Consider the following 132,461-nt stretch of genomic DNA (forward strand, 5'->3'; position numbering starts at 1 on the left):
GCTGGAGGGGGGTCCAGGGCCCACAGGGACCTCCTGTCTGGGCTGGAGGGGGGTCCAGGGCCCACAGGGACCTCCTGTCTGGGCTGGAGGGGGATCCAGGGCCCACAGGGACCTCCTGTCTGTGCTGGCTTCTGCTGTAAACACATGACCACGGTAGAAAGCATTCCATTGAAAACACGGCAGACATTTGAACACGTGGGCACATTTCTGTGCATGGGGCTTGTGTCCACCGGCCTCCAGCTTCAGCCCCTGCCCGCCCCTCCCTGCTGCTGCCAGCTCTGCTCTGGCTGCCAGCCTGCGCTCAGCTCCCTGGGACACAGGAGGGTGTCTTGGGGAGTCCTCGCTCCCGCCAGGCTGCTGCCCTCGTGACGGGTTTCCTCACGCTCCTTCTGTGTCCACGTGGGGAGAGGCAGGGCCCTCTCCAGGGCTGTAGCTCTGCAGGACTCCTGGAACAGGACAGTGACCGGAGAGGCTGTAGTGGTCCAGGCTGGGGCTCTGAAGGGCAGGGACATGGGCTCCTCAGGAGCTCACAGCTTTGTTGCGGAAATGGAGGTTCAGCGGTGGGAAGTGAATTCCTGCAGGTGGCAAGGAAGGGTCCCTGAGGGCCGAGGTGTGTACTCCCTGCGGTACGCGGGCAGTGGGAGCCAGACCACAGCTCTGCTGAAAACAGAGGGGCAGACCCCCAGTGCCCCCAGCATCCCTGTTCTGCTGAGCACACAGCCCGTCCTGGTAACTCAGCAGTCCTGAGGGTGCTGGGATGGGTTCTGCAGACAGAGTGAGGGTCCCGGATCAGTGGACCTGCAGACATAGCCAGGTGGGCCTCCCTCATCACCTGAGGTCCTTTCCAGCTGGTAGTCGCGGGAGGAAGTCTGACATTTCCAGCATGGAAAGGGTCAGCCGTGAGCTGAGAAATGTGGGTAACCCACCTCAGGAGCTTGGAGCGGAAAGCGGGACATCGGCAAGGGGCCAGATTCTGCCAGCAACCTGGGTGTGACCCCAGGAGCCCCGGGAAGCAGTCCAGCTGCAGCCCCGCCTGATTCTAGCATCCGGGGCCGTGAGAAAACACATCTGTCTCGCTTCAAGGCACCCACTTTGTGCTGCTTTGTTCCGCAGCCCCAGGAAACTAGCACAGACCCCCTTCCCGTTGTGGGGCCCCACACCGTGCACATGGGGAGTGGCTGGAGAATTCTGGGACACACGGGAAAAAAAGCCCAGGCTGCCTGGAGCAGTCGGCTGTCCAAGAGTGCCAGCAGGTGCCAGCCGAGGTGGAGGGCGCTTGTCACGGTGGCAGAGGCCTCCCTCTCCCACCTGGGGAGATCCCTGTGCTGGGGGAGGAGGGGGCGGCCTGGCTTGGAGCCCCATGGAAACCAACGGAGGAGGACGCGCAGAGCCGCTCCTGATGGGGTGGGAAGGTCTCTGCCTGTCCATGCCGCAGACTTCCATAGTTGGGAGCGACCCTGCGGGGGCTCTCAGGCACCCAGGCTTCTCTGCAGAACCCAGAGCAGAGGCCGAGCGGCCCATGAGGGCATGGAGAACGCCGTGTTGGTGCAGGTACTACCCACTTAGATGGGGGAGACCAGGGGAGACAGGGTAGTGGGTGTCCAGACTTGGGGCACTGAACAGGCTGTGGACAGGCCCTTCCTGGCAGGAAGACCGAGCAGAGAGCAGGATCCTGAGTCCCAGGACTTGAACCCTACCAGAGCTCGCCCTGTGGATTTCAGGGTTTCCTTTCCTCCCCCGCTCATGGCCTTCTTCATAGACTCTACTCCTGAGAGCACTTTTAGGTTCGCAGCAGAACTGAGTGGAAGGACAGAGTTCCCACAGATGTTCTGATCCCATAAATCACAGCTTCTCTCGCTGTCAGAATCCCACGGCAGAGGCGTGTGTTTCCTCCGACAGAAGAGCCCCTGCTGACACATGGTGGTCCCCCTGGGTCCACGGTGTAAGCAGGTCGCGGTCTTGGTGCCCAGTGCTCCGTGGGGTCAGGCAAATCCATGCACGTTCCAGCGGCATCACCCCGAGCCCCGCTGGGCTCCCCCGCGTACCCCGGCACCCACCGACGGGTGTGTCTCCCATCTCCACAGTCTCGCCTTCTCCAGAATGCTGCCTGTACTTGGGATCATAGGGCAAGTGGCCTGGTCGGACGGATTTCTTTCCCCCAGGGGCATATGACTCCACTTCCACTGCGTCTTCTAGTGGTGGGGAGTTCGTTTCTTTGCAGCGCTGGTGGTGGGGTGGTCCGGGTGGACCACAGTTTGTTGATCCCTTCTGTCCTCTGGATAACTGTCCTTCCTCAGCTATGCCTTCTGCGAAAAGTCTCTCATGGCCTTGACGGTGTTTCCTGGAGCAGAAGACGTACGTGTGATGAAGGCCCGTCCTCCCTTACGTCCGCTGCAGCTGTGCCCTAGGGCCAGGTGTAAAAGGCCTCACTGCACCCGAGGCTGTCTGGGTTCCCCCGTAGTGTCTCCTAGTTTTAGCTCCACATGGCTTACATTTGGGCCCAGACCTATTTTTGAGTTAATTTCTATGAAGGACAGAAGATCTCTGTCTAGATGTTTTCTTTCTTTGGCCTGTGGATGGGCAGCACGAGTTGGTGTGGAGACTGCCTTGGCTTTTTGCTTTTTGCCCACGACCTGCTGGCTGTGTGTTGGGGGTGTACGCCTGGTCTGCCACTTGTCCCAGGGAAGCCCCTTGTGTCCTCCTTCACTGCTTCTAGACTGTCTTGATGGTGATGCCTTCACAGTGAGTCTCCAACAGTCTCTGGCAGCTCTTCTCACTCCGCAGGAGTTGCCTACTCTGAGCCTTTTGATCCTGAAAACACACCTTGTCCTCAGCTTGTTGACATCCTCAGAATAAGCTGCTGGGATTTTAACTGGGATTGCACTAAATCTGTACATCACGTTCAGAAAGGCTAACATCTTGACAGGATTGGATCTTCTCATCTGCAGTTTCCTCCCTTTTCCAAACCATGTATTTCCTCTATCTTGTTGTGTTAGCTAGGGCTTCCAGGATGACACTGAAAAGAAATGGCAAAAGAGAGCACTTTGCCTACTTCATGATCTGAGTGGGAGATTTTCCGGTTTCTCACCATTAAATATGATGGTAGCTGTAGATGCTTTATAGATGTTCTTTATGAAGTTGAGAAACTTTCCTTCTGTTCTTACTGTTCTGGAAGCTGGTTTTTCTTTTCTTTCTTTTTTTTTTTACATGAATGGGAGTTGGAACTTGTCATGTGCTTTCTCTACATCTATTAATACAGTCATATAGTTTCTCTTTGGTCTGTTGATGTGATGGATTCTATTAACTGATTTTTGGATGGTGACCCAGCCTTGCACACCGCTTGGTCATGGCATGTAATTATTTTATGCATTGTTGGATTTGAAGTGCTAATGTTTTGTTGAGGATTTTTGCATCTATGGTCACGAGACTTATTTTCTGTAGTTCCCTTGTAATGTCTTTGTCAGATTTGTATTAGGGTAATGCTGGCCGTGTAGAATGGGTTAGGAAGTACTCTCTCTGCTTCTATCCTCTGCAAGAGACTGCAGATAATTACTGTAACTTCTTTTTTATATGTTTGGTAGAATTCACCAGTAAACCCATCTGGGTCTGGTGCTTTTTATTTGGGTTGACTATGAAATCACTGATTCACTTTCTCCAATAGATACATGTCTATTCAAATTGTCTATCTTTTGTGATGTGAGTTTTGGCAGATTTTGTTCTTCAAGGACTTGGTCCATTTCACCTTGATTATCAAATCTGTGGGCAAAACTGTTCATAATATTCCTTTATTATCATTTTAATGTCCATGAGATCTGCTCAGTTGTAGGTAAGGTGATTTTCCCCTTTGGCTTGTTTCAAGAGTTTTTGTCTTTGGTTTTTTAAAGTTTGATTATGATATGCCTGGGTTTAGGGTTTTTCATTCTTGGTTTGCTTTTGCACTGATCTTGTTTGTTGTGCTCTAAGATTCCTGAATCCATAGTTTGGTGTCTGGAGTTAACGAGGGGGGACATTTTCAGTTGTCAGTGCTTCTGTTCTGCTCTTCTTTCTTGCTTCTCCTGGTCTTCCCTGCAAATGTATGCTTCACCTTTTGTAGCTATCCCACAGACCTTGGAGAATCTGGGTTCCTTGTTTTCTGGCCTTGTTTTTCTTTGCATTCATCTTGGAAATTTCTGTTGACACAGCCCCAAGCTCACAGAATCTTTCTTCAGCTGTGTCCACCATCCCAATGAGCCCGTCAAAAGCATTTCTCTTTTCTGTCATGGTGTTCCTGATCTCTAGCATTTCTATCCCTCTGCAAACTGTTCTTGGGTGCTGCCTACTGTATCCACTAGGGTCCTAAGCTGTTTTCAATTCCTGGTCTGATAATTTGAGTACAACCTGCTCACCTGGCTCTGGTGCTGCTCTGCCTCTTCAAGCCGTGTTGTGTCTTTTAGTGTGCCTTGTGATTTTCTCTTGATAGCAACACATGACGTACCAGGTGAAAGGAATCTCTGTGAATAGGCCTTTACTGATATGGTGAGGGATGAGGAGGTGTCAGTCTTCAGTGAGCTGGACCCGTCACTGGGATCTTCACCTGTGCTCAGTTTCATGCACACCCCCGCTGGTGGGGCAGATGGCTCAGCAAGCTACAGGTTATTTCCCTTCCAGATTCCTTCCAGATCCCTTCCCTGTTGGGAAGACAGGTGGGTGCTCTGGAGTATTTCACAATGGCTATGTCCCCCTCCCTGGTAGGAAAATAAGGGGGCACTTTCTCTAATCTTTCCTGGGAGAACCTGGTGCCTCCCCACCCCCGGAGTCTTAACTCTGTCTTGTCCACACAGAGCCTCCAGCAACCTGTTAGAGGGTTACGCACAAGGGGAGTGTCTGCTCCAGTAGTTGTAATTCTCTGGGTTCAGCTGTCTCCAGATTTGGGGGCAACCATTTGCCCCATGACCTCACTTCTCTGAGGGACCAAAAGAGAGCTGCTTTCTCACTTCATTCAGCTTTTGTCTGGCTGGATGTTGGGATGGGGTGGAGACTTCCCAGCTCCTAGTGTGGGCGACCAGAGCAGGAACTATGCTGATGTTTCTATCTTCCATGTTTTTCTCTTGGAGTAGGGACAGTCTGCTGCTCTTGTCCTATGCCTGTCCCACCAAGTAGTCTGGAAGCAGGTGATTTGCTTTCTGGCTTCAGAAGCCAGAGATGGAGAGGAATGCTGTCCCAGGGTGGCCACACTGAGTCTCCCCCTCCAGCACCAGACTGAGGGGACTCAGATAATGAAGGAGGAGCCAGTGAAATTTAGATGAAACTAGACAAAGATGTGTAAAGAGTTGAGACTTTTGAAGACGTTGGGATGGAGTGAATATATTTTGTATGTGGCATGTGAGTTCAGAGCAATAGAGGGCAGAGTGTAATGGGCTGACTTGTTGCCCTCAAAAAGATATGTCTAAGTCCTGGTTCCAGGACCCCGTAAATGTGACCTCATGCGGAAGGAAGGTCTCTGCAGGTGCACTTATGTCAAGGAGCGGGAGGTCGTACTGGGTTATTTTGTGGGCACGGGATCCATGACAAGCGTCCTCCAGACAGACACAGAGAGAAGGCAGTAATGCCAATGTGGGGGAGATGGAGAGAGGGTCTCAGGGCGCCAGCAGGTACAGAGGGGGGGGGGGGGGTCTCCTCTGGGGCCCCTGAGCGTAGTGACGCCCTGACCACACCTTGGTTGCAGAGCATAAATTTTTGTCCCAAGCACCCAAGTGTAGTAGTTCCTTATGGAAGCCCCAGTAACATCACACACCCACAATTTGTTTCCAGGCTAGGTGATAGGGAGACCCCACCCAGGCTGGCAGTTCTGTGCATGGTGAGGGTTGGGTTCCTACGCGGGCTGTGCAACAAGGGAGCATGTTCATGGTAGCAGGTCTTGGACTGTGGGCACCCTAGGGTCAGGGTGTGAATTACTTTGCCAAATGTAGAGGTCAGAGAGAGCTTGAACGAGATGCAGCGATCTCCTTTCTCATGACCTGAACACTTCTGAGGGCACACAAAGCACGTGAGGCTGCAGGTTTGGGCACCTCCTAATTTCCTGATTTGGGCTGGTCTGGAAGGATCACAGCATGGTTGCTATGCATGGTGTCTTGCTCTGTTCCCCCAGCAATTTCTCCAACCCCTCAGTGACACCCTTTGTCTGGGCCATGTCTTGTGTGCATAGGCCAGTTGGAAAGAAAGCTGGTTTAGTAGGCAGCCACTGATTCCAGAAGGAAATCAATTTCCTGTGGGATGGGGCACACAAGGGTGGGTTTGGATCTACACACTGAGCAGCCCTGGTGCCTCTGGGCCCCATCCTGCGACCTGAGCCCCTCCTCTTCTTTCCCCTCCACACTGTCCTCCCTTCAGGCTCGCTCCTGCTGGCCAGTTGGGATTTCATGTGCAGAGTGGACGGTATCTGCCAGAGGCTTCAGGGCTACTCTGGGGCCCCTCCATGAGCCCTCAGAGCAAGACCACACACAGGGGCAGACATGTCTGATTTGCGGATTAAGCATTCACTCAGCACTTGGGGTGGTGCCAGGGCCTACCCCTCTTGACGAACCCCAGCAGTGCCTCTCAGAGCCATTGCCACATTTGGAACCAGAGTTGCATCCACTGGGAAACACAGCTTGTGGTTCCAATGGCGACACCCGAGATTACATCATGTGGCTGTATGTTCCCTGCTTTTCCTTGTTAACCTGAAAAGTTTTTTTTTGTTGTTTATGTTGGTCACCATACAGTACTTCCTTAGTTTTTGATGCAGTGTTCTGTGAGTCATTGTTTGCGTATTACACCCAGTGCTGCATGCAATATGTGTCCACCTTAGTACCCACCACCAGGCTCACCCATCCCCCACCACCCTCCCCTCCAAAACCCTCAGCTTGTTTCTCAGAGTCACAGTCTCTTATGGTTTGTCTCCCCCTCCAATTTTCCCCAATTCACTTTTCCTCTTCAACTCCCAAGGTCCTCCATGTTATTCCTTATGCTCCTCAAATAAGCAAAACCATATGATAATTGACTCTGCTTGACTTATTTCACTCAGCATAATCTCTTCCAGTCCCGTCCACATTGATACAAGAGTATTCATCCTTTCTGAAGGAGGCATAATACTTCATTGTATATATGGACCGTATCTTTTTTATCCATTCGTCCGTTGAAGGGCATCTTGGTTCTTTCTGCAGTTTGGCGATTGTGGCCATTGCTGCTATGAACCCTTCTTTTCACTACATCTGTATCTTTGGGGGTAAACACCCAATAGTGCAATTGCAGGGTCATAGGGTAGCTCTATTTTTAATTTCTTAAGGGATCTCCACACTGTTTACCAAAGTGGCTGCACCAACTTGCATTCCCACCGACAGTGTAAGAGGGTTCCCTTTTCTCCACATCCTCTCCAATACTTGTTGTTTCCTGTCTTGTTGATGTTGGCCATTCTAACTGGTGTAAGCTTGTATCTTAATGTGGTTTTGATTTATCTATAAAGAACTCCTCAAACTCAACACCCAAGGGGCAGATAATCATATCAAAAAATGGGCAGAAGATATGAACAGACACTTCTCCAAAGAAGACATACAAATGGCTAACAGACACATGAAAAAATGTTCATCATTAGCCATCAAGGAAATTCAACTGAACTAGTTATTTTATCAGCAAGAATGGGTTTATTCTGGGATAAGACAGAATTGCAACTCCTGACACTAACAGTTTCTCATTGGCTGGACTGAAGGGTGGTCGATTTCTGGGAGAACATGCAGTGCACACCTTTTCCTTCCGGGCCTGTAACTGATGACTTTCTGGTGGAGCGTGCTTCTCTTGGGGTCTGTGATTCTGAAATGACAGCTCTTCGTGCCCCCCTTCTGGCCTCCCTGGCTAGCATTCGAGTCAACTTTAGGGACTCTTCCCTTCATTTTCACCTCCTTGCCTTACAGTGGCTGCCCCCACCCTCCCCAGGGCATCTGGGCACCTCTACGCAAGGATCAGCCTCACCAACTTCTGTGCCAGTGCATGGCCAGGCCACTGTGTGTGGGTGGGGCAGCCCCAAGGGCAGTGGTGTTGGCTGTGTCAGCACTTCCTGGGAGGCCTGTGAGGCCCTGACCCTCCTCCACCTACACCTGGGTTTCTGCACCCTGCAACCAGAGGGACACAAGCCCTTTGCTCCTTCTTGGGAAGATGCACTTTTCCTAACCTCCCTGTCTGCTCCAAGAAGATCATTGGGGAAAGCAAGCCATCTGTCCTCGGCTCAACTTCTCTTCTTAGGGTGAGAGAAAAAGGGCAGGGGTGGGGACAGGAGATGGTGAGCAACATCTAAAGGACCCTGCGGAATCTGGTGGGAGAATGAAGCAGAGGGTCGGTGTGGAGCACTGCCCTGGGATGGCAGGTGTGCCTGACAAGGCACCACCTGTGCTTGGAGGACATGCTTGCCCACACCTGCTGGAGCCCTGGGCATGCAGGCCAGGCTGACAGAGCCCAGTCTGCACGCTGGTCCTGCCCACCACTCCCTGCCCCGCAGCCTAGGGCTGCTTACCGGGCAGCACGCACCCCCCCCCCCCACACACCAAGTGCAGCCCGTGTGGCTTTCCTGGGGTGGGAGGAGCTCCTGGGATCTGCAAAGCGATACCCTCCCTCTGCTGCTGCCTGCCTGCTTGTGCTGAGGAAACCAGGGGCCAGGACTGAGCGGCCCTTCTGGGAAGCAGGACCACCCTTGCCTCCAGCCCTGTGGCTTTTCACTTTCAAAATGAATCAGGGAAAATTACCTCCTGGACAGGCTCACTGCTGTTCCAAGTTTCCAGATGGGTGCCAGAAGTTTGAAATATTATGTGAATGTGGAAATCAGTTGCAAATGTGAAAACTGACTACAATTTGCATCTTTCAAGCTTTACTCAAACCTATAGCTAATAATTAAACTGGCAGCAGGTGAGAATGGAGGGGCTCCTTACAGGTGAGGCTGGTAGTCTCACGCCAGGATTGACCCCCAACCAACAGAGCTGCCTCCGAGAGGGAGTTTTATCAGACCCCAAACCCAAGCAAGAGCCCCCACCCTGACTGCCTGCACATAGTCAAGTTTTGGTGTGTGTGGTGTCTGAAAATGTCTCAAGGACGTTTGTTTTTTCCTCTCCTAAAATTTCTGCGTGTGCGGGTTTGGGGGTCTGTAGAGAAAACCACTGTAGAAACCAGCACCAGTCATTCCTCCCCTCACCCTCCACCCCTCTCCCAGCTCTGCCTTTTAAGGGGACAGGACTATTGCCATCGCTACAGCCTCTGAAGCTCGGAGCAGCTGAGCACGGACCAGGAATGTGTGGGGATCTCTCGGCCCAGGCCACACTCGAGTTTGGGGCTGAAGAGGGCCATGTGTCACCCTCCAGGACAAGGCCAAGTACAGCCTCATAAGGAACACACACCCCTGTGCGGGTGGTGGGCCTGCCATGTGTCCTACAGCTTGCGTGCTGGGACGAGTTTAAAATTCAAGTAGTTCAAAGGTAACATCCAGAAAAGAAACATTTCACGACACATGGAATTAATGCCACTCAGATGTCATGGGCAGCTTTATCTGAACACAGCAAACCCATCTGCTTACAAGTCCAGGCTGCTGTCTTGTAAATAGCCACCTCAGGTGCTGCAATAGGCATCCCACGGCTCAAAAGGTGAAGGAGTTACTTCTGGGCCTTTTATAGAAGATATGTGCCCATCCCTGCCCAAAAACACTTGAGTAACTCAGGACTGTTTGGTCTTGAGAACCAGCAGTCTCATGTCAGCACAAGGCTGGAATCGCAGCTGCAAAGAGTCTTGCTTCTGGCCCAGTTATGCCGAGCAAAATCCAAAAGCAAGTTGTGTTTCAGGGTGTGCACACACCTCACAGGGTGACAACGGACCAACACAATCCCACTCATCAGTTGAAAGGCAAACAAATTTTGATGCAGGAACAAAGCACCTGGGGACCTCAACCCCACACCAGGACTGAGTGCCAATGTCAGAGTTCAAGTCCACATCAGGAAAGTAAAACAGGAAGGAGGAGATGCCAGAGGCCCCATTCCGAAGAGCTGGCTGTTGCTGACTACAGTCAGACCAGGATGATCCTCCTCACGCTCCCCAGAGAATCTACTCACCTGACCCAGAGAACTCGGCTCCAGCCAACACAGCAATTCCCAGGCTACCCGAGGATCACCGGAGAGACCCTAAGCCAGACTACTCACCTGCTCCCCTAGTCCAGCTTCCAGGGGCTATGTTGTGGCCGCTCCTGGTTATGTCCTCTACAAGACTCCAAAACATGGAGGCAGAGGCAGGCAACCCAAACCAGGGTGTAGTAAGAGGAGATGGAGTGAGCGCACATAAAGAGAAGAGTAATAGGGATAAAGTTAGAGCACCTGGAGACGGGAGCACTGAAGAGTGCAGTTAGAGCACTTGGGGTGGGAGCCGTGGGGGTGGAGTTTGAGTATTTGGGGTAGAAGCAGTGGGGCGTGGGGTTATAGTACTTGGGGTGAGCAGTGGGGGTGGAGTTACAGCACTTGGGGCAGGAGCACTGGGGGTGGTTAGAGCACTTGGGGTGGGAGCAGTGGGGCGTGGGGTTACAGTACTTGGGGTGAAGAGAAGTGGGGATAGAGTTAGAGTACTTAGGGTGAGGGGCAGTTGTGGGAACAGTGGGAGGTGGTGGGGTACACCTGCGCTGGAGTTGGGCTTGAAGTTACTGCCTGGTTTCAAAGGGTTTTGCACTTCTTTGTCTGCCATGGAGACGAGCAGTCAGTGCCACAGGTAGGGTTCGGTGCTGAGGCTCCAGGCAAATTGGGTTTGGCTATGGACTTTTTGCCACTGGAAGGGTCTAAGGTGAACAAGTCTGGGGTCAAGTCAAGATTAGTAAATACTATGAGAAGATCCTGATGGACCTTTCTTTTCAACACTGTAATTCCGCAGAGAAACAGAGTGTAGTTTCTATCACTGAGGTGTTTATGGGAGAGAACGGCCCGGACAACAGCCCTCTAATAATGGTACAATGCCTTCAGTCCCACAGACCTTCTCACCCGGTGTCCAGGGTTGTAAGCATCCCAACAACAGCAGACTTGCTCTGGGCAGACTCCTGTCACTGGCCGAAGTGTGTGCGGTCCCTGGGCCCCACAGGTGCTGAGCAGTGCCTGTCTTTAGGACAAGTGGACGCTGGTTGACCTCCCTAGCAGCACCCTCTAGCGATTCAGGACAGTGTCACAGATGGGCAGGTTTGTTTCCCCTCTGCTCAGGGCTCTCTCCACAGATATGGAGAGAGAGAGTCCTCATCCTCACTGTGCTGGGAAAGCTTGGGAGCAACCCCTCACGCCAGTGCTAGCGAGGACAGGAGCACTTCTCATTGGGAAGGTTGTGGAGTACAGAGCAAATACGGCAGCTGGAGATGAGGAACAGAATTCAGCACACTGAAAGAAGGGGCAGAAGGCCTAAACATGGTCCTGGAGAAGTTCTGTGGACACAGAAGGCAGGGTCCAGGTGGGCGGACTCAGAACTGGAAGGACCCTGCGAAGGCTATTCTCTGCGACTGCTCCTTCCTGTGTCTTCATGAACAGGTCAGCCTCCAGAAGGCAAAGTGCTCCTAGATGACTCCACCAAACCTTGGAATGAGACCTTAGTGGAAACTGCCACACAACACAAAGGTGGGCCTGACGAGAGAAGGGATGGGGGATTTCAGAGCGGACAGTGGCAGAGGACAGGATAGGAGGAGATGCAGCCACGGGCCCAGAATCCCTGGCCCTGTCCGCCCTGAGCTGGGAGAGGCAGGAGGGAGCCCCTGGAGCCTTCAGAGGGAACAGGGCCCTGTGACACCCTGCTGGCAGACTCCTGGTCTCCAGACCCAGGAGAGGACACAACCTGCTGTCCTAAGGCCCCTCATTTGGGGTCACTCATTAGCAGCCCCAGAAAACCAGCTGGGACTCAGAATGCCAGCACAGGGCTTGTGGAGAACCAGAGAAAAGGCGCCTCAAAGGGGCAGCTCGGCAAGGCCCAAGGGCAGCTGTGGGTGCACTGCCCTCGGGGACCCTACTCCATGGCAGTCTGGAGGGGGCCTGTTCTGCCAGGACAGGGGAAGGGGTCACCTACTTCTCCACTCTGCCCTGTCTGTCCTTCCCCGAGGGGCCCTCCCACTAAGACACTCAAAGCCAAGCAAAAAGCAGCAGAAATTCATGTCTTCAAAATATATTCTAAAACTATGATTGCTCTTTTGTTTCTGGATAGAAATGGGGCATTTTAAGAAAAAAAAATCAACAGTTTTTTAAAATAGGTACAATATGTATTATCTTCACACTTGGCTACAGGTGAGCAGTGAAAAGAATATTCCCGGTGTTCGCAGGACAACCTCGAGACATACTGGACTTCAGGTAAAAGTCACAGTCTGACCAACAAGAAACCAGCCTGTCAGAAAAAACCAGAACCTGCGACTAGGGAGGGGCACATGCAGAGTAGCCTCAGAGGGGAGGCAGGCTTGGGCCTAAACATGGTCCTGGAGAAGTTCTGTGGACACAGAGGGCAGGGTCCAGGTGGGCGGACTCAGAAATCAGCACATTTCTTTCACAGAGATTTACACTGCCCTTTTACAGCTAGCAAGAACAGAAAGAGAAGACAATTCAGCCAGTGGGGATGCTGGCCATGCAAAGCAGCTACTGAGCACTGGGTGCAGCCGGCCTTGCAGGGAAGGGCCGTCCTGCTGCTGTGACCCTCTGAAGCGCTCAAGTATGAGTGGGGAGCCTGGGCCTGCCTAGAGCAGGGCAGAAGGAGCTGCGGCCTGCAGGGAGGTGGGCAGAAGGAGCTGTGGCCTGCAGGGAGCAGGGGAGAAGGGAGCTAGAGCCTGCAGGAGGCAGAGGAGAAGGCAGCTGAAGCCTGTGGGGAGGGGGGCAGACGGGAGCTGGGGCCTGCAGGTTGTTGGGGGGTGGCGTGTGGGAGAAGGATCTGGGGCCCAGGGAAGCAGGGGAGTAGGGAGCTGGGGCCTGCAGAAGGCAGGGGAGAAGGGAGCTGGGGCCTACAGGTTGTATGGGAAGAAGGAACTGGGGCCACCATAGTGGGTGTGGGGCTGGGGGGTGGCTTGCTGGATCTGCAGGCAGAACTCCCCTCTCCGGGGCCTCCTCCTTCCTGTGTGTGCTGTGCTCTGGGTCACATCACATAAGCCCTCCACCCTGAGGCAAGCCTGCACCTTCTGCCGCATCGCCTCCGACTACTAACACGCCCCTGGGGTGACTCCTGCGTGCACGTGCTGAGAACAAAGTACTCAGAGCAGTGACTGTCATGAATACCAGTCACTTCTTCGCTCTCCTGTGCTAGGTCAGTTTTTTGGCACGTCGGGTGTGCTTGTCGATGGTTAAGGTGGTCCGGTCAACGGCCGCAGTGATGCCGTCCAGGGCCTCATCCTGCCTCTCCAGCTCTGTCTCCGTGTCCAGGGCAAGACTCTTCAGCTTCCTCAGGATCTGTAAGAGTAGCGCACAGGGCAGGAGGGGCTGCCATTTCTTAAACTCTCAAAAACAGACGTTATCTCTTTCCATCACTTTTACAGTACTTTGGAAATTGTGAGTTGGGGGGATGACAAATACTCTGTCCTCCCATTCTGGGTTTGGGTCTCAGCTCTGCAGCTCACCAGCACTGACCCCCCAGGGTGGCACCAACCCCCAGGGCGGCACTGACCCCCCCAGGGAGCTCTGACCCAGGATGGCACTGACCATCAGGGGGCACCGACCACCAGGGAGCTCTGGCCCCCAGGGCACACTGAACCCCAGAGAGCTCTGACCCAGGATGGCACTGCCCCAGGGAGCTCTGACCCAGGATGGCATTGACCCCCAGGGAGCTCTGACCCCTCGGGAGCTCTGGCCCCCAGGATGCAGTGAGCCCCAGGGAGCTCTGACCCCTTAGGAGCTCTGGCCCCCAGGACGCACTGAACCCCAGGGAGCTCTGACCCAGGATGGCACCAACCCCCAGGACACAGTGAGCTCCAGGGAGTTCTGATCCAAGATGGCACCAACGCCCAGGGAGCTCTGACCCCTAGGGAGCTCTGACCCCCAGGACACAGTGAGTCCCAGGGAGCTCTTACCCAGGATGGCACCGACCCCCAGGGAGCTCTGGCCCCCAGGATGCACCGAGCCCCAGGGCAGCAGAGCTGAAAGAAAGGTGAGGGGTCAGCCCTCTGGCCCTGCTCCAGGCCACAGCCCCCATGCCTCCTGACAAAGTCCCTGGGGCATTGCTCTTCCAGTCACACAGCAGCAGGGAGGGCTGGCCCAGGGTACAAGCACGACCCAGTCCTGGTCTTCATTACCTGTCTACATCCATGTCCTAACTGCCGAATGGGATTTAAAAGGAAAAGCCAGCCCTGTTTCTTGCTGATCTGTAGAAAACACCTCACTATACCTCCATACGGCTTGAGGGGAGGAAGCAGCTACCAAACACAGCCCTGGGGGCACTGTAAGAAGAGGGGCTAACCCTGGAACAGCAGGCCCCTCAGCCTTCTGGGGACTCACGTCATGCTGCAGGCGTCTCAGGCACTGCTGAGAACGGCCGCTTTCCTGCAAGCCCGTCGAGACTACTTGCACTGTGAAATGTGGTGAGCCTGCACTGAAAAATTTAATACCCTCAAGCTGACAACAAAAAGGAATGATTTTAAGAAGAATCGTAATGACCACCTACTTGCAGTTAAGTGTTACTACCTCTTGGAAGGAGAGTTTCAGGCCCCCGGCTGCGTTAGGATGAAGGACCTACAGACTGTGGGTCCTCTGAGGAGTCCTGGGTGCCATTTACCAACTTCCAAGGGATCCAGCGGGTACAGCTGCGTTCCAAGTCCGCTGCCCCATGGGGATGGGAGTTGGCAGTGAGGGCCCCAGACCTAATGCAGCTAGCAGCGCGCCACACACGGATGTCATGGTCATGGCTCGGCCGGTGGCACTGCAGCCTGGGGGCAGCCCAGGCCGAGGAGAGCATGTGGCACCCTGAGGGCAGGGGGATGGCGTGGCCACAGTGCCCATGCACTTCCATGAGGCAGCCTCGTGCCGCCCACCACCACGTGGACCAGATCAGAGGCAGGGAGGTGGTCAGAGGCTAGTAAGATCAAGCCCTTCCTCAGGAGCGGGGAGGCTGGAATGAGCTCACAAATGCGAACAAGCTGTGAAAACTATGAAGTGGGGCGTGAGGAGCCCCCGCCAAGTCCTGGAAGGCTCCGCGGCAGGGGCCCCGCTGCACCCGTGCTGTGGAGGGCCTGAGGCTGTGTGCAGTCAGGTGCTCGGACGTGGACAGGCTATACCGCACCTGTGTGTGCACACATGGCCTCATCCCTGAGAGCCCCGTCCGGGCTCAGGGGCATATCCCTGACCCAGGCAACAGGCTCAGACGCCAGGCTCTGTGCCCTCTGGGAGCCACTGAGTCACTGGAAAACCTGGACGTGGCTCTGGAAAGTACATTGTGGGGTCAGCCGGCTCCGAGGGATGGGCTGCATGACCTCATGTAGGAGGTCTTTTCCACCACGTTCCTATGACCTCATGTGGCTGAGGCCCAAACGGCACAGTAAACAGCTCAGCACCGTGGGAGGCAGGTCCCCAGTGCCGCTCTGCTCAACGACCCCTCCCCATCGGCCTGCAGGTCCCTGTGCACCAGGTACACGCACACCACAGCCCTGGGGAGGCTGGCTGTGGACACACGCTCACACCTGGCTTCACACCCACGAGCGGCCCTTGCCCTGTGTGGGTCCTTCAGGCCGCACGTGCTGTTGACAACCTTTGTGTCGTCAACCACAATGATGGTCCTTCGGGCCCAGAAGGCTCTGTGACTGGTCAGCACTGTCCTGCTCCAGGACTCACGCTGCAAGGAGAAGGTCAGGACCCCGGACTAGAGAAGAAAGGAAACGTCTTGAACCCAGTCAGACGAGCAGTGCGAGTGGCACAGGGGCGTGACCCTGTCCACGCAGCTCTGTCTCCTGCTTCCTTGTCCCCACCTGTCCTGAATGAGGGCCGCAGGGCTCTATGAACCCTCAAACGGACTGTTTCACACGCTGGGCTGAGAGGGTGTACCCAAGACCCCACGCTCTGTCTGCAGCTGGCCCACAGCACAGCCCAGATGCAAAGAGCCGGCACTCACATGTCCCCACATGATGACGCAGACGTCACGGCACCGGCACTGACAGGAATAGCACAGGTCCCTTAACAAGGCAAAGTGACCTTCCCAGGGATCAGCAGCCATTCAGACAGCCCTGGGAAGGGGGCTTGAGAGCCTGGTTTGCTCCTGGAGCTGAGAGCAGCTATGGCAAAGGTCCCATGTAAGGAGAGCCACACCTGTGACTTTAGATTCTCCAACGCTCACATTGTCAACGGTAAAAAAGAAGCATTTCTTAAAATTTTATTTCTTTAAGTAATCTCCACATCCTCACACGGGGCTCGAACTTATGACCCCAAGATTAGTCGGCTCTGATGGAGCCAATTGGTGCCCTTCAAAAATGAGAAACATCGCTGGTGTGACCCAATCAGATAAAAAGTCATCGTCTCCACACGAAAGCAACACACGGAATAAAACACAAGATTGGTCCTTTGCTACTCGATGAATGGTGTGCTCTCTGCACATGTCTGCAGGGTTCCCCGGCTGAGGGCCCCACTCTGGGACGGCCCCGCTATCCCCCGCCCAGAGGAGAACCACCATGGCCCGCAGGTAACCCACTCACGCACAGACACGCAGCAGTAACAGGCACTGCACTCCCTTTGTGAGCAAGACCAACCAACTCTAACCTTTCATGGAGTCTGGGGCGTCCACACAGGGCTCCTCCCCGCCGATTGGGCCAACTGCAGTGCCGTCTCACCAGGACCCCCCTCCCCGTTCAATGGTCCAACCGCGATGCCATCTCATTGGGACCCCCAACCCTGTCGATTGGTCTGACCGCAACGCCGTCTCATCGGGACCCCCTCCCCGTCCAACGGTCTGACCGCGACGACATCTCATCGGGACCCCCGACACCGTTGATCAGTCCAACCGCAACGCTGTCTCGCTGGGATCCCCTCCCTATTCAATGGTCCGACCATGACGCTGTCTCGTTGGAAACCCCCCAGCAGCTGTGAATGCCTCACACTGCACCTGAAGTGACCTCACAGTGCAAAACCCCGAGGGACCTGCACGGCTCGTGAGTCTGCAGAGAGGCTGAGGAAGCTTCCAGCTAGGGTCCCTCTGGAGCACTGACTGGTCCGGCGCTTTTCCCTTTAAGGAAGAACATGGGTGGAAAGAATGGGGAACGCCAAGTCTGGCCAGACCGTCACGCAGCTGTGACTTCCGCGGCCCAGGATGACAAGCTGTCCAGTCATCAGTGTGTCAGGCCGCCAGACTCTGAGGTATCAGCTGGCAGGAGGCTGTGTGCTTTCTTCCTGGAGCCCCTGCCTCGCTAGAAGTGGGCCTGCGACTGGCCCTGACTGCGGACGCGTCTACCCCCACACAGCACATGCACAGAGCAGAGGGGAAGCAGCCCTCCGTGCACACGTGCACAGGCAGACTCTGTCCTGGAGCAGCATCAGGAGAGAAACCGCAGAAATGCTCAGTGATCTGGAGCCCGAGGGCTGCAGACGCTCCACCAGGTCTGCGCATGGGTGGGGTGCGTCCGAAACCAGAAGGCGGTGGGGACACGCGCATCTAGAGAGCCTGGGCTGGAAGCGGGACATGGTCCCTGGGACAGAGCACACACTCCTGTGGTCTCTGCTGCCCTGGCCACACACGGCATGACGGCCTCTACCTGCCAACAACAGACACAAGCAGACGCAGAGACGTCTCCGTTGTGTGCATACAGACGGGGGAACGGCTCCTCCAACCAAGGAGATACGCTCACTGAGGCAAATGTGCTTAACCACATGTGTGCCCCTCAGGGAGGCCGTCCCGGTGTGGGCTTCGGGGAGCCCGAGGCCCTGGAGGGCCCCGCCTCGGGTGTCCACCACGTACCTGCAGCAGGGGAGGGCACACAGAGTGTTCCCACGACCCTGTAGTGTGCTTGTGGCCTCACCCATGGTCTGAAGGAAGACATTCTGTTCTACTTTGCAATGAGACTCCAGGACTCAGAGCACTCCTATGTTCACAAGAAGCACCTACAGTGAGTTTAGCATGAGCTAGACTGTCTGCCCTCATTTTGTTATGCAGCTGACTCACTGGAAAACTGTGAATTTTCTTACAGTGAGAAATTAGCAACCATTTAAGAACAGAGCTGGGATAAATCAAGCTGTCTGCACGTCCAAACAGTTCTACCAGTTGGGGCCATTAACGTGCTACAGAGAAGGCAGAGAGGGAAAAAGTGGCTTCCAGCACAGTCAGAGCTCTGGAGACTGTACAGAACATTCTAGGCTACGATCTGTCACATTCAGCACTCACAGACCACCCCCGCGTCCCACCCGTCCCTTCGGCTGCATTCCTGCAGGCCACAAGGGCCATCTGTGGACAACAGCACAGGCTTCCTTCCAGGGAGGCCCCTGCCGCGGCCCCTCCTCCACACCCCTCCGAGCAGCTGTAGGGGGAAGCTGACGCTCCAGGTCCCCACAGCACTGCATTCCCACAGCCAGACTCTGAGCACGGAGTCCTCAGGAATCCGTCAGCACTCACTGCAGCTCCCAGTGGCCTCCCAAGGTCCAGACACGGCCAGCACATGGTGAACACCTCCCAGGGCTAGAGGGGGACCCTGGGGATTGGCCTGCTTGTTACCAGGTCACGATGGGTCCAAATAAGATTCATCCCAGAATGTAAGAAAATAGACAAAAGTCCTAAAAACCACACATCACACTGAAAGAAACTAAAGAAGACCGAAACAGTGAGGGAGGTCCTGTGTTCCTGGATGAGCAAGACGCCCAGATGCCTCCAAGTGACTTACACAGTCGACGCAATCCACATTAGGTTTCCAGCAGCCTCTTTACCCCCCCAGAAATGGAAAAAAGGATCCGCAAATCCATTCAAAACTGCGAGGAGCCAGAGCAATCCTCTTCTTTATTCGTGTGAGAGTTGAAGCAGGGAGAGCTGCAGAGGGCGAGGGAGAAGCAGCTTCCCTGCAGAGCGAAGAACCCAATACGGACTCGATCCCAGGACCCCAGGATTGTGACCCGAGCCAAGGCAGGCGTCTGCTTCACTGACTGAGCCCCCCCAGGTGCCCCAGAGGAATCCTGAAAGAGAAGAAGGAAGCTGGAGGACTCACTTCCCTCATCCGTCGCAGGCGGGAATGTGAAACGCTGTGGCCGTTACGGAGAGCAGCCTTGCCGCTCCACGTGGAATTATTCCGGAACAGAGCAATTCCACACTGTGCATGCTATGTGCCCCTGAGGAGCAGAGACACGACCCGCAGATGCCATGTGTGGCGTTTGCACGACCACTGCGGACAGCGAGCCATCCTGCAGTATGCACCACTCCACTGTGAAAGGAAAGACCGATCAGCCTGAAAACACAGCGGGAAGTGAGGACAGCCGGCTTGGAAGTTCATGTGTGTGACAGAGAGAAGACCATCTGGGGCAGGGCACAGCACGGCGCTCGCGTGCCTTCGCTGGGTGGAAAGGCAGTAGTCACCACCCTAAAATCAGCATTCTAGAAGACAGCCGGGCGCTCGACAGTAAGACTCCCGCACAGCAGAGGTGAGCACTTCAGGAAGATGGGAAGGCGTCCGCTCCCTGGCCCTCACAGGCCCTTGCCCTCCTCCCCTGCACAGCCCTGCAGCCGCTCTGAAGATGCTCGCTGAGTCATGGCAATCTCTGGAACCCTAAGGCCCCTTATCTGGCACTCCCACCCCGTTCGTGTTTCTGGGACAGTAGAGGGGACAGGATGTGGTCCGTGCCTTCACGTGGCCCAACTTTGTCCCAGCTCGGTCAGTGAGGGCGAGGGCCCACCAGCCCCAGACAGCACACAGGCCTGCCCTGGAGTGGGGGCCACAGCTGACAGAACATGAGCCCTGCAGCAGTCCAGCCCAGGGGAGGGGTGCACAGGAAACCAAAGGGGGCCGGGGCGGGGTGGGGGGCGTGACAGCAGGCTCGACGCTACCAGTGACCACGGTAATGGCACAGCAGATGGGAAACCCATGATGTTGTCCCGTGAGTCAGCTTGCGTCACTGTGGACGTTTCTGCAGCAGGCAGAGACTGGGCCAGGGAGGCACGCGGCCCCCCCAAGGATGTTGGGGTTGACAGGGCAGGGCTCATCCTGTGACACATGTCCTCTCGCTGAAATGTCAACTGTCACGGATGTCAGAAGCCACAAGGCCCCTCATCCCCATGACCCAGGCTCTTCTCATGGTTTCACAGATGACACAGGACAGGACGAACACTTGTGAGTAACACCTGGACTGGTATTAAAGCCACAAATACAAACGCTGACAACCTCCTCCCCTTTTTACTGTGCCCCGAGAGTAATGAAAGGAACGAACCACATGGAAAACAGCTCACAGGACCTGTCTCCCCTGCCTGGCACAAAGGTGCGGGTCGGTGGGTTTGTGGACATGAGTGGCTCTTCGCAGAGCCCACTCCAACAAGGCACTTGCATGCCCTCCCAGGGCTGGAAGGCATCAGCCCTAGCCTGCACTCTCACCCACCTACCTGCACAGCCGATCCCTCTTCCAGGGACGTGTCAATTCTGGAATGCCTGTCCTGCCATCGCTACAGATAGGAAGCACGGTGGCGGGCTCCATGGCTGGCGTGACACCCCGGGACTCTGCGCGGGCAGCCATCCAAAAATCTGAGCTCTGTCGTCCCTCCAGATGTTAACACGCCCAAACCACGGAAAGTGCGACATGGACAAGACATTAATTTTGAAGCGAAAAACAATGTGTTAAGCCCGATGCTCTTGAGTCAAGGCGGTATGGGAGAAAGGCCGGGAAGGGATACACGGGCACTAGGACAGGCTTGAACACTGGGTATAGACAAGGGAGAGAAGAGCTGACGTGAAAGGAATTCTACTCCTCCTACACGGGAACGAGACACTAGTTCTGCAGAATCCCAGCACTCGGCCTGCACCAGCAGGAGAAGGCACAGGCAGAGGGGATGCTGGACCTCGAGCTGCTCCTGTGCTCCCTCCCGCAACGAGCCCTACCCTGCGTCATCTGTGAACCAACCCTCGGTCTCCCTGCTGGATCCTGGGCTCTGTGGTCCCTGCTTATGGAGAATCACATGTGGATGGCAGAATGCCTGCACTGCCTAGCCACAGGTAAGTCCAAAACCACGACCTGAACCCTGGGGCCCCGCGCTGCACCCCCGCCATGGGGGCCGCGTCCCAACGCCCGGGGTCCCTGCGCCACCCCACCACAGAGGCTGCAACCCAAAGCCCCGGGTCCCCGTGCCACACCCCCGCCATAGGGACAGCGACCTGATGCCCCGAGTCCCCGTGAAGGACAGGAGCACCTACTGTCCCCTGTCCTATGCCGTGCTCACTGTTTCTTCAGGTCTGGGGTGCGGAAAGGCAGAGGCGGGACCGGACAGAGCAGTGAGGGGAGGAAGTCTGGAAGAGAAGCTGGGGACACTGGGATGCCCTGAGGCAATAGGAGCAACATAACCAGGGGAGGGGACAGACACAGATTTCGTAACAAAGCAGCAGCAGCAGCTCTGAGGCAGGACAGGCCAGCACATCAGACCAGAGAGGGTTCAGGGCGCTCTGCCAAACCCATCCCAGCACATCCACTTCCTTTCCGGCCACCGACACCACACGCCCTCCCCGTGGCTGGTAGACGCTGCAGTGACGGCTGTCCGAGGCTCTGTGTGGTGGGAGCTGGCACAGGCAGGGAGCACACTGGCCCCGGGGAAACCACAGCCAGTCGTGTCTCTCAGCATCCCGCTGCAGGGCAAGTCACCAGGACCCATTTCCACGTAAGGACGGTAATGGCATCCACCACAGAAACCACAGCTGAACGGGGGGGGCGGTTCTTGCATTTCTGTTTTCCCCAGAAATTTACCTCATTCCTACTTATGCTAGAGCTTCAAGTGCACAGCTAAGAATTCTTTTCTAAATAGGAAACATGTGTTTTACCTTCAGAAGACAGTCTCTGGGCGAACTGGACTGTCCCTGCAGGGAGGAGGACGGGCAGCCAGCCGATGTGAATCCCTGCTCTCCCGCGGCGGCCCTCCCCAACCCCACGACTCAGGGTTCACCACTTCCCCGGCCTGCGTTCAATGTCCTGACTCGCGGCCTCTACTGCTCCCAGCTTGGACCCAGAGGGCTCAGGGCCGACCCCACGGTCACTCTCTCGTGGACACAGCAGCTCGTATCTTCATCATGACTGCTGCCATCTCAGCTTCTAGGGCAGAGACTGCTGGTTTGACACAAGGGCCCTCTCAAACTGCACAGCCACCACCAGAATTTACAGAGAGAATCCTGACATCTCCCACACAAAGCCATGGGATGCCTTTGCACAAGGGTGGGCGAAGGGTCCCCAATCCCACCAACCTGAGGCATGATGGCTCACATCCACCCTCAGGAAAGGGGGAGCGTTTCCTGCAGAGGACGAGGGTTTCTCAAGCCCCGAAGCCATGTTCTGGGGTTAGTAAGCTGCAGAAGCTGCTGGCTGCAGTGAGAAAGCAGCGTTTTTGTGGGTCGTCACTCAGAGTGACTAAGTTAGACCGGGGAAAGAGTGACAAATCGTGCATATTTAACATATCCCATAGCAAAGATGAGTGCTTTTTTCCAGAAAGGAAAGGGCCAAGCTTAAAGGAGGCAATGCTGATGCAGACACGTCAGGAAGATTTCTTTAAAAACATGTGGGAAGACACACGGTCCCCCTGTGCCCTGGTGGAAGTCTGTGGCACCATGATGACAGGGCCTCCTCACGCAGAGCCTGGATCCGCAGAACCGCTGAGCAAGGAACCAGGGGCAAACCAAAATCTCAACGGAGAAACAATGGAGTTTTCCCTACAAATACACTGAGAAGCAAACGGCAAGGACAGAGGGAAGCCATACCCTAAGACGGTCTTTGCTGAGCGGCCAGCACAGGCCTCAAGCGGGCTGTGAGCCAACAAACACGCAGCACATGTCCTTGAACCAGACAGCTGGTGTCTGATGACCTGAGGCAAGCACACCATGGCGTGGGGCTTTTTAACATTTTCTACGTTCTAAAGATGTGCATGGAGGTCTGCGTGAGTGACGGGACACAATGTCTAGGCATCTACTTCAGAATTACTTGAAAAGGAAAAAGAAAAAGCACTGAACCACCCGGCCACAGGTTGAAGAGAACCTAAAAGTAGTTCTATCAAACATTGTTTAAATTTCTACTTGCTGGACACAAAGTGGCAAGCATCCTCAAGAATCCACTGTCAGGCCCTTGAGAGAGATCTGGGAGAGTGAGCATGTTCCGTTGTACGTGTACCTGTGGAGCCATGCCCACACAACGACAGGCCCGCAACACACATAGCACGCACATGGACACACGCACAGTGCACACGCGGACAGACACACACAGCATGCACGCGGACAGACACATGCACAGTACACACACAGACACACACATAGCACCCACATGGATAGACACATGCACAGCATGCACACACACGGACAGACCCGCAACATGCATAGTACGCACACAGACTGACATACACACGTGCACAGCATGCACGCAGACACACACACACATACACAGATACAGTACACACATGGACAGACATACACAGCATGCACACGGAGAGACATACACAGATGCATGTATGGTACACACATGGATGCACGCACAGCATGCACACGGACAGACATACACACATACTACACACACAGTACACACACAGATAGACACATGCATAGCATGTACACACATGGACAGACATGCAACAGGCACAGCACGCACACGGACACATGCACAGCACACACGTGGACAATTACACAGTATACACATGGAGAGACATACGCACAGCATGCACAAACACGGACACACATGCACAACATGCACACAGACATACAAGCACAATACACATACGGATGCACGCACACTATGCACACAAACACATGCACGGACAGACACAGCAAATGCACAGAGCACACACACGTGCACACATGTACCTCTACCACACACGGGGACGGCACACACATGCACATGCACAGAAAGCCACCATGTGCCTGCATATCCCGCACTCACACAGCCCACATGTACATGGGCATATACACACATTCTAAAGGGGGATGCAGCCATAGGCTGACCGCATGTGCATGCCAGGAAACACAGGAGCTTGGACTGGGCACCGCTCTTATTCTATGTTCTCCAGCTCCAGAGAGGAGAACAAAGCGGGTGGGCACACGACAGGCCCTGTTGACGAGGGGCCAGCATCAAGCAGTGGGGAGCTGTGTGCAGGCAGGAAGGAGCCACATGCAGGGGTATAGTGGCCCCGTGAGTGCACAGTACCTGTCTTAGCTCCTGGGCATCCCCCTCGGAAACCAATGGCTCACTCATCTGCAGTGGAAGCAGCTGGGCCTCCTGGCTCGCCAAGCAGGGCTCGCGGTGCACAGCATGGTCCATCAGCCCAGACGCTGAAATGGAAAACCAAACGGCAGTGACATCGTCTGGAGGTGTGAACCACGTGAGAACTTTCAGACCTTCCATGGGAGGCCATCAGGGCTCTCTGGACAGATGCAGTGTTTCCAGCTCACCCACGGTCTGGCAGGACTCGGCTCTGCTATGCTGAGCTGGGGTAGGGGCTGCCTATGTGCCCTCAGACCCTTGCCCAAGCTGCCTCCACACCCTGCTCTGATCAGAGCGGGCACGGACTGTGCTCTGGGTTTGGCTCCATAACTGCTCTCGCAGGAAAGGGCCTTCATTCGCGTGCAGACATTTCTCTTCTCTGGGGGAAAGGGCTATAGGTGGGAGCCTGGAGAAACGCACACAGAACACCCTACTGGAAACCACGGCATCATCTTGTCCCCCACACAGTGCTGAGGCTCTCTGAGTGCAGGAAAGGGCCAGTTGGCTGGCTGGCTGTGTGGCTGCACGGATGCGGGGGTGCGTCAGAGCCCTGTACATGGCCAGACCCCGCTCAGGGGTGTTCCCAGGCACAGGGCACCTGCACCTAGCCAGGCTCCCCAAAGGGCGGAAGGGCAGCCTGGAGATGCGGTGATAACCAAGGGGATCTTGGAAGCGGCCGTGGCGTGCGACCCGTCCTTTGTTTCAAGCGCTGACTCGAACCCCAACCCTGGCACCACAGGGCCCAGAGAAGGGCCTGCACCTCCCCCCAGGACACAGCACAGCCACGTTCATGGACAGCGATGCCGGGAGGCAGATGGCTGTCCGGAGGCCAGACCGGCTCCTCTGAGCACTTCTCTGCTCCTGAGCAACGGGAGGCCCAGAGGGCCCATAGGACCCTGGCGGCAGGGAGCAGAGCTGCGTGATGAACACATCATCAGGAGAGGAAGGACCAGGCCTGAAGAGTAGGAGCCCAACTGGCCATTCCCAGCACACAGAAATACCCCTGCTATGCTCATTTCTCAATGTAATCCCTGAAGACGGCCTGGCTGAGCAAAGAAAGCATGGCCTCGTCCAGGAGAGATGCAGGCTGGAGCGAGGAAGACACGGGGTTCTCAGGGTCCTGGAGCGGAAGAGGGACCAGGCCCGATGCAGAGAGCTTGGGGACTGGTGCATGAGCAAGAGCTGTGCAGAGGCAGGACCCCGGGTCCCGGCCTGCCTCTGCTGGAGGAGGGTGTGTGCAGAAGCCCCTCTGCTCTGTGTGCGCCCTGGGAAGCCTACAGAGACCCGCCACACCGCAGGTGTATTCAGGCAGCCAGAAAAAACCCTAACTGTACACAATGCACACGGATGTCTGCTCATCTACGTCCTTCTGTAAGAAAAATAAAAGTTGATCGCAACCCAGCAAACTGATGTCACAACCTGTGTTCTAAAACCTCAAAGCTCTGTCCCAGTCTGGCTCCCTAAAGGCTTTTAATTAGCAAGGAACTTTCTGCAGCACGCAAATCAGCGCTGTTCAGCCTCACGGGATCTAAATGTCACTACCTAAAACGTTACATAACGACAAGCACTTTTCTGAAACCGTCAGAGCGAGCTGGAAGACATGATGGCAGAAATAGCAAACGAAGACGTGAACTACCAGCTATTATTAGCCTCAAGAAAAGGCCAACCCATGCCCACGACGTTAACCAGCCCTCGGTGCTAATGCGATGACAAACACTGGTTCCACCTCCCCACTTGGCCTTGGCCCTCCCCTTCCCTGCTTTCTACTCCCCAGGCTCATGGACTCCTGCTCCAGCCAGCCTGGCAGCCCATCCTTGGAGGCTCACACACCATCCCCGGTCCCCATCCCTAGCTCCCCATCCATGGCCTGCTAGTACCCCGTCCCCGGCACCCTGTCCCCAGCCCCTGGTCCTCGTCCCTGGCACCCTGTTCGTGGTCCACTGGTCCTCTGTCCCCGCCACACTGGTCCTCTGTCTCTGGCACCCTGTCCCCAGCCCACTGGTCCTTCGTCCCTGGCCCACCGCCACTCTGTCCCTGGCCCCCGGGGCCCTGCCCGTCCTGCTCCTCATCTGCACACATCACACACACAGACGGCCCCCAGCACAAGTGTGATGGCATGTCCTCCACTCTGCAGCTCCATGAGTGACAACCTTCCCTCATCTGTCCTGCCATCATTCCGCTTGCACACCTTTGATATTAACATGCTTGGTACCGCACTGGTTCTCTGAGACCAAGGCCTGCGTCTGACTCACACGTGGGCCTGGCCCTGGGCCCCTTTAGCACTGCTGTGCTTTCCATTCCAAGACCCAGAGCTATCTTCTGGAGGGACACGCTGATATTTCTTTGAATATTTAACGGAACAGGTTTTACTTAAGCAGAAAGCCCAAACAGAGAATTTTTCTTCCTGGAATACACTGAGTCACGGTATCTTTCACGGCCAGCAGGATGACACCGGGCACGGAGCTCGGCACCCCTGGTGCTCTGTATTGAGACCTGAGTCACTGACTCAGTTCAACGCTGTGAGCTATCTTCTGAAAACATCGATTAAAATGGTTTCGTCTCTAGAGCCACTAATAATCACAGTCAAACACAATCAGCACAAAGTGTTCAAGCTGCAAGGGGACTTACGCATGATCTCACTTCCTGGGAACAACAGCTGGGCTGGCAGGGGCATCTGCAGATGCCAGTGTCCTTTATGGACAGGTCTGCATCTGAGCAAGAACTCCCCAGCCCACTCTCACCCAAAGCCTGTCTGCTCACGGGACCATTTTCCTCCTTGTCCCTGGGACCTGAAAGCCTCATCCATGACACAGGGAAGGAAATGCCTACCTTACCCAGGGACAGACCCAGAAGTTTAGAGAACTGGGGTGGGAAGCCCTTTCCACAAAATCCCAAGTGCCCAAGCCCTCAACACTGCAGGAAGGTAACAGAGAGAGCAAGCCTACTCAGTAGAGAGAAAGTAAAGCCCTCGGCAAATGTACCTTGGACCCAAGCAAGAGTCCTCGGAAGATCAAGTGGGTGAGAACCGACAGCCCCCAAAGGTCCACAGGGGCCAGGGGTGGTCTGTGAGAGGTCAGCGTGGCGCCCGTGTCCTAGTGACCGCATGGCTGGGGGGGGGGGTCTGTCAGTGGTCAGCGTGGGGTCGGTGTGGCGGGGACGCGGGGGGGGGGGGGGGGGTCTGTGGTCAGCGTGGCGTCTGTGTCCTAGTGACCACATAGGTGGGGGTGTCTGTTTGTGGTCAGTGTGGTGTCCATGTCCTAGTGACCACAAAGGTGGGGGGGGTCTGTCTGTGGTTAGTGTGGTGTCCATGTCCTTGTGACCACATGGGTGGGGGGTCTGTGAGTGGTCAGCATGGTGTCCATGTCCTAGTGACCACATGGGTGGGGGGGTCTGTCTGTGGTCAGCATGGTGTCCGTGTCCTAGTGACCACACAGGTGGGGGATCTGCGAGTGGTCAGCGTGGCATCTGTGTCCTAGTGACCACACTGGTAGGGAGGGGTGCCTGTCTGTGGTCAGCGTGGTGTCTATGTCCTGGGATTGGAACTCCACCACTTGAAGCCCAAGTCTTAAATGACAGTGTCCCCAACGTGTATTACTGTGAAATAGATGTTTGTGCTCCTGATGCCAGGGGCTGTTCTGGGTACTTGAGAGGTGGTCATCAGGAGCCCAGCTGGGTCCAGTCCGGACGGAGTACATGTCCCAGTGTGAAAGTGTGGCAGACCACCAGAGGGCGAGTGTTGTCTCTTAAATGAGGTGGTCAGAGAAGGCTTCTCTCCAAGGTGGCAGTTGGCAAACAAGAAAGACAAAAATAAGTACCAAAAAGACCATAAAATGCTATGCATGGGCCATGCTGTGAAGTCTTCTTCCTAAAACCTGTCACGCCAGGACCCTGAGACAACATGAAATACAGTGCAACTGGGAAATAGTCTACAAAACCTCAGCACAACTCCTGCAAGCTGCTGAGACCCTCAAAGCAAGGAGAGCTCAGGGAGCCGCCACAGGTCACATGGGAGTCCAGACGGGGGTCCTGGGACAGCAAGCACGGGGGGATCTGGAGAGAAGGCGGACAGGCTTGCTAGCTGTGACAGAGAGGATGGCAGCCGCAGGGGACCATCCTCCCAGCTCGTCCCCAAGCCTGAAAAGACCCTACTTTAAAGGTACTGTACACACAAACAGTCATTTTCCGCTGCTTTTCCCCAGGGTGGATGCAGTCCACCAGTGTCATTCCCAGCCCCTGAAGCCCAGGAGACCCTGGCGCCTGCCCCTGGCCGATCCACCTCCACCACGCAGGACTGGAGGTCTCTGGAAAGTTCTCCAGACGCTGACTCAAAGGCAAACCTGGGTTCCGTGGCAACACTGCCACCTGCTGGCCACGCATTCTACCCGACCGGCTTCTGGAGGAGAGGCATCTGTTTCTGAGAAGTCAAGTCATGGTTTCCACCTCCACGGCCTCTGTTTTCCAGCGTGGGAGAGGGAAAACACCGGTGCTGGCAAAAAGCAGCAGGAGAGACAGAGAGGGCCTGCCCAGGCCTCCCGCGGAGCCCTCGGAAAGCCGGACACTGTCCCACGTGTTGGCCTCCTCCCTGCTTCCCCTCCTCCCCCACAAACACCCCCATACTCTGGAGGCAGGGTGCCTCACTGAGGGAGGATGGCACCTCTCGGTCCACGTAGACAAGACACACTGTGGGAACCCCCCTGCTCCCGCCCCTGAGGCTCAAGTGAGCACCAGGGTGAACATCCATCTGTCATCACAATGTGGTCCCGTTCCCTCCGCACACACACCGTGGTCTGTGACGGTGATGGGTGAGGCCACACATTCCCAGTCCAGGTCCTGCTGGGAAGGTGTCTGAGGATGTGGTGAGGGCCCAGCACCAGCTGACCTTCCGTGAGGGAGCCTGTCTGTGCCCTCCCTGAGGAGGAAGATGTGCAGCCCATGTGCCCTTCCCGACGGCGGGCCCTGAGGAACCTGCACTCACCTGGCTTCCTGCCGGGGGACCACAGTCCTGGCATGCACCTCCCACCCTCCCTCCCTGTCTGTACCTGGACACGCAGGGTCAGAGCGGGCCCAGCAAGCCTCTTCTCCCCTGTATGGTATGTGCTTCCTCTGCCACCTGTCTCGTGACACCCTGTGCCGTGTCCTCTCTCTGGAACCACCCACGGATGTGCTGGAGCTCCGTGAGAACAGGATGGCAATTGCCTGGCCCAGGGAGTTCCCCATAAGCACTAGCAGAATGAACAGCTGGATGTGTTACCAGCCCTGGGGCTCCTCACGGCCCAGGCCCCTCCCAGAGAAACAGGAGGGTGGGGGCAGCCGATGTCCTGCCTGAGGCCTCTCTCAGGCTCACTGCGACTGCCCATCCTTCTCAGCCCCTTTATGTGCTGCCCAGTGCTGCCTTGAGAAAAGGGCCAGAGAAAAATCTGGAAATGCCACGAAATTATATTTGTACACTAACACTTCCGATATTTTGGTGCTTATGGGACCACATCTATTTTCAGGTACATTTCTTTCAAAACACGAAGTCATGTAGAATAATGTAAAAATATTTATGTGTTAGGGAACCAGGTTACACATTAGCACTGAAAAACAATCACTTTAGAGCAAAAAGAACCTAGAACAGTCATAAGCATACTCCTCCTGTAACAGACATCCAGCAATCAGAGTTAATAATAAGGAAGGACTACTGGCCTGTTAGCAGGATCATGGTAACACAGACACAAGCTCACCTGGGACAGTAGAGAAAATAGGGTATTTTGTGACTTTGTGATTTCTTAGGCTGGGCACAAAACAAGCTGACGGGGAATTTACCCAGGTAAGGATTTCTGTCATGGAGAATGACAATCTGGCAGAGGGACAGGTAGCTTCCGAAGCCAACGGGACGCACAGCTACAGCATGGCAGGGACTCCTACAGAGCCAGAAAACCAAGCAACGGCAGAGCAGAAAACAAACACAGACGAGGCAACCCACAGAGAAAACTCATGATGCCCGAAAACAAGCAAGTAGCATCAGACTCGCCATGCCACCGTCAATCACAGACATGAGAACACACATGAGCGAGATGCCACCTGACAGCATCCAGATGGCAAACCCGGGATGTCAGACGGCCCTGGGCTGGGACCCAGGACCCAGGACCCCTGCTGCAACTGCCCAGCTCCATGCTCCCACAGAGAGACTCAGAGGGACAGGAGGAAGGCCTGCAGACCCAAAGAAACTATGCCGCAGTTTTCAGAGATTGATTCGTAAATAAGTCCCTGGAAGGCGGGACAGGATGACTCTGATGCTGCGCTCAGGGGTGGAGGCACTGGACGCCCACCAGGGTGGGCAGGTCAGTGCTAGCAAGTCCCACGGAGGAAAGGAGGAAAGCCTCATGTGGAGCCTTCCTCTGTTCTGAAAGGGCCACCAAGCCCTGCCAACCTCGGGGACAACCCATCCAGCCCTCAGGTGTGAGACACACCTGAGCTCTGGGACTAGGGAGAATGGTCTGCAGGGTCTTCATTTACAAACAATGGATAGTCAGTGGTGCACTGCAGGCGTGCTGTGTTGGACCTCGACCTTGGAGACTAGTGCGCAGGCCGGGCCGGAGCTCACTCACCCGCCTGCCAGACGGTGCAGCCCTTCTCTGCTGGGGAAGATATTCTGGCACTTTTGGGCATCAAGGCGCCTTCTAACAATTCCATCTTCTGGCTGAATTGCACCTCCAAAATGGGGAGAGCCTCTGGCATCCTGGCGGATATCAGGCGATAAGCTATGTCTGGCTTCCCAATGAACCGCTGGCGAATGCTAATTTCATAAGGCGTGTGAACCTTAATGTCATCTATATCTTCTCTTTCAAATCTGTGCATGAGCAAAGAGCTTGAGTCATGGATTTCCAACCCCGACACAAGGAGGGTGAGACTTCCTGCTTTAACATGATACCCTGTCCCCTGGGAGACAACAGCAGGAATTCGGACCACCACCCCTTCTTTTCCAAGAGCTTTGGGACCAGCCGTTGCGGTGCCTTTCTTGGGATTCGATTCTGTCGGCATCTTCCAAAGCTTGGAGCTAAAGGGCCACCAAGAAGGGGACTCCAGCTCTGTCAGCAACCTAAAAGCCCAAACAAAACACAGAAACACAGTGAACTGAGTGTTAATGTTTTGAGAACCGCTTTAGCCTTTATAAAGCAGTTAGCCTTTTTATAGTGTTCTTTTCCACAAGCAACCCACGAAGCAGAAGAGCAGGAAGCACTCTGCCTGTTTTAGAAAAGAAAACTGAGGCTAAGCGCAGCATCTCTTAGGGTTACAGACACAAGCCCATAAGCAGTAAACACACAACAGGAACACACGTCCTCTGACTAGAATGCTGCCCTTTTCACATCGGACTGTGGGTAATTCTGACTCAAAATAATCTGCAGTAACCTGTCCTGTTCAATGTGGTAACAAGCACATGGGTCTACAGGCACCTGAGTGTGACTGACCTAAGTGGGGACTGAATTTTCAACCGAAGTACCTGTGGCTAGTGGCTACAGCACTGATGGGACCACTGTGAAATATCCACGAATACCAAGAGATCTACCTCGTAGCAAGAAAATGGAAGCAGAAAAGGAAGAAGAAAGGAACACAGATCAAATGGCATAAGCAGAAAATAAAACTCAAGAGGGCGGGGTTAGACTCCACCATATTAGTAATTATGCTACATATAAATAGATGAAATCCTCTAATTTAAAGGCAGATTGTCAGCCTGGATTAAAGAAAAAACCAACAACATACAGCGGCATCTTCTTCACAATAGACACTGTGAAATATAAGGACACAGAAACATCAAAAACACCGGGGATGGGGGAGGCCTGGGGGGAGATACATTGTGCCAAAAGAAAGCTCTCAGAGCCTGTTACCTGGGAAAAAGACAGACAACACACAATAAAAAAGAAAGTCAATTTGACAAAAAAAAGTTAGTGCTAAACATGTATATCTAACAAAACTCCAAAATGCACTGATCAAAAATTAACAAAATTATAAGGAGAAATAGACAATCACAGCTGTAGACTTTAACAAATTTTCTCCATAATTAATACAGCAAGAAGACAAAAATGACTAATAAGAACATAAACACTATTCAATTCACTCAGCCTGGTGTTTACTGAACATTATCCGACCACTGAATGCACTCTCTTTTAAAGTACATTCAGAAAAAAGAGCAACACATCTCAATAAATTCCAAGGTCTGAAACCCTACAGAGCATACCATCTGTCCCCAAAGAAATGAAATCTGAAATTAATGACAAAACACTAATACAAATTCCTCAAATATCTGGAGATTAAGCATAATTCTAAATAAAGGGAATCAGAAAAGTGAATGAAACAAAATGGAGTGAATGAAACAAAACCGTATGTAGGAAATGGCAGGATGCAAACAGTGCAGTCATGAGGAAAATTTGTAGCTCTCAATGCATGCATCTGAAAATGTCTTAGAAAGGGTTAAAATCAGTGATTTAAGCTCCTGTTCCAAAAAGTTATAAATTAAACCCAAAGTAGAACAGAAAAGCAGAAATCAATGAAATTGAAAACAGAAAAAAGAGAATATTAACAGAGCCCAAAGTTGGTTTTTCGAAGTCATTTTTAAAAAGTAAACCCTTACAAGAAATGATCAAGAATAAAACAAAGAGGGGCGCTTGGGTGGCTCAGTCGGTTAAGCCTCTGCGTTCTGCTCACGTCGTGATCTCAGGGTCCTGGGATTGAGCCCCACATTAGGCTCCCTGCTCAGCAGGAAGTCTGCTTCTCTCTCTTCCTCTGCCCCTCCCCCTGCTTGTGCTCTCTTGGTCTCTGTTAAATAAACAAATAAAATCTTAAAAAAAAAAGAATAAAACAAAGAAACTGCATATTACCAATATCAGGAACAAAAAAGGCATCACCATAGATTCTTTAGCGTTTGAAATAAGGGGATATCATATCCAACTTCACACCAAGAAATGGGACAACTTACATGAAACAGATAAAATACTCCAAACACCCAACCTTCCAAAACTGCAACAAGAAGTAGTTTAAGACTATAAATACCCGGGCGCCTGAGTGGCTCAGTGGGTTAAGCCTCTGCCTTCAGCTCAGGTCATGATCTCAGGGTCCTGGGATAAAGCCCCACATCAGACTCTCTGCTCAGCAGGGAGCCTGTTTCCCTCTCTCCCTCTGCCTGCCTCTCTGCCTACTTGTGATCTCTATCAAATATATAAATAACCTCTTAAAAAAAAGAATATAAATACCCATAATGAAGTGGCAGCAAGAGAAATTTGGAAAAAATCCCATTTACGAATATTCCAAAAATAATAAAATACCTTAGGGATAATTTGAACCAAGGAAGTGAAAGGCTTGTATTCTGAAAACAAAAACAAAAACAAAAACTAAAACTGAAGACACAAACAAATGGAAATACATACCATGCTCATGGATGGCAATAATTAATACTGTTAAAATGTCCACACTACCCAAAGCAACAGACAGATTTAATGCAATCCTTATCAAAATACCAGAACATTTTTTTCACAGAACTGAACAAATAATACTAAAATTTGTATGGAACCACAAAAAACCTCAACTAGCCAAAGTGATCTTCAGAAATAAGAACAAAGCTGGAGGTATCACAATCCCAGATTTCAGGATTTATGACCAAGTTGTAGGAATCATAACAGCATGATACTGGCACAAAAACAGACATGCAGATCAAAGGAACAGACCAGAGAGCCCGGAAATAAACCCACACTTATGTGGTCAGTTAATCTGTGACAAAGGAGTCAAGAATAGACAACAGGACAGTCTCTTCAACAAATGGTGCTGTGAAAACGGGACAGCCACATGCAAAAGAATGAAATAGGACCCCTTCTTATACCATACACAAAAATTACCTCCAAATGGATTAATGGATTAAACTGAGACTTGAATCCATAAAACTCCTAAAAGAAAACATATACAGTAAAATCACATTGACATCGGCCTTAGTACCATATTTACAGATATGTCTCCTGAGACAATGGAAACAAAAGTGAAAACAAACTATTGCGACTACATCAAAATAAAAAGCTTCTGCATAGTGAAGGAAATCACTGACAAAACAAAAAAGTAATCTACTGAATAGAAAAAGATATTTGCAAATGATACATCTGAGAAGGGGTTAATAGGCAAAAGATATACAACTCATAACCAAAACATACAAACAACCCAATTAAAAAATGGGCAGAAGATCTGAATAGGCATTTTTTCAAAGACGACATCCATGTGGCCAAAAGACACACCAAAATATCTTAACATCACTCATCATAAGGAAATACAAATCAAAACCACATTAAGATATGGAATGGCTAAAATTAACAACACAGGAGAAAACAGGAGTTGGTGAGCATGCAGAGAAAGGGGAACCCTCATGCACTGTTGGTGGGAATGCAAATTGGTGCAGCCACTCTGGAAAATGGTAAGGAGGTTCCTCAAAAATTAAAAATAGAATTACCATATGATCCAATAATTCCACTACTGGGTATTTACCCAAAGAAAATAAAAACACTAGTGATAAAGATATTGTATCCCTATGTCTACTGCAGCATTATTTATAGTAGCCAAAATATGGAGGCAACCCATCTCTCCACTGATGAATGGATAATGAAGAGGACACACACACACACACACACACACACACACACCAGGGACTATTACTCAGCCACAAAAAAGAATGAAGTCTTGTCATTTGCAAGACTCCATTGTGGATGGAGCTAGATGGTATTATGTGAAGTGAAATAAGATAGAGAAAGACAAATGCTACATGACTTCACTTACATGTAGAATCTAAACATGTAAGCAAAAGAATAAACAAACAAAGAGCAGAAAGAGACCCATAAATAGAGAAGGGATGGTGGCCAGAGGGGAGGGTTGGGGGAGAGGGTGGTACAGGCTTCCAGTATGGAGCAGATAAATCATGGAGATAAAAGGTACAGCCTAAGGAATACGGTCAATGATACTGTAATATCAACACAGATGGTAGTTACGCTTGTGCTGGGCATAACATTCACCTGTCAAATCACTACGTTGCACACCTGAAACTAATACGACATTGTGTGTCAATGATACTTAGCTAAAAAAAAAGGGGTGCATGGACATCCTCCCTCAGTGAACTATACTGTAGTGTGCTTTCCCCTAATTGGAACAGTGTCTGAAAATGTATGTGAGGAGTCACAGGTAACAAGGGAAACTGTACCGGCTCAGTAGAGGGGGCCAGTAACAAGACCCCACCCTAATTCTCCCAGCCAGGGTACAGGTGCAGGGAAGTGAAATCCCACCCCCAGCCAGCAGTGACAGGTGTCTGTACCTACTGCAAGGCACAAACTAGGGCCAAGTGGGGAATTGGGGCTCTCGCTCTCACATGGCAGTAAGAGGAATCGGTGTTTTTCTTTCTTTCTTTTTTTTGGAAGACAGAAGGTGAGAGGGGAAGGAGAGAGAGAATCTCAAGCAGGCTCCATGCCCAGCATGGAGCCAACATGGGGCTTGATCGCACCACCCTGAGGTCACGGCCTGAGCTGAGATCAAGAGTTGGAAGCTGAACCCACGGAGCCACCTAGGTGCCCTAAGAGGAATCAGCTTCTTACTCCCAGGGCACCATCAGGGAAAACTAAACAAAAACAAGACCCAGAGTTGTCCAGGATACAATGAAGAATCACCCCGCCAAGAACCAGGAAAAGTTCCTCTTAAATAAAAAATACAAGCAAATGCCAAAACCAGGATGAAACTGATGGGATTACTAGACAGGGATTCTAAAGCAACATCAGAAAAGTATTTCCACAAGCAACTATGGACATGTTGGAAATAAATTAAACCACAGTCTTAGCAGAGAAACAGAAGACACAGTAAAGTATCTGAGAATTTTTGAACTTAGAAATACAAGAACTGATATAAAAAATGGGTCGATGGAGACTGCAGCCAGAGATGAAAGATAAAAGAATCCATGAGATTAAAGGTCAAAGAAGAGAACAACAGAGAGAAAACACTAAAAACAACAATGAGAACAAACCCAAGGGTCTAAAACAAAAGACTGAACATTCACATCACCAGCACTCCAGCAGAAGAGAAAGACTGAAAGCTGGAAAAGTACTCGAACAAATATTGGCTGACCATTTCCCAAATTAGGCAGAAATACATAAGCCCACAGGATCAAAATACACTAATCAGACCCACACAGCATACCAAAGAAATCACTATGAAATTTTATGTTAAACAAACAAAGAAAAGATCTTGACAGTGGCGTGAGAGACCCCTCACCTACAGGAGAAAACCAAATCGAATGACAGCACACTTCTCGTCAGAAACCATGGAGCCAGAAGGAAGTGGAACAGTGGTTTTCAGTGCTCAAAGAAAAGAACTGTCAGTTCACAAAATTCCACACTGAGTGAAACTTTTCTTCAGGAATAAAGAGGTAATTCAGTTACTCTCAGAGGAAGAAAACCCACAAAGAAACTGCTGCTAGCGGGTCTGCCCTGAAAGAACGTCTCGAAGAAGTTGTCGAATCAGAAAGGAACTGAAAAGGGTAGCTAGCAATTCCAGAACATCAGGAAGGAGGGTAGAGAAATAGAGTAAATATACAGGGAAATAAAATACACTCACTTTTTCTCTTGAGCTGGCTAAAATATGTAAAAGTGGTTCTCAAATAGGTACACCAAGTTAAGATAATCACCCTACGGGATTCCTACAAATCGTCTTATAAGTTAGAGACATAAAGACAGGTTAGGTTCCTACACAGCACTGACCAGTTACATGTCAACACCAGCACACTGTGCCCAACTGCGCGTATACAACGTAGTACCTAGAGTGACTGGCGAAGGGTCTGTGTGAGGAGGCACACTGAGGACAGTGCACGGAAGTCACCATGGAGTTCTGAGATAATATTCAGGTAACCTGTAGGAGGTGGGGGGGGGTGGGGAAGGAAACAAACAACAGAGGGAACAAGTAACACAAAAATAAAGCAGCAGATGTCAGTGTTTTTATACCGCACTAATAATTACATCGCCAGGATGGCAAAACTGTTCCACGTTCAATCCACTTTCTGTCAGACTCCTAGCTGGCTCCTGTGCAGAAGCTGGCCAGTGAACCCTAAAGTTCATACAGAAATGCAAGGGGACCGAAGAGCCAGAATGATCCTGAAAAAGAAGAACAGAGCTGGCGGACCCTACCACCTGCGTGCAAACCCTACTACAAAGCTCTGGACATGAAGTTGGTGTGGCGCTGTCACAAGGTCAGACACATGGATCAGTCTAGAAGCAAACCTTCATGCGGAGGGTCAGCTGGCCTCCAGTAAGGATGACCAGACAGCTCACCAGGGAAGCACTGAACTGAAATGCTGCTGAGACCACTGGATATCCACATACAAAGAAAAGAAGTCCAGCCCATTTCTCATGCCGTGAACTCTAAGTGGATCACAGACCTTAACAGAAAAGCTAAAGTTTGGACCATGCAGTGAAGCAGACATGACACCAAAGGCAAATGATGAAAGAAAGTCAGATACACTGGACCTCGTCAAACTTTAAATCCTTTAGGCTTGCACCCAGGCAGGCCTGAGCCACAAGCAGGGGAGGCGGTCAGGCCCTGGGACTCTGGGATCCCGAGGAGGAGCTGAGGATGTGGCCAAAAACAGGGCCCAGGTGCACGTCTGCCATGGTCATCTGTCACAGTCGGACCATGCTCCAGGGAGGGAAGTCTGCTTGGCAGTGTGTGAAGGAGGCAACTGCAAAGCTCTGAAATGCTCACTGCTTGAATGCAGAAGATCAGTGTTGCATGCCGCATCAAGAACACGAGTAAGAAAGGAACACTTGGTACTCTTATGTTGAAGCCAAAATAAAAACAACAAAGCATTTTCTCTGGTCACTTAAAACAGAGAAGCCAAAATAGGACACAGACGCTTTGCCTCGTCTGTCAGGTTGGACCAGTTTTTCCCACCAGGAACACAGGAGATGGGGGAGGAATTCTGCTTTTTAACACGTACAAAGTAAACGATTCTCTTGCTCTAAGTTATTTTAGGAAGAAAAAATGAACAGTTATGAGCTGGGAGCATCCTAACATGTTTTGAAAGCTGTTCTAAAGCAAAGTGGAGTACCTGGACGGCTCAGTCCACAGAGCATGCGACTCTTGATCTCGGAGTTATGAGTTCAAACCCTACATTTGGCAGAGAGATTACTTTAAAAAAATCTGAAGCACTAAAAGTGGACAGATTATTATTTTCAAACCTGACTCTTCAACCAAATGACACACTTTGTACATCCTTTGTGAATATCATGAAGGCCACTGATGGGACTTAAAATTGTTAACATGCAGCCTGAGGAGAAAATGTCTATTGGGAAAGTTGAGGATAAAACTTTCTTTCACTCAGTCTGTCCTATTTAGTTCAAAAATAAATTGTGTTGGATTCCTTGGAGAAAAAAAATTAAAATTCTCTGCTTCAAAGAATATCTTTAAGAAAGTAAAATGGGGGCACCTGGGTGGCACAGTTGGTTAAGCATCCAATTCTTTTTTTTTTTAATTTTTTATTTCTTTTCAACGTAACAGTATTCATTGTTTTTGCACCACACCCAGTGCTCCATGCAATCTGTGCCCTCTCTAATACCCACCACCTGGTTCCCCCAACCTCCCACCCCTCGCCCCTTCAAAACCCTCAGATTGTTTTTCAGAGTCCATAGTCTCTCATGGTTCACCTCCCCTTCCAATTTCCCTCAACTCCCTTTTCCTCTCCATCTTCCCATGTCCTCCATGTTATTTGTTATGCTCCACAAATAAGTGAAACCATATGATAATTGACTCTCTCTGCTTGACTTATTTCACTCAGCATAATCTCTTCCAGTCCCGTCCACGTTGCTACAAAAGTTGGGTATTCATCCTTTCTGATGGAGGCATAATACTCCATGGTGTATATGGACCACATCTTCCTTATCCATTCGTCCATTGAAGGGCATCTTGGTTCTCTCCACAGTTTGGCGACCGTGGCCATTGCTGCTATAAACACTGGGGTACAGATGGCCCTTCTTTTCACTACCTCTGTATCTTTGGGGTAAATACCCAGTAGTGCAATGGCAGGGTCATAGGGAGCTCTATTTTTAATTTCTTGAGGAATGTCCACACTGTTCCCCAAAGTGGCTGCACCAACTTGCATTCCCACCAACAGTGGAAGAGGGTTCCCCTTTCTCCACATCCTCTCCAACGCATGTTGTTTCCTGTCTTGCTAATTTTGGCCATTCTAACTGGTGTAAGGTGGTATCTCAATGTGGTTTTGATTTGAATCTCCCTGATGGCTAGTGATGATGAACATTTTTTCATGTGTCTGATAGCCATTTGTATGTCTTCATTGGAGAAGTGTCTGTTCATATCTTCTGCCCATTTTTTTATATGATTGTCTGTTTTGTGTGTGTTGAGTCTGAGGAGTTCTTTATAGATCCTGGATATCAACCTTTTGTCTGTACTGTCATTTGTGAATATCTTCTCCCATTCCGTGGGTTGCCTCTTTGTTTTGTTGACTGTTTCCTTTAAGCAATACAATTCTTGATTTCAACTCCTGATCATGATCTCAGGGTCGTGGGACTGAGCCCCTGGGGTTCATAACTCTGTGCTCAGTGGAGAATCTGCTTGAGATTCTGTTTCTCCCCCTTTGTCCCTCCTCACTACAGGTCTAAAATAAATAAAGAAATCTTAAAAAAAAATAAGATGATAATCCACAGAAAGGAAACAAATATTCTCAAATCATGTATCCGATAAAGGGACTTCTATACAGAATATATAAAAGACTCTTACAAACTCCATAATAAAAACACAAGCACATAAAAGATGGTCAAAGACTGAAAACAAATCATACGCATGGAAAAAAGTGTATGAAAAGATGCTCGTTATCTTGAGGAAAATGGAAGTCAAACCCCCCAGTGAGATGCTACCTCACACCCACTAGGAGGGTTACAATGGAAAAGACAGATGAGAAAAAGTGTTGTGAGGTTGTGGGGAAACCAGAGTCCTCACACGTTACTGGTGGGGATGTAAACTAGTGCAGCCACTTTGGAAAACAACTGGTCAGTTTCTCGAAATGCTGAGGAGACCCAGCAATTTCCCTCCCAAAGGAGATGAAAACAAACATCCACAGCAGCTCTACTCATAACAGCAGCAAAGCCGAAACAGCAAATCACCCATCCAAACTGGTCGACGGATAAACAAAATGTGATCCATCATACAACAGAGTATTAGCCAGAAACACAGAGCAACAGGACTCCTGGCTGGCTCAGTCAACAGAGCATGTGACTCTTAACCTCAGGGTTGTGAGTTCAAGCCCCACACTGGGCATAGAGCCCACCAAAGACATGACGCTTATGTGAACTCTCTAGAAGAGACAAGGCTACGCACAAAGAGTAGATCAGTGGTGCCCTGGGCAGGATGAGGACAGAGTGACTGCCAAAGGGCTCAAGGCAACTTTTGCGAGTGACAGAGAGGTCCTAAAATTGGACTACAGTGAAGTCCGCACAACCCTGTAAATTTACTAAAAATCACTGACTCATTCACATACAACAAGTAAGTTTTATGGTATATAAATGAGAAGACTGTTGTACAAAGTCTACAAAGACACCTCAGAATAAAACATCAGCATATCTAGGATGGGCGAAACCAGCAGCCACAATCCTACTCAACTTAGCACTAACATACACGAGGAAGACAGTGCAAAACATCCTCAAAGTGCTGGGCTACATCGAGCTCAACCATGAAGTCAAACGGTCACTCAAGAGTGCCACCCTCCAACATGCGACACCAAGGCCACGCTGCTTACTCACACACAGCAGTGCAAATACAACCGAAGTAATCACAACTAGATTCCAGCCAACTCCTAATACCAAAACCAGGTTACCAACTTGTGTTCGTTTCATTTAGAGAGAGATACAGAATACCAGGAAGTAGGACATGTATACCCCAGAGTTTTAGTGTATATACACAAATTTGTTATCTAGATGTCAATGGGGCCCTCTGGCTGCTTTTGGTTGTGACTGCAGGGAGGTCAGCAGAGAGGTCTCAACTACCACGGACTGAGGTGGATTTCCAGCCATATGGATTCAAGGGGACAAGACCTATTTCCTTCTCCCCTCACAGGAGCCAGGTGTCTAAGAACATCTTTGTCCATTCATTAGCTGAATGGAGAGAGACAAAGGAAGAGAACTTCAATGATCACACACAAGAGAGACATGGTTTGCAAGCACAGTTTGGAAAGGACACAAAGGTCCGCCCCGACCCTCAATAAGCGAAGACCACTGATCCCCAAGGAGTAGGAAAATTAGGGTTCCAGATGGAAAAAGTCAGCTCAGGCTGCTGTAACAAGTAACGCACACCTAATGGCCTGACCAACAGCCTGATTTCTCAGTTATGGAGGCTGCGAAATTCAAGATTGGAGGGCCAACAGACTCAGTTTTGGGAGAGAGCTCTCTCCCTTGGCTTGGCGATGGCTGCCTTTTCGTGTCCTTACACAGCAGAGAGACATTTCGAGCCCCTTCCTCTTACACCCTCATCTAACTCTAATCACTTCCCAAAGGCAATGCCTCCTAATGCCATCACACCGAGGGGCGACCTCAACATATTAATTTCAGGGACACAAATACTTAGTCCATAACAGACTTACCACAACATAATAGAATGTGTAGTTCTCAAGAAAACAATTACAAAACATACAAAGAAAGGAGGACATATGGCCCATTCATAAAGCCCATTCCCGTGTCTGAGGAACCTCTACTATTTTAATTAACTAGTTAAAGATGTTACACCAGAATCTTAAAATGTGTTCAACACGCTAAAGGAACATAACAAATAACTGAAAGAAATCAGAAAAAAAGTCTGAATAAAATAACAACATCAGTAAAAAGACAGAAATTATGAAAAGGAAGCAAATTCTAGAGCTGAAAAATAACAGTAACTGGAATGAAATACTGACCAGAGAGATTCAATAGCATATTTGAGCAGGGAGAACAGAGAATCAGTGAACTTGAAGGTAATACCTTTGAAACTGCCCAGTCTGAGGAAAGAAAGAAAAAAGAAGGAAGAAAAATGAAGAGAGCTTAAAGGGCCTGTGGGACTCCAGCAAACATCTACAAATGCATTGTAGGAATCCTAGATGGATGAAAGAGAGAGGACAGAACATTCCTTTGAAGAAACAATGGTTGATGAAATCTGATAAAAGGCATGAACGTGCACATTCAAGCTCAACAGAAGCCCCAGCTCCTGCCCCCAGAAAGATAAACGTAAAAAGATCAGGACCAAGACATGCTATAGTTAAAGTGTTGAAACCAGAGCACAAGTGGCCTGCCACATTCAAGAGATTCACCATAAGAAGTGGTCAAGTAACTGGCTGAACAGCCCACAATGGAGACTCAGTATTGGTCTCCAGACCGGGTATGCGGCAGTGGCCATGGCCAAGCTGGCCTTGGTGAGTTGGCATCCATGTTGCTGAGAGCCATCATAGCTTCTGTCTCTGTCACCACGGCCACTTTACTCATGGGCCCATTGGGCAACCACAGGAGACACTGGGGAAACAGGCTGACTGGGATCCAGAGAACAGGTCACCCTATCCCCTTAATTATCACAATCCTCCTCTGCTGAAGAGACACTGGTGAGTGTTCTCATGGAACGCATCTTTGCCTCCTGTCCCACTCACAGAAGTGGGACATCTAGCCACATTCTTCTACCCCAGACCTCCCTGTCATCAAGTTTCCAATCGAATTTCTTCCCTTCCCCACACATCCAGCCAAACCGCTGGCCACAGTCCATCAGTATACAGCCGAGCCTCTGGCCATGTGTCCTTCCAAGGAACCTGTTTAGCAGAGTACCACACGACGGTCACCTGTCAGGAACTCCAAACACTTCTGCCCACAGCATCTTGGTGTTGGGAGTTACCACAGAACACAACATGGTCAGGCTTTGTTTAGCTTTGTTCACATACAGAAGAGAGAGTTCCAGGAGCGGACACTGCTCTCTCACCGCCAGCAGGTGCTCCTGGCAGCTGATGCAGAACAACCGGCTTAGATACTTCCCTCTAATGCTGCAGTTCAAGAACCACTCCGCCCTAACAGAGTCTTAACTACAAGAGGCTGGGGGGGCCTGAGAGCCACTGACAGGCATGTTTCCGTAGAACAAAGAGCCCCAGTTGAGCTTGTAACAAGGAAAGCTATTCCCCTACAAGGGAATGAGCCTGGCACAAGCTGTGTGTTCCACCCCTAAAGCCCATTCTTAGGAGGCTGAGAGTGGGCTAACAGACTTTATGCACAAGACTGCCTTCCCAGCACAATGAATTTTCCAGGTGCATGGCCTGAAGGGTTCTTGGGTGATGCCTACGCATTGCACAAAACCATCTGTAACCCAGGCCCCACTATTCTCCTCCTCAGTCAACTGATTGTGGGGCTCTCCCCGTGTAGGAAGTGTGCCCTGGTGCCCGAGGTGCAGGCAGGGAGAGAGGCGGTGTGGCAGGAGTGCGGCCCACGTGACCAGCCCATGCCTTCAGCGCCTGCTTCAAGCCTCATCTCCTGCACCCAATCGTTCTGTGGTGCGTGCCACACTTCACAGCTCAGTGGGTCAGACAACACCTACATCAGATCGCGCGATAATCTGTTTCTACAAAGGCCCAGAAGCAGGCCAAGAGCTGTTTCTCAAAAAAAAGAAGTTATCCATAGCGGATGGCGGGGGTGCTTTGTTTCGAAACCCTATAGGCACGACCGTGGCCCAGTGACTCCCTACAGAGGTGTGCCAGTGGCTCCCAAGAGATACCTGGTGTGCCATGGCATCTACAGGACCGTGTGCCCCAGTAGCACCTGGACCTGCATGGAGCCTTCCTGCTCTGGGCCCCACTCAAAAGTAGCAACTTTCCATGTCACTTGGTAAGCTGGCCAGATCATCACACCCAAATGAGGACTGTGTTGCCTCCAAAATGCTGAGGGGCTCACTATGTGCTGTGTCTCCTTTCTGTCTTGGTTTAGATTTTATTTCTCTGACAGAGCGAGACAGTGCGCGCAAGCATGTGTGTGAGTTGGGAAGCAGCAGAGGGGAGGGCAAGCGTCTCAAGCAGACTCCCAACTCGGTGTGGAGCAGGACACAGGGCTCAACCTCATGACCATGAGATCATGACCTGAGCCAAAACCTGGGTGCTTAGCAGACTGAGCCACCCAGGAACCCCAGCTGTGCCTTCTTTCTCATTGTAAGAAGAACCTATCCTTCACCATAAAACAGATACTTCAGGGAGCCCCACTCCACACTGGCTCCCTAGAAATTTCCACGAGGAGGAAAGTCCCTAACTTCTGTTGACATCTTTCCACTGCATGCAGAGTAGCTCCTGCTTCTTACTCACTTGACCCGGCCCATGTGGGACCCCCTAGGTAGTAGGCCAGCATGCTATCCTGGGATGGGAAAGACAGTTGGGGCCCTGTGACATATAGCAGGACCCAGGGCTGCAGAGCTGCAATCCCCAAGCTGGGATGGTGGCTGAAAGCACGCTGGTCTGCTGGTCCTCCCTGGCAGCATGGAAAGACAGCATTTGCCACATGGACCACCACACAGCAGGTTCCAGAGGCCGTGTTCATCCACGCAAGCACCTGAGCAGCGGCTGGAGTTAGAGTGCCATGTGTAAGCTGAAGAGAGCCCCTCCTGGTTCTGCACGTCAGGTGCGTGAGCCCAGGGCCAGCGATGCAGGGCTCCCCGTCTACACACCCTTCCAGTCCTCGCTGGGGGCATGGACCTCCAAAATCCCTCCAAGAAGGGTTTACTCTTCTAGGCCATCCAGAGGCTCCTGCTTGGCCTCGGCCAGCAGAAAAGCCCTCACCATACAGGTCAGGGAAACCGTGTGTGACTCCGCCAGTGGCTCAATGATGTGTTCCAGGACTGGGAAAATAGCCCTGGGATAGGTCCAGGCCTACTAGGCCCGCCGTGAGCCTGTGAGGCGGGCCTGAGCCAAAACTCCACTGATTCCGTAACCCCCGGAAGCCCCTACTCTGGTCTGCTGGAATCAGTGTCCAAGGGTCCTGAAAAGTCTGAGGGCTTCCTGCTCCCCAATGCACAGCCACCCTGGTTTGATGCCACAATTTCCGTGGGAGAAGGCTGGGAGAAAGAACAAAGGTGTAAGCCTCTACCAGCAAACTGGCGTCCTTCCAGCTTCCCCCTCATTCAAGGGGTTTCAGACCTGCAAACTCAGTCTTCAAGTCTGGGAGCTGATTCAGGGGCCAGCACCACTTTTTCATTCAAATTACAGGCTTGCTCACTCGGCCTAGCCCGAGGAAGAACTGGGTTGACTGCCCGTCTACTTCTCCTCCAGGGGCACAGATGTCTGGGAGTCAGACCATTCTGATTATGGCTCTGGTTCTGCTGTCTGTTATGGTGATCATCCCGCTTGTCTTCAGTGGACAAGGGCGAGCATCTGGCCCCACCACCTCAGGATCTAGTTATGCCCGCTGCAGAGCCCTCTATGTGGAAAGATACAGAATACCAGAGATCTCTGAAAACAGGTGTGAAGTTGGGCCTTGAAACCCAATAGACTGGAAGTTCCCTTAACAAGAGCGTGCTTGGATCACCAACATCACCCACTGGTGCTGCTAGGCCCCACCTCCATCTGGTCACCACGGAAGGGGGCATGCTGAGCTGAAGGCAGGAAATGGGAGCAGACGCCTCACCCAAGCTGGGACACACACCCCAGCCCCTTCCTGCAAAAGGCTATCCAGAAAATCCCAAGAGATAAAGAAAACAGCAGCCCAGAAAACAAAACAGGCTACCCAAAAAGGAACACTTAAAGATTAAATAAATCTTAGAAATTAAAAAGATCACAAAAACGGAAGGGTAGGAGGAAGACAAAACTCAAAAAACAGTAGAAAAAACAAGGAGAGAATGGGAACGCTATCAAAGATCAAAACAGGATGGCCAATAACCAGACGAGAGTTCCAGAAGGAACACACTTTAAAAGGGAAAGGTAGAACACATCTCATGCTCACTGAACACCTGAGCCAACAACCCCCACGAGCCAGGAGGCCCCCACAAGCCAGGAGGCCCGTACGAGGAGGGCCCTTGGGCAGCTCTGTGGGAGCTCTCCGTGGAGCTGTGGCACGTGTGGCCTGTGCACACCCCTCCGGCTCAGGCTTCCGCAGGTCACTCCTCCCTGCGTTTTTGCCATCCTGCTACTTTGCCCATTTGAAAACTCTTAAAGTGGTGCTCCGCTGTCCACGTCTACATGCAACTTGGTTTTGTTTTATAACCCGGCTTTGGGGTGGATCCAAGTTGGTTTGTGCAGCTCCACAGGAATCCTCGCATTACGTCTGAATCAGCAGTGATGTGGGAAACAAAGGCAGAAGAACAGGCAGGCGAAATTAACTGTCCTTCTAACCTGCAGCCCGCTGGCAAACCCCTGAGGCAGGGAGGCTATCCCACTCCTCCAGGAAGCTCCCTTGTTACAAGGAGAACCACCTTGGCTTGACAAAGCAAGGGCTCCGGTATTCTGTGCCTTCCTTAGCAGACAAAGACCCTTCTGGAAACTCCCTTGTCTTTACTTCCCCCACCCCCAAAGTATAGAACCCTCTGCTCGTCGTAACCCCTGGCAGCAGGTGGCAGCAGCTTTCTCTGCCCACAGGTCCTGTGCCCAGGCTTTGAAGAAATGACCACCATGCGCTGAAGGCGTCTCAAGAACTCTGCCTCGGCTGGCAGCTCTGGCCGACCTCCATTCAAACACTGCAGAGTCGTGACTCATCAACGCATCCCCTTGAGGGCCGAATGACTACAGCTGCCTCGGCACGTGTGCCCCTGCACATACACAGGGCTTGGTCATGGGGTCTGTGCACCTTCGGCTTTGATAGGTCCTGCTGGTGGCCGAGCCAAGTTCTGTCAGTGATGGTGACTCGAGACTTCTCATCCCGACCCACACCCTGTCCAGCCGTCAGTGTTATCCCACACCTACACGTGTTGGTTTAATCTACCTTTCTCTACTCACTGGGGTGCCAGTACCTCCCTTTTGTAGGCTGGGCTCACCCGCTTAAAGACAAGACTGTGGGCCCTGGCCCTCCCTGTGCCCCTTCCCAGTGGCTTGGTAGAATGCCGCCAGCAGCTTCTGATGCAGCCATGGAGCCAACATGGGGCCCTGGGCCGTAAGCCAGAGCACGGCCCGCAACCTGCCCAGGATGCCGACCTTCCTCTGCACTTCCGTGTGGGGAAGCAACCCCAGGATCGGTGGATCTCTGCGACAGCAGCCGGCCCTCAGTCAACAGCCTCCAGCCATCTCTCTACTGAATTCTGTCCTGCGAGCTCTCTGCCTAGCTGGGTATACATCCCTGGGTGGGAACATGAGTGCGTGTTACAAGATTCTTCTCCTCTCCTCAGGTCCATCTTCTCACTTTGCCTTTTGTTAAAAGAACATTTCTAAACTGGCAGATTGTTCTCTGAAAGGGTTAACCAATAGCAGTGTGTGACAATGCTGATTCACTACCCTCCAGCTGGTGCGGTCTTCTTCCCTAGATTCTCACTGTTTAATGCCGACGTAGCCCTCTAGCGGAGGGCTGGGGCTGGGATGGCTCCGGAAGGCTGTCTGGCCAGCTCTGCAAGGCCATGTGGCCACCAAGGTCCAGTTCAGGCCAGGGTCCCAGAGTAGGTTCTCTGCATGAGGCCACAGGTGAGGGAAGATGGACGGCAGGTGGGGTGGGAGGCATTCAGAGACTAGGCCTGGAAGTGACCTACGTCACTCCTGCCCACCACTCAGTCCCATGATGTCCCTGGCCCTACAATGGCACAAAAGGGTGGAAACTGCCCAGCTATGTTCCCAGGATGGAAACTCACAGAAATCTGAGGACCTCTCACCTCGGCCGCCACAGGCACCCCTCCTAAGGGTAAGATCGGGGGCCCTGTCCCCTGCAGCGCTAGCCCTTTACCAAGCAGACACTCAGGACAGAATATCCCGAAAGAGCCACAGGTGCTTAACCGCAGAGTGGGGTCATGTGGGGCCACGCAGCTCTGACGTGAGGCTCGGTGCCTATGCTCAGGGCCCACAGCGAGAGATGGCCACCTGGTTCGACCTCTCAGGCAGCCCTCATAAGCACTAAGTGCCTCTCACACAGAACGCAACTTAGGGTCAGTGCCGCGCTGGACAAGCTGGGCTATCCAGGACCTTCTGAGGTCTGTTTCTTCACAGTGGCACCAGGTGCGACTCAGCTTTTTGCCCTTGCTGTCCTGTATGTGCAGGGAGCACCTGCAGCCCTGGGACACAGGAGCACACGGGAGGCAGGCTGCCGAAGTGGGTGGGAGGCCCGGCCGTGTCTGACAAAGTCCTTCTGGAAGGAGATGTGGAATCCTGACAGCGCCACTCTTCCCACTAAACGTGTCTGCTCTAACAAAGCTAGTCTTCGTGGGCAAAGGTACTTATGCTACGAGGTCGTGGGTTTGTTATCATGCTTTTCAAATGAACAGCTCATGATTTTCCAATGCCTCAGGTTTTACAAAAACACAGCAGGACTCGCATACGCACTCACATAAACAATAGCCCCATGGGGTCCCTGATGTTTGAAAGGAGGGGGGGTTCCTGGTTTGGGAGTGGCTGCTGTGGCAGCAAAAGTGGCAGCTCCTGGAGCCAGAGCCTCAGCTCAAACCCTGTGGCTACAGGGCTGTGCAGAACAGCACACTTTGTGTGCGTGACCTGGCCTCTCGGCCAGTTTTCCCCATGGGATGAAATGAGCCATACCCCTTATTCACATGAACCTGGAGCTCTGCACCAGGCCAACGCCCACCCACTGTAACCGTGCACGGCAGGGGCGTGACCCCTGTGTCCGAAGCACCCCAGTACCTGTCAGCCACATCTAGGTCAGAGTCCATCTTCTCCAGGCCCCTGGTGATGCTGTCTAGCTGCTCGCCCTGATGGTGGAGGACGCGGGCTGTCTCTTCCAGGCGCTTCTGGGAACAGGCCATCAGACCTGTCAGCTGCTTCCCCTTGGTCACAGGCACCGGCACTTCTGCCGGAGACAGCAGCAACTCTCTCCAGAAATGCTCAATGATGCTGAAGACCACATTCCGGCTGGGCTGCAAGGAGCTGAACCAGTGCTTGACGTGGTCCTTCTCCAGAACAGTGATGGAACTGAAGACAAAGTGAGAAGCCTCCTTCTTGATCTCAATCACACTGGACAAGGGGAAGCTGACCAGGGCCTCCCCGGTTTTATCAGCTGCAAATCTCAGGGAGTGAGATGTTAACGAAAGCCTTCCAGAAACCCATCGCTTCTCCGGTTCTAAGTAGTAGGAGCAAGGCCAGGAGTGCACGCAGATCTCTCTGCTCATCTGGCTCCCAGGCTGGTCTGTCCCACGGCCACGGCCACAGCCACTCTGCCTCTGGAGGAGAGGGGCAGGTTAGTGGAGGGGTGAGGCGAGCATGTGTCAGCACACCTGGACCGCAGACAATAGGACAGCTTAGGGTGCTGAGGACACTGGGGACCCATACCACCCCGGTACAGGCAGGATGGAGGCCCACCCCACCCGAGCCAGGGTCCACGGCTGGATGCGACTGCCAGACCCTTCACAAGAACACCAATTCTGCTGTGACAACCCCACCAACACATACTCCTCACACGTTCCCACACTAACGATCTCCTTTTGAAGTCTTCATCGTAAGGAAACCGTCCTACGGGCAGACCTTTCTCTTCCTGCATTGCCCACAAATTTCATCACGTTCTGTGTCATCATCTAGCTCCAGGTATACATCTGTCTGTGTTTTTACACAACCATAAGCAGCGAAGGTGCACTGTTCACATACACAGTTTGTGTTTGCTGACGAAGTCTGCAGTCAGGCATGACGGATGTGAGACAAGCCTTCCAGAGCACCGTGTGCGCCCTCTCACGGACCAGAGAGTACCCACAAAGCCGGGAAGAAGGACAACCTCTGCAAGGTCACACCACAAGTACATGATGAGGACTTGGCCACAGCTAGGCTTGGGAGTGCCTCGTGCACCTCCCTCGTGGCCTGAGGTCCAGTTGTCTGGGTTCCGTCTTCCACCCCCTGCCTCCTGCTGCCACGAGCACACAGGGTTATGGAATGGCCTCACCTGTAAACATGGGAGAACAAATCACTGTCGCACCTCTCACGATACCGAGAAGCGTGGCCTTCCCATTGTGGCCAGGGCCTCAGGGAGTCTCTGAATCCCGGCCATGGGCTCTAGGCCCCACAGAGCCGACACTGACACGGTCCCTGGCTGCTGCAGCTCAGCGTTCACAGAAACCCGATCGGCTCCTTCATGCGGTGACACTGTAGTAGGACCCAGACTGCTCCGTGATGCCCCATCAGGCAACAAAGGATGGGCAAGATGAGAAAAGAGCTTGCGTCGCAGGGAGCTTCCTAATTACATAGAACCAAGTGCTGGGGGTGTAGGCGATGCATCCACCAGACAACAAGCCCCCAGGGGACCTCAGGAGGGCTCTGGGAGGGGCCAGTAAAGGCCCAGCACCAAGTCACCTTCCAGAGAGCTCACACACGAGTCTTCCGAGCCTATGGGGCAGAGACTCGGCGTGGGTGCCTCTCCTCCGGGACCTCGTCTCTCGCCGGACAGCGGGAACCAGAGAGCACACGTGTCCTGCTCAGACGTCTGTCCCCAGCAAGAGGGACATCCACCAGACACTGGAACAAACACAGACTACAGGGTGCAGCCCGCCTGGGGGCCCATCAGCCCAGACCCGCGAGGTCCCCACCAGCACCCTGGTGCCATGGGGCCGCTGCTGTCACGCGGACGGACTGAAGGGGGTGGAAAGACCTCCATTCTCAGAACCAGGGGATACCAACCAGAGTTTTGGTGTTTCCCAGTCCAAGACCAAGGTCAGATGCCAGGTGCTGGGGCTCCACCCCAGACCATGCTGGCTGTGCCGGTCAGCACCTGGAGCCAGTCTGGCCCTGGTCCTCCTGGCCGAAGGGACCCTCCTGCCACTCAGCCACCCGAGCACCACACACCATCTCCCACCCACAAAGAGGGAGGGCCTATGTTGTTCAGCACTGTCCGTGTTGGTGAGCTTGCTGCGGTGTGGACGCTGAGTCCCTCCCAACAAAAGCATGTGTCCTGGGGACTCCTGAGCTCCAACTCCAGTGATGGGGTAGGGCACTGCAGGGTCTGCAGCACGTTCCTTCCCTCTCTGGGCCTGTTTACCCTCCACTAAAATGACTGAAGACTGAGGGACAGCACCAGCTCTGAAATCCGCCAGAATTCAAAGACCAAGGACAAAGAGACAGGAATGAACCGTGAGCAGGAGGAACGGAGGACCTGTCACTATGTCCCCTGCTCTGTCCAAGCCACTCTTCAGACTGTGTACCAAATGTGAGGACTGTATGTCCCCTGCTCTGCCTGAGCCACTCTTCAGACAGACTGTGCACCGCCTGTGAGGGTTGCGTGTCCCCCGCTCTGCCCGAGCCACTCTTCAGACAGACTGTGCACCGTGTGTGAGTGCTGTGGGGACAGCAGTCAGGCCTGGTGATTCCAGGAAGAAGCACAGGGAGAAGCCATGGCCAGCGTGCTTTCTACCACAGGCTTACAGACGAGTAAACAAGATGAAAGGGACGGCCGGGGCAAGAACAACAATCCTATGCCCTCGCTCTCCCTCAGCTGCAAGCTCACCTACACACCTACCCTGGGTGTTCTGCAGGTCCCCTGTTCCCCAGTACTGACAGGGGGAAGCAGCGCCCCTGCTCTTGTGCCCTCAATCCCATTCCATTCCTACAACATCTACCTCTCCATCCTTCCTTCCCACACCTGGCCATACCACTTCTCCAAATGCCGGACAGTGAGTGCCTTAGGCTTTGTGAGCCCATGGTCCCTGTGGCAAGAGCACAGCTCTGGCATCGTACAGTAGGAGCAACCGGAGACAGCAGACACAGGGCTGTGTCTGTCCTCACTCACCACACAGGGGCCACCACGCTTGTCCTCCCTGTCCTAGACCCTCTCCCCAGTTAGCACAGACTCCCTAAGCTCTCCACCTTAGGGCAGATCAGAGGCCTCTCCCCACCTCCCCATAGCCCTCTCCAGTCACCGTTCCTCCCAGAGATGCCCATTGCAGCTCCCACCGCCAGGTACCTCCCCTTGGATGGGTTGCTCCGCCCAGGCCTCCAGGTGGCCAAATGTACTGCCCACCTCTGTCCAACATAGCATGCTTCCTCCCTGGTCTCTCACCCCCAGCCCCGGGGCCTCCAGCGGCCCCCTCCCCTCTCCTGCCCATGGCCACCTCCAAGGGCTCCCTTTCCCTGGTAACAGACCCTCCGCCAACCATACGGCACCTGCCAGAGCTCCCAGGAGCCTACATGCTGACAGGCTCTGTCTACACGCTGGACAAGGCTAACATGAGGAGGAGGGTGCCATGGGCACAAGGCCAGCCCATCATGGGCAGCAAGGTAAACACATGGAAACAGCGACTGTATCCACCTCAACTGGCCTTCCTCCTCCCTCCTGCTGACCTGGGTGTCTGATCTATGCTATGTTCCCGGAGGCCTTGTCTCGTCCTCGCCTCTTCAGCTTGGAGCCCACGTCACCCTGAGCTGACTCTGGGATGGAGCTGAATGAGGATGGGAAGACCCCGGGACAGCACTCCAAGGACACTCATGGCAAGGTGTGAGCAGGCATGTGAATGGGGCACGGCCCTCCGTACGATGCACTGTTGGATGTGGACATCATTCAGCGCCGGTGCCCGGCCTGTGGCCTGGAGTGGGCCTCGGCACCAAGTAAACACCCTATATTTAGTCAGTTTCCAGAGGGACAGAACCAGTGACGTCTCACGCCTGTTCCAAGGCCTCCTGAGCACAAGGCGGTCTGGAGGCAGAACAGTGGGAGCAGTGTCTCCCAGCGTCTGCGGCCACCTTTTCCATTACCTCCACCTCCTGCTCCCACTCTCGACCTGGGAGGTTCACATGAGCTGCTGGGGGGTCTCAGGGCCACAACATGGCCTACTCCCATGGCGTGCACCATCCTTCTCACCCTCGGAAAGGAGAACAAGGACCTGTCCCTACTTCTGCTGTGTTCTCGGCCACATGCTAACGTGACCGTCCCCTCCGGCTGTGGGCACAGTGCATGGCTGGGCCCCGTCAGGGCTCCCAGCAGCGTCCTGCCCGCCCCCACGCTCTGACTCAGTAGGTCTGAGTGGGGCTCAAGAAAGGACGTCTCTCAGGGTTCCCAGAAGGTGCCAGGGGCCTTCGGGGACACAGCTGGCGCTATGGCCAGAGCTCCAGCACCAGAGGGCCACCGTGTGGACAAGAGGAAGCACAGCATGGAACACAGCATCCCATGTCCTAGCCTGGCTCCTGGCTCAGCTGTGCCAACAATCCTGGGGAGCACACGGACCTCGGGCCCAAAGCCTCCCCCTTTGTAGGAAACTTGGTTTCAAGACCCGAGCTTCAAGGAGTCAGAATCCTGGGATTCTTTCCAGGAAACACCTATCTCAATTTCATATTTCTCCCGAGACACACACTTTCCTCACGTTTTCTCAATCTTCGGACAACGGCAAACACTGCTTCCCACACTTTTCCTGACTGCCTCCCATGATCTGCATTCACAACTACAATCCAAAATCAAGGAGCATTCAGTCGATTTCCAGCAAGATGTGGACAGTGCATGGTCACTTTCTTTAAAAAAGCCTAGAAACAGAAACAGTAGACGCTTACACACACTTCAGAGACTGTGTGTGTGTGTGTGTGTGTGTGTGTATGTGTGTACGGGGTGGGGAAAGGAGGAGAGAGAGACTTCACACAGGAAACAATGAAGGGGTGCCTGTAAAGACAGCTGCATTTCAAAATGTGTTGAGGAGTCCAGCGTGCACGGGACCAGGGGGCTCCTCCCCACAATGACTGCCCCGCACGTTCTCCCTGACTCCATGCAAACACTGGCCCCGTGAGGAACCCCACACGTGCACCACACCAGGCACAGCGAGGCCACCAGGGCAGGCAGCTCAGCACACACGGGATCACACACTCCGTGATGCCCCATCTGCCCGCCTCCCTGGTGTGCTCAGCTCCGCCCAGGACGCAGACGCTCCCAAACTCATTCCACTCCCAGCCCCCTCTCCTCTGCCTTTCCTGATCTGCGGTCCACCCTGCTCTCCTTTGGGGTAAGCTTCAGGAAACGTGGCCAGGGTCCCCCTCCAGCCCCCACCAAAGCTCAGAGTCCCACCTGGGGAGACCTCCCTTCTCCCCGCTGCAAAGGTAAACAGGGTGGCATCTTCCTCATTCGACAGAGGGGCGGCACCCACCCCCCCCCCCCCGCCCTGTCACTCAGCATGTCCCCTCTGTTCAGGAATGACGTACGACGGCACCCAGACTTCTCGAGGCGTGGTCACCAAGTCAGAGCTGTAAATGCGCAGCTGCAGGGCTGAGTCAGGCCCCTCTCACCGCATGCAAGACTGCCCAGGTGCATCTGCCCCTCCGTCACAGGGATGAGCGGCCCTGGTGGTTCCTTCCTTCGCCTGACCAGTTGGGAGGCCAGGGAGGCTCTGCCCAGCCCTGTACCCTCTAGCGCCCGCTCCGCGTATGTGCCATCTGCAAGCTCCTGGAGCAAGGAGCCTGCGCTCTTCCTGTCCAGACTGGCGATCACACGTTTCCTCTAGCATGCTCAGACCCGGACCTGTCACCCGCCCCCCACCCCCCGCTTCCGTCCTGATGTGCAGCCTCAAATCCTCACTTTGCATTCCACACACCGGCATTCCCTCACCACCCACTGCAGGACTCCACCACCCCTTGGACCCCAAGCATCTCCTACAGGTCTCCTACAATCCCCCCCGGGCCCCCAGCACCCCCTCCGGGCGCCCACGCCCCCTCGGGGCCCCCACCGTCCCCCTCTCGGCCCCCAGCACCTCCTCCGGGCCCCCAGCACACCCTCTGGGCCCCCACCGTCTCCCCTCTCGGCCCCCGGCATCTCCTCAGGACCCCCACTGTCTCCCTCCGGGCCCCCAGCATCCTCCTCAGGGCCTCCACCGTCCCCCTCTCGGCTCCCACCGCCCCCTCCGGGCCCCCAGCACCCCTTGGGCCCCCCCGCCCCCCTCCGGGCCCGCCCCTACCGCCCCCTCCGGGCCCCCACCTCGGCCCCCACTGTCCCCCTCCGGGCCCCCCCCCCCCCCCCCCCGGCCCCCCCCCCCCCCCGGACCCCACCTTTGGCCCCGGCGCCCCTCGGTCAGAACCGGAGTTCTTATCGCGGCAGCAGCAGCTGGCGGGACTAAGCCGGAGAGGGCCGGAAGGAGTGCGGCCCAGGCCCGACCGCGGACTGGGGGCGCGGCTTACCTGTGTCACCGCGAAGGCGCGCAGACGGCAAGACTCGGCTCCGGAGCTGAGGGACGCCGGACAGACCCCTAGCTCTAGAGGCGCTGTGGGCCGCTGCCGCGCCTGCGCAAAACGGGGGCCCTAGGCTGCTCTGCGCGTGCGCCCAGGGTCCGGCGCACCGAGGTTCGTCCTCGGGCAGGAACTGTGGCAGCGTTCTCTTGATTCCGCTTGCCGGCGCCGGGCCGACCTCAGTCTCCGAGAGTCTGTGCCGCGCGGTTTTCGCCCCGGCTGGCACGGAGGCGTCTGCTCCGGAAGTAGTTGTAGCGAGTACTTCCGCGTCGCCTCCCGGTTTAAAGGGCCGGGCAGCCGGGTGCCTGAGGCGGGTCCGGACAGGGCCGGGCCGGGCCGGGGATGGACCGGGAGACGCGCGCGTTCGCCGAGAGCCACTTCCGACGCCTGCGGGGGCAGCCGGCGGGCGGGGCAGGCGCGTCCCCGGGCCGCGTGGACTTCATCGCGAGCCCCGCCTCCTTCTCGTACGCTGACTTCTTCAAGCGCTACCTGCTCCCCAACGTGCCGTGCGTCTTCTCGTGCGCCTTCACTGAGGGCTGGGGCGGCCGGCGGCGCTGGGTGACGCCGGGCGGGCGGCCGGACTTCCAGCACCTGCTACGGACCTACGGTGCAGGCCCGGGCCAGGGGCTCGGGGCGGGGGGCGCGAGGCTCCGGGGGGCGCGGGGCTCGGGCGTCACCGCCTGTCGGTGTCGCAGGGGATGCCGTGGTGCCGGTGGCCGACTGCGGGCGGCGGGAGTACAACGCGCACCCCAAGGAGCATATGCTGCTGCGCGACTACTTGCGCTACTGGACGGAGCACATCGAGAGCGGCTACTCGTCCCCGCGGGGCTGCCTGTACCTCAAGGACTGGCACCTGTGCAGGTGAGGGGTGCGGGGGGGGGCGTGTCCCACCCCCCACCCAGGGTGGCTGGTCCTTCCCCTGCGTGCACCTCGGGCTCCGCCCGCCATGGGGCTGGCCACGCTGCGTCGGGGTTGGTGGGGAGTCTAGGTGGGCTGAGGCCGGTGCCTCCCTTGTGTCCTGGTGGCTGGAACCACCCGTGCAAGCCTTACCCCTCTGGGGGCCGCACTGGGCTTGGCCCCTCCGGGCAGCTGTGCTACTGGTGCCGCTGGGCCGGGTCTGGCTTACGCTGGCTCCCCCCACCCCCTCCCGTCTTGCACCATCTTGCTCCCCTGTCTCGGTTCAGCAAGGCAGGGCCCGGCCTGCACAGCGTCTTCCTCACCCACTAGCAGAGACCTGGGGTCCGACCACAGCCTTCTTCCCTAGGGGAGCTACCACCGGTGCTCTGGGACATAGCTCACACTGGTGGGGGCCCCACCCCATCCACATCCGTGCTCAGAGGGGCTGCTTGGGTTTCGTGCCCATTCCCCATCCAGCGGTGTGCTGGCACAAGCAGAGACCGTCTTCCTCACCCCAGCAGCTGTCACAGATACGGTAACTGCTCAGTCAGTTCTGTATAAGCGAGTCAGTGATTGAATTCTGGTTTTCCTAACGTGAAAACCAAGGCTCCTTGTGGTTCCCAAGACCCGTGCAAAGGTGCATCTCGACCCGTCGTGCCCTAGATGCTCCCTGCCTTGCTGCATCTTGTTTGGCAGGGAGAGCTGGCCAGGGGGTGGATCAGTGACACCCAGGCCCTGGCCGAGGCCCCCAGGGATTCCTGACCCAGGGGCACCTAGGACTCCTGGACCCAGTGCTCCTGCATGGTGGCTGTGGGCTTCAGTTAGGCAGTAAGTGAGTTCTAGGTATTACACGGGACATACTTGTTTTGGAGACTTGCCTGTTGCTGGGAGGTCAGTTTGGACTGAATATCACGTATTTTCTCTGGAAACCCTGGAATAAGCAGTAGAGGGAGGTCAGGAAGACAGAGGTGGCCCAAGGGCACATGATACCTGAGCAAGGTTTTGAGGGCTCCATGGGAGTCTGACGGTCGCAAAGGCATGGCGGCAGAGGGAACAAGTGGTTGGGTGCTCTGTGGGCTCTCCCTGATCATGGCCTCCGACCTTGAGTGATGTGTGAGCTACTCTGGAAGCTTGCTCCATGTGTTGCTGGGAGAGGTGCACTCTTCCTGGGGCTGGGTTGGTGACTCCCCTTGGAGGGACCATTGTTTTGGTAGTGGGGCAGGCTTTTGGACCAGGAGGAGTTGGCGGCTGTGGGGTAGGGGAGAGGGACCTCAGCGGACATGGGCCAGTGGTCGTGCATTTGCTCTGCGGACTCGAGGTCACAGGCGGGGTGAGAGCATGGGTGAGGCCCAGGGGTCCTGGAGAGCAGCGGGATGCAGATGAGGTACTTAGAGCCCAGAGGTCCTGGACCTGGTCCAAGAGGGGGCTGAAACAAGTGCGGGGCTGCCTGCACCGGTCACCTAAGCGGCATCATGGCCCCCAATGCTGTTTCACCTGCTCATGATGGGGCTTCGTTCCCAGGACAGCGCTCAGGTGCGGTCAGTTGGGGCTGTGGTCACATGGTGGCTGGACAAGCGCAGGTGATCAGCCTTAGTGTGGACACTGGTTGCAGAAGGCGGCTCAGGGTCATTCGTGCCTGTCCAGATCTCTGGCTGTCTCACGGGCTTGTGGCACAGGTGCCAGGAGGGGACCCTTCCTGCCAGAGGCTCATGGCACTCCCTGCAGGGACTCCTCAGCGGAGGACGTGTTCACCCTGCCTGTGTACTTCTCGTCTGACTGGCTCAACGAGTACTGGGACGCCCTAGACGTGGACGACTACCGCTTTGTCTACATGGGGCCTGCTGGCTCCTGGTACGTGTGTCCTCTCCTGATCCCCTTTCTGCGCCTCGCCCGTGCCCCCCCCCCCACTCTCCCCCACCCTGTCTGCTCCGTCAGGGCCTCAGAGATGCCTGGGCCGTGGGGAGGCTGCCCGAGGTCCCTAGTCTCCGTGAGCACTTTGCCCTGGGGCTCTCAGACGGGGGAGGTGTGAGCTCGGGGGCCTGTGTCCGCGGCTGTCTTCCTGAAGAACCAGATCAGCTGTGGTTCACCAGATGCCAACAGGAGGTTCCACAGGTCGCCGTTCCATGCCGACATCTTCCGCTCCTTCAGCTGGTCTGCCAACATCTGTGGGAGGAAAAAGTGGCTCTTCTTCCCTCCGGGGCAGGAAGAAGCCCTGCGGGATCGTCACGGCGGCCTGCCCTATGACGTGACCTCGCCCGCACTCCTCGACAGCCACTTGTACCCCAGGCGCGGGCACTGCAGCCCGGCCCTGGAGCTCACGCAGGAGGCAGGCGAGATGGTCTTTGTGCCCAGTGGCTGGCACCACCAAGTCCACAACCTGGTAGGGTGGGCACACCTCACAGCGTGTATACACCCCACCGTGTGCGCCTGTGACATGGCCCAAACAGGTCGGGGGCCACCTTGGGGCCCCGGAGGACCCATCTTTTCCATTCATCTGTCCCTCAGCCTGCCTGGCAGCACTGCTCACCCTTGACACGTTCTTAGATGCCATCCACAGAGAGAGGGCCAGGGTACCCCTCCTGATCCCACAGTGGGCCGACTGCCCCCTGGGAGGGTCTGGGCACGGGTCTGCACAGATGCCAGAGAAGGGCCGCCAGCTCCTCTTTCTTCCCCACCCCCGTCCTTGTTCCCTGGGCCGCAGTGGGTTCCTATATACCCGGAGTTTCCCTGGCTCCCAGGGGAGCCCCGCTCCTGGTTAGCTGTGTACTCAGAAGACAGCTCCTATCTCCTGGGAGATAGGAGCAGCCCTTCCCTGCTGAGGGGACTGCGGGGAACTCGGGAAGGGGCTGGGGACCGTCTGCAGTGGGCTCATGGGGACACCTTGCCCCACCCCATACAGGAGGACACCATCTCCATCAACCACAACTGGGTCAATGGCTGTAACCTGGCCAACATGTGGCACTTCCTGCAGCAAGAGCTCCGGGCTGTGCAGCAGGAGGTCAGCCAGTGGAAGGAAACTATGTCAGACTGGCACCATCATTGCCAGGTAGGCTAGCCAGGGTGGGAGGGGAGGAATGGGAGGGGAGGGTCTCTGCAGGGCCCTGGCAGGGCCAGGGCTGGGGCTGCTGTGGGGGCTGACCGGTGGGGCTCACTGCAAATAGGTCTGCAATGGTGGAGGGCATGGGGCAGCCTGCATTCTCAGAGCAGGGCTTGGTCTATGAGGCCAGAGCTGTGGTCTTGGGGACATGGTAGCTGCTCTCCTGCCTGTGAAGGTCAGTCTGATCCTGAGGCAGGATGCTGGGGCTTCCAGGCTGCAAGACTCAGACCCATCTCCAGCTGGCTCCCAGGAAGCTCTGGGCCCTGCCCATCATCCATAGACCCTTGTCTAGAGCTGTGGGCAAGCTGCGGCTCACAGCTGCTCTTCTCTGGCCAGGTCATCATGAGGTCCTGCACTGGAATCAACTTTGAAGAATTTTACCACTTTCTCAAGGTCATCGCTGAACGGAGGCTCCTCCTCCTGGCGGAAGGGACGGACTCTGGTGCCATGGAGGGCAGTGCAGGCTCCAGGCTGGGTCCCCATCAGGCTGCGTTTGATGTCAGCCGGATCACAGAGGTGCTGGCATCTGTGGTGGCCCACCCTGACTTCCAGAAAGTGGACACTGGCATGTTCTCCCCACGACCGGAGGAGCTCCTGCAGCAGCTGGAGGAGGTCGTGGCCAGCACTGTGTCTCTCTAGTATGTGAGGCTTGGCCTGGAAGGCAGGCCGTCTGTCCCACAGTCCCTTCTGGAAATAAAGTTTTGTGTACTGTGTGCCATGGGACCTGTCTCCTTCCCGTGGAGCCTCGTGGCCTCAGGTGTCCCAGCTGTGGCTCCTGCTCTTAAGGGCGTGCTCTTTTCCTGGCTGTCTGTTGGCATCCTGGGACCCTGGTGCCTGTGCAGAGGGCTTGGGCCCCTTGTCTTCATGAGGCTCGGCAGGGCCGAGTGCTCTGGATCCAGTGAGGGGTGGGTGTGGAGGCCTTGCGAAGTAAGATCTATGGCCAGGAGGCTCCAAGAGTGCCTGGGGACCCAGGCGTCGGGGCAGCATGTGGCTGGATTCCTGACAGCCTTAGCCTTCCCTCAGCAATGACCAGCATCCAAGCCCACAGGCCTCCCATGGACAGCAGTGTGAGGTGGCTAGCTCATCTTGCGTGACCCCCCCTGCAGTGGGACTGCATCCCTGCTCTTCTCCATCTTCCGCTGCAAGCCCCTCTGTGGGGTGGGGGCACTCTGGGCCCGGGGCCTCCATGTCTCCCCCAGGACACCCACTATTTACATAGAGCCTGCCTTTGTTCTACTGGCCTGTGTGTCCCCTGCACTCCCACCCAGAGTCTGCAGCTAAAGACGTCTGTGTGTTCGGGGCGCTGGGCCAGGCCTCCTACTTTGCCCTTCGTACAGGCCCCCAGCCATCACAGGAGCATCATTCACGGGCACCTCAGGGTTGGCTGGCCCTGTAACTTTACCTCACTTGTGACAGCACTGCCTTTGTTCGTCAGGCTCTGGGTCCACCTCTGTGACTGCGCACCCGGCGATGGCCTGGACCTTGCCCCAGGTGTCCAGGGCCCCCTGTCATCCCTCCCTCACCCTTCCCGTGTGCTCACTGTCTGAGCCTATGGCTTTGTTCAGAACCCCTGCACAGATCTGCACCATTCAGTGTCGCTCAACAGTGACAGTAGTAGGGTTCTCCAGAGAAGTGGAACCCACAGGATGGAGTAAGAGATGGTGGGGGCAGGTGGGAGACCCAGGGGAGGGGGACTTTGTGGTCTTGGGTCCAAAATCTGCAAACAGTCTGGAGGCAGAATTGCTTCCTTGGGAGACCTCTGTCCTTGCCTTCAGGCCTTCCACTGATTGGATGAGGCCCACCCTGATTGTTTATCAAGGTTGTTTATCAAGGTATGTGCAGTTCAGAGTTAATCCATCAGAGGGGTACTTTTAGAGCAGCATGGAGACTGGCATTTAAGCAAAGAGCTGGGCACTGTGGCCTGGCCAAGTCGAGGTGTCCAGCTGACCAACATAGTCCCTCCCCTGTGCGTTCTGGGACTCAGTAGGCATGCCAGTCTGTCCCATGCCCACCTCAACGCGCAGCAACTGCTCCTTTCCCAGCAGCCATGGGCAGTCCTGCACTGCCCTGTGCATAGCCCTTGGCACCTGTCCCCCTCACACACACACACACACACACACACACACACACACACACACACACTCTGCTGTTGGACATTGTGCCTGCACACCTCCCTGTGTGCCGTCCAGCCATGCTGGGGCTCACACTTACGGGGTGGTTCAGCAGTTCTTCGCACACTTGTTTGTCCCGTCAGTCTCCACCCCTGGAACTTCTGCTCTGCATGCACTCACTCCTCCCAGACACCCCACATGTCCCTCCAACACCAGTGCTCAGGCTCCTCTCCAGTCAGCTGCATGGTTTGCACACTTGCCGTGTGCAGCTCAATGACCTGTGTATGTGGGCTCCCCTCCAGCAAACCTGCACTGTTTCACAGTTGCTCCTCTTCTCTCCATCAGGCCTTTGATTCTAGCACACCCACTTGGTGCTATTTGATGATGTCTCCCTGAACACTCACAGGCCAGGTGCAAACTCGGCGTCTTCGTGCACCCCGTGGTCCCTTCTCCACAGCCACGGTGTGCCATCCAGTGGGGCTTGTGCCTCCACAGCCACGTTGTGCCATCCAGTGGGGCTTGTGCCTTCAGAGTGAAAGCCCATGACCACGGCACACGTGGTGATTCATCAGTCCTTCTGGCGCCTTCATGCTGTGCCGTCCACCCCACTAAACCACCCAGAACTGCCACGTGTGGTTCACTAGCTACTGGCTCCATGTTGCTCTCACTTCTGTCCCCCTCTTGGACACCCACTTGCATTCAACAATCTGCACCGTCACTGGGCCTGGGCCTGAGCTGTGCTGGGCAAGTGGGTGACATCAGCAGCCATTGGGGAGGAGGGGGCTCACTCAGCATTGTCCCCATCGTTCACCCGGCTCTTGCCTCTGCAGCGGGACATGTTGGCGGTAGGAGACCGGGTGCACTGGAGACTCCCTGGCTTGCCTGGTGCAGCCCTTCAGCTCCTTGTCCCGGGGAAGGACCTGGAAGGGCACTCCAGCCCGCTCAGGGCACGTGTGTCTCCCAGCCGGATTGGAACCATTCCCGTATTTCATGGGTGAGACAGTGTGCGTGCTGCCCATGGATCATCCTTTCTGGTAGCTCCCCTCTGCTCAGGTCCTCATGGGAAAAGTTTGCATCCCCCATGACTTAAACAGGACACAGTCATCAGGCATCACCCAGACAGGAGTGACCACAGTGGGTGCCATTTCTGGGGTGAGCTCTTGTGCAAGGCATTGTGGGGATGCTGGAACTCCTTGTGTACAGGGAGCAGGAATGCTTACGGAACAAGGTGCCGCTGTGTCTAAATTCTGCATCACAAATCTTTACCGTGAATAAAAAACCAGCAGCAATAGGAGTTCTGAGGTCCCAGACAGGACTGCAGGAGGATATAAGTCTAGGTAAAGCCAAAAAACAGATGCAGTGAAAAGAAGGGGCACCGGCACCCCAATGTTCATAGCAGCAATGCCCACAGTTAACAAACTGTGGAAGGAGCCGAGATGCCCTTCAATGGACGAATGTATAAAGAAGATGTGGTCCATATATACAATGGAAGATGACACAGCCTTCAGAAAGGATGAATACCAACCATTTACATCGACATGGATGGACCTGGAGGGGATTATGCTGAGTGAAATAAGTCAATCAGAGAAAGTCAACTATCATATGGTTTCATTTACTTGTGGAACATAAGGAACAACATGGAGGACATTAGGAGAAAGAAGGGAAAAATGAATGGGGAGGGTAATCGGAGGAGGAGACAAACCATGAGACACTGTGGACTCTGGGAAACAAACTGAGGGTTACAGAGGGGAGGGGGTGGGGGGTGGGGATAGCCCAGTGATGGGTATTAAGGAGGGCACACGCTAAGATGAACACTGAGTGTGTTATACACAACTACTGAATCGTTGAACAATATATCAAAAACTAATGATGACTGTACAGTGCTAACTGAACATAATAATAATAAAAAAGTAAATCTAGGTAAAGGGTTGGCCGTGAGGCCCTTGGGGACAGTTACGGAGGTCATTTCCTGCCTTTTAGTCCACTCACCAATCATCTTCCTTTGGCCTCACCCTTTCCACATTGCACATTCTCACCTGTTTCATTTTTGTTTTGTTTTTGATTTTGTACGATTTTCCCCACTCAGGGCTGATGAAGTCCTGGCATTTGTTCTTGAAAACTATAATTTCCCAATCGGTGGTCAGAAGAAATCTTAGCAAGAGAGGCAGAGTGCGTTCCCTCTTCCCCCAAATTGTCCTGAGAATGGGAATGGTCCTGGCAAGTGCTATTCTTAAAAGCTCCCAAATTTTAGTGGTCGCTGTGCCTGTGAAAGTGCCTTCAACCTCTAAAAGCCAGGATTCTGAGGGGCGATCTCTGCTCGTGTCCAGGGTCCCCAGACTGAAGTGTCCTCAGAGCAAAGGGCATCTGGGTGTGTCTCAGTGAATGGGGAGTGAGTCTGTGTTTCATTTAAACACAGGAAATGAAATAACACAATCACAACTGCCAGCTGTGGTAGAAAGAGGATTTTAAAACAGTAGTCAAGTGTAGCTTTTGCTATTTATGACCAATAATGTCCAAATCAGTAAACCTTTTTTCTTATTGTACAAAAATTCAATTGCTCTTTTAGCTCTTCTGAAACTGTCCCTTCCCACTGACCACAACTGCTGTGGTCTCAAAACCGCTGGTGCCTGGCATTGGCAGGGGCACGAGAGGGTATCAGTGGGACACAGCTGCCCCTCCTCACTTGGAAAAGAGCGAGGTGTGGGAAGAGGGTCTCTCCTCTCCTGGGTGAGGAGCGGGGGGGCTCTTGCTCACCTTTGGCCTTGATGATAGAATCTGAGATTCCACCCACCCTGAGAAAGTCTAGAGCAGTGGGAAGCAGAGCCTGGGCCCTTAGGAGGGTTGTGGGCAGATGCAGACATGAGGAGACAATGGCAGTCATCAGACCCCCTATGTAAGCGAGTGCTCTGTTGTGCCTATGGGCACAGGTGGCAGGGTACCATAGCTGTGCAGGGGTGAGGGGAATTCCTGGCTGCAGGCAGGGCTCTGTGCCCATTGGCTGTGATCTTTGGCTGGGGTCAGCTAGTCCTCGGGCTCTCAGAAAGCAGATGGTGCCTAAGGCAGCAGGTGCTCCACAGGGTTCCAGGCTGGGCTATCAACCGTCAGGTAACCCAGCCATAGGGGAGGTTCAGCATCTTTGGTGACCTGGGCTGGCCTGCTGGGGGGAGGGGAGGCTGGCCTGGGCCACTCCAGTTTGTGGGTGTTCAGCCACCCGGTCAGCCATAGCCTAGAGATGGCGATCCTGAGGCTGGCATTGCACTTCGTGAACTAAAACAAAGTAAACCTAAAAAGAATGTTAGAGCAGTGAATAACGTAACTGAGAATAGGAAAACAGTAGAGAAAGTCAGCAGAAATTGCTTTTTTAAAAAACTGGAGTGGGAGACAAAGCATGAGAGACTGTGGACACTTGAGAAACAAACAGGGTTTTGGAGGGGAGGGGTGGGGGGTTAGGTGATCCTGGTGGGGGTTATTATGGAGGGCACAGATTGATGGAGCACTGGGTGTGGTGCATAAACAATGAATCTTGGAACACTGAAAAAAAATAAAATAAAATTTAAAAAAATGAAAAAATTGTAAGAACAGCTAGATTGACTAAGAGAAATGTAGACAGGACTCAAATAAAAGGGTTTATTATAAGAGACTATGAACAACTGAACATCAAATTGGATAATCTGGATGAAATACACAAATTCCTAGAAACAGAGAAAGTATAAAACTTTTTACTGGTGAATCCTACTAAACATTTAAAGAAAAATTACCACCAATTCTCATCCCCCAAATAAGAGACCAAGATGTTTGTCCACCTGTAGACAGCAACTCTCCAGACCCTACTTTGGCTGCTCCTCTGTGGCGATCTTCTAGGCAGAAGAGGGAAAGTGACCATCTGTGTCAGTCTCCTTCTTCATAAGGAGGACTGTCCCCTCCTTGGGGGAAGGGCTGCCCCTCCAAGTATGGGCTATAGGGGTTTGTATGGGTATTGCTATGGGCTCCTCTGCCTGGGTGTCCTCTGAATCTGCTGCCTGTCTGCCTCCCCCCAGCACCTTCTCCCCAATCCTGGATGCCTGGCTGGACTAGTCCCTGGAGGGTTTCTGTCACCTTCCATACCTTCCTCTCTAAGATGCTAGTGGGCCAAGCAGACCTGAACATGCTGGTTTGGACCTGCTGCTCTGCCCAGATGCTCTTGCCTAGCTTGACCCCACGGAGGCAGAGCCAGAGGGCTAGGAGACCTAGCCAGATGACAGTGAGGGGGATGGCCAAGTAAGACAGGAGCAAAGAGTGACCTCAGCCCATGACTCTGGTGAACTGCAGTCTGGGAACACTTCTTAGGATGTGCCTCTGGGGTTGGTCTGGGTTTCTCTTCAAGGCAATGGGGTGTTTTCTGTTTTGGGAAAGTCACATGGTAAGGTGATCATATGGGTTAAAAAGTCCTCTGCCTGCAGCTCAAGTCAGCTCTAAGGCCAGTTCTAGAGCTAACGACATCTGTGTTGTTAGCACAACCTCCAGCACCAGCTCCAAAACAAGGTGTAGACCCAGAGCTGCCTCTGGGTTCCGTTCCAGGGCCACTTACAGAGTTATAGCCAGCTCTGCCACCAGCTCCACCTCCAGCACCAGAACCAGTTCCAGAATGAGAGCCAGCACCAGCTCCAGCACCAGCTCCATCACTAGCTGCAGAACCAGCTCCATCTCTATCACCACCTCCAGTACTAGCTCCATCACCAGGTGAAGAACCAGCTCCACCACCAGCTCCAGCTCCAGAACCAGTTTCAGAATGAGAGCCAGCACCAGCTCCAGCACCAACTGCAGAACTAGCTCCAGCTCCAGCTCCAGAACCAGTTCTGTGCTAGCACAGCATCAGTCTAGCACCAGCTTCAGAGCTTTGGCCCATCCCAGCTCCAGAGCTAGCATGAGCAAAAGCTACCAGAATAGAGAAAGCTCCACTGCCATCTCTACCACAGCTCCAGAGCTAGCTCCAGCTTCAGCACAAACATTAAAGTGAAATTCAGTTCTAACATCAGCTCCAAGTGTCCCGACAGCTCTGTTGCCAGCTTCTAAATAAAAAAAAGTCAAAGCCAGATCCAGAGCCTGGCACTATCTCCAGTGCCAGACAGAGAGATGGAGTCAACTGCAGCACCAGCTCTTGCCTCAGCTCTCAAGTTAGAGCAGCACTGGCACCAGCTCCAGGCTAGCTCTGGAGCGACGGTCATCACCATCTTTGAAGCCACCAAAGATGCCAGCTCCATCATCAGGTTTGGCACCAACAGAGAGACAGAGACAGAGACTGCAACACCACCCGCTCCTGCACCAGCTCCAGAAAGAGCTCTCGGTCTAGAATTAGTTCCAGAACTAGAAACAGTACCAGATTCTGAGTAAGAGCTAACTCCACCACCAAGCCTAGAACTAGTTCCCACCAGACACCAGAATAACCATCCCTGCCCTGTTGCTGCCTTGGAGCCCTTGGTGGATAACATTCACACTGCAGCTCAGGTGGGATGCTGGGGAATAAAATTCACCTGTGGGTGTGAGCAGGCGTGGGCTCCCCAGTGCCCTGTGGGCACAGGAGTGGGTGGCAGGTTCCAGGGCTAGGAGAAGGACTGTGAGCCACCCCTGTGTCCCTGGGTGCCCAGTTCACTCCAAAGCCATCTTATCAGGCCTGGACAATGATGATGACCCCACTGCCAAGTGAAGACCCAAGGCTCTAATGAGGGTGGTCTTCTTTCAAGACTCTGGCTGGATCTGGAGTCTAATGCTCGGCCACAATCTGAACCACACCAGCTCCTTGATCTCCTGAGTCCCTAAGCCACTCCACTGGAAGGACCACCACGGGTCTTCAACACAGTGGGACATCCCTGGAGGAGTCCAACAGACACTTTTCTGATTATGTGGATGCTTCAGGTGACCTGTTCCACACACCCAACTTGTAGAGGAGGAAATAGACCTTCTCTCCTGTAGCCCATCCACATGAGGGTTGGGCACAGGCCCTATCCTCTCCAGGATGCTTCACCAATGGCCCTGACCCAGGCAGGCCCCATGGTGCGTCAGCCTGGCATTTTCCCCCTCCTCTCCCTCTGGGCCTGGGCATCCTGCTACTAGGCTGGCAGAGCTGTCTTCAACCTCTTTCTCCTCCACCCTTGCCACCTCCAGCGTCTGCTCCTCCTCAGGCTCCCCACCCATGCTCCCCACCTGGAAGTCTCTGTGTGTGAGGGCTGGGGGTGGGAGGATGCCCAGAGGAACAGAGATTACAGGGGAGATCCATCATGTTCCTGTGAGATCTCATTCTCAAAACATAGACTGTGGGAAGAGTTGAGTGAGCATAGTAGGTTGAGATGTAGAACCAACGGTCTTGTGCCAGAGACAGGGGTGCTGAGTGTGCTGAGCCAGACCAGCCAGTAGGGAGTGGGCTTCTGGGCTGGAGTAGAGCTGAAGTTTCTGACTGGGTCTGTGTTCAGGTTGGAGTGTGGGTTTAGTGCTGAGGGTTCAGAGTTGGAGCAGAATTTCAAGATCATATGTTAAATCTATATTTAGCTTTTGGACGAACTGCCAGACACTTTCACAGCGACTGAGATGTTTTACATTCTCATTAGTGATGTGCTAGGGTTCCAGTTTCCTCACATTCACCAACTCATGTCCATTGCTTTTATAATAGTGCTTCTGATGGGTGTGAGGAGACACAGGCTGTGGTCTTGATTGGCAATCCCCTGAAGTGACTGTCCACTGCGACCCAGCCATCTTGCCACCTATCACCCTACTCTATTCACCTGTCCCATCTGCTCTTGGTCACTGTTCTCCTCAGGATCTCTGATTTCTCCTTTTCCATGATGTCCTATAGAGGGAAGTGCAAGCATATAATCCACTCAGCTTGGCTGCTTTCACGTAATCATACACATTAAGGTCAATCCGTGTTCTTTCATGGACATGAGAGATCATTCCTTCATATTGCTGACTAGTATTCCATTCATGGGTGCTTACATGTACCACATGAGGCTATTAATTCACCTTTTGGAGGATACCCTGACTTTATTCTTTAAATTGTTATTTATTTTTTAAATTTCTCTTCCGTGTTCCAGACTTCATTGTTTATACACCACACCCAGTGCTCCATGCAATATGTGCCCTCCATAATACCTACCGCCAGGTTCACCCAACCTCCCACCTCCCAACCCTCCAAAACCCTCAGTTTGTTTTTCAGAATCCACAGTCTTGCATGGTTCATCTCCCCCTCCAATTTCCCCCAACTCCCTTCTCCTCTCCATCTCCCCATGTCCTCCATGTTATTTGTTATGCTCCACAAATAAGTGAAACCATATGATAATTGACTCTCTCTGCTTGACTTATTTCACTCAGCATAATCTCTTCCAGTCCCGTCCATGTTGCTACAAAAGTTGGGTATTTATCCTTTCTGATGGAGGCATAATACTCCATAGTGTATATGGACCACATCTTCCTTATCCATTCGTCCATTGAAGGGCATCTTGGTTCTCTCCACAGTTTGGCGACCGTGGCCATTGCTGCTCTAAACATTGGGGTACAGATGGCCCTTCTTTTCACTACCTCTGTATCTTTGGGGTAAATACCCAGTAGTGCAATGGCAGGGTCATAGGGAAGCTCTATTTTTAATTTCTTGAGGAATGTCCACACTGTTCTCCAAAGTGGCTGCACCAACTTGCATTCCTACCAGCAGTGGAAGAGGGTTCCCCTTTCTCCACATCCTCTCCAACACATGTTGTTTCCTGTCTTGCTAATTTTGGCCATCCTAACTGGTGTAAGGTGGTATCTCAATGTGGTTTTAATTTGAATCTCCCTGATGGGTAGTGATGATGAACATTTTTTCATGCGTCTGATAGCCATTTGTATGTCTTCATTGGAGAAGTGTCTGTTCATGTCTTCTGCCCATTTTTGACATGATTATCTGTTTTGTGTGTGTTGAGTTTGAGAAGTTCTTTATAGATCCTGGTTATCAACCTTTTGTCTGTACTGTCATTTGTGAATATCTTCTCCCATTCCGTGGGTTGCCTCTTTGTTTTGTTGACTGTTTCCTTTGCTGTGCAGAAGCTTTTGATCTAGATGAAGTCTCAAAAGTTCATTTCGCTTTTGTTTCCTTTGCCTTTGGAGACATATCTTGAAAGAAGTTGCTGTGGCTGATATCGAAGAGGTTACTGCCTATGTTCTCCTCTAGGATTCTGATGGATTCCTGTCTCACATGGAAGTCTTTTGTGGATAATCTTTTTAAAGTACTGTTGGATTCCACCAGCTAGGATCTTGTTGAGAATCTTAGTATCCATATTCATCGGGGATATTGGTCTGAAATTCTCCTTTTTGGTGAGGGCTTTGTCTGGTTTGGGAATCAGGGTAATGCTGGCTTCATAGAAAGAGTCTGGAAGTTTTCTTTCTGCTTCAATTTTTTGAAACAGCTTCAGGAGAATAGGTATTATTTCTTCTTTGAAAGTTTGGTATAATTCCCCAGGGATCCATCAGGTCCTAAGCTCTTGTTTTTTGGGAGGTTTTTGATCATTGCTTCAATCTCGTTACTAGATATTGGTCTATTCAGGTTGTCAATTTCTTCCTGATTCACTCTTGGAAGTTTATAGTTTTCTAGGAATGCATCCATTTCATCTAGGTTGCTTAACTTATTGGCATATAACTGTTGATAATAATTTCTGATGATTGTTTCTATTTTCCTGGTGTTAGCTGTGATCTCTCCGTTTTCATTCATAATTTTATTAATTTGGGTCCTCTCTCTTTCCTTTTGGATTAGTTTGGCCAATGGTTTATCAATCTTATTGACTCTTTCAAAAAGCCAACTTCTAGTTTCATTGATGTGTTCTACTGTATCTTTAGGTTCTATCTCATTGATCTCTGCTTGAATCTTGATTGTTTCCCTTCTTGTGTGTAGAGTTTGCTTAATTTGTAGTTGATTCTCTAGTTCTTTAAGGTGTAAAGACAGCTGGTGTATTCTGGATTTTTCAATTTTTTTTTGAGGGAGGCTTGGATGGCTATGTATTTCCCCCTTAGGACCGCCTTTGCTGTTTCCCATAGGTTTTGGACCAAAGTGTCTTCATTCTCATTGGTTTCCATGAATTGTTTAAGTTCTTCTTTGATCTCCTGGTTGATCCAAGCATTCTTAAGCAAGGTGGTCTTTAGCTTCCAGGTGTTTGAATTCCTTCCGAATTTTTCTTGTGGTTGAGCTCCAGTTTCAAAGCATTGTGATCTGAGAATATGCAGGGAATAATCTCAATCTTTTGATATCAGTTGAGCTCTGATTTGTGACCCAGTATGTGGTCTGTTCTTGAGAAGGTTCCATGTGCACTTGAGAAGAATGAGTATTCTGTTGTTTTAGGGTGAAATGTTCTATATATATCTATGAGGTCCATCTGGTCCAATGTGTCATTCAATGCTCTTGTTTCTTTACTGATTTTCTGCTTGGGTGATCTGTCTATTACTGAGAGAGGTGTGTTAAGATCCCCTACTATTAATGTATTTGTATCAATATGACTCTTTATCTTGATTAACAGTTCTTTTATGTAATTGGCTGCTCCCATATTGGGGGCATAAATATTTACAATTGTTAGATCTTCTTGGTGGATAGATCCTTTAAGAATGATGTAGTGTTCTGTATCTCTGACTACAGTCTTTAGTTTAAAATCTAATTTATCTGATATGAGAATTGCTATCCCAGCCTCCTTTTGAGGCCCATTGGCATGAAAGATGCTCCTCCATCCCTTCACTTTCAGTCTGGGTGTATCCTTAGGTTCAAAATGGGTCTCTTGTAGACAATATATGGATGGGTCCTGCCGTTTTATCCAATCTGCAACCCTGTGCTGTTTTATGGGCTCATTTATTCCATTCACGTTGAGAGTGATTATTGAGAGAGATGTTTTTATTGACATTGTGTTACCCCTGAAGTCTTTGTTTCTATAGATTGTCTCCATAAATTTCTATTTAATGATATCCTTGGGTTTTTTCCTCTTTTAGAGAACCCTTTTAATATTTCTTGTAGTGCCAGCTGGGCGGTCACATACTCTTTTAAACCTTGCTGGTCTTGGAAGCTCTTTATCTCTCCATCCATTTTGAATGTCAGTCTTTCTGGATAAAGTATTCTTGGCTTCATGTTCTTCTCATTTAGTGCCCTGAATACATCTTGCCAGCTCTTTCTGGCTTGCCAGTTTTCTGTGAACAGGTCTGACGTTATTCTGATGGGCTTTCCTCTGTATGTAAGGAATCTCTTCCCTCTAGCTGCTTTCAAGAGCTCCTGTCTAAAATTATGATTCATCGTTTTCACAATCAGATGTCTTGAGGTCTTTCTAGATTCTATGATCCTGGGGGGAGCCCTTTCTGCCTCTAGAACACAAACACTGGTTACATTCACCAGATTGGGAAAATTTTCATGGAGACTTGTTTAACTATATCCTCTAGTCTTCTTTCTTTCTCTCCCCCCTCAGGGATTCCAATAATTCTGACTTTGGAACATTTCATGGCATCATTTATTTCCCTAATTCTGTTTTCAGGGCTTCTAAGCTGTTTGTTCCAGGCTTTCTCCTGATCCTTTTTCTCTATCAGTTTGTCCTCTAGATCACTAATTCTATCTTCTGCCTCAGTTACCCTAGCTGTTAGAGAATTTAGATTAGATTGGAACTCATTGAGAGCATTGTTAACATCATGACTGGTGGCTTTCACTTCTGCCATAATGAATCCCAATTTGTCATTAAAGGCATCCTCCAACCTTGCCATTGCCTGGATAATTGTTAACCTGAATTCCCTTTCAGACCCACTGTTATGTCCATATCCAATAGCTCTGATTGAGAAGGCACAGTCTCTGAATTTTTCCTCTGTTGGGCATCCCTCCTCCTAGTCATTTTGGTGAGAGATGGCTGAAGGGATATGTAGCTGAATGTATCGACCATGGTGCAGGCAAGGTGCACTCTGGAATGCTTCTGAGCAATTGGGAGTCCCCACCAAAAAGAAAGAGAAAAGAAGAGAGAGAGAGAGAGAGAGAGAAGTAAAAAAAAAGAAAGAAAGAAAAAAGAAAAGAGAAAACCCAGCCCTAATGAGCCCCAAAGGTAAGATTTATAAAGTATACAAACAAAAACAGACAAACAAAAAGACCAACAAAAGTAAATGACAAGAAAAAAAAAGAACCCAGCCAAAATGAACCCCAAGTATAAGATTTAGATACTACCAGAACAAAAACAAATAAACAGAAACACTGACAGAAGAAAAAGATGGGAGGGCGGTTATAAATTCTCAGTGTGGGAGAGGAAGTTTATTTTTTATTCTTCCTGGATGTATCTTGATATCTTTGTTAAAGGACTCAACTTTCCTGAGATAAAGGGACATTAAAACTGGTTTATAATAGGGGTAGCATTGATTGGGGAAAGGGGATTAACTGAAAGCTTATCTCTATATGAATATTTAAAAAAATAAAAAAAAAAACAGAAAAGCAAAAGAAAAATACAGGTATATGTATCAAAAGAGTTCAAGTTAAAAGATTATTATGGAATTTGTTGTACTGAACATCTCATTGTGATGGTAAATAGGTTAAAAAATTATTAAAAAAATTGAAAAGAACGAGAATAGTGGGAACAAATTAAAGATAAAAGTTGTATCTATGAAGTAGTGGTGGTTGTCCTCTTGTTGGTTTTGTTTTGTTTTTGGGCTGGCTTTCTGGGGGAGGGGCCTCCAGCTTGGTTTTTCAGGTAGTCTTGCTAGAGTTGAGTCCTCCTGCCCCCTATCAAGGGGCTGGGCTCTGAGGAAACCAGTTTTTTAGGCTTTTGTTCTCTGGAGGTTTTTGTTTGTTTGTTTGTTTTGTTTTTTCTCCCCTTGACAGCTTTTCGTGGTTCTTTGGAGGTTTAGAGGAAAGCAATCTGCACCCAGACCTCAGTCTCAGAGAGAAGCCTCAGTCTGTTCCCCTCTGGGTGCTCTAGGGCACATAAATTCTGCCAGCAGAGCATGTCCCCGGTCACAATGTCAGGGGTCACAGGAGCTCCTGTTGTGTCCCAGTGTTACCAAAACCATGAGAAGTCCAGAGAGCTGGTTTCCAGTGGCTGCCTCTGCCGCAGCTGTCTGGGCAGGTCCAGACCATCAGAGAGGTCCCAACCAGAGATAGCACACTGAAATTTTCACTCTGGCCTGGGCTATGAGTGTTCAGACTCTCCCGGTCCTAGAGTGCACTGGCTAGCACCTGCACGGACCTCTCTTAGGGGAGGGTGTGGAGTGCGACTCAGACCCTGGTCGTGCAGTGCGCATGCAGAGTGCAAAAGGCTGTGGTTCTAGAGAGTGCCGGCTGGCATCCACACCAGAATTTCTCATGGGTGCTGCCACCCAGACGCTCTCATGCACATCGGTGGCTCAGGGACCAAGGTCTGGCTTCTTCGCTGCACTCTCTCTGGCTCAGCACAGTGGTGGCTGTCCTGGGTCTGTGGACTAAGCCCTATCCCTAACTGCCTGATTCCACCAAATTCCCCTTAAGATATTTTCCTCTTTTTGAGTGCTTTCAACCTGAATCCAAGTTAATGCTGGTTCCCAATCACAGGGCACTCTAGTATTAGGGTATTGCTTTCCAATGGGTCACTTCTCATGGCTCCCTCCCCACTTTTGTTTATCTTCTGATATCAGTCTGATGTTCCCACTCTGCTTTACCTGTCCACTGGCATCTTCTGCCCCTGTAGAGGTCCAGAAGTGTATAATTCTATTCTCAGGCTGATTTCATGGGTGATCAAAGTTCTTTGGTAGATAATCAGCTCACTTTAGGGGACCAGTTGAAACAGCACCTCCTACTTCTCCACCATCTTCTCACCCCCGGGTACCGTGACTTTTTAAAGGTGTTTGGTCATCATGAAGAAAGAGATGTACATAATTGCCTACTGGCTTTTTCTTGGATAAGAATCTTCAAAGCAGTTGTCCAAATACCCAGAAATGCAATTGTTGGCTTTCATGATGAGAGCGTGTTTAGTTTTGGAAAACACTGCCAAACTATCTTCCAAAGTGGCTGTACCATTATGCATTCTACCTGCAAAGAAGGGAAGTTCCTGTTGGTATTTTTTTCCTGACGATCTTAGCTATTTTAGTAGGCATGTAGTGTTATGTCACTGCCATTTTTACTTGCTTTTCCCTCCTGATGAATTACGTTGAGCATTATTTTGTATACTTATTTATTTTATTTTATTATTTATTATTATTTTTATTAACATATAATGTATTATTTGCCCCAGTGGTACAGTCTGTGACTCGTCAGGCTTACACACTTCACAACACTCATCATAGCACATACCCTCCGCAATGTCCATAACCCAACCACCCTCTCCACACCCACCCCCCTCAGCAAATCTCAGTTTGTTTTCGGAAATTAAGAGTCTCTTATGGTTTGTTTCCCTCCCGATCCCATCTTGTTTCATTTTTTTCCTTCCCTACCCTCCAAACCCACTACTCTGCCTCTTAAATTCCTCATATCAGGGAGATCATATGATAATTGTCTTTATCTGATGGACTTATTTTGCTCAGCGTAATACCCTCTGGTTCCATACACATCATTGCAAATGGCAAGATTTCATTTCTTTTGATGGCTTCATAGTATTTCACTGTATATACTACATCTTCTTTATCCATTCATCTGTTGAGGGACATCTAGGCTCTTTCCATAGTTTGGCTATTGTGGACATTGCTGCAATAACATTTGGGTGCACGTGCCCCTTCGGATCACTACATCTTTAGGATAAATACCCATTAGTGCAATTGCTGGGCCATAGGGTAGCTCTATTTTCAACATTTTGAGGAACCTCTATGCTGTTTTCCAGAGTGGCTGCACCAGCTTGCATTCCCACCAACAGTGTAGGAGGGTTCCCCTTTCTCTGCATCCTCTCCAACATCTGTCACTTCCTGACCTGTTAATTTTAGCCATTCTGACTGGTGTGAGGTGGTATCTCATTGTGGTTTTGATTTGTATTTCCTTGATGCCAAGTGATATGGAGCACTTTTTCATGTGTCTGTTGGCCATCTGGATGTCTTCTTTGCAGAAATGTCTGTTCATGTCCTCTGCCCATTTATTGATTGGATTATTTGTTCTCTGGGTGTTGAGTTTGCTAAGTTCTTTATAGATTTTGGACACTAGCCCTTTATCTGATATGTCGTTTGCAAATATCTTCTCCCATTCCGTCAGTTGTCTTCTGGTTTTGTTGACTGTTTCCTTTGTTGTGCAGAAGATTTTGATCTTGATGAACTCCCAATAGTTCATTTCTGCCCTTGCTTCCTTTGCCTTTGGCAATGTTTCTAGGAAGAAGTTGCTGCAGCTGAGGTCAAAGAGGTTGCTGCCAGTGTTCTCCTCAAGGATTTTGATGGAATCCTTGGACTGAGGTCTTTCATCCATTCTGAATCTATTTTTGTGTGTGGTGTAAGGAAATGGTCTAGTTTCATTTTTCTGCATGTGGTTGTCCAATTTTCCCAACACCATTTGTTGAAGAGACTGTCTTTTTTACATTGGGCATGCTTTCTCACTTTGTCAAAGATTAGTTGACCATAAAGTTGAGGGTCTATTTCTAGGCTCTCATTTCTGTTCCATTAATCTATTTCTGTTTTGTGCCTGTCTTGATGATTACAGGTTTGTAACAGAGCTTGAAGTCTGGAATTCTGATGCCACCAACTTTGGCTTTCTTTTTCAACATTCCTCTGGCTATTCGAGGTCTTTTCTGGTTCCATATAAACTTTAGGATTATTTGTTCCATTCATTAGAAAAAAATTGATGGGATTTTGATAGGTATTGCATTAAATGTGTAGATTGCTTTAGGTAGCATAGACATTTTCACAATATTTGTTCTTCCAATCCATGAGCATGGAACATTTTTCCATTTCTTTGTGTCTTCCTCAATTTCTTTCATGAGTACTTTATAGATTTCTGAGTACAGATGCTTTGCCTCTTTCGTTAGGTTTATTCCTAGGTATCTTATGGTTTTGGGTTCAATTGTAAATGGGATTGACTCCCTAATTTCTCTTTCTTCTGTCTTGTTGTTGGTGTAAAGAAATGCAACTGATTTCTGTGCATTGATTTTATATGCTGACACTTTCCTGAATTCCTGTACAAGTTCTAGCAGATTTGGAGTGGAGACTTTTGGGTTTTCCACCTAAAGTATCAGGTCATCTGCAAAGAATGATAGTTTGACTTCTTTGACTATTTGGATACCTTTAATTTCTTTTTGTTGTCTGATTTCTGAGGCTAGGACTTCTAGTACTATGTTGAATAGCAGTGGTGATAATGGACATCCCTGCCATGCTCCTGACCTTAGCAGAAAAGCTCTCAGTTTTTCTCCATTGAGAATGATATACGCTGTGGGTTTTTCATAGATGGCTTTGATGATATTGAGGTATGTACCCTCTATCCCTACACTTTGAAGAGTTTTATAAGAAAGGATGCTGTACTTTGTCAAACGCTTTTCAGCATCTATTGACAGTGTCATATGGATCTTATTCTTTTTAAAAAATCATTTATTTACTTTTCCATAAGATTTTATTTATTTATTTGACAGAGAGAAAGATCACAAGTAGGCAGACAGGCAGGAAGAGGGAGAGGGGGAATTAGGCTCCCTGATGAGCAAAGAACCTGATGTAGGGCTCCATTCCAGGACTCTGAGATCATGACCTGAGTCAAAAGCAGAGGCTTAACCCAATGAGCCACCCAGGTGATCCATATGGTTCTTATTCTTTCTTTTATTAATGCATTGTATCACATTGATTGATTTGCAGATGTTGAATCAACCTTGCAGCCCAGGAATAAATCCCACTTGGTCATGGTGAATAATCTTTTTAATGTACTGCTGGATCCTATTGGATAGTATTTTTGTGAGAATTTTTGCATCTGTGTTCATCAAGGATATTGGTCTGTAGTTCTTCTTTTTGGCAGGGTCTTTGTCTCGTTTTTGGAATCAAGGTAATGCTGGCCTCATACAATGAGTTTGGAAGTTTTCCTTCCATTTCTATTTTTTTCTATTAGTTCAGGAGAATCGGTATTAATTCTTCTTTAAATGTTTGGTAGAATTTCCCTGGGAAGCCATCTGGCCCTGGGCTCCTGTTCATTGGGAGATTTTTGATGACTGCTTCAATCTCCTTACTCGTTATGGGTCTGTTCAGGTTTTCTATTTCTTCCTGGTTCAGTTGTGGTAGTTTATATGTCTCTAGGACTGCATCCATTTCTTCCAGCTTGTCAAATTTGCTGGCATATAGTTGCTCAGAATATGTTCTTATAATTGTTTGTATTTCTTTGGTGTTGGTTGTGATCTCTCTTCTTTCATTCATGATTTTATTTACTTGGATCCTTTCTCTTTTCTTTTTGATAAGTCTGGCCAGGCGTTTATCAATCTTATTAATTATTTCAAAGAACCAGCTCCTAGTTTCATTGGTCTGTTCTACTGTTCTTTTGGTTTCTATTTCATTGATTTCTGCTCTGATCTTTATGATTTCTCTTCTCCTGCTGGGTTTAGGGTTTCTTTCTTGTTCTTTCTCCAGCTCCTTTAGGTGTAGGGTTAGGTTGTGTACCTGAGACCTTTCTTGTTTCTTGAGAAAGGCTTGTGCCACTATATATTTTCCTCTCAGGACTGCCTTTGTTGTGTCCCACAGATTTTGAACCGTTGTGTTTTCATTATCATTTGTTTCCATGAACTTTTTCAATTCTTCTTTAATTTCCTGGTTGACCCATTCATTCTTTAGAAGGATGCTGTTTAGTCTCCATGTATTTGGGTTCTTTCCAAATTTCGTCTTGTGATTGAGTTCTAGCTTCAGAGCATTGTGATCTGAAAATATGCAGGGAATGATCCCAATCTTTTGATACTGGTTGAGACCTGATTTAGGACCGAGGATGTGATCTATTCTGGAGAATGTTCCCTGTGCACTAGAGAAGAATGTGTATTCTGTTGCTTTGGGATGGAATGTTCTGAATATATCTGTGATGTCCATCTAGTCCAGTGTGTCATTTAAAGGCTTTATTTCCTTGTAGATCTTTTGCTTGGATGATCTGTCCATTTCTGTGAGGGGAGTGTTAAAGGCCCCTACTATTATTGTATTATTGTCGATGTGTTTCTTTGATTTTTTATCAACTGGTTTATATAGCTGGCTGCTCCCATGTTAGGGGTATAGATATTTAAAACTGTTAGATCTTCTTGTTGGGCAGAACTTTTGAGTATGATATAGTGTCCTTCCTCAACTTTTATTATGGTCTTTGGCTTAAAATATAATTTACCTGGTATGAGAATTGCCACCCCAGCTTTCTTTTGTTGTCCATTAGCATGGCAAATTGTTTTCCACTCCCTCACTTTAAATCTGGAGGTGTCTTTGGGTATAAAATGAGTTTCTTATAGATAGCATATTGATGGCTTTTAGTTTTTTATCCATTCTGATACCCTGTGTCTTTTGATTGGCGCATTTAGCACATTTACATTCAGGGTAACTATTGAAAAATATTAATTTAGTGTTATTCTATTTCCTGTAAGGTGACTGTTACTGTATATTGTCTCTTCTTATCTGGTCTATTACTTTTACACTCTCTCTTTGCTTAGAGGACCGCTTTCAATATTTCCTGAAGGGCTGGTTTGGTGTTTGCAAATACTTAAAAAAAAATTTTTTTTTTTTAATTTGGCAGCGATCACAAGAAGGCGGAGAGGCAGGCAGAGAGAGAGAGAGAGAGAGAGAGAGAGACTGAGAGGAGGAGGAAGCAGGCTCCCCACTGAGCAGAGGTCCTGATGTGGGGCTTGATCCCAGGACCCTGGGATCATGACCTGAGCCGAAGGCAGAGGCTTTAACCCACTGAGCCACCCAGGCGCCCCTGCAAATACTTTTAATCTTTGTTTGTCCTGGAAGCTTTTTTATCTCTCCTTCTATATGCAATGATAGTTTAGATGGTTATAGTATTCTTGGCTGAATATTTTTCTTATTTAGTGCTCTGAATATATCATGCCAGTTCTTTCTGGCCTGCCAGGTCTCTGTGGATAAGTCTTCTGCCAGTCTAATATTTCTACCATTGTATGTACAGACTTCTTGTCCTGAGCTGCTTTCAGGATTTTCTTTGTCACTATGACTTGTAAATTTTAATATTAGGTGATGGGGTGTGGACCTATTTTTATTGTTTTTTTTGAGGGGGTTCTCTGTGCCTCCTGGATTTTGGTGCTTGTTCCCTTTGCCATATTAGGGAAATTCTCTACTATAGTTTGCTCCAATATACCTTCTGCCCCCCCTTCTTCTTCTGGAATCCCAATTATTCTAATATTGTTTTGTCTTATGGTATCATTTATCTCTCAAATTCTCCCCCTCAGTAGTCCAGTAGTTGTCTCTCTTTTGCTCAGCTTCTTTATTCTCCATCATTTGGTCTTCTATATCACTAATTCTCTCTTCTGCCTCATTTATCCTAGCAGTAAGAGCTTCCATTTTTTATTGCAACTCATTAATAGCTTTTTTGATTTCAACTTGGTCAGATTTTAGTTCTTTTATTTCTCTAGAAAGGGATTTTATTTCTCCAGAAAGGGGTTCTCTAATATCTTCCATGCCTTTTTCTAGCCCAGCTAGCACCTTGAGATTCGTCATTCTGAACTCTAGTTCTGACATATTACCAATGTCTGTATTGATTAGGTCTCTAGCCATTGGTACTGCCTCTTGCTTTTTTTTTTTGTAGTGAGTTTTTCTGCCTTATAATTTTATCCCGATGAGAATATATTAAGGAGAGAATAAAATACTATAAAGGGTTGCAAAGACCCCAGAAAAATGTGTGCTAACCAAATCAGAAGAGATCCAAGAGATCCAAGAGAAGAAAGGGGGAAAGAAGAAATAAAAAGCATATATATATATATACACATACATACATATATATATATATATATATATATATATATATATATATATACATACATATATACATATATATATACACCATCTTAATGACCTATTCACCTGGAGACCCCTTGCTCTGGCACCATCACAGTGGGTATTTAGATTGAATATATGTACTTTGAGGAAACACAAATGTTCATATCATAGCACTGATATTGGAATAATTTCAGTTGACACTGGCATTAATGAAAAAATAGTATGACCTATTGTTAATGTTAATTTTCTCTGCTATATTTTAATCCTTTCAAATTTCATGTCACATTGCTCGCCACACTGCCATGCCACTGTATGTTTCTTTTTTTAAGGTTTTATTTATTTATTTGCTAGAGAGAGAGAGAGCACAAACAGGGGGAGCAGCAGGCAGAGGGAGAGGCAGACTCCCCACTGGGCAGGGAGCCCAACATAGGACTAGATCCCAGGACCCTGATATCACAACCTGAGTGAAAATCAGACACTTAACTGACAGAGCCACCCAGGCTTCTTACCACTGTATGTTTCTTCTGGTTAAGACAGAGATGAGTCTCCTCAAAATTTCAGTACTTACGCATTCAATGAATTGTGATTGGCCTTGGATGAATATTCTCTTCAGAATATACTGACATCAGAACATTTATAATCCATCTAGAGCACTGAATCATTATTGCCTATAAATAGGAATTGGACACAAATGAAAAATTGTACACTCACCATTCAAAAAGAAACTATGCACATTGTTTGAAAATTGACAAGATGTAGAAGCAAATACACCCATGCACAGAATGCTGGTCAGGCATCTTGAGAAATGTGCCACAGTGACAGCACTCCAGCCCCACCTTCCCCCACATGCTGTGTTCTGCAGGACCACACAGCCCTGGGGTCACTGAAGTCATACCAAGATGAGGCCCCTGACCCAGGGACCAGCCACCCTTGGAACCAGAAGGTGGGGCTATGGATATGGACACAGGGTTTGGGTTCAGGTCAGCTCAGTCCTAGGTTCGGGTTTGGGCTTTAGGGTTCAGGTTTGGGATCCAGGCTTGGGTTTGGGTTAAGGTTATGGTTCAGATTAGGGTTAGGGTTCATGTATGGGTCAGGTTGGGGTTCATGTTTGTGTTCTGGATAAGGATTGGGTTTGGGTTGGGTACAGGTTCAGGTCAGGTTTGGTGTAAGGTTACGGTTCAGGTTAGGGTTAGGATTTGGATTCATGTATGGGTTCTGGCTGTGGTTTGAGTTAAGATTTGGGGTTTGAGGATTGGTTTCTGTTTCAGGGTTAGGATAAGTTTAGGGCTAAGGTTAGGGTTTGAGTAAGGGTTCCAGGACAAGTTCAGGTTCTGGTGAAGTTCATGTTATGGTTGATGTTCTGGTAAAGTTTCAGATGAGTACTTGGTTTTGGGATTTGAGTTCAGTTTTTATTTTCCTGTTCATTTCTTTTTTTTCCCCTATTTTTTTAAATCATGTAATGCTAGTCACCATACAGTACATCATTAGTTTTTGATTTAGTGTTCCATGATTCATTGTTTGCATATAACACCCAGTGCTCCATGAGATATGTGCCCTCCTTATTATCCCTCACAGAACTAACCCATCCCCTCACCCCTCCCCTCTAAAACCCTCAGATTGTTTCCCAGAGTCCATAGTCTCTCATGGTTCATCTCCCTCTCCGATTCCACCCCTTCATTTTTCCCTTCCTTCTCCTAGTGTCTTCCATGTTATTCCTTACGTTCCACAAATAAGTGAAAATTGCATGATAATTGACATTCTCTGCCTGACTTCTTTCACTCAACATAATCTCCTTCAGTTCCATCCATGTCGATGCAAATGGTGGGTATTCATCCTTTTTGATAGCTGAGCAATATTCCATTATATACATGGACCACATCTTCTTTATCCATTCATCTGCTGAGGGGCATCTTGACTCCTACACTTTGGCTTTTGTGGACATTGCTGCTATGAACATTGGGGTTGTGTTCCCTCTCGTATTTATTAAATTTTTTTGGCCATTCTGACTGGTGTGAGGTGTATATTGATGTGGTTTTTATTTGCATTTCCCTAATGGCAACTTATGTGGAACATTTTTCATGTGTCTGTTGGCCATTTGTATGTCTTCATTGAAGAAATGTCTTCATGTCTTCTGCCCATTTTTTGACTGGATTATTTATTTTTTTGGGTGTTGAGTTCAAGAAGTTCTTCATAGATCTTGGATATCAGCCCTTTGTAGTGTCATTAGCAAATATCTTCTCCCATTCTTCTCTTTGTTTTGTTGACTGTTTCCTTTGTTGTGCAGAAAATTTTTACCTTGATGAAGTCCCAAAAGTTCATTTTAGCTTTTGTTTCCTTTGCCTCTGGAGACATATCTTGCAAAGAGTTGCTGTGTTCATGGTTGAAGATGTTGCCCCTGTGTTCTCCTCTAGGATTTGGATGGATTCCTGTCTCACATTTAAGCCTTTTGTCAATTTTGAGTTTATCTTTATGTATGGTGTAAGAGAAAGATCGGGTTTCATCCTTCTGCATGTGGCTGTCCTATTTTCCCAGCACTATTTTTTGAAAAGACTGCCTTTTTCTGTTGGACATTTTTGCCTGCTTTGTTGAAGATTAGTTGGCCATAGAGTTGAGGGTCCATTTCTGGGTTCTCTATTCTCTCCCATTGATCTATGTGTCTGTTTTTGTGCCAGTCCCTCAGATTAAAATGATTGTTTCTCCATTTGACAACATGTTCCATTTAACTAAAGTTTTGAATATAGAACAAAATCAATGTAAGAAGAATCTGAACTGAGAAATGGTTGGGGAAGAAATCTTTAGAAATAAATATACAGAACAAAGAAAAAGGGAAAAAGAATCCTGAAACTGGGGCACCTGTGTGGCTTGGTCAGTTAAGTATCTGCCTTTGGCTCAGGTCATGATCCTGGGGTTCTGAGATCAAGCCCCACATCAGGCTCCCTGCAGGGAGCCAGAGGAGTCTGTTTCTCCCTCTCCCTCTGCCTGTCACTCCCCCCACTTGTGCTCATTCTCTCTCCCTGCCAAATAAATAAATAAATAAATAAGATCTTAAAAAAAGAACCCTGAAAAAGTACAAACAGGAGAATAAATAAAAATTAACTAATTTGGAAATGATATAAAATAAAGTTGAGAGAAACGAAGAGATTAAGGGTGAGCCTGGTGGTGGGTATTATGGAGGTCACGCATTGCATGGAGCACTCGGTGTGGTGCATAAACAATGAATTCTGGAACACTGAAAATAAAATAAAATAAAGATAAAAGATAAATAAAGATAAAAAAAGATAAATAAAAATAAAGATAAAAGAAAATAGCTTAATAAGTATAAAAGTGAGAGAGAACCATTGAAAAGATGTAGCTGATTCAGATATGAAACAGAAAGGTGTATCAAAAATAAAAAGATGATTTTTAAAGTCTTATTTTATTTTATTATTTTTTATTGTTGTTGTTTTTTAATTTAAACTTTATTTTATATTTTCAGTGTTCCAAGACTCATTGTTTATGCACCACAACCAGTGCTTCATGCAATACGTGCCCTCCTCAGTACCCACTACCAAGCCCAATGTTCATAGCAGCAATGGCCACAGTCGCCAAACAGTGGAAAGAGCCAAGATGTCCTTCAACAGACGAATGGGTAAAGAAGTTATGGTCCATATATACAATGGAGTATTATGCCTCCATCAGAAAGGATGAATACCCAACCTTTGTATCAACATGGATGGGACTGGAGATTATGCTGAGTGAAATAAGTCAAGCAGAGTGAAATAAGTCAATTATTATATGGTTTCACTTACTTGTGGAGAATAAGAAATAACACGGAGGACATTGGGAGTTGGAGAGAAGTGAGTTGGGGGAAATCAGATGGGGAGATGAACCATGAAAGACTGTGGACTCCGAGAAACAAACTGATGGGTTTGGAGGGGAGGGGGTTGGGGGGTTAGGTGATCCTGGTGGTGGGTATTAAGGAGGGCACCTATTGCATGGAGCACTGGGTGTGATGCATAAACAATGACTATTGGAACACAGAAAAAGTAAAAAAAAATTTTTTTAAAAATGTATATTTTCCTGTGTATTTTAAGGTCGCATAAGTTATACCTCGGACCTCGTGTTGAGAATTTGGTCACTTGAATGAGACAAAGCAATATGCTTGTTTTACATGAAAATTTCAGAAACTTGAAACTCAAGTCTGAAGAGTCACCATCCCAGCCTCAGGGATGCTGCACTGTGGCCAGTGAAACACTGAGGATTGGCGTAATTCTGGTCACTGAGAGAACTAAACTTCTGGTTAGTGTACCATCATTGTTCTGGAACCCTGAGGAATAATTTACAACTTGGTTCAACTTGGGAGCAATCTGTTACATCAGAAGGTAATTGTGCCCTTGTAACTGATGATCTTAATGACCCTAAGAGGAGACACTCCTCACCAAGGAGTAGAGTTTGGGCTCCTGTGTACATGCCAGGCTGAGTCTTTGTACACAAGGCCATTTCCACTTTGGATAACAAAGGAGTTAGTGCCCAGGGGGAGATGAAGTCACACAGTCCCTTCCCCATAACCCTGACATCCTGCTATTGTGTTTCAGCACAGCCTGTGAGAGTCATCCTCCTGCACTGGGTCCACAGGCACTGGCTTTGGTAAAGATGTTGCTGCTGAAAACGGGGCTCAGGGCTGCAAAGGAGATAGTAAACCCTTTCCTGAATTCTACCACTCACTTTATTCTCTTTTTTCCAAGTCTAAACATGATCTTCTACCTCTTAAAATTCCCCCTCTGTTTCAGATTTCTTGTTTATATTAATTTATTTTACGGTACAATAAGCATTTTGGTTTTACTATACCAACTTTTAAAATTTATTGTTTATCTTCTTTTTCTATTCTATTAGTTAATTGCTCATTAACTAAATTCTCGTCTCTATTTTTTAAAATTTTATTTCATTTTTTTCACTGTTCCAAGATTCATTGTTTATGCACCATACCCAGTGCTCCATGCAATACAAAATTTCTCCTTTGGCTTTCCTGATCTTATCCATCTTTCTTCTTTAATTGCATTTATTTAAAAAATCTATGTTTAATTGAGATAACTTTATGAGTTTATTGCCTTACATATACTTGATGACAGGTTGAAATATACCATGTATTAATTACATCACCTATTCTTTGCCTTCTTTCTTGTCATCCCTTCCTGCTCCTTCACACTTTGGAGCTTGTCTGACTTACTACTCATTCTATTTCTGTTCTTTGCTTTCTTTCTTTCTTTTTTTAATGTATTTTTTATTATGTTCAGTTAGCCAGTGTAGAGTACATGATAAGCTTTTGCTGTAGTGTTCAATGATTCATTAGTTCCATATAACACCGAGTGCTCATCCCAAGATGTGCCCTCCTTAATACCCATCACCTGGTCTCCACATCACCCTACTCCCTCCCTTCTGAGTCCCTCAGTTTGTTTCCCAGTGTTCACAGTAATTCAGGGTTTGTCTCCCTCTCTGATTTTTTCCCATCCGATATTCCCTCCCTTCCCCTGAGGTCCTCTGCTCTATTCCTATGTTCACACGTGATTGAAGCAATATGATAATTTTCTCTCTCTGCTTGACTTAGTTCACTCAGCATAATCCCCTCTATGCATGTCTAAGCTCTATGCATGTCTATGTAAATAGTGGCTATTGCTTTCTTTTGTTGGTTGCACTTTCTTTTCAGCTTTATGCACTTGTTTTGGTGGTTGTTGTTTTGTTTTTAAAGATTTCTGTATTTATTTGAGAGAGAGAGACAGACAGAACATGGGGTGAGGCAGGGACAGTGGGAGATGGAGAGAGAGTCTTGAGCAGACTCCATACTGAGCATGGAGCCAGGTAGGGCTCACTCTTGCTACCCATGAGATGATGACCTCAGCCAAAACCAAGAGTTGGATGCTTAACCAACTGTGTCAGCCAGGCACCCCATATGCTCTTGTTTTTAGGGCATTGCTTTAATACTTTGCTGTCTTTTATTTCTTTTAAGTATGCATATAATCATGTCCCCCCACAAGTTAGTATTTATATGTAATTTTTCTCTTCCATTTCTCTACTCCTACAACCCCATAACTCTCTCCCTTTCTGCTAATAATTACAGTATTTCTGCTGTTGCCAAGATCTTCACTACCCTACTCTATTTTTAGAGGCATATTTGTTATTCTTTTGCATTTCCTCCCCTTTTCCTTTGTTTCTTTTATACTTAATATTCCACCTTCTAGCCTGAATACAGTGTGCATCTCCAAATACATTCTACAAGCTGTAATTTGCTGTTATGTTTGTGGCAAGTAGCTCCTCCTCCCTGGGGCTTGTTAGCACACTCACTTTATATTCTTCATTTTAATGTGGTAAAATCTTTTAATATTTTTATTTATATTTATTCTTTTTAAAAATTTAAGAAAAAATATCTGGTCTAATCTCTTGAAGATATTCTCTGTATAAATTCTAAAATATTTAATGGATTTGTTTTTACAGCTAAGTGTTCAATGCATAAGAAAATGATATTTTATAGGACATTATATCAGAAATATCTCAGGTCATACTTAGAAAAGAGCTAACACTATTGCTGTAAAAGCCCCTTCTTTTCCCACTTCTCTTCTTTACTGCATCATGTATGAGGACTAGAAAAATGTGTTGATTGACTGCTGGGAACTCTAATTTGTTTCCTAGTTGGCTCCTAGCACCAAACCCATCATATCTTAATGATGTAGCTTCATACTCATTTACCTTGATTCTTCATGGAATAATTATGTAAATACTTTTCTTCTTTTAAAGTTGCTTTGACTATTTTTGACCTTGTGCATATCACATACACTGAACAGTTGGGAAACTCATTTTGAGAATCAGATCTGGATTCTATAATATTTATATATCATTTTGGAAATGTGGACATCATTTACATATTACGTCTTTGAGTCTTTGAACATGAAAAGTCACATGATTTTTCTTTTACTGCTTTCACATGTCTCTTGTTTTTGTTTATAGTTACTTGATATTTTTATACCGTTTATGTAGTATCTCAACCTTAAACTTTGTTTTATAGAAATAGAGTTTGTTTCTGCTATAGAATTGCAAATGATTATTATATTGTGATATTTTTACCCTTTTACCTTGTAAAAACTCTCTTCTTTTTACATTTTAAACTCTAGAGTCTTAGGGAGTTTATACATAGAAAATAATATCATCTAATGAGAAAATTGTGGGTATTTTTTCCTTTCCAAAATATGTATTAGTCATTTATTTTTTGCCTTAAGTTGTAGATCAGCCCCTCTGGTACAAAAATAATGAAAAGAGTTAAGCTGGTATTTTCCCACTCACAGAGAGTCTGCAGTATTTTGTCATTTTGCAGGGTGATTAGGGTATAATTAGGCCCAGATTATAATTAATTTCCTGGGTTAAGTATGTGCCACTTTATTCTTAGTTTTCTATCATTTGTTTTAATTTTAAAACTATTTTGAGTTTTATCAGGGATTTTGTTTGTTTGTTTATTTATATTTTCTCTGTTAAAGTATCCTTTTATTTTTTTATTATGTTATCTTAGTCACCATACAGTACATCGTTAGTTTTTGATGCAGTGTTCCATGATTCATTGTTTATCTGTAAGACCTGGTGCTCCATGCAATATGTGCCCTCCTTAATACCCATCACCATGCTCACCCATTCCCCCATCCCCTACCCTCCAAAACCCTCAGATTGTTTCCAGGAGTCCATAGTCTCTCATGTTGCATCTCCCCTTCTGATTCCCCCTCTTCATTTTCCCCTTTCCTTCTCTTGATGTCCTCTGGGCTATTCCTCACCACAAGTAAGTGAAACTGTATGATGATTGACTTTCTCTACTTGACTCCTTCACTCAGCATAATTTCCTCCAGTCCCATCCATGTTGATGTAAAAGTGGGGTATTCATCACTTCTGATGGCTGAGTAATATTCCATTGTATATATGGACCACATCTTTATCCATTCATCTGCTGAAGGGAATCTTGGCTCTTCCCACAGTTTGGCTATTGTGGACACTGCTGCTATGAATATTGGGGTGCACGTGACCCTTCTTTTCACTACATCTGTATCTTTGCAGCAAAGACCCAGTAGTGCAATTTCTGGGTCATAGGGTAGCTCTATTTTTTTTTATTAAGTTCTTAGCCAACATATTTTACACCAATAATTTTTTTTAAAGATTTGATTTATTTATTATTTATTTGACACAGAGAGAGAGAGAGAGATCACAAGTAGGTAGAGGGGCAGGCAGAGAGAGGGAGAAGTAGGCTCCGAGGTGAGCAGAGAGCCCAATGCGGGGCTCAATCCCAGGACCCTGAGATCATGACCTGAGCTTAAGGCAGAGGCTTAACCTGCTGATCCACCCAGGCACCCCGCACCAATAATTTTTGATATAGTCTTCCATGATTCATTAGTTGCATGTAACACCCAGTGCTCATCAAGGAATTTTGATGCAAGTATTGAGAAGATCATACTTTAACTTTAAATATAGTTAATTTTATTGACTAATTTTCTTAGGAATAGGGCAAATTTGTTTTCTTGGAGAAACCTAACTCATTCATGGAAACTATAATTTTGTATATTGTTGGATTAATTAATTGATTTTGTTCAGGATTACATCTTCATAAATGATATTGATATGTTACATATTTTCATTTCTTGGTTTTATTTAAAAATTATACTAGTGTAATAAAATGAGTTGTGGAATGCTCGCAATTTTAACTACTGGCCAAAATGTAAGTGTGGAATTACTCCTATCTTGACCATTGAATAGAGTTCACCATGATATTCCCTGGGTCTACAGTTTACTTGTGGAAGGATTTTGGTGACTGTGCTGTAGGGGCCACTTCTTAGACTCCAAATTAGGACACTGGTTCTTCAGGGGAAATGTTTCTTCTACCTGAAAAACATTATTTAGAATTTCCTTTTGTAGTGACTCTGTGTGTGCGTGCGTGTGTGTCTGTGTAATGTGGTGTGTTTGCATGTGTGCATATGTGTCTGAAAATATCTTCAGTCTACCTTTACTCCTAAGTAGCATTTCCATTGGTAATTAATTTCTAGGAGTTATTTTTTTTATCACACTAAATACATAGTTCTATTCTCTGTGATTTTCACTAGAAGTGTTGAAACATTCTCAAGAATGATAATCTGTCTCAACTTTGAGCTAAGTTCTATTGTTTTCTTCATGTTTTTACTGTGATAAAATACACATAAGATAAAATTAACTCTTTTGACCATTTTAAGGTCTATAATTTAGTGGCATTATGTACATTCATAATATCAGTTGACCATCACCACTATCTAGTTTTGGAACATTTTCATTATTCCAGATGAAAACCTCATGTCATGCGGGCAGTTATTCCTCATTCCCTCCCTGCCCTCAGCTCTGGAAACTGCTACTCTGCTCTTCATCACTGTGGATTTACCTATTCTGGATATTTATATTTATATAAATTTATACTTAGTATAAATAGAATCATACAATATGGACGCCTTCTGTCTGGCTCCTTTTGCTCGGCATAATGTTTGCAAAGTTCACAGTGTGTATCAGCACTTCATTCCTTTTTATAGCTGAATAATAGTCCAGCTTATGAACGTACTAAATTTTGCTTATCCATTCTTCTGTTGTTGGGCAAGTAGGTTGTTTCCACCTTGGAGCTATTGAAACTGGATATGCTATGAATGTTTGTGTACACGTTTTTGTTTGAACACTTATTTCCCCTCAAGTAGATGCCTAAGAGTATAATTGCTATTATATAATTGATATATAATTGCTATTATATAATTAATATATAATATATAATTATTAATAATAATATGTTTAACATATGGAGGAACCACTAAATATTTTCCACAGGGGCTGACCACTTTACATTTCCACCAGCAATATGTGAGAGTTCCAACTTCTCACATACTTGTCATTATTTTCTTTCTTTCTGATTATGATACTTGTAGTGAGTGTGGAGTAGTATCTAATTGTGGTTTTGATTTCTTTGCCTTTCTCTAATGAATAATGGTATTGAACACATTTTCATGTTTTTCTTGGCCATTAGAATATCTTTGGGGAAGTGTCTGTTCAAGTTTTTTGCCCACATTTTGGTTGAGTTGTTTGCCTTTTGTGGTTGGGTTCAACAGTTTTTTTTTTCTTTTTTAATGTATTCCATATAGCAGACCCTTATCAGAGACATTATTTGCTAATAACTTTCTCAATCTTTGGGAAATCTCTTTATTTGCCTGATAGTGTCTTATGATGTACTAAAACTTTTGATTTTGTGAATTCCAATTTAATTATTTTTCCTTTTTTTTGCTTTATGCTTTTGTTGTCCTATTTAAGATAACATTGCTGATTTCAAGAACGTGAAGATTTGCCCTATGGTTCTTTAGTTCTTTGATCTATTTTGGGTTAATTTTTGTGTATGATGTAAAATAAGGGTCCACATCACTCATTTACATGCAGATATTAAGTTGTCCAACACTGGACACTGTTTCCTCCCAGCTGATTGTCTTGGGACCCTCATCAAAAATCAGTTGACCATTGATACAGAGTTTGTTTCTGGACTCTGTATTCCACTCCATTCCATTCATCTATATATCTATCTTTATGCCAGTACCACACTGCTTTGATTTTAGCTTTGTTGAAACTTTTGAACTCAGGAAGTATGAATCTTCAGCCTTGTTCTTTTAAAAATTGGTTTAGCAGTTTGAGGTTCTTCAAAATTCCATAGATGTTTTAGGCTCAGTTTTTCCATTTCTGCAAGAATGGCTATTGAGATCTTGGTTGGGGCTAAATCGAACCTGGCGATCCCTTCAGGGAGTATTGCCATTGTAACAAGATTAAGTCTGCCACAAATTGAGGATTTTAGATGGGAGGGGTGTGGGGGGATGGTTAGCTGGGTGATGGGTGTTAGGAGGGCATATAATGCATGGAGCACTGGGTGTTATATGTAAACAATGAATCTTGGAACACGACATCAAAAACTAATGATGTATTTTATGTTGACTAACATAACACAATAAAAAATATTAAGTCTTCCAATCCATGGACATAGGATGTGTTTCTATTCATTTGTGTTTTCTTTAATTTCTTACTGCTATGTTTCTTAGTTTTTAGTGTATAAATATTATAACTCCTTGGTTAAATTTATTCCTAAGTATCATGGTCTTTCAAATGCTGTTTTAAATTTTGCTGTCCTAAAAAAATACTTAGATTGTTCAGTGCTAGTGTACAGAAATACAGCTGAATTTTGTGTGTTTATCTTGTATCCTGAAAATTTGCCAAATTCACATACTTTTTTCTTCTTCCTAATTATGATGATGATGATGATGATGATGATGTTATGTTAGTCACCATAGAGTACATCATTAGTTTTAGATGTAGTGTTCCATGATTCATTGTTTGCATATAACACCCATTGCTCTATGGAATATGTCCCCTCCTTAATACCCATCATTGGGCCAACACCCCTCCCCTCTAAAACCCTCAATTTGTTTTTTGGAGTCCACAGTCTCTCATGGTTCATCTTCTCCTCCAATTTCCCACCCTTCATTTTTCCCTTCCTTTGCTAATGTCCTTCATACTATTCCTTATGTTCCACAAGTAAGTGAAACCATATAATAATTGACTTTCTCTGCTTGACTTTGTTCACTCAACATTATCTCCTCAAGTCCCATCCATGCTGATGCAAAAGTGGGATATTCATCCTTCTGATGGTTGAATAATATTCCATTGTGTATAACAGCCATACCTTCTTTATCCATTAGTCTGTTGAAGGGCATCTTGCCTCTTTCCACCTTTTGGCTATTGTGGATATTGCTGCTATGAACACTGAGGTGCATATGGCCCTTCTTTTCACTACATCTGTATCTTTGGGATAAATGCCCAGTAGTGCAATTGCCTGGTCATAGAGTAGCTATATTTTTTTTTTTTAAGATTTTATTTATTTGACAGAGAGAGAGAGAGAGATATCACAAGTAGGCAGAGAGGCAGGCAGAGAGAGAGGAAAGCAGGCTCCCAGCTGAGCAGAGAGCCCGATGCGGGGCTCGATCCCAGGACCCTGGAATCATGACCTGAGCCAAAGGCAGAGGCTTTAACCCACTGAGCCACCCAGGCGCCCCTAGAGTAGCTATATTTTTAATTTTTTGAGGAACCTCCATGCTGTTTTCCAAAGTGGCTGCACCAACTTGCATTCCCAAGAATAGTGTAAGAGGGTTCCCCTTTCTTCACATCCTCTCCAACACTTATTGTTCCCTGTTCTGTTAATTTTGGCCATTCTCACAGGTGTAAGGTGGTATCTCAGTGTGGTTTTGATTTGAATTTCCCTGATGGCTAATGATGAAAAATACTTTTTCATATATCTGATAGCCATTTGTATGACTTCTTTGGAGAAGTGTCTGTTCATGTCTTCTATTCATTTTTTGACTAGATTATTTGTTTTTGGGTGTTGAGTTTGAGAAGTTCTTTATAGATCTTGGATATCATCCCTTTGTCTATAATGTCATTTGTGCATATCTTCTGCCATTCTGTGGGTTGCCTCTTTGTTTTGTTGACTGTTTCTTTTGCTGCTTTTGCTGTGCAGAAGCTCTTTATCCTGATGATGTCTCAGAAGTTCTTCTTTTTTCTTTTTCTTTTTTAAAAAAAATTATATCTTTTCAGTGTTCCAGAATTCATTGTTTATGCACCACACCCAGAAGTTCTTTTTGCTTTTGTTTCCTTTGCCTCTAGAAGTTGCTGAGGCTGGGGCACCTGGGTGGCTCAGTGGGTTAAGCCTCTGCCTTCGGCTCAGGTCATGATCTCAGGATCCTGGGATCGAGCCCCACATCAGGCTCTCTGCTCAGCAGGGAGCCTGCTTCCTCCTCTCTCTCTGCCTGCCTCTCTGCCTACTTGTGATCTCTCTCTCTCTGTCAAACAAATAAATAAAATCTAAAAAAAAAAAGAAGTTGCTGAGGCTGATGTTAAAGAGGTTACTGCCTATGTTCTCCTCTAGGCTTTGATGGATTCCTGTCTCGCACTGAGGTCTTTCATCCATTTAGAGTTTATCTTTGTGTATGTTGTAAGAGAATGGCCAAGTTTCATTCTTTTGCATGTGACTGTCCAGTTTTCCCAGCACCACTTATTGAAGAATCTGTCTTTTTTCCATTGAATATTTTTTCCTGCTTTGTCAAAGATTAGTTGACCATAAAGTTGAGGGTCAGATCTGGGTTCTCTATTCTGTTCCATTGATCTATGAGTTCTTTTTTCTGTCAATACGATGCTGTCTTGATGATCACAGCTTTGTAATATACCTTGAAGCCAAGCAATGTGATGTTCTCAGTTTTATTTTTTATTTTTCAACACGCCTTTAGTGATTTGGGGTTATTTTCTGGTTCCACAGAAATCAGTTGCATTTCCATACACTAATAATGTAACTGAAGAAAGAGAGATTAAGGAATCAATTCCATTTACAATGGTACCAAAACCCATAAGATATCTAGGAATAAACCTAACCAAAGAGGAAGGATCTATAGTCTAGAATCCACAGAACACTTATGAAAGAAATTGAGAAAGGCACAAGGAGATGGAAAAACAATCCATGCTCATGAATTGGAAGAATAAACATTGTTAAAATGTCTATGGTTCTCAGAGCAATCTACAATTTCAATGCCATCTCTATCAAAATACCATTGGTATTTTTCTTATAGCTGGAACAAACAATCCTAAAATTTGTATGGAACCCCTGGCTTCATTTTAAACAAAGTTTACTTTTATTAATTTCTCACAGAACATGTGATATTCTTCATAGGCATTGCGTTCTCTTCCTTAACAGTTCTGTTCTTTAAGAATCTCGATGATCCATCGGTCTGGTATAGCTGTATATTTGCTGATTCTGCAGGAAGACTCCCTGAAACTTGAAAACTTACTCTTCAGTTTCAATTACCTTTAATATTTACATTCATAATCAAATTGTCTATAGGATGTACTGAACTTGGTTTGAAGATCTAAGCGAGACTGAGAGACAATGATTTCCAGTGACATAATTTTTGGGATCTTCTTTATCTTTCAAACTTGTATTGGTTTCATGGGGAATTCTTTGTTATTTACATTATATATGTACACTTTCTTAATTCTTCCTCATGAGAAGAAGCCTTTAGATATGATTCTGGCCCACTTAACTTTGGCTAATGCCCTGACACTCATATTCGGAGGGATTCCAATTATAATGTCATGCTTTGGAATTAGGCTGAAGATGGGCAATGCTGGATGTAAAATAGTGCTCTATATTCAGAGAGTTACCCGGAGTATTTCTCTGTGCACCACTGCTCTTCAGAGTATGTTTCAGGCAGTGACTCTTACTCCAAGTAATCATAAATGGGCCTGGCTCAAGCACAGAATCTCTATATTCATTCAACCTTCCTTACTTTTCTTCTGGATGATCAACATGTCCATCTATTCTGTGGTCATTTTACAAACTGAGGCCAACAGGAATGCTACTGTTGATGGACTTGGGTATTATAGTCCTTATTGCAAAAACAATGCATATGATGACCGTATAGCACCAGTATTTCTAAGTACAGTATTCATTCGAGATTTTTTCTCTCTCTCTGATGACATGTAACAGTATTTACATGGTGAATATCCTTTACAGACACCACCAAACAGCTCAGAATGTTTGCAATACCGTCCAGTCTTCATTACCCTCTCCTGAAAACAAAGCTACCCATGTTATTCTCATACTGGTGAGCTGCTTTGTTTTCTTTTACTGGACCAACACCTTTCTTACTATTTATGCATTTTATACAAGTAAGAAAAAGCAGCAACTGGAGAAATTTAGCAACTTTTTTTCATCATGTTACCCAACCATCTGTTCTTTCTTTCTAGTTAAAAATGAGAATAGAATTTCTAGAAGAAATTTCATGAAAGCAAGAATCAGAATTTCCTCTTCTTGAAGAAAATTAATCATAGGAACACTCCTTACCATTCTGCTACACCACAATACTCATTTGTATGAATGCAGAGGAATAGGCTTATCAGTGACATGAGTTATATTCATGAACCCCATTGAACTGAGTTACCAATCCAAAGAAATAATTTATTGTGAATTTATGAAACATTTTAGACATTAAATGTAAGGTTCACATTATGAAGCCATGTTTATAACTTTTAAAATTTTCAAAAAGCAACAACACATAAGTAATGTAGAAAGTTTTTAATATAAGAAACACTATCATACAATTACAGAAATCAATACCCCCTTCCCCCAAGGATAGTGGTTACTTTTTAGTGTAAGGTAATGCTAACCCTGAGCAAGGTGATGAAATATGTGTGTTTATTAAATTGTAATCTGTACTTTGGTATGTCAGAAATATGTCTGAGAGTCAGTAGAAAGGAAATATAAAAGTTTTGAGAGACAGAGGTACAACTTATTCCCTTGGGAAAGATTGGTATAAAAGATTGGTCTAAAAAGATTGGTATAAAAAGAGAAGGTGAATCCCAGTCTCCTTGAACTGTGAACTGAATGAACTGTGGACAACTGAGAAGTTTATACCTACATATTAATGATTAGAGATGGTGATAATATAGGAAGATGTTTATTTGCACAGCAATGTAACTGGCACTCAAACTTCCTTGTAAATCCAAAAGAAGAGATATGTCATATTTAGTTTTCAAAATAAACAGAATTATTAATATTTGCATGTAAACTCAGAAATGTGTTCAAATTTGCAATAATTTTTTTATAGTTTAGATAAAGAAAGAATACCAGAAAATAAACAAGATCCCCAAACACCTAGAAGATTATTGTCCTGAAAACTGTTGAATGTACAGGTGACTGAGGTTTAGATTGAAGTGTGAAAGAAGGAGGCATAATGGTCCACACCCAAGAACTAGGTATCTCCCACAGGCAGAGAAAATCGGACAGCTTTTCACAATTACACATTAATATCAAGTGCTACATGTTCAGCCTATGGCATAGTAGGGTAGGGCAGAGCAGATGGGTCTGTTATGTGCTTAGGAAATAAGATGCTGATTTGGGTTTGGGCTTAGAGTCAGGGTCTGGGGTTGGCATTTGGGGTCAGGGTCAGGATTAAGTTTAGACATAACTGGCCCTCTTCCCCTCCTCCATCTCCCTGGGCTTCCAGGGTGGACAGGACTTGCCCAGTGTCACACATGAGTCCAGGATTGAGATGAATCCTTGGTTCTCTGCCTGTCAGTCCTGGGCTCTAATAGAAGAGTGAAACATCTCCCTGGTCAGTGAGTGGTTCAAATTCAACCCAACACCTGCCGAAGGTTGTAGATGCCATCAGAGGTCATGGATTCTTCTTTTCATTCTCCCACCTGGGAAGAGTTCTGCTGGCCCCATTCTGCCAGGGCAGCTCCAGGTGCCAGCACAGCCCTGACCTGTGAGGGCACTCAGTACGCATGTGTGGATTTATACAGGACCGGGTACAGGAATCCAGCAGTCCCCACGTTCACCCTTTTTGCAGACTGGTGGGGCCTTCCTTTCACCCTTCCCTTGGATGCACCCATTTGCTTATGGATTCATCTATTGAAGGACTTCCTGATTTCTTTATGTTTTTAGCACTGATGGAGCTCCTGTGTACCATCACATGCTAGTTTTTGTGAGGAAACAGTTTCTCAAAGCAGTTGTCTAAATACTAGAAGTGTGATTGTTGGATACTCAAGTGACATTTATTTACCCTTGATAAAACTGCCAAGTTGTTTTCCAAAGTGGCCGTATGTGTATCCCCAGCATGAAGGAACATTCCTGTCATTCCCCACTGCCAGGAACCAGTATCCTCATCTTCTGGACTTTAGCATTTCCTGTGGGTGTGCTGCACCATTGCACTGTTGTTTACATTGATTACTTCCTAATGATAGAGGAGGGAGAGTGTATTTGCATGCTTATCTTTTATCTGTACATCTTCTTTGTCCAGGTGGCTGTGCAGATATTTACCCAGTGTTAATTAGGTCATTTGTGCTCTTGCTGTTGAGTCCTGAGAGTTTTTTGTGTACTTTGAATACAGATCGTTTATCAGATGTGTGTTTGGCAAATATTTCTCACAGTTTGTGGGTTGTCTTTTGGTTCTCTGAGCAAGGTCTTTCACAGAGTATTAGTTTTAACTGTATAAATTTCACACTAGCACTTTTTTCTTTCCTGGACAGGTATTTGGTGTTGTGTGTTAACACGCATCACCAAATCCAAGTTGTGTAAATTTCCTTCATGTTTTCTTTCTGATATTTTGAAAGTTGTATATTTTAAATTTGTGTACAATTTTGAGTGAATTTTGTTGGAAGTTGTAAAGGTTTTGTCTAGATTTCATTTCCTATCATATGGTTTCCATTTAATATTTCCTTGAGTATTTCCGGAGACGCCAGGATATTGTACTCTATTTCAGTTACAAATTTCCAAGGTTTATTGGGTTCAGCTGGACCCAGGAAGGGGCTAGGTGCGTCCTTGCAACTAAGTGCACCGCCGGCTGCTCTGCCTCCTGCACTGCCTGCGCCGCCCGCAGGGGGCGCTCTGGCGGAGCTCCTGACCACCATCCTTCCCTCCCTGGGCTTGCTTACTCAAGAGGCCTTGGGCGCCTAGAGTAACGGGGAGCCACCCTGGGTTTGCACGCTTCCGGAGGACCTGGGGCCCTGTGGGCACTACAGGAGCCCCTACCTCACCCGGAACCACTGTGGCGAACGTGCGGCCGCCTCCACGCTGCGGATCTCGGCCCTCTCACGATGTGCTGTGGAGTCTTTGGGTGGATGTGGGTTTACCACCATGATATAGGAGCCCGGCCTCCTCAGGACACGCTGCGGATGCTTTGGGAGGATTGGGGCTGCGTTCACGCTGCAGGACCCTGGACCTCGTTGAGAACTCCTATAGAGAATGTGGGTCCTCATTCACACTATGGACCTGCTGTGGAGGATGTGGGACTGTGGCCACACTGACAGGACCCGCTGTGGAGAATGCGGGTCTGTGTCCACACTGACAGTACCTGCTGTGGAGGATGTGGGTCCAAGTCCACATTAACAGGACCTGCTGTGGAGGACGTGGGTCTGTGTCCTCTATGACAGCACCCACTGTGGAGGATGTGGGTCTGTGTCCACTATGACAGGACCTGCTGTGGAGGACATGGGGCTGCATCCACACTGACAGGACCCACTGTGGAGGATTTGGGTCTGTGTTCACTATGACAGGACCCGCTGTGGAGGATGTGGGGCTGCCTGCATGCCAACAGGAGCCCGGCCTCCTCAGGACCAGGTGCAGAAGAAGGTGAGGACAATCCAGTCCTTCATTTTTTTCACTGTGACCAAACATCACAACATTGGCCACTTCAAACATTTCCAGTACACAGTTCTCTGGCCTTAGCTGAGTTCCCATGACTGTACATCATTCTCCAGAACTTCTTCATTCTCCCCAAGGGAGACTGTATGCACAAAACACCAACTCCCCATTGCCCTTTCCCCTCAGCCCCTGCAGCCACATCCAATTTTGTGTCTCCAGATACCTCATCCAAGTGGAATCATACAGTATCTGTCCTAATGTGAAAACCAGCATCCTGTCCTTGTTCCTGATTTCAGAGTAGAGCTGGCAATTTTCATACTTGAGCGTGGTGTTTGCCATAGATTTATTGAAAAAAATTACCCCCTTTTCCCTCTTTCATTAGTGTTTATATCAGCAACAGACATCAAATTTTGGTTAGAATATTTTCTGCATCAATTAATATGACCACATGTTTTTACTTAAAAATTCATGGTGGGGGATAACATTGCTTGGTTTCATTTTATTGAACAACCTTTGAGATGTTTGTGAAGAGAAACTTATTTATGGGGCACTATGTATATATATATATATATATATATATATATATATATATATATATATATAAAGATTTTATTTATTTATTTGACAGACAGAGATCACAAGTAGGCAGAGAGGCAGGCAGAGAGAGGGGGAGGCAGGCTCCCTGCAAGCAGAAAGCCCAATGCGGGGCTCAATCCCAGGATCCTGGGATCATGACCTGAGCAGAAGGCAGAGGCTTTAACCCACTGAGCCACCCAGGTGCCCCAAGGCACAATATATTTAAGAGCTCTTGGTTTTGCAGTTTTTCTGATCAGCCTCCTTACACCTATTTTAAGAAAGGTATAGGAATGTATTTTGCTGACTTTGTGTTGATTTCATTGGGGTTGGTATTAGTGGTTAGGATGGTGGTTAGGGTTAGGGTTAGGGTTAGGGTTGGGTTAGGATTAGGGTCTCTCTGTCCTCTCCTGCACAGAGCCCATTCTCCTCTGGTAACCAGAGTGATCTTTTCGGAATATAACCTTTGGGCCTCTCTGTGGTCTGTCCCCCTCCTGTGCTTTCTCTCCAGCCTCACCTCTCCCACTGGGGCCCTCCCTTCTATGGGCACCTAGCGATGTGATTTCCCACATGTGCCTCGGGCCTGACTCCAAGCCTTTACATTCTGTCTGCCCTCTGTCAGGAGCACTCTTCTCTCCCCTGTGTCTTGTCTGGCTTGTTTCTCCATTGGCTGGGCCTCGATTTGCCCCTTATGACCTGACTCATTCCTGCTGTGTGTGTGTGTGTGTGTGTGTGTGTGTGTGTGCGTGTGTGTGTGCGTGCTTGCCATCTACTTAAATGTAGGGCTCCATGGGTTTCCAACTTTCTAAGCCTTAGGGTCCCCTTTGTAAGATGGGGTCCTGATGGCCCCATCTCTGGGAGCAGAAGGCAGGGAGGCCCCATGGGCAGACTCACTCAGGACAGGCTGGGAGAGTGGCTGTTGCTTAAAGCAGCCCAGGGCTTGCCCCCTTGAATAAGGTGCACATGTGCACGGCCCCCAGCTCTGGGGTCCTGCTGCCAGCCTCTGGAAGTGACCCTCCTCACACCCTGTCTCCTGTCCCTATAGCTATGTGGTCTTCCTGGAGCTGTTCTTGATGATGGCCGAGAAGCCCTTCATAGTGGGACACAGGGTCACCTCCTACATCTTCATCGACAAGCTTGCTGTGAGGCCTGTGTGCCCCTCTGGGAGGGCTGGAGGGTGGTTGACCTCATGGTGGACATGGTGTCACCTACTACATCTTCACTGACCAGCCAGTTGCCATGCTCATGTGCCCCTCTGGGAGGGCTGGAGGCTGGTGGTCCTCGAGGTCTGCAGTGCCCTACACTGGCAGGATGTGTCCACGCAGCACATGTCAATGGTCAGCTGCTTCTGTGAGCAGCACTTCCTCTGCGAGGTGGATGACTTGGTGGGCAGATGTAGACCTGAAGTTCTGTGACGACATTGGTGTGGAGATCCTGTCCCACCTCTTTGGCACCCTATACCCCAGTTTCTACCAAAATCATGCAAGGACTTCAGCTATGAGTGCCAGCTGCAGTGCCAGGCCCACATCCTCAGGGATCGGGGCAACATTTACTACATGGGGGGCTTTTTTGGGGTATCAGTGGTGGAGGTTCACTGACTGACCTTGGTCTGTGTCCATGCAATGGGGGTTGACCTGGCCAATGGGATGGAGGCTGTGTGGCATGATGAGAACCACCTGAACATTTATCTGCTGGACCACAAATTCACCAAGATGTTATCCCTGGATGACCCGTGGGACCCATGGATGCTGGGTTGTCCCCAGAGGACCTGTGGGAACCAGAGGTGCTGAGATACCCCCTCACTCCCATCCCCCATCATGAAGAAGCTGAGATTCATGGCCGTGCCCAAGAATCACCAGGACACCAGGAATGTGTGAGGGGCTCTCCATCAGGGGGTGTTTTCAGTGGAGCCCTCAGAGAAATTTCCTTCTTCTTTCCCCTCGAGGGAGACTGTGAAGTCCAGACATCCAGAGCCCCCAGTGACACCCACACACGGGAGGCCTGCCTGGGGACACAAGTTCCTCTCCTTGTGGTCACTACATTTTGATAACTTCTGGGTCATTTGCAGCTGTGACAGGTTCCATTTTTATGTCAGATGTTTTTCTGTGTCAATGTGGAACAACTGTGTTTAGAAAGAACAATTGAGGAAAACATTGTCTCCCTGGTTCTAAACAGACAAAGGTTGGTGGGATTGGGACAGGCCCTGGATGGGTCTTCCCTCCCAGTCCCCTCACCTCACCATGGCAATGGGGGTTCAGCATGAGCAGTACTCTGAGCCACCCGTCAGACCCCCAATCCCCTTACCACAAGAGGCTTTGGTGTGGGTGCTAGCTCGGCCTCCAGGAGCATGGAGCCCTCTAGGTTATATGTGGTTCCTGCCTTGGTTTTAAATGGCTATTTCTGTGCTGGTGTTTGTGAAATGTGGGCACTGGCTCTGCCTGGATATGCATCCTTTTGGGTTTCCTCAGTGCCCACGAGCACTGTGGGGGCCTGTACTCATACCCTCATCTGCCTTCACTGTGTCCTAGAAAGCATTCACTGAGTGCCTGCTGTGAATGAGAACTAAGATACAGGATTCCTGCTCCAGGGCCCTCCTGGGACTCGTGGTGGCCCCGTCCTACTGACTCACTTCTGTCCTATTGTGGTGTAACAGACATACAACTGACACCATTATGCATCTTTCAGGGTCAATTCAGTGGCAATAAGTACATTCACTGTTCTGCACCTGCCAACTCCGTCCACTGCTACAAGCTTGTCATCACCCCAAACTGAACCTCTACTTCCCCTAACCCTAACCCTCCACTTCCCCTCCACAGCCCCAGCATCCAGAAGCTCTTCTACCTCTATGAAATCAGAGCGTTCTCTGACCCTCGCAAGTAGGGTCCCCAGTCTCAGTTGTTTAGGGACTGGCTTATTTCATGTAGCACAATGGCCTAAAAGTCTGTCCCCATGAGCCTGGACCTGACCCACTTTACCCCCTAAGGAGTGACTCAGAGCTTTCCTGTCTAAGCCGAGCCTGCTCAGTCCCCTCTGCTCCCCTCATCTTCCTCCTCAGCCTGAAGATGATCCCAGTCAATCTGCAGCTTTGAAGACCTGTTCAGTCCAGATGCCAGGAACATACCCCTGGGGTCTTGGGCTTCACCTACCCCATCTGTCCACATCAGGTGCCTGCAAAGGCCATCCAGACAAGCTTGTGCTGAGTCTGAGGAGGGGGCCTGTGTGGACACCCCAGCTGCAGACACTTCTGTCCGTTGATGCCCCATCAGCCCACCCCAGTGCACCTGCAGCTGCAGGAGTGCCTGCCTCCTCCTGTCTATGGAGGGCCCTTTCCTGGTCCAGTGGTGCCTCCTGCCCTGTCAGCCAGAACACACTGGCAGCCTGCAGCCTGGGAGCGTGGATACCCCGAGTTCCTCCAGCTCCTGGGGGAGCTTGTGCCCCCTCCTCTCTGTGGAGGGCTCCCTCCGGCTCCAGTTGTGCCTGCTCCCATGTCAGCCTTCATCCTGGGTGCATGGATACCCCAAGTTCCTCCAGCCCTGGGGACAGAATCAGTGTGGGTGGGATGTGGCCTCCCAACAGGCTTGAACGCCAGGCCCCCACAGTGCTCACTCTCCTCCTGTGCGCTCGCTGTGCCAAGTCCTCCCTCAGGATCCTGGGCCAAAGTCCTCCTCTGCTTGAGGACTGTCCTTGGCCCAGGCTCTACACGCGGGGACTAGAGGAAGGTCATGTGGACCTTCTGGAGAAGACTGTCAGAGGAGACCCAGCACAGGAAGATGGAGGTCACTGCAAGGGAGATGCCAAGTGACCCCAGAGGGAGCACCCAGGCCTTGCACAAAACACCGAGCTCATGGGACCCAGCATGGATGCAGGCACCAGGCCACAGGGCATGGGAAGTCTAGGCGGGGGAGGCTCTGAGGGGGGGGGGGGGGGGGGAATCCACGGAAGGGTCACAGAAGAGGCAGGAGACTAGGAAAATGACAGGACAGAGCTTCCGCAGGTGGTAGATGGAAGAGTCAGAGGGTCACAGAGACCCTTCGGAAAACTCAGAGGCCCTGGGGATGTCATTTGTTCAGAAAAGTTGTGTCCCAAACCCCCAGTCAACAATGGATGATTTACTCTTTGCTGGTTCTAAGGAATCAGTGTGTATGGGCCATTGAACTCACATTGCATGAACTCTAGGAAATATTTACTTTTTGTCACTTTTCAGGACTAGATTCCTCTAGAGGAAGTGCTAAGCATGGGTCTCTCCATTCTTTTCTTTGTGCAACTGGCCTGTGTGTTCAGGAGCAGATTCCTGGTGCTCATCACCACAGTTAGCCCTGAGAACTGCCCCTGTCACCTCCCACAGTGGACATAACCAATCAGGTTGGGGAGTGCTCACTGATGAATCCCCAGTGCTCAGTACAGAGCAGGAACCCCAGGTCCTCTGCTGAATGAGGGAGGGCATAAGGGAGGATGGGGGTGAGGGAAAGAGAGAGGGAGGGGGGATGGGAGAGAGGGAGGAGAGAAGGGAGAAGGGAAGGGAGGCTGGGAGGGGTAGAGGGGAGGAAGGGAGGATGGCAGGGAGGAAGGGAGGGAGGAGGAGTGTGAGGCGGGGTATGGGAGGGGGAATAGGAGGAAGGTAGGGAGAGGAAGGAGGGAGGGGTATGGGAGGGAGGCAGAGATGGAGGCAGGGAGGGAGGATTGAAGGGAGAATGGGAGGGAGGAGGATGGAGTGGGGAGGGAAGGGGGTAGAGGGAAGGAAAGGGGGAATGAATGATGGAGTGAATAAATGAGGTAGGGAGGGATGAAGTGGAATCACAGAAGTTGGTCCATTTATCAGGAGGCATTTTTTGGGGTGAGTCCTGAGGGCATCACAGCCCAGGCCCTGGATGGAGGCTCAGGACACATCCAACTGTCCTCCCAGGCTGACCTTCTTTCTTCTTGGTGTTTTGTCACCCTGCAACCTCTCCACCTCCTCAAACAATTCTGAATGTTCCCAGGAGCAGGGTGGCAGGAGGGGGGGGGTCTCTGGAGGTGTTTCCTGGATCCTGTGCCTGGACGACCCTGGGACAGTAGCTACAGGACATTGTATCATGAGTACTGGGACTGCGGATCCCATCCATCTCCTTGGGCATTAGTGTTCTTCCATTCCCTGCTGTCCCACTGCTGTGCTGGATACTCCTGAAAACACACCTGTGAAAAACCATGCCAGAGTTTCTGGGGCTGAGTCTGAGGACGAGCACTGCTAGGTGATGTGTGCACCTGTGGCCTGGGATGGGTGCTGTTCACTGTTCGACCAGACAGCGGTGTCAGTCTCCCTTCTCTCCAGGGGACCTGCACTGGACCTCTTCTTCCTCACGTTCTCCCCAGGGCTGCTGCTCCACAGATCAGTCACCTGCTGGTCTGAGGGTGACCTGCCCTGCCTCCATAGTGTTCCCTTTGTCTGAGTCCTTCCCCAGGAGCTCCTGCATCTCCGACACATACTCCCTGTGCCTGTCTTCCCCCTTGAATTTGCACGTGTTTGGTCTCTGTCCCTGTGGGACCCCATGACTTGGAGCATCATCTGGAGCAGATCTATGGGAAACATTTTTCTGGTCTTGTGTTGTGAGCAATGCTTTTGCCCTCTATGGTGTGTCTTCTAGTTTTCTGCTTTTTCCTGGTTTCTGTGGGCCACAGGAGGAACTAGCCGTGCCCTGTCTGGGGTCAGGCTGTGGTGTCCCAGCAGGAACAGGGGCCTCAGCCCTGAGATTGTGCTCATAATTCCTAAAGGGGCTCCTATGATTACATCTCATCTGTAATCCATTGGGCATTTCAACATCAAATAAGGGAAATTTTATGTCAAACACAGAAAAAAATGAGTGTACTTTGAAAATAGGTGAGCAGACATAAAGGCACCTATTGAGTGATTCCACTTACAGAAACCTCCAGAACAGGTGAAGGAACAGAGAAGGAAAGCAGCTTAGGGGTTGTGGGGGGCCGGGCTGGGAGAGCAATGGGCAGGGAGGCCTTGGGCTCAGGGTCCCCTTTGGGGAAGGAGATATCCTGCAGCGATGTTCTGTGGTGTGGTGGCACAGCGTTGGGAATATACTTAATGCTCACGTGAAAACAAGTAATTATAGACAGCGTACAGAACATGAAAAGGTAGTATAACAGTTACTATGTACCAGAGAGAAAGAACACCGTGGGAGGGGTGAAACATTCTGGTGGGACTTTGGGGTCGGGGGACGGAATTGAGGGTAGTTGTATAGGGAGCACTCTCTGCAGAGCAGTGGGCTCTGGGTGTGGCTCTGGGAGCCCCGCAGGAGTAGGAGTAGGGACAGGCATTGGGATAGGGGAGAGGACAGATGCAAGAGCAGGGACAGGGCCAGGGGCAAGGGAAGGGACAGAGTCAGCAGTAGTTGCCAGTGTAAGATCTAGAGCAGGAGCTGGGTCAGAGACAGAAACAGGAGCACTGGCAAGGGCAGGGAAAGGGACAGGAGCAAGGGGTAGGAACTGGGTCTGGGGCAGGGACAGGGGCACAGGCAGGGGCAGGGAAAGGGACAGGAACAAGGGGTAGGAGCTGGATCTGGGGCAGGGATAGGGGCACAGGCAGGGGCAGGGGAAGGAGCAGAAGCAGGGGCAGGAGCTCAATCTGGGGTAGGAACAGGATCACAGACAGGGGAAGGGAAATCCATCCTGGCAGGGGCAGGGGAAGGGGCAAGGGAAAGGGCAGGAGGAGGGGTAGGACATGGGTCTGGGACAGGTGCAGGGGCAGGGGCAGGGGCAGCAGTCCTAGCAGGGAAAGAAGGGACATGGGCAGGGGAAGGGGCAGGAGCAGTAGGTGGGGCAAGTGCAGTGGTGATGGCTGGTGCAGGGTCAAGGGCAGGAGCTGGGTCTGGGACAGGAATGAGGGCACATGGAGGGGCTGGGAAATGGGAAGGATCAAGGGAGGAGGTAGGGCAGGGACAAGAACAGGAGCACAGGCAGGGGCAGGGGAAGTGGGAGCAGTTCTGGTAGGGGGAAGGGAAGGCAGAGCTGAAAACAGGTGGGCAGACAGAAAGGCACCTATTGAGTGATTCCACGTACAGAAACCTCCAGAACAGGTGAAGGAACAGGGGAGGAGCAGGGGGGGGGGGCAGGAGCCAGTGCTAGCTCTTCCTGGACAGCATCAACCTCTCTGTGAGCAGGTGCCTGGTCACCTCCTGGGTCCTGATCTCCTGCCGAAGTCTCTCCAGGCACCATCTCTCCCTCCTGAGCTGCTGATGTGGCTGGGTCTAGCTCCTCAGTTGGACCACCTGAGAGGAGAAAAGCTCACCTGCTTGTCTGCCTCTCCCTCTGTCTTTACAGAGACAGAGCACAGCCCAAAGAAGGGCCCCCCAAAGAAGCAGCTGCCAGGAAGGAACCCTCACCAGGAAGTCTCCCCGACTGCAGTGGCTGTGACCCCGGACAGACCCTGTGCCTGCCCACCAGGCATCTGACCCCCTGGGTGCTCTGAGCCTAGTCATTGCTCCTGGCCCCACACCAGCCTGTGGGGGCTCCTCACTGTGGGGCTCAGCACTGACCCATCCCCACACACCCACAGACACCCAGTCCCAGCCTTCTCACTTTTCAGCTCAGCCTCTGTGGGCTTCGGGTCCAGGACCACAATCCAATGTATTGCCACTGGGGACAGTGGTCTGGGAAGTGTTGGGGGCCTTCCCAGGACTAGGGACTCCTGTGTCAGGGAGGAGGGTGTGTCTTCCAGATTCCTTTCGTCATCTGTGGTCTTCTGCAAAGACAGGGACTTTGGCATGGAGGCATCCATGGAGGCATCAGAGTCCTGCCAGCATGGAGGCATCAGAGTCCTGCCTGGCCATCCCCACCATCCTCTTGCCCAGTCCCCATGCTGCTCCCCGATCAGACACAGACTTGTGTGTGCACAACTCTACACCTGGTACAGTGACCCATCCCTGCAGGGCTCTCGGGATAAACCCTGGGCAGAAGGGTGCAGCCCCACACTCCATCCTGCCCAGCCAGGCTTGACCTGAGGTGTGAACACGACTTGCCCACCAAGCATCTGACCTCTCATCAGCCTGCTCCTGCTGGGGTGTCCCCCCTCACATGAGCCTCTTTACACACACACACACACACACACACACACACACGGGGAGGGGACCTGGGGCTACACAGGTTGATCAGAATGTGTGAGGCTGCCGACTCTTGAGCCTCCCAGTGTCACCTTTTGGTTCTTCCTCACAAATGGCCAGAGGCATCAGGCAGCCCTGACACAATATCCCCATGGAGGGAAAATGTTTGCAGGGCGCATCTTCCTCTGCCTGCAGCCTCTGGACTTTGGCATGCCACAGGAGAACATCTTGTTCCTTTGAGGATCTCCAAAGAAATGAGCTGGTGAGGGGGCTGTCTCTAGAATGTGGGTGCCTGGTTACGTGTGTTCCAAAATCTGTTGGGCTCTGTTGTCAGGGAAGTGAGGTCACCACTGCCTGGGAACCCCTTACCTGACTTCCTCTACACACCAGAGCCCCCTGAGGGTCCCCCTCCCACAGCTGCTCAATGCTCACCCTCCACTACATGCCCAGTTTATACAGTGACACCCACACAGCCCACCCATAGCCCCTGGGAGGTCTGGGTGCAGCCAGTGTCCCTGCTGTGAGGACACAGAGCTGGGGTCAGACCGGGCTCCTGTTCGTGCCCAGGACTGTGACCCTGGACAGACTCTGTGCCTCTCAGGGCCTCCCCAGGCTCCCTGTATGCACACTGAGGATGTTCTGGCTTCTACTTCTAGGGACGCCATCAGGGGTATAACCTCTACATACATTCTGTCCCTGCTATCACAGGAGGCTGGTGCACATGCTTGGCAATGCAAGGATGGACCAGGGGCTGGGCGGGGCATGGAACACAGCCCAGAGGGTCCTGGATCTGCTCTGGGGTCCAGGAAAAGCCACCCTCCTCCTGCCTGTTTCCCAGTCCCCATGGGAAGTTGAAATGAACAGATTCCAAATTTGTCCCTTGGTGACACAGTCTTCCAGGGGCTCCCATAAGGTTTAGGTCCTAGGTCCTTGTCTGTGTCCACATGCTGGGCACTCCCCATGGTGATTCCTGGGCATTCCCAAATCCTGGTCACACATCCCTGTGGAGTTCCTCCCACAAAGGGTGGATGACATGTGTGACTGAGAATGGGGCAAAATGATGAGATGTCATTTCCAAGCTGATAGAGGAAAGTCTGTTACTTCTCCTGGTTCCCTCTCTCCTGTGTTCAGTGTCTGTCTCTGTCTTTGTCTCTGTCTCTGTTTTTATGTGTCTCACAGGAGCAGGATCTGTGGGCTCCAGGAGAGATGTGAGAAACCTCTGAAGCCTCCCTTTTCTCCATTTCCCTCCTGTCCTCGTGCTTGGTTTCTCCCTGAGACCTCCTCAACCCAGCCAGAACACTAACTCTGGAACCTCTTCCAAATGGGGACCCCGAGGCTGCAACAAGGATGGTCCTGACCTTGGTCCCCAGACCAGTGGTTCAGTGCTCTGCTACATTCTGCAAACCCAGGTCCTCAGCCTCTCAAGTCCCCAGGCTATCCTCTGCACAGAAGGACCTTGAGGGAGTACAAAGCATTTTCCCAAGACTGGGAGCACAGTGGGCCAGGGATGGAGATCCAAGGCGAACAGGCTCTCTACAAGCCTGTGGGAGCCTAGGGACACCCTTTCTCTATGGTCTAATTGACAGAAGAGTAAGCAGAGGTCTTTTGCATTATAGTCCTTTACGTCCAATAGTCCAGGGTGGTGAGAGACACCAGACCCCAGACCCTGTCCTCTCACAGTGCCCTGGCAACCTCCTGGGCCTCTTGGGGACCTCTTACCATCAGCCTGACCTGTCTCCCATCCCTATGCTATGCATCTGGGTTCTTGCCAGGAGTCCTGATGCTCATGCCCCCATGGCCCAACTGTCTCCAACCTCTTTCTTCTTTCCCCCTTGTCACTCACCTAGTTCCCAGGGTTTCCTCCCCTTCTGTCCTGAGCTGGGCAGTCAGAATGGTTGTATGTGTGTGCTTGTGAGTGTGTGCAAGCATGTATGCTTCTACCTGTCTGGGGATGCCCAAAGTCATGTCCCCACATGGCACAGGGTGGGTAGGTATCCCTGAGGATCTGAGGAGCCTTCACCCCAAAGCAAACCTCATGGGAGAGTTGGGGCTGGCCTAGGACTGGAGGGAAGCCCCACTCCTTGGACTCTGTACCCCTCAATTTCCTGCGCCAGTCCCTGCCTCTTGACCCCAGGTTCCCAACTGTCCCTGAGGGTTCAACATGGAAATGCTTGAACTTGGCCAATCTTCCTGAGGTAGGTGGAGGACTGGTGCACCAGGCACACAGAACGCCATTCTGAGAGGGCTTGTTGTGCACAGAAGACCTGCACACAGCACCTGTATCATGACTTAGCCTTTCAGTGACTGTGTACAAGACCCGTGGCTCCACACCTGATTGGTCCCTCATGTTCCCTCATTACTGCCAAGTGCTCTGCAGCCCCAAAGTCTGCTGAGCCCCAGAACTATGCCTACTCCAGGAAGCAAGGTTCAGGGTGCAAGGCCCAGCGGTTTGGGCATCTGGGGATGCAAAGGTCACTGAATACCCTCCAACAAGCTGGTCTGGAATTCAGACTCCCTCCCAGGGTCCAACTCAATGCAGGGATGAGCCAGAGGACTTGTAGACATCAGTAGAGGCTGACTCAGGGCAGGGAGATTAGTCCCCCCTTCTCCTCTCCTCCTTCTGCTTTGTCTTCCTGGTGGTACCCTGGGACAGTCCAGCCTGTCCCTAGATGCAGCCCTGGCTAGAGTCAGAGTGGTGGAAAGGAGGACAGGGAGGAGGGCCCACCACTGGGAGCCTGAGTGTGAGGGTGTTGTTACCATAATGAGGGTCCCTGTGGGCATTCAGGGATTTCAGTCCTTTTTAGACATAAGCAGTGGCCCCCGGACTTGGCCCCTGTCTCATCCTTCATCCACCAAAAGGGTCCACATTTCCCCCAGCCTAGTCCTCGTCTGCTGCCAGTCCTTCCTCCAGCCCCAGGAAATCCAGCTACTCTGGGGGGTGCAAACTCATTACAAGCTGGAGCTGAGCTAGTTTCAGGGCCTGGTTTTGGGTCCTGGAGCCCCAGAGTGAGGAGAGGTGGTGTGGGGCAGGAGCAGGGAGAGGGCATAGTGGACTCTTCCTGGGGGCCATGGCTCCCTGGTCAGTGAAGACCCTGTTGAGTGCTGGCCCCTAGGGCACCCAGACTCCAGCTCCGAGGCAGGCTCTAGGAGGGAGTCCAGAGTGTGGTTCATGATAGTTCAGATGTTTAACTCTGTCCTGTCTGGCCAGTAGGACTCCTCTTCCTAGTTAGCCAGCAGCACCCTCAGGGCCAAGAAGACCAGGCCATCTTCAAGTCCAGGGGCCAGTGTGTGGCTGGGCGGGCATGGGAGGGCTTGCTCTGGGTTCAGGGACTCTCTGGCTTGGCTAATGGGAGCTCAGGAGGGCTGGCCTTCCAGCACCTCTTGTGACCAACCCTGTGATTGGAGCCATTTGCCTCCCCTGTCTGGGACTCGCTCTCTGCCTCTGTGCAATACAGTGATGCTGAATGACTGCTCCCATGTCAGGAGCATGTGGGGTACTGGTGATTGATCTAAGCTGGGCATAGAACCTGGACCACAGAGTGCAGTGGGGGATGGTAAGCAGTGTCACCAGTAAGCACTTCTCCCCCCAAAAGCAGTCCAATCCTTCCATGAAGCTGCCAGGCCCCTGGCAGACCACACTTCTTACATCAGTTCCCTGTTTGTAGGTCTTCCTCAATAGTGGAACATGATGGGGACACCGGGCCATGGTGTCAGCTCCAACCTTCTGAGAACATGAGAGCAAGGAAAACTTTCCCTGGGGTTCCCCAAGGCTATGAAAGAGGGGAGGTGGCTGCCCCCAAACAATACATTGAATTTCTGCTTCTTTTAGAACCTGAGTGTTGGGGTTTGGTTCTTTCAGTTGGTGGGCTGACAAAACACACAAGCTCTCCATGACTTTGACATGAAGAGATTTCAGGGTCCCGAGCATCTTGGACCTGGGGAGGGGAGAGGGGCAACTCCCCTCCCTGGCTCCTGAAGGAGACCCAACCTCCCAAAGACAGGATGGTTTCAGGTTGTGATCCTGGGCCAGGACTGGAGAGAGCCCCCACTGCTCCCAACTCTGGGGCTGCGGTATTCTTTTTCAGGCACAGCAATGCTCACTGAATACAGGGGCTTCAGAAAGAACACACGCTTGGACCAGATCCTGCCCCAGGATGGCTGCCTTCCCCTGCTCTGGAGGAAGAGGGACATCCTCTGCTTCTTTGGGCATGTGTCATCTGACCCATGAGCAGACCCTGGAAGGTTTCTAGTCTGCCTCTGGAAGTGCACCAGTGGGCCAATCACTGTCCACACATGAACACAGACAACGTGTTAGGGAAACTCTGGAGGTGATCCTGCGCAAATGGCCTCTGGCCTGCGGGGTTGGCAGCTTCAGTGCCCTCCAGTGGACCCCTCTCCCTGTATGGGAATCCTCCCGGAGTTTCTGTCCTCAGAGTTCCCTTCCTGCTGGTTTCAGGACCAAGGGAGGGACTGTGGTGTGACTTAGAAGGTTCTACCCCAGCCTCCCTCCTTCTGCACACATCACTGCTCCCCAAGAAGCAGGTTCTGCTGCTCCAATATGCTCCACACAAGGCTGGTTTAAGGCAGTCACTCCCTCCAAGGCCCAGACACTCTGGCTCCATCACATACGTGGTGACCATGGCTGCCCGGATGGGTCAGGAGTGTCAGGAGAGCTCTCCTTTCCCAGGATCAGGTTCATATTCCTGGCCAGAGAAAGAAGTCCCATTTGTCCTCTGCTAGAGAAGGTGAATTCCTGGGCAAGGGGCTCTCAGGTGCCTGAGGCCATGGGGGTCCCTTGGAGAGAAGGGTGATGGGCACCCCTGTCTGGGAGAATAGTGAGCAGCACCAATCCTAGGCCACAGTCGCACCCATTAGCTAGCTGTGCTCATACACAGACTCATCCCAGGAAACTCTGGCACAATTTTCCACAGATGTATTTTCAGGATTGTTCAGCCCAGCAGTGGTGGAGACAGCAGGGAACTGATGGCTCAGTTGCTTAAGCTGCCAACTCTTGATTTTAGCTCAGCATGTGAGCTTGTGGTGTGGGATTGATTCCCATGTAGGGTCTGTGTTCAGTGTGGTGTGGGCTCGTGATTTTGTCTCCCACCTATTGCTTCTCCCACCGCTCTTGTGCCATGTGCGCTCTCTCTAAAATAAATAAATAAAATATTAATAAAAATGGAATCATACAGAATGTACTTTTAAAAAATTGTAAAAAATCACATTGGTTTTGCCATTTTAAACATTTTAAGTATAAATCCCTGTAAGTGTTAAATATATTTACAGTGCTGTGAAGCATATCTAGGGAACATTTCATCTTATGAATCTGAAATTCTGTACCCATTATTCTTCCTTTTTCATATAGAGAGCATATATATATATATATATATATATATATATATATATATATTTATTTATTTATTTATCTATCTATTATGTTTCTATCTATTATGTTTAGTTAGACAACATATGGTGCATCATTAGTTTTTGATGTAGTGTTCAATGATTCACTTGTTGTGTATAACACTCCGGGCTCATCACAACACGTGCCCTCCTTAATACCCATCACCCTGCTACCCCATCCCTCCATACCCTCCTTTCAGTAACCCTCAGTTTGGTTCCCGAGTTGAGAGTCTCTCACGGCTAGTCTCCCTCTCTGAATTCTTCCCATTCAGGATTCTTTCCCTTCCCCTATGATCCTACGTGTTATTCCTTATGTTCCACATATGATTGAAACCATATAATTGACTTTCTCTGCCTGACTTATTTCCCTTAGCATAATACCCTCCAGTTTCATGCACATCGATGAACACGGTGGGTGTTCATCCTTTTGATGGCTGAGTAATATTCCATTGTATATATGGACCACATCTTTATCCATTCATCTGTTGAAGGGCATCTCGGCTCCTTCCACAGTTTGGCTATTGTGGACATTGCTGCTATGAACAGGACTCTGCATGCCCTCCAGAAGGAAACTGTGCCATATAGAGCTGCACAAAAGTCCCAGATTAGGAGAAACCTGCATGGGCACCGAGACCACCCAAACTTTCCTAGTCCACACTGGACACTAATGCACAGTTGGACAAAGCCTGAGACGAGATCTTCAGTCACCACCCAGGTAGCTGGCCACAGAGAAATCAGATCAGATCTGCTATGCCCTTAGGCCCTAACTGTAAACCTAGCTTGGAATTTCAAGCATCTGTCCCCAGAGACCTGGTCCCGAATCCCTCCATATGGGAGACTCTTGAGCCACAAAACAGAACTCCTTTTGCCCCCGAGAAGGAAACCTTGCTATTTGGAGCAGTGTAAAACCCTCGGAGTAGGAGAAATCTGCATGGTCCCTGAGGCCAGCCCTACTTTCAGAGGCTGCCCTGGACACAAACCCTCATCGTGACCCTCAGGCTGAGTCCTGTTTTCAACTCAGCACCTGAGTACCTCACCCCAGAGTGAGTAGATATGGCCTGTTATGCCCCTAGGACCTAGTCCTAACTCTTAAGTTGGGTTTCTGGGCATTCATACCCAGAGCCCTGCTCTTGAATCACTTCATATAGGGGGCACATGAGCCATAAAACAGGATTACTCCTGTCCCCCAGAATGAAACCTTGCTGTTTGGAGCTGTGCAAAACCCCAGACCAGTAGAAACCTCCATGGCCCCATGAGGCCATGCATACATCTGGTGGCCTTCATGGACACAAATTCCAGCCTGAGCGAACGCCTGACACAGGCCCTTACTTCAGATCCCAGGGATCTCACCTCAGTATATCCACATTGGGCTTGCCATACTCAAGGCCCTAACGTTAACCCTAACCTGGATATTCAGACTTCTGTCCCCAGAATCCTGGCCCACAAGCCCTCCAGACTGGGGACTCATGAGCCATACCACAGGACTCTGCCTGTTCTCCAGAATGAGAAGGTGTCCTATAGATGTGCAGAAACGCCAAGACTAGGAGATGCCTGCATGGCCCCAAGGCCAACCCAATTTCCTAGGTCACCCTGGACATTAATGAGCAGTTTGACACAGCCTGAGCCCCCAACTACAGCCAGGCATCCAGGTAGCTGACCACAGAGCCAGCAGATTGGACCTGCCATGCCCTAGGCCCTAACATTAACCCTAGTTTTTGTTTTCAGACTTCCATCTCCAGAGTCCTGGCTCACAAGACCTCCAGACTGGGGACTCTGGAGCCACACTATAGGACTCTCCATGTCCGCCAGAAGGAAACCGTGCCCTATGGATCTGCAGAAAATCCACACATTTGGAAAAAACAGCATGGCCCCCAAGGGCACCCCACATTTGTTGGCAGCCCTGGACACTGAAGCACAGTCTGGCACAGCCTAAGCCCTCATCTCCAGTCAGGCATCCAGGTCACTGGAACCAGATCCAAAAGATCAGAACTGCCTTGACCCTAGGCCCTAATCCTAACCCTAGCTTGGGGTTCAAGCATCTGTCCTCAGAGGCCCGGACTCGAATCCCTCCATATGGGGGACTGCTGAGCCACATAACAGAACTCATGCCCCCGCAGAAAGAAACCTTGCTATTTGGAGTTGTGAAAAACCCTCAGAGGAGGAGAAACCTGCATAAAGCCTGAGGACACCCCAACTTCTGGAGGCTGCCCTGGACAATACCCTGCATTGTGACCCTCAGCCTGAACCCTGTTTTCAACTCAGCCCCCTGGTTAGCTAGCCCCAAGGTCAGCATATGGGGCCTGCCATGCGACTAGGCCCCAATCGTAACCCAAGGTGGGGTTTCCAGGCATCCATATCTAGAGCTCTGATCTCAATTTCCTCCATGTGGGGAACACATGGGCCATAAAACAGGACTCATCCTGTCCCCCAGGATGAAACCTTGCGATTTGGAGCTGCACAAAACCCCCAGAGTGGAAGAAACCTCCATGGCCCCTTGAGACCACCCACAATTCAGTGACCTTCATGGACACAAACTTCAGCCTAGTGACTGCTTGAACTCGCCCTAACTTCAAATCCCAGAGAGCTCCTTCAGTGGCTACAGATCATGCCTGCCATGCCCCAAGCCCTAACCCTAGATTTGGTGTTCAGACTTCCTTCCCCAGAGGCCTTCCCTCCCCAGAGGCCTTCCCCAAAGGCCCTTCAAACTGGGCACTCTGGAGACACACCACAGGACTCTACCTGCCCTATAAAAGGAAAGCGTGCCCTATGGAGGTGCACAAAATGCCCAGATTAGGAGAAACCAGCCCGCCCTTGAAGCCACCCCTATTTTGTAGGCTGCCCTGGATACTAATGCACATTTGGGCCTGAAGCCCTAATCAAGTAAGCCACCCAGATAGCTGGCCCCAGATCCAGCAGATTGGACCTGCCATACCCCTAGTCCCTAATGCTAACTGTAGCTTGGTTTTTCAGACATCTGTCCCCAGAGGCTTGGTCTCAAATCCCGCCATATGGTGGATCCCTGAGCCACAATACAGAACTCCTCCTGCCCCAGAAGGAAACCTTGCTATTTGGAGCTGTGTAAATCCCTCAGAGGAGGGGGAGTCTTACATAGCCCCTGAGGCCACCTCTATTTTTGAAGGCCTCCCTGGACAGAAACCTGCATTGTGATCCTGAGCATGAGGCCCGATTTCAATGCAGCCCTCTGGGTAACTTGTCCCAGAGTCAGCAGATCAGACCTGCCGTGCTCTTAGGCCCTAATGCTAACCCTAGGCTGGGGTTGCAGGCATCCACACCCCAGCCCTGCTCTTGAATCCCTTCATATGGGGGACCCTGATCCATAAAACAGAACTCCTCCTGACCCCCAAAATTAAACCTTGCTATTTGGATATGTGCAAAACCCCAAATGCGGGAGAAACCTCCATGGCCCCATGAAGCCATCCCCAAATGTGGTGGCCCTCATGGACACAAACTCCAGCCTGACTGACCATCTGACACTTGCCCTAACATCAGATCCCAGGGATCTTGCATCAGTGTATGCAGATTGGACCTGCCATGCCCTAGGCTCTAACCCTAACCCTAGCTTGTGTTTTCAGACTTCTGTCTCCAGAGTCCTGGCCCACAAGGCCTCCAGATTGGGGTCTATGAAGCTACAGCACAGGACTCTGCCTAGCCTCCAGAAGGAAATCCTGCCTCATGGAGCTGCACAAAAACCCCAGATTGGAGAAAGCTGCATGGCCCCGATGACACCCCAATTTCATAGGACACCCTTTACACTAATGAGCAGTCTGACACAGCCTGAACTCTGACCTCCAGTCAGCAATCCAGGAAGCTGGCCTTAGAGCCAGCAGATCAGACCTGCCATGCCCCTAGGCCCTAATACTAACACTCGCTTTGGTTTTCAGGCATCTGTCCCCCAAGGCCTGGTATCGAAACTCTCCATATGGGGGAACACTGAGCCACAAATCTGAATTCCTCCTGACCCCTGGAAGGAAAACTTGCTATATAGAGATATATAAAACCCTCAGAGGAGGAGGATCTTGTATAGTCCCTGAGGCAACCCCCACTTTCGGAGGCTGCCCTGGACAGAAAGCCACATTGTGATCCCTAGCCTGGGCCACGTTTCCAAGTCAGACCCCTGAGAAGCTTGCTTAAGAGCCAGAAAATCAGGCCTGCAATGCCCCTAGGCCCTAATCCTAAACCTAGGTTGGGTTTGCAGGCATCTATACCCAAGCCCTGCTCTCAAATCCCTCCATGGGGGGACCCCTAGGCCATAAAACAGAATGAATCCTTGTTATTTGGAGCTGTGAAAAACCACAGGGCAGGAGAAACCACTACGGCCCCATGAGGTTACCCCACATTAGGAGCCCCTCATGGACACAAACTCCAGCCTGAATGACAGCCTGACACTCCCTCTAATTTCAGATCCTGGGGATCTCACCCCAGCATCTGCAGATGGGGCCTGCCATGCACAAGGCCCTAACCCTAACCATAGCTTGTGTTTTCAGATTTTTGTCCCCAGAGTCCTGGCCCACATGGCCTCCAGATTGGGAACTCTGGAGCCATACCACAGGACTCTGCCTGCCCACCAGAAGAAAACCAGGCCATATGGAATTGCACAAAAGCCCCAGATTAGGAGAAACCTGCATGGGCACCAAGACCACCCAACTTTCCTAGGCCGCACTGGACACTAATGCACAGTTGGACAAAGACTGAGACCAGACCTTCAGTCACCACCCAGGTAGCTGGTCGCAGAGAAATCAGATCAGACCTGCCATGCCCGTAAGCCCTAATCCTAAACCTAGCTTGGAATTTCAGGCATCTGTCCAAAGAGGCCTGGTCATGAATCTCTCCAAATGGGGGACTCCTGAGCCACAAAACAGAAATCCTCTTGCCCCTGAGAAGGAAACCTTGCTATTTGGAGCTGTGTAAAACCATCAGAGTAGGTGAAATCTGCATGGCCCATGAGGCCAGCCCTACTTTTGGAGGCTACCCTGGACACAAACCCTCATTGTGACCCTCAGGCTGAGCCCCGTTTTCAACTCAGTGCCCTGAGTACCTCATCACAGAGTGAGTAGGTATGGCATGTCATGCCCCGAGGACCTAATCCTTACTCTAAGTTGGGTTTGCAGGCATCCATACCCAGAGTCCGGCTCTCAAATCCCTCCATATAGGGAACCCCTGAGCAATAAAACAGGATTCCTCCTATCCCCCAGAATGAGACCTTGCTGTTTGGAACAGCGTAAAACCCTTAGTGCAGTAGAAACTTCCATGGCCCCATAAGCCCACCCCACATTCGGTGGCCTTCATGGACACAAACTTCAGCCTGAGTGACCACCTGACACTGGCCGTAACTTCAGATCCTGGGGATCTCACCTCAGCATCTGTACATTGGGCTTGCCATACTCAAGGCCCTAACGCTAACCCTAGCTTGTGTTTTCAGACTTCCGTATCCAGAATCCTGGCCCACAAGCCCTCTAGATTGGGGACTCATGAGCCACACCACAGGAATCTGCCTGTTTTCCAGTAGAAAATTGTGCGCTATAGATGTGCAGAAAACCCCAAGACTAGGAGAAATCTGTATGGCTCCTGAGGCCAACCCACTTTCCTAGGCCGCCCTGGACATGAAGGAGCAGATTTACACAGCCTGAACCACCATCTCCAGTCAAGGACCCAGATAGCTGGCCCCAGAGCCAGCAGATAGGACCTGTAATGCCCCCTAGGTTCTAATCCTAACCATAGTTTGGTTTTTCAGGCATCTGTCCTCCGAGGCCTGTTCACAAATTCCTCCATAGTGCTGAACCCTGAGCCAAAAAACAGAACTCATCCTACCCCACAGAAGGACACCTTGCTATTTGGAGCTGTGTATAACCCTCAGAGTAGGAGAAACCTACCTGGTACCTAAAGGCACCCACACTTCTGGGGGTCACTTTGGATACAAACCAACATTGTAACCCTCAGCCTGAGCCCTGTTTTCAACTCAACCCCCTGGGTAACTAGACCCAGAGCCAGCAGATCGGGCCTGCTTATGCCCCTAGACCCTAATCTTAACCCAGGGTTGAGTTTCCAGTCATTCACGTCCAGAGCCCTGTTCTCGAATACCTCCATATGGGGGACCCCTGAGCCATAAAATAGGGTTCCTGCCATCCCCGAGAATGAAACCTTGGTATTTAGAGCTGCACAAAACTCCCAGAGCAGGAGTTACCTCCATTGTCCCATGAGGACACATCCACATTTGGCGGCGCTTGTGGACCGAAACTCCAGCCTAAGCGATGTCTTGACACTTGCCCTAACTTCAAATCCCAGCAAGCTCGAATAAACATCTATTGATCAGGCAGCCATGTCCTAGACCCTAACACTAAACCTAGCTTGTGTTTTCAGACTTCCACCCCCAGAGTCCTGGCTCACAAGACCTCCAGACTGGGGACTCTGGAGCCACACCACAGGACTCTCCATGCCTTCCAGAAGGAAACCATGTCCTATGGATCTGCACAAAACCCACACATTCAGAGAATCCAGCATGGCCCCCCAATGGCATCCCATATTTGTTGGCATCCCTGGACACTGAAACACAGTCTGACACAGCTTGAGCACTGATCTTCAGTCAGGCATTCAGGTCACTGTAACCAGATCCAAAAGATTGAAACTGCCATGCCCCAGGCCCTAGTCCTAACCCAAGGTTGTGTTTTCAGGTATATGTCCTGAGAGGCCCAGTCTCGAATCCCTCCATATGGGGGAACACTGAGCCATATAACAGAATTCCTGCCCCTGTGGAAAGAAACCTTGCTATTTTGAGCTGTGTGAAACCCTCAGAGGAGGAGAAACCTGCATAACCCCTGAGGCCACCCCCACTTTCAGAGGCCATCCTGGACACAAACACACATTGTGACCCTCAGCCTGATCCCCGTTTTCAAATCAGCCCTCTGGTTAGGTAGCCCCAGAATCAGCATATGGGGACTGCCATGCCACTAGGCCCTAACTGTAACCCAAGTATGGGTTTCCAGGCATCCGTATCTAGAGCCCTGCTCTCGCTTCTCTCCATATGTTGGACCCCTGGACCATAAAACAGGACTCCCCCTGCCCCCAGAATGAAACCTTGCTTTTTAGAGCTGCACAACAACACCCACTCCTGCCCCGGAGTGGGAGAAACCTCCCTGACCCCTGAGGCCACCCGCAATTCAGTGACTCTGATGGACACAAACTCCAGCCCAGCAGCTGCCTGGCACTCGCCCCAACTTCAGATACAAGAGAGCCCATTTCAGCAGCTGCAGATTGGGCCTGCCATGCCTAGGCCCTAACCTAACACTAGATTTGGTTTTCAGACTTCTGTCCCCAGAGTATTTCCAAAAGCCCTCCAAACTAGGGACACTGGAGATACACCACAGGACTCTACCTGCCCTAGAAAAGGAAAGCGTGCCTTTGGGGCTGAACAAAATGCAGAGATTTGGAGAAACCATCAAGGCCCTCGAAGCCACCCTAGTTTTGTAGACTGCACTAGAAACTAATGCACACTCTGACAAAGCCTAAGCCCCGAACTCAAGTAAGCCACCCAAATAGCTGGCCCCAGATCCAGCAGATTGGAACTGCCATACCTCTTGTCCAAAATCCTACACACACTTGCTTCATTTTTCAGCCATTATCTCCCCAGAGGCCTGGTCTCCAATACCTCCACAGGGGGAACCCTGAGCCACAAAACAGAAATACTCCTGCCCCAGAAGGTAACCTTGCTATTTGGAGCTGTGTAATACCCTCAGAGTAGTAGAATCTTACATAGATCCTGAGGCCACTTCTACTTTCGGAGGCCACCCTGGACACAATCCCACATTGTGACCCTCAGTGTGAGCCCCGTTTTCAATGCAGCCCCCTGGGTACCTCGTCCCAGAGCCATTAGATAGGACCTACTATCTTCCTAGGCCCTAATTCTAACCCTAGGTTGGGATTCCAGGTATCCATACCCACAGCCATGTTCTTGAATCCCTCCAGAAGGGGGACCCCTGAACCACAAAAGAGGATCCTCCAGTCCCCCAGGATGAAACATTGCTATTTGGATATGTGTAAAACCCCCAGAGCAGGAGAAGCCTCCATGACCCATGAGGCCACCCACATTGGGTAACCCTCATGGACATAAACTCCAGCCAAGCGGCTGCCTGACACTCACCCTAACTTCAGATACCAGAGAGCCTATTTCAGCGGCTGCAGATTGGGACTGCCATGCCCTAGGCCCTAACCCTTAAACTAGATTTGGTTTTCAGACTTCTGTTCCCAGAGTATTTCCAAAAGCCCTCCAAACTAGGAACTCTGGAGACACACCACAGGACTCTGCCTGCCCTAGAGAAGGAAAGCATGCCCTATGGATGTGCACAAAACCCCCATATTAGGAGAAACCTGCATAATTCTCGAAGCCACCCCAATTTCGTAAGCCATCTAGGATACTAATGTGTACTCTGACACAGCCTGAGCCACGAACTCGTATAAGACACACAGGTATCTAGCCCCAAAGCAAGCAGATTGATCCTGCCATGTCCCTAGTCCCTAATCCTAATGTTCTAGTCCAAGGGTGACAGTGCAGTCCAAATAGCCACCCAATGATGGCCAATTCTCACGAATTCTCTTCTAAATCAGTATCGATTGGACAGAAAGCTTGTGAGAATTGGCCGGAAAATCCCCAGTGACCTCGCTTCCTGCAGCGCATGTCAACAGATCCTCCTCCTTGGCCTGGACCAGGATCCCAAATTGTCCCTGCTTGAACCCTGCTAGAAAGCCCTCAGTGAGTCAGGTGCATGTGAGGCAAATGCCTCCTGCTACTCAGCCTCCTGGGGTACCCTCCCTGGTGCTGGCAGATGGAACTTGCCAGGCCACTAGGCCCGGACATTAATTCTCGCTTGGTTTTTCAGTCTTCTGGTCCCAGGTTCCTGTCCCTCGAGCCCTCAACTGGCGGAACCCTGAAACACATGCCATGAGTCCTCCTGCCACCTAAGTGGAAATCATGCCTTTCGGAGCTGCAGAAAACCCTCAGCACAGGAGACACCCACAAGCTGCTCCCCAAGGACATCTCCCACCATCAGTGCCACACTGGGTTGAAAACTCGGAGGCTGACGCCCAGCCACAAACCCTCAGTCAACTCTCCCCCCAGAAAGCTCCCCTGCACTGGGGCCCTTAGGGGAGCCATGTGGTCATGGACCATTTCCCAGGGGGCCTCAACACGCACCGAATGAAAAGGGGCTCTAGACCATGGGTGACAGTGCGGCTCAAATCACCGCCCAACACCGGCCAATTCTCACGAGCTTTCTGCCCATATCAATTTGGGCAGAAAGCTCGTGAGAATTAGCTGGAAAACCCCTGGCGAATTTGCTTCCTGTGATGTATGTCTGCATGGCCACCCCCTGGGCCCAGCCCAGGATCCCGAGTTGACCCACCCCAAACCCTGCCAGAAAGGCCGCCGTGAGTCAGGTGCAGGCGAGGCCAATGTCTCCTGCTACTCAGCCTCCTGGGGTACCCTCCCTGGCACTGGCAGATGGGGCTTGCCATGCCCCTAGGCCCAGGCCCTAACCCTTGCCTGGTTTTTCAGGCTTCCTTTCCCAGGGTCCTGTCCCTTGAGCCCTCAATTGGGGGAACCCTGATACACACTCCATGAGTCCTCCTGCCACCTAAGTGGAAACTGTGCCTTTCAGAGCCTCAGAAAACCCTCAGAGCAGGAGACACCTGCATGCCCCCCCATGAGGCCATTCCCCACCATCAGCGCCACACTGTGCCAAAAACTCGGAGGCTGATGCCCAGCTACCACCCCTCCCTCAAGTCTCCCCTCCAAAAGCTCCCCTGTGCTGGGACCCTCAGGGGAGCCACGTGGTCATGGCCCATTTCCCAGGGGGCCTTGACACCCACCGATCAGAAAAGGGCTCTAGACCATGGCTGACAGCACAGCCCGAGTCGCCGCCCAATGCTGGCCAATTCTCATGGGCTTTCTGCCCCATTTGATTTTGAGCTGGGCAGAAAGCTTGTGGAATTGGCCAAAAAATCCCCAGCGAACTTGCTTCCTGCGGTGTATGTCCGCAGTGCCTCTGCCTGGGCCTGGCCTGGGGACACGAGGGGTCCAGCCCGAATCCTGCGAGAACACCCTGGATGATTAACGCATGCACGAGATCAAGGTCTCTTGCTTCTCACCCTCTAGGCCCATTTCCCAGGGCGCCTTGACATGCACCCATCAGAAAAGGGCTCTAGACCACGGCTGATGCCCTTGATGAGTCACACACGTGCGAGGGCAAGGCCTGTTGCTTCTCACCCTCTAGGCTTCCCACCCCAGTGCTGGCGGTTCAGCCATGTTATGCCCTTAGGCGCCGGACCTAACCCTCGAATATGTTTTCAGTGTTCCTTCCCCAGAGCCTGTCCCTCGAGCCCTCCAATTGGGAAACTCTGAGTCACACCCCATGAGTCCACCTGCCTCCCAGGAGGAAATGGTGTCTTTTGGAGCTGTGGAAAACCCTCAGAGTGAGAGAAACCTTCATGCTCCCACTGAGGCCATCCCTAACCTTCAGCGACACACCGGGCTGAAAAGGCGGGGACTGATGCACAGCCACAACCCCTCCCTCAGCTCTGCTCTGGGAAAGCTCCCCTGCCCAGTGGACCTTGGATGGACCGCATCATCTTGGCATGTTTTCTGGATGGCCACGACATGCACCGAGCGAGAAATTGCTCTAGGCCACGGGGGATAGTGTGGTCTGAATCTCCGCCCAACGCCAGCCAATTCTCTCGATACTGATTTGGCCAGAAAGCTCGTGAGAAGTGGCAGGAAGTCCCCCGGCAAATTCACTTCCTGGGGCGCATGTCTGCAGGGACCCTGCCTTTATCTAGAGTTATGTCCTGAGTGGTCATGGCAGAAACTGCAAGAAAGCCCTCTAGGAGCAGGCGATGCGAGCCCGACGCCTCTCGCTGCTGTGCCCCTGGGTGACTGCTCCGTCCCAGTAGATCTGGCCTACCATGCCCCTAGTCTCTAAATAAACCCTAGTTTTGGTGTTCAGGCTTCCATTCCAAGGCTCCTGGCCCCAAAGCCCCCCGGATAAAGGAGGCCTGAGTGACATCCCACGACTCCACATGCCACTTGGTAGGAATTTGTGTCGATTGGAGCTTTGCCAAGCCCTCAAATGGGGTGAAACCTGCATGCACCCATAAAGCTATCCTGGCCATCGTGGCCCCCCTGGCCATAAAGCCATATACGTGTGACACTGGAGGTATTTCCCCAATTCAGCCCTGAGGGCAGCCCACCTCAGATCTGACAGATATGGCCTGCAATGACGCAAGGCCTAACCCTAACCCTCGTTTGGGTTTTCAGGCTTCCATTCCTAGGGGCCTGGTCCCCAGGGCCCCCGGATTAAGGACTCCTGAGTGACACCCCAGGAATCCACCCTCCACATGGATGGAAACCATGCCATTTGGAGCTGGGCTGACCCCTCAGAGGGGGAGAAATCTGCATGTCCCCCTAAAGCCACTCCCACCATGAGAGGCCCCCATGGCCATAAAACCAGTTTCTGCTGTGCTGCTAGACGCATGCCCTGGACCCAGCCCTGAGGGGAGCCTGCATCAACGCCAGCACACAGCCATGCTTTTAGGCCCTAATGCTAACCCTAGGTGGGTTGTACAGGCTTCCATGTCCAGAGGCCTGTTCCCCAAGCCTGCTGATGGGCACCTCTGAGACTCATGCTGGCATATATATTAAGGCTCAGTGACATTCCAGGACTGTGTCCCCTGCACATGAGGAAACCATGCCCTTTTTAGCCCTGCAGAACCCTCAGACTGGGAGAAACCTGCATGCCACTCTGAGGACCCAGCTTCTGTAGCCTCTCTGGACATGAACTTGGAGTCCGATGTGCCATCTGACGCCCACCCTGACATCAGCCCACTGGGGAGTCCGCCTCAGCAGCAGGAGATCGAGTCTGCCTTCCCCCGAGGCCCTTACCATAACTCTAGTTTCTGTTTTCAGGCTCCCATCCCAAGAGGCCTGGCCCCCAAACTCCCCAGATTAAGGAACCCTCTGTGACAACCCAAGAATCCAACTGCCATGTGGGGGGGGGTGTGCCATTTGGAGCTCCACAGTGCCCTCAGAGAGGAAGAAACCTGCACGCCCTTCTAAACCACCCCCACATCAGTGGTCCCCCTGGCCAGAAACCCCAATTCTGCCACACTGCAGGATGCATTCCCTCAACTCAACCCTGAGAGGAGCCCGCATCATCACCAGCAGATCGGAGCTGCCATTCCCCAAGGCCATAACCCTAACCCTAAGTTGCATTTTCAGGCTTCCTTCCACAGGGGCCTGTCCCGCAAGCCCTCTGGGTTGGGAGCCCTGGAGTCACACCGAAGGTGTCCGCCAGCCACCCAGCAGGAAGCCAGTCCATTTGGAGCTGTGTGGAACACTCAGAGTCGGAGAAAACTGCATGTCCCCATGAGTACCCCCCCATGTTCTGCAGCCCCCTGGAGCCTGATGTGCCACCTAACCTCCATCCTCAACTCAGCTCCTCGGGGAACCCACCTCCAGACCAGCAGTTCGGGCCTGCCATGCCCCTAAATCAGCTCTCCTCAGGGACCCCTGTCAGCTCTAGGCAGACCTGGAAATCCCCTGCCTGCCACAAAGCTCTTGGATCTCCTCTCCTTCTTCTCAGTTTACAACCGCCCAAGGCTTTCATGACAAAGGGGGAAGGCTACCTCCTGAATGTTTAACACCTCCTTTCCTCTTCTGCCATATTTCTCTCCACTTACCTTTGTACCTGGGCAAACTGGAAGGAACATATCAATGGAACATGGACATGCTCTGACATCTGAATCTTTCCTGGCAGCTTTCTGAGGGCTCCTTATGCAAACAGAAACTAGTGTATCCTACCACAGTGTGCTTGAAAATGGTCATTGACAGAATAGGAGAGCAAAAATCACTCCATTTTTACCTCACTCTTCATGAAGTAGAACATGGTCTTCTTCTTTCCTTCCTTGACTTCAGTTCCAATTTGTTTCCATGAAGTGTTAATTCCTTTGCTTCAAGGGTAGGATTTCGTGATTCCTTGCCTGCACAGAACACCCAGAGCTCATCACAACAAGTACCCTCCCTAATAGCCGTCACCCATTTAACCCTCCCCCCCACACCCCTGCCCTCTATCAATCCTTGGTTTATGCTCTAAGTTTGAGTCTGTTTCCTCATTGCCCTTTTTTCTCCCTTCAATTTGTTCATCTGTTTTCTTCCCCAAATTCCACAGAAGTCAAATTATAGGCTATTGGTCTTTTCTTACTGATTTTGCTTAGCTAAATCCACTCTAAATCCATCCACATCCTTGCAAATGGTAAGATTTCATTCTTTTTGAACTTGGTTCCTATTCCATTAAGAAGATGTGGGAGATTATAGATCTACGTTCATATATATGTATATATATATATATATATATATATATATATATAAAACTCATCAGTGAATGGACATTGGGACTCCCTCCATCGTTTCACTATGGTTGATAATGCTGGTGTCAATATCATGGCACTTGTACCCCACTGAATGTGCATTTTTGTGCCCTTTAGGGAAATACCTAGGAGGGCAATTGCTGGATCCTTGGGTTGTTCAGTTCTTAGCTTTTGGAGGAACAACCATACTTTTTTCTAGAGTGGCTGCAACAACCTGCATGCCCACCGACAGTGCACGAGGGTTCCTCTTTAAGCAGAACATTCCCTGCCAGCAATTTCCTAAGGAGGAAACAGAAAACCTGGGGGATAACATGACTCACCCGGCATCCTGCAAGCAGCCCCAGAAATTCACCCCGGGGCTCCTGACCCATGCCTGTGAAGCCATCAGAATGCCTCTATCCAGGGGAACCCAAAGACTCTCCTTCTGACTTCACCACCCATGAAACTTCAGAGAAAGGATGGCATGTCCAACTCTCTAGATGGTCCACTGAGTGAAACTAGAAAGTCAATCTTCCTTTTTCAATCGTCCAAGGCTCCTTGGAATCCTTTTGAATTTTCCCTCTGCCCTCGTCGGAACCCTTTGGATAAAAAAGATGAATCCAGTAGGATACATAACCTTGAACAAAGGCCATCATCCAAGCCTCTATCTGATCACAAACAGCCACCTCACTCTAGATGCCGGCCACTTCACCACAGCCTAGGAATAAACACTTAGATGAAGGAACGCATTCTACCTTCCAAACACTGATTCCATCTCATCTTCCGTTTGGAATCCCAGGGATTGCCTAGGAAAGAGATGTTCCAAATACCTTTGTAAGCCAGACATAAACAGAGAAAATGAGATCCCCTGCTAGGCGCTCCCTGCAGGGAAACTCAGGAACTCTAGCACCCACTCTACATTGCTGACAGCTGCGTTAGTGTGACTTTGTGGCTCCACTGGAGACGAGAGAAAACCCAGGATGTGGGGTGAAGGAGAAGTTTTACCTCCCATCCTGGCATGGATGTGCCACTGTGCCCCACGGGCCTGCTGTTCTCTCTGAACGCTGACATCCTGGGACAAGCTGCATGATGGACTCAGATTCTGATTTCCAAACTTCAGGTCTCATGGAGCCAGAGTGAAGAAGGGTTGTCAGGCACTTCCCACGTAAAGCCTGCACACCTGCTCCAATTCCTGGGAGAAGGAGAGACACATGCTTCTTTCTTAAATGGTCATTAACTTCCTTCTAAAGCTGGTCAATATCCTTGTCCTTTTGGGAGAAGCAAATGTACTCTTCCAAACAAACACTCAACTCCTCGGTTCCAAACGCACCATGGGTTGGGTTTGGTTCTCCTCCAGGGCTCCAGACCCCCACCAGGAGGACCCACCTGAACCATCCTGACAGCAGATTCCCATCAAACCTGGGGCAACAGGGCACAGTGCTGAGTGGGGCCCTGGCTCCAGTGGTTGTTAACACCACTCTTGAGCCTGGGGAAACAGAGTCTTCAGCTGACCACTCCCTCCTGTAAAAACAAGCTGCAGTGCCTCACCTTTCAGGGTCTCTCACCCAGCACCACACCACTGCCCTCAGAGCCAGCAGGCTGCACAGACTCCTCTTCTGGTGTGTTTCCCAAGGCAGCTCACCACTGCCTCCAGTGGTGGCAAGCAGCATTGCCACGCCTACCATGGTCTCTCCCACCACATGCCCTCCAGTGGCATGAATCAGCACTGCCGCGCCTTCCAGAGACTCCTGATGCAGCTCACAAACACTCCACAGGTCTAAAGGCACACTGACACTGTCTCTCCAGATTGGGGACCTCTGGGCCACACCCCAGGAGTCTGTCTGCCACCCAGGAGGAAACCGTGTCTGTCAGAGCTGCAGAAAAACCCTCAGAGCGAGAGAAACCTTCATGCCCTCACTGAGGCCATCCCCAACCTTCAGAGCCACACTGGGCCAAAAAGTCAGAGGCTGACGTCCAGCCACAACCCCTCCCTCAACTCTGCTCTAGGAAAGCTCCCCTCCGCAGGGGCCTTGGGTGAGCAGCGTTGTCTCAGTGTGTTTTCCAGATGGCCATGACATGCACTGAGCGAGAAATTGCTCAAGGCCATGGGGACAGTGTGGTCCGAATGGCTGACCAATGCTGGCCAATTCTCACGAGCTTTCTGCCCAAATTGATACCGATTTGGGCAGAAAGCTCGTGAGAATTGGCCAGAAAAGCCCTGGCAAATTCGCTTCCTGCGCCACATGTCTGCAGTGCCACTCCCTGGGCCCAGCCCAGGATCCCTAGTTGTCCCTCCTTGAACCCTGCCAGAAAGGCCTCTGTGAGTCAGGGGCAAGTGAGGCCAATGCCTCCTGCTATTCAGCCTCCTGGGGTACCCTCCCTGGCACTGCCATGCCCCTAGACCTGGGCCCTAACCCTCACCTGGTTTTTCAATCTTCCTTTTCCAGGGTCTTGTCCTTCGAACCCTCAATTGGGGGAACCCTGAAACACACCCTATGAGTCCCCCTGCCACCTAAATGGAAACCATGCCTTGCAGAGCTGCAGAAAACCCTCAGAGCAGGAGATACCTCCATGCCACCCCCCACCCCCTGGAGACCATGCCCCACCATCAGCACCACACTGGGCCAAAAACTCTGAGGCTGACGCCCAGCCAAAACCCCTCCCTCAACTCTGCTCCAGGAAAGCTCCCCTGTGCAGGGGATCTCAGGTGGGTAGCATAGTCTTGGCCTATTGTCCGGATGGCCGTGACATGAACCAAGAGAGAAATCGCTCTAGTCCACAGGTGACAGTGTGGCCTGAATTGATGCCCAACTCTGGCCAATTCTAATGAGCTCTCTGCCCAATTGATTTGGGCAGAGAGCTCATTAGAATTGGCTGAAAAATCCCCAGAGAATTCGTTTCCTGTGGCGCATGTCTGCAGGTCCTCGGCCTGGGCCTGGCCCAGGGACCCAAGTGGTCACAGCCTGAATCCTACAAGAACACTCTTGATGAGTCACGACATGGGAGGACAAGGCCTCTTGCTTCTCACCCTCTAGGGTTCCCACCCCAGTGCTTTCATTTCTGCCTGCTATGCCCCTATGTGCTGGGCATTCAAGACCAGGCCTCTGTGGACAGATGCCTGGAAATCTAAGCTAGGGTTAAGATTAGGGCCTAGGGGCATGTCAGTTTCAATGTTCTGTCTCTGGGGCCATCTACCTGGGTGTCTGACTGGAGGTAGGTGCTCAAGGTGTGTTATATTGCCCATCGTGTCTGGAGCAGCCTAGGAAATTGGGGTGGCCTTGGGGACCTTGCAGGTTTCTCTTAATCTGGACATTTCTTGAAGCTCTAAAGGCCACAGTTTCCTTCCAGAGGGCAGGCACAGTCCTGTGGTTTGGCTCTGGAGTCCCAGTCTGGAGGATTTATGGGCCAGGGCTCTGGGGACAGAAGACTGAAAACACAAACTAGAGTTAGGTTTAGGGCTGAGAGTATGGCAGGCCCGATCTGCAGACCTGAGGTGAGCTACCTGGGATCTGAAATTAGGACTAGTGTAAGTCGATAGCTTAGGCTTTTGTCTCTGGATTTTGTGTCTATGATGGCCTCGGAATGTAGGGGTGCCCTAATGTGGCCATGGAAGATTCTCCCTGTCTGGGGGTTTTACACAGCTCCAAATAACATGCTGTCACCAGGGGGAAATGAGGACTCCTGTTTTCTGGCTCAGGTTCCCCCATAAGGAGGGATTTGAGAGCAGGGCTCTGTGTGTGTGTGCCTAGAAATTAAACAGTGGGTTATCGTTCAGTCCTAGGGGCATGGCAGGCCCCATATGGTGGCTCTAGGTCGAGCTACCAAGGGGGCTTAGTTGAAGACAGGGCTCAGGCTGAGGATCACAATGTGAGTTTGTGCCCAGGGCGGCCCTCAACAGTGGGTGTGGCCTCATGGGCCATGCAGGTTTCTCCTACTCTAAGGGTGTTACACATATCCCACTAGCAAGTTTTCCTGCTGTGGGGAAGGAGGAATTCTGCTGTGGATCAGGTTCCCCATATGCAGGGAGTTGATTCCAGGCCTCTGGGATGGATGTCTGAAAACCCAGCATGGGTAGAGATGATGCCCTAGAGGCATGGCAGGTCTGTTCTGCTGGATATGCATCCAGGTACCTGGGTGGCTGACAGGAGGTCAAGGCTCATGCTGTGGCAGATAGAACATTAGTGCATAGGGTGTCCTATGAAATTGGGGTGCCCTCAAAGGCCATGAAGGTTGATCCTCATTTGGGGCTTTAGCACAGTCCCATAGACCACTTTTTCCTTCTGGAATGCCGGCAGTGTGTTATATTGTGGCTCCAGGATTCCCAGTCTGGAGGGCTTGTGTGCAAGGATTCTGGGGACGGAAGTCTGAAAACACAATCTAGGGTTGGGGTTAGAGCCTAGAGGCATGGCAGGCCCAATCTGCAGAGACTGAGGCAAGATCCCTGGCATCTGAAGTAAGGGCGAGTGTCTGATGTTTGCTCAGGCTGGAGTTTGTGTTCACGAGGGCTGCCTAATGGAGGGGTGGCCTCATGAGGCTATGGAGGTTTTCCCATTCTGGGGGTTGTAAGCTACTCCAAACAGCAAGGGTTCCTTCTGCGGGACAGGGGGAAGTCCTGTTTGATGGCTCAAAGGTCCCCCATATGGAAAGATTTGAGAGCAGGGCTTTATGTTTGGATGACTGTAAACCCCACCTAGGGTTAGCTTTAGAGCCTAGGAACATGTCAGGTCAGATATGCTGGCTCTGGGGCGAGCTACCCAGGGGGCTGAGTTGAAATGGAGTCTCAGGCTGAGTGTCAGAATATGGGTTTGTTTTCAGGGCAACCTGAGAATGTAGGAGTGGCCTCAGGGGCCATGCAGGATTCTCCTACCCTGATGGTTTTACACAGCTCCAAATAGCAAGGTTTCCTTCTGGGGACAGGAGGTGTTCTGTGTTGTGGCTCAGAGATCTCCCATATGCTGTTATTTGAGACCAGGCCTCTGGGGACAGATGCCTGAAAACCTAAGCTAGGGTTCAGATTAGGTCCTAGGGGCATGTCAGCTTCAATCTCCTGTCTGTGGGCCCACCTACCTGGTGGGCTTTCTGACTGGAGGTAGATGCTCAGGGTATGTCAGACTGGACATTTTTCTCCAGGGCAGCCTAAGAAATTGGGGTGGCCTTGGAAGCCTTTCAGGTTTCTCCTAATCTGGAGGGTATTTTTTTGCAGCTCTAAAGGCCACAGTTTCCTTCTGGAGGGCAGATACAGTCCTGTGGTGTGGCTCCTGAGTCCCAGTCTGGAGGGTTTGTGGGCCAGGACTCTGGGACAGACTTCTGAAAACACAAACTAGGTTTAATGTTAGCTGCGAGGGTATGGCAGGTCTGATCTGCAGGCTCTGAGGTGAGCTCCTCAGGATCTAAAATTATGGTGAGTGTGAGGTGGTACCTAAGTTTTCGTCTCTAAATTTTGTGTCCTTCATGGCTGCAGAATATAGGGCTGACCTCATGGGGCCATGGGGGATTCTCCCTATCTGGGGGTTTTGCAGAGCTCCAAATAGCATGGTGTCATTCTGGGGGAAAGGAGGAGTCCTGTTTTCTGGCTCAGCACTCCCCAGTAAGGAGGGATTTGAGAGAAGGTGTCTGGGTATGGATGTCTGGAAACCCAAACTTGGGGTAGGTTTTAGACTAGGTCATGGCAGACCCCATATGCTAGCTCTAGGCTGAGCTACGGAGGTCTTAGGTTGAAAACGGAACTCAGGGGGGAGGAGTCAAGATGGCGGAGAAGTAGCAGCTGAGACTACTTCAGGTAGCGGGAGATCAGTTAGATAGCTTATCTAAAGACTGCAAACACCTACAAATCCAACGGGAGATCGAAGAGAAGAAGAACAGCAATCCTAGAAACAGAAAATCAACCACTTTCTGAAAGGTAGGACTGGCAGAAAAGTGAATCCAAAGCGACGGGAAGATAGACCGCGGGGGGAGGGGCCAGCTCCCGGCAAGCGGCGGAGCAACGGAGCACAAAATCAGGACTTTTAGAAGTCTGTTCCGCTGAGGGACATCGCTCCAGAGGCTTAACCGGGGTGAAGCTTACGTGGGGTCAGCGTGGCCTCAGGTCCCGCAGGGTCATAGAAGGATGGGGGGTGTCTGAGTGTCGCAGAGCTTACAGGTATTAGAACAGGGAAGCCTGCTAC

The 132,461-nt window shown here is 50.2% G+C and overlaps 2 protein-coding genes and 1 pseudogene across 4 annotated transcripts; 2 read left to right on the plus strand and 1 right to left on the minus strand.

Moving 5' to 3' along the window:
- Positions 1–12,819: 12,819 nt before the first annotated feature.
- LOC111139407 (synaptosome associated protein 47) lies at positions 12,820–55,659 on the minus strand. Its single transcript, XM_022491652.1, has 5 exons — positions 55,606–55,659; positions 49,165–49,700; positions 30,950–31,440; positions 24,303–24,427; positions 12,820–13,427 (listed from the first exon to the last, which is right to left on the minus strand). The coding sequence occupies exons 2-5, from the start codon at positions 49,647–49,649 to the stop codon at positions 13,281–13,283; spliced, it is 1,248 nt and encodes a 415-aa protein (XP_022347360.1). The 5' UTR covers positions 49,650–49,700; positions 55,606–55,659; the 3' UTR covers positions 12,820–13,280.
- Positions 55,660–55,936: 277 nt separating this feature from the next.
- LOC111139408 (jumonji domain containing 4) lies at positions 55,937–60,360 on the plus strand. Of its 3 annotated transcripts, none has more exons than XM_022491653.1 (6): positions 55,937–56,260; positions 56,349–56,514; positions 58,276–58,401; positions 58,663–58,930; positions 59,450–59,596; positions 59,984–60,360. In XM_022491653.1, the coding sequence occupies exons 1-6, from the start codon at positions 55,996–55,998 to the stop codon at positions 60,284–60,286; spliced, it is 1,275 nt and encodes a 424-aa protein (XP_022347361.1). In that variant the 5' UTR covers positions 55,937–55,995; the 3' UTR covers positions 60,287–60,360. The 3 variants fall into 3 exon arrangements, with proteins under 3 accessions (XP_022347361.1, XP_022347362.1, XP_022347363.1); XM_022491654.1 differs by having other exon boundaries at positions 58,699–58,930; XM_022491655.1 differs by having other exon boundaries at positions 56,194–56,260; positions 58,227–58,401.
- Positions 60,361–66,870: 6,510 nt separating this feature from the next.
- Positions 66,871–102,280, plus strand: LOC111139420 (annotated as a pseudogene).
- The last annotated feature ends 30,181 nt before the right edge of the window (positions 102,281–132,461 follow it).

This window comes from Enhydra lutris, unplaced genomic scaffold, assembly GCF_002288905.1.
Source record: "Enhydra lutris kenyoni isolate GAN:26980312 unplaced genomic scaffold, ASM228890v2 scaffoldscaffold106, whole genome shotgun sequence".
NCBI classification, from domain to species: Eukaryota; Metazoa; Chordata; class Mammalia; order Carnivora; family Mustelidae; genus Enhydra; species Enhydra lutris.

Excerpts from the sequence above, each read along its gene's own strand:
- LOC111139407 (XM_022491652.1), bottom strand. The coding sequence starts at position 49,649 with ATGAGCAGAGAGATCTGCGTGCACTCCTGGCCTTGCTCCTACTACTTA. Across the intron at positions 24,428-30,949 it reads CTGCACCGTCTGGCAGGCGG|CGTCTGGGCTGATGGACCAT; the intron begins GTGAGTGAGCTC and ends TTTCCATTTCAG. Across the intron at positions 13,428-24,302 it reads ATGCCCAGGAGCTAAGACAG|ATCCTGAGGAAGCTGAAGAG; the intron begins GTACTGTGCACT and ends CTACTCTTACAG.
- LOC111139408 (XM_022491653.1), top strand. The coding sequence starts at position 55,996 with ATGGACCGGGAGACGCGCGCGTTCGCCGAGAGCCACTTCCGACGCCTG. Across the intron at positions 56,515-58,275 it reads AAGGACTGGCACCTGTGCAG|GGACTCCTCAGCGGAGGACG; the intron begins GTGAGGGGTGCG and ends CACTCCCTGCAG. Across the intron at positions 58,402-58,662 it reads ATGGGGCCTGCTGGCTCCTG|GTCGCCGTTCCATGCCGACA; the intron begins GTACGTGTGTCC and ends GAGGTTCCACAG.